The 126864-nt window shown below is 34.2% G+C and overlaps 9 protein-coding genes across 13 annotated transcripts; 6 read left to right on the top strand and 3 right to left on the bottom strand.

Moving 5' to 3' along the window:
- Positions 1-5263: 5263 nt before the first annotated feature.
- Positions 5264-13400, top strand: LOC128180136 (uncharacterized). Its single transcript, XM_052848019.1, has 9 exons — positions 5264-5601; positions 6417-6511; positions 8795-8867; positions 8958-9088; positions 9352-9415; positions 10487-10584; positions 12199-12303; positions 12487-12633; positions 13046-13400. The coding sequence occupies exons 1-9, from the start codon at positions 5514-5516 to the stop codon at positions 13079-13081; spliced, it is 837 nt and encodes a 278-aa protein (XP_052703979.1). The 5' UTR covers positions 5264-5513; the 3' UTR covers positions 13082-13400.
- A 140-nt stretch (positions 13401-13540) lies between these two features.
- Positions 13541-22343, bottom strand: LOC128180134 (calpain-5-like). The gene is made up of 13 exons (XM_052848017.1): positions 22192-22343; positions 20333-20511; positions 19954-20085; positions 19588-19796; positions 19271-19463; positions 18631-18827; positions 18213-18290; positions 17864-18044; positions 17577-17690; positions 16746-16948; positions 16507-16643; positions 16223-16359; positions 13541-15109 (listed from the first exon to the last, which is right to left on the bottom strand). The coding sequence occupies exons 2-13, from the start codon at positions 20501-20503 to the stop codon at positions 14930-14932; spliced, it is 1932 nt and encodes a 643-aa protein (XP_052703977.1). The 5' UTR covers positions 20504-20511; positions 22192-22343; the 3' UTR covers positions 13541-14929.
- A 23-nt stretch (positions 22344-22366) lies between these two features.
- Positions 22367-33009, top strand: LOC128180135 (uncharacterized). The gene is made up of 7 exons (XM_052848018.1): positions 22367-22506; positions 28278-28421; positions 28585-28688; positions 29441-29552; positions 30610-30775; positions 31038-31235; positions 31671-33009. The coding sequence occupies exons 1-7, from the start codon at positions 22495-22497 to the stop codon at positions 31907-31909; spliced, it is 975 nt and encodes a 324-aa protein (XP_052703978.1). The 5' UTR covers positions 22367-22494; the 3' UTR covers positions 31910-33009.
- A 1723-nt stretch (positions 33010-34732) lies between these two features.
- Positions 34733-53483, bottom strand: LOC128180948 (uncharacterized). The gene is made up of 19 exons (XM_052849159.1): positions 53429-53483; positions 52597-52701; positions 52236-52334; positions 51556-51621; positions 51251-51456; positions 48525-49799; positions 48273-48366; positions 47957-48123; positions 47685-47853; positions 46426-46869; positions 45958-46178; positions 45341-45382; positions 45168-45238; positions 42468-42642; positions 41613-41842; positions 41121-41237; positions 40665-40810; positions 40422-40565; positions 34733-35834 (listed from the first exon to the last, which is right to left on the bottom strand). The coding sequence occupies exons 2-19, from the start codon at positions 52682-52684 to the stop codon at positions 35623-35625; spliced, it is 3966 nt and encodes a 1321-aa protein (XP_052705119.1). The 5' UTR covers positions 52685-52701; positions 53429-53483; the 3' UTR covers positions 34733-35622.
- An 8413-nt stretch (positions 53484-61896) lies between these two features.
- On the bottom strand, positions 61897-72805 carry LOC128181670 (lipid droplet-regulating VLDL assembly factor AUP1-like). The gene is made up of 12 exons (XM_052850149.1): positions 72666-72805; positions 72095-72229; positions 71490-71640; positions 69062-69173; positions 68869-68938; positions 67672-67705; positions 66843-66884; positions 66630-66703; positions 66075-66253; positions 65191-65325; positions 64657-64781; positions 61897-63413 (listed from the first exon to the last, which is right to left on the bottom strand). The coding sequence occupies exons 1-12, from the start codon at positions 72689-72691 to the stop codon at positions 63279-63281; spliced, it is 1218 nt and encodes a 405-aa protein (XP_052706109.1). The 5' UTR covers positions 72692-72805; the 3' UTR covers positions 61897-63278.
- Positions 72806-72843: 38 nt separating this feature from the next.
- On the top strand, positions 72844-97859 carry LOC128181664 (Fanconi anemia group I protein-like). Of its 2 annotated transcripts, XM_052850140.1 has the most exons (34): positions 72844-72930; positions 73611-73711; positions 74319-74394; positions 74753-74880; positions 75427-75512; positions 75690-75815; positions 76680-76845; positions 77013-77101; positions 77538-77670; positions 77775-77864; positions 78003-78139; positions 78360-78531; positions 78688-78775; positions 79174-79375; positions 81155-81269; positions 81428-81454; positions 82112-82234; positions 82344-82412; positions 82508-82609; positions 83211-83393; positions 84435-84556; positions 84782-84961; positions 85314-85493; positions 85611-85774; positions 85918-85979; positions 86891-87059; positions 93533-93660; positions 94520-94676; positions 94932-95116; positions 95481-95597; positions 96108-96194; positions 96304-96399; positions 96730-96888; positions 97589-97859. In XM_052850140.1, the coding sequence occupies exons 2-34, from the start codon at positions 73631-73633 to the stop codon at positions 97700-97702; spliced, it is 4113 nt and encodes a 1370-aa protein (XP_052706100.1). In that variant the 5' UTR covers positions 72844-72930; positions 73611-73630; the 3' UTR covers positions 97703-97859. The 2 variants fall into 2 exon arrangements, with proteins under 2 accessions (XP_052706100.1, XP_052706101.1); XM_052850141.1 differs by lacking the exon at positions 81428-81454.
- Positions 97860-100272: 2413 nt separating this feature from the next.
- LOC128181665 (uncharacterized) lies at positions 100273-108373 on the top strand. 3 transcript variants are annotated; one of them, XM_052850142.1, is made up of 4 exons: positions 100273-100377; positions 105310-106197; positions 106649-106816; positions 107069-108373. In XM_052850142.1, exons 2-4 carry the CDS (start codon positions 105356-105358, stop codon positions 107226-107228), a joined length of 1170 nt encoding a protein of 389 aa, XP_052706102.1. In that variant the 5' UTR covers positions 100273-100377; positions 105310-105355; the 3' UTR covers positions 107229-108373. The 3 variants fall into 3 exon arrangements, with proteins under 3 accessions (XP_052706102.1, XP_052706104.1, XP_052706103.1); XM_052850144.1 differs by lacking the exon at positions 100273-100377 and adding an exon at positions 102754-102893; XM_052850143.1 differs by lacking the exon at positions 100273-100377 and adding an exon at positions 103571-103726.
- Positions 108374-109848: 1475 nt separating this feature from the next.
- Positions 109849-117618, top strand: LOC128181668 (uncharacterized). Of its 2 annotated transcripts, XM_052850147.1 has the most exons (6): positions 109849-110054; positions 112824-112839; positions 113382-113601; positions 113801-114147; positions 115315-115508; positions 115715-117618. In XM_052850147.1, exons 2-6 carry the CDS (start codon positions 112830-112832, stop codon positions 115934-115936), a joined length of 993 nt encoding a protein of 330 aa, XP_052706107.1. In that variant the 5' UTR covers positions 109849-110054; positions 112824-112829; the 3' UTR covers positions 115937-117618. The 2 variants fall into 2 exon arrangements, with proteins under 2 accessions (XP_052706107.1, XP_052706108.1); XM_052850148.1 differs by lacking the exon at positions 112824-112839 and having other exon boundaries at positions 109850-110054.
- Positions 117619-120413: 2795 nt separating this feature from the next.
- On the top strand, positions 120414-123569 carry LOC128181666 (uncharacterized). Its single transcript, XM_052850145.1, has 4 exons — positions 120414-120697; positions 120834-121180; positions 121273-121466; positions 122169-123569. The coding sequence occupies exons 1-4, from the start codon at positions 120414-120416 to the stop codon at positions 122349-122351; spliced, it is 1008 nt and encodes a 335-aa protein (XP_052706105.1). The 3' UTR covers positions 122352-123569.
- The last annotated feature ends 3295 nt before the right edge of the window (positions 123570-126864 follow it).

Genomic DNA, 126864 nt, shown 5'->3' with positions numbered 1-126864 from the left:
TATTGTCTGTTATAATGACGACGGAAATGATCTTTATTCGCATACCTGAAATAACAGTATGGAGAAAATATTCATGGATTATTCACACAATCCGTACGAACTGTTTCACTGATAAAAATTACTGAACGTTACACTTCAACCAAGAAAGCTAACTCTAAGTTGATTTTTTTGTATTTAATTAAAAAGACTTATACTGTAATGTACAATTATAGGGTGAACAAATTTTGTTTTTGATATTTAATACAAATAGTTAGAATAAATTTCAATATTCCTTTACATGTATTATTTAAAGCTTATTAGTGTATGTATGTGTATCAATTATGTGCAGTATAGTACATACATGTACGCAGGTAAATAAACAAGTGTGTACGAACTTACAAAAAGTAAAAAGTTCTAGGCATTATACAGAGATGTGGTCGCGAATTTAAAAAAAAAAACGAGATAAAAAGGTTGGTTTGCATGAAAGCATGATGTTGTGGACTGGCATGATCAAACCTTAAATAAAACACAGTGCTTATACGCAAATTAAAATCAACTCAATCTATTAGACCTGTTAAGATAAAAAGTAGAGGCAAATCATGATCGGACATAAAGAAGACAATGTCTTTCGTATCGCCAGGACAACTGAAACTCCACAAAATATTAATGAGGATATTTAATGTTCTACATTTTAAAAAAAAGCAAGAAAAAAATGATGCAATGTAATTCTGTCTGTTGTTGCTAATTAACGAAAACACAAAAACGTGTACATATGTATCGTGACAATCTGATGTATTTTTAAAAAGAAAACTTTTAATATCAATATGGAGCAGTCAAAAGAATTGAAGTCTCCACTCTATGTTGTCTACGTTGAATTCGAGAAAGCTTTTAACAGCCTTGAAAGTACCAACAGCCGTTTGAGGCCAATTCCTAAGTTTAGACGGACTGAGAAGATACGGAAAGAAGACTAGTAGAAAACAAATCAACACCTAATATAAGGAGATGGCGATGGATTGACCACATGAAGGAAACCGAAAACTTCCATCACCCGGCAGGCACTCCACTGGAACCCACAGGGGAACAGACCGAGTGGAAGACCAGAGAACACCCCTCCTCGCAATCCACAAACTTCCTCGAATGATGATAGAGAGAATCGATGTGGATCAAGCGTGGGTTACCGATGAAAAAGCACCTTCTCACAGAGATAGAGAAGAGAGAGAGATACAAGTGGTATCAACTAGAAAAGCCAGCTCAAGACAGGACAAGGTAGAGGGATGTTGTCGGTGGCCTAAGCTTTTCTCTGGAGAAAATAGATTTAGCGGGTAAGCTAAAGAAAAATTCGTGTGCGCGACCTTTGGTACATAAATCATTTAATTCGTTCAAAATCTGACTTTACATTTAATTGGACAAATAATTAAATAATGACCGGCCGGTTACAAATACTCGAATGGTCCAGCATTTTATATTATTGTATTTTGTGTTATTACATTTTGCGGCGAGATCAACGCATATTTAATATTGAAAAATGTAATAACAGGGATTTATTACATTTTGTATTTATTACAATTCGCGTTACTACTGTTACTCCAGTGGTGTGTCTTATTATCTCATGAAATGGAAATTAAAAAAAAGATATACAAAATTCGGCTTTCTTCAAACTCAAGCATAAAAGTATCCATTGATCTGTTTTAGATCCTCTTTTATTTTTGGTGAGTTGTGCCATTGATGTGGCAGAAAAAAATATTATCGTGAATTTTAATTTGTTTGTTCATAATAACGTATGATTAATTTTGTAAATTTTTTTCTAGAAGAGTTGACATAAAGATGACATGCAAGTTTAAATATTGTAGGGGTGCCTAATATTAGCAATATTAGGCACCCCTACACTTCATTTTAAATGCAAAATCATAAATCAAATATGTCAAGAAATTCCCTTTATCATTGAATTTTGTTCTAATTAAACTATGAGTAAATTTTTAATAGTATTGTGAAGATAGATTCACTATAATGATGTATAAAGTTTTTGGTTAAAATATTATTCACTTACATGATATGCTAATATTGATATAACGATATATTCAGTTTAACGTAGAAGTCAAGGGGCACTTTGATGAAGATGTAGTACCGTCTGGAGATCAGGGGACAAGTACTGGTGTGTACAAGCACTAGAGGGTCCATAAGTAGCCTGGAGCCTAAAACTGGATATTAAATCTAGCTCAGATATACATGTGTAGGATGCTGACCCCCCCCCCCCCACACACACACACACACACTTGAGGACGAGCTCTCCACATGTCGGCCGTAGTGTTTTCTGACGTTGGAGTCGTTTTTCCACCTCACTTCCACCTGCCGATTGCAATGGACTGACCTTTATAGGGCTAGAAACTGATAATTTTGAAGATAACTCTCGATTTGTTTTGACTTTTACAATAATCGTATTCAAAGCATTCATAATAATTAAGGCAAACCAAACTTTCCCGTATTTTTTTTTTTATTCATGTTTCTTAATCCATGTATATATTCAATTAGTAACAAACTGATGTGATATGTCATCTAATATAACATTTATTATATACATGTATCTTATATTGTATAACGATAAGTTAAAATGTTTTAGATACTTGTCACTATTATAATGTCATTATCAATATATCTATTATTGGCAGAAATGTCCTATTCCATATCCATGTATCTATTATAGTTCTGTTAATACTTTCCATTGGATATCCTAGTACTTGGTACGCTTACTCAGGAAACTGGTTAACACGGATGTGATTCATGATAGTTTGAGTCAAACAACTTTTCTGAAGTTGCCGCCATTTGAAGGCTTATGTGTATTTCCCAATGAAAACAAATATTAGTTACTGAAAACTAAAAAGTATGGGGAGAGGGATAAGTTATTTGTCCCAGTTTACGTTATCCATACCCCTACAGATGCCGCAAGCCGAATTTGGAATATTTACATTCCACATATTTTTTGCTTGTAAAGTGTGTTGAAAGCTACGGCAATTATAACACTGTAATACACACAGGCTACTCAAAGGTTAAAATGACGAGTTTTATTATGACGTCACAATCGTTGAACGCTGTAAACTGCAACGTCACAAGCGAAAATCAAAGTTCACGCTTGTGGCTGTTACTGTGGTTCTTTCATTACCATGAACTTACCCTTATTTTCACATTTGCAGACAAGGCAAGAAGTTAAAAACAATATAAATTTAAGCAGTAACTCATGATTTTTTAAGTATATAGTCTCATAACAGCAGCGATGTGTGCATACAAATTTCCACAACGCGCTAACGCGCGTTACTCAATTTGAATGCACCGCTGCAGTTATGAGACTGTATACTTAAAAAAAATCATGATTCAATGCTATTAAAGATTGAAAATATTTTAAAAATCAATGGGATCCATTTTCGTTACGAATACCTTGATCAAAGTTTTTAAGTAAATCGGCGACGAAAGGTGATCATTGAAAATCTCTCAGATATCAGACATGAAACCGTAAAACTTGGATATCTCGAGTTCGACAGCGTTGGGATATAAATTCGAGATGTCCGTGCGTATGAAATACGGAAGGCGTTATATTAAATTTGAAATGCTGCATTTCCTGTCGGATATTTCCATATGGAACAATTATGACCAAATTAATTTTAAAACACGTGTACGCAATAAATCTTAATCAAAATATGTTTTTCCTTCGAAAATGAGCTCAATGGGCTATTATAAATTATGGAAATTCGAATTTGAAAAAAAATTACAACCAGAGCCCGGGTATTGGTAGAATGCAAATTCATTTATAAAATGTGCAGCAAACACGGTCTCCTGGCTAATGTTACATGGAGAAGTAACCATGAATTACACATAATTCGTTTCTATAATTCATCCAGGCTTTGTAAATCTAAGAAAATAAAATATTTTATCTCAGTGTGTGCCCTAACAGGTGGAACATGAGTCAAAGAACTGCCATGAAAACCCTTTATGGTGAGCCGAATAACGAGGCAACCACAATCTCTATGACATAAGCTTTATATAAATTATATGTAGATTATTTTGTTAATATTAATAACTTATTGACCTCACTATAAAAACCTTGTTGTACTGTGTCCCTCGCCATAAATTTTGGTGCTGCTTCAATGGAATCGTTGTTTTTTTTGTATTATAAGGTGATAAAAAAATAGTCATTGATGAAATGTTTTGGACTTAACGTTACAAATTCAATTCATAGTGTAGTCACAGTCAAAGACACTAAAAAATGTAAATATTTATACATGTTAATAATTATGATTATTAATTTGGGTACAATTGTGCTTTCCCCGCCATATCGCGCCCTTCAGTGGGGCCAATTTATCGATTATTGATCTGTCCATTGTTTGATAATACAGACGTTTGGAGATGATTTTCAAGTTGTTTGTTTTAAGCAATGACACAAACAGTTGAATTATGATCTCTACGTTGTCAGCACTGCCGACGAGGTGTATTGTCTTGTCGCTGAGTCTTGTCGATCTCTTAGGAATGGATGTATGGTTTAACGTCAATTCTTTTTACACAGACCTTTAAAACGTTCTCCTAACCTTTGTTTTACCCACCACCAAGTCGTATATTTTTGAATTGCAAAGTACAAGGAAGGGTTAAATTTACCTAGTACCTATAAAATATTATTTTGAACTTTGGTTAAATGGCAACCTCTCTAGGAGTTGTGTTCGCTCAGAAGGAAATAATTATATTTTGTTTTTAAACTAGAAACATACAGGTATATTATTCAACGTTTTTTTCTTCGTGAAAAGACCAAATATCAGAATCTCAAATAAAATAATAATTCGACATAATAAGCAATTTTTCATAATTCCAGGATTTCAGCCATCTCTATGTACTAGCAAGCATGTAAATGACAAGAAACAAAGCCTCGCACTCCTTGAAAGAAATATTTCCACTAAAAAAAAAACCTTTGTAAACATAGCCTAGTGTTTGTTTGTGCGTTAAGATTAATCAAAAGACAATTGTACATGTAGAACTGTGCAAAAGGAATTTAAATGTCTTTGAAGGTCTCCCCGATCTGTAGACATCTCAGCGTTATCGCGTGTGTTCGCTCAGCACTGGAGCTGTCATCGCCCTAACCTGTAACACAAGCCGCTGACAGATTGAGCTTTACAAGACAATTCAACAAATCCAAGATATCAATCAGCCAAGATTCACATAGTTGTAAGGGACCAAAAGGGGTGGGAGTCTGCACAGGGATTCATTATAAAACTCTAGCATACCAATATTCTGATCGTTCTTTTTGCTGGTCATTCCAGATGATGTTGCCGAGTTCTGAGTGATGAAGCCAAGGGATCTACTCCATTGCCCAGTTAACAGTCCTCAAAAATACTGGTTTATACAAGAGCACCCCTCGTTATCTTCTTTGGCAGATAAGCGATCAATCGGAGATCCCCCGGGTCTTTAGTAACCATTCAAACTGCACAAACACCATAACTAGGCGATCACTCCGTGGCTACCTCCAGCCGCGGACAGACCCTTCTAGGACCGCCGCCATGATGATGGAGACAAAAAGTCCGGATACTGTCCGGAGTTTCACCATCACTTACACCCCACGCGCCTGCAAAACCGGCGGCATATTGGGTAAGTGTTACAATTTGGTTCTGTCGGATGGCTGTCATATGATATTCAAAAATTCTGTCAAATCGAAATTAACATTGGAAAAAACCTGATAATGATACTTTATACTAATAAAGTATTAATATATAGAAGGTTATATTTTCTCTTCACCTTTTTTTGCGGTAAAATATATCTTGTCGTCCAAAATAATATCAATGAATTAAAGTTGAAAAAATTACAGAGAGCCACAAAAAATATATTGAAAAGAATTCAATTATTTTGAGAATGGACGGGAATTTTTTCTTTTTTTTTCTTTGTTTATAGTTATTTGGATAAGGTTGGGGAAAAACCATCAGATGATAATCTGATTTTAGTTAAAATTCAAACTTTTATTTTCAGTACATATAACTATTTCAATATTTGTCCCAAGACAATAAACTTTAACTTAGTTTATTTTTTCCACTTAAAGGAGTGTAAATTGTTCGGTGACTCTTTCGATCCCGGCAACCTGTGAGGCAGTAGTTGTTGCATGAACCTTTTTACAGATTTACTGTGCACGCAGTGTCGTAAAAGTCACGCCATAATGCATATGGATACCCCATAAAATAACCCCAGACAATCGAAAGAATGTACAAAACAAAGGAAGGCTACATGTATAATGTCGTCCGTCTAATAACAAAATATGGGATATGAAATGATTTATTTATATAATGTCAATGAAGATGTCATTAATAATCAATTTAAAAGTTACAGCAGTGTCATTGTATTTGTTTGTTTTGTTATTTTGTTTTGCTAAGACTGCAATTAAGGAAGTAAAATGAAGACTTGTTTAAATGTAGCTCAGCTTTGCATCAGATGTGGGGGATACAGCGCATCAAACCACGACTACTGTATTCAGTGCGTCGAGAGCCTCAAAAAGACATGCTGTCATTTCGTAAGTAATATGTAGAGGAAGTTAACAGCTATAACTCCCTCTATTTCTTACAGAAACTTACAGTTAATTCATAGCTCTATAGAAACTGACTGGACTGAAATCTACACGCTCCGTTTATCGATTGGTCGAAACCTACAGCAACTGAAACTGACAGGACTGAAATATACAAACCCCGTTTATCGATTGGTCGAAACCTACAGTGGCCTAAGAAAACTCACGGACAGCACGAAATAATCATGATAATGTCAGATTCAAATTCCACTAGTCCTGAAACGATTTTCTTTTAGCTAGCATACTGATGTACATATTAACAGTAATTTACTGAATTTCAATTACGTTTTACAACCACTATATAATTTTGTTAAAAGAAAGATGTATAAATAACCAATGAAATGCTTTCTTTGATGATTCATGCGGGTTATGAAGGTAGCAATCATTAGAGAAAAAAATTATAAAACCCGGTAATGCAGGTTATGTATTTTTTTTCTACAATGTCGCCACCTTCAAATCCCGCATGGATCACCAAAGAAAGAATTTTATTGTGACAGGAGGCATTAATAAACACGACGGCACTAGTACTTAGTAATTCAGTTGGTAAAGGACCTCAAAAAGGGATTTTGTAAGTTTGTAAGTAAGTAAGGAGACATTAAAAAAGATATCATTTCTGAACTAATCTGGAGAAGGCTTTGATAAGACATGCAATGTCGCCTTGTGATTATTTTGTAGTTACTACATGTTATCCGTAATAGATCAGTTATGAAGTCATTTTAGAAAACATCAGAAAGACAAGTTGTCCCTACATTATAGTAACCTATAGTCATCTGTAGACTCAAAAAGAATGTTGACGATATCTTGAATCGGAAGAGAACCTATAAAATGTTAGAACATAGAAGAAATCTGTGAAGATACGTAAAATGATTGATGTAATTTTAAAACTACGCGATTTGTACATAGCATAGACTATATAAATAGACATGCTGTCCATTCGTGTGTAGTGTGGAGAGGACCTGTACAATAGTGTCACCTCGTAAATAAATAACAGTCGAGTATGAAGGATGATTGAGGGACGTGTTTTTACTTTTAAATGATATGTACTTATCTGCAGTAGGGTGTAAGAGGCTATAATGTCCGCATTTTAAGTAAACTCTGGAGGGCATCGGAGAGACACGTCATATGTGGAGAGTCTTTTAAGACATACAAACACTTTGAAAGTGATATGTTAAAGTCACTATTTAAAATACCATGTTTTGTCAGTTTGTGAGTTAGCTGTATAAGACCTCAAAAAGATATCATAATTAATCTTTAAGGAGCCTGCATGGTCATTTTGTCATTTTAACAGCAACTTTAAATGTAGCCTCAACAGATATGGTGCCATGCTGAAATTAATTTAAAGATCTTTTTTATTTTATAAGTAATTTACAAGTATAGAACACCTCGTAACGTCTTTTTGTATTATGCATATAATGAGACTTCATGTAGGAGTATGAAGGAAGTCTCTAAAAAAGGAACACAACAACTTACGATTATTTTTTAAAAGACAGATTGTTCTGTTAAAGTTCATACTGTAAATCAAATTTTATTAACGGCGACATTATTTTGCGATAAACAGGAGGAAAAATAGTTCGCAGCGACTATTTTCGCAATGAAGATGTAATAGTATATAAATAGTGCCTGTTTGGGAGGGTAACAGTTGAAATTGACACCCCGAGAAAACCATTGTCAACCTCCGCTTCGCGTCGGTTGACAATGGTTTTCTCGGGGTGTCAATTTCAATTGTTACCCTCCCAAACAGGCACTATTTATTTTGTTATACTGAATGTCTTTTTTAAAATTTTTAAGAAAATTTTACTGCTTTTATATAGGAATAACGTGAATTCTACAGCGAACCGTACGCGCATAATTTTCGCGCATGTAACATTTTTTAATGTTACCCGTTGCCAAGTGCGTTGCTAACGCTGAGGGTAATAGTAAATATTATTAACTGCGTCTTAACCAATCAGATTTCAGTATTTAACATGAAAGTATAACAATATAATATACCGGAGAAAGCAATGACTGGTTTGCGATGAGAAATATTAATTCGCGACGAGGAAGCTCTCGCACCCCTCGCGAAAAAATTCTCGCACGCGAATAGTTTTTTTTATTACAGTTTACATTGAAAGATCCATAAAGACACATCGTAGTTAAGAAGACACATTGTATTTTATTCTTTAGGCTCTAACTGTGTAAGATAATCTGAAAACTGATGTGCTGAATAAAGTTATTTTAAAAATACTGTTTCAGAGAAGTTATTCAATAAAACAGAAGCCGGAGAAGAGATTGGAAAATAAAAAAGTGGAGAAGAAAGAGAACAGAAGTAGGTACATGTGTTACAAAATGGACTGATGTGATACTAGTATCTACATTTAATACTATAGTACTAGTTTCTCTTTCTCTCCTGTATCAGCCAAGTTCTGTACCGGGTGTAAGATGTCTGATGTAGGAACCAGTGGGGGTCTGTGTCTGATCTGTGTGGCCAAGAGACGGGAGAAGGAGCGACAAAAGAACCTGCATAGGAATGACTTGAAGGACCTCCATGTAAACTGTGTTCAATTCCCATCACTTCTTTATGATGCGAAAGTTTTAGTTTTAGACTATATAAATATCCTTTATAAGCAGTGTTTTGTATTCAGACATAGGAAATATTGAAATTTTAAAGTTGAACTTTTGTATGTTTTTCTTTACTAAAAAATAGTTTTCGGCCAAAACTTCATAATTGAGATTGTAAGATAGATCTGACTGTAAATTTGTGGACCATCCAGCCTCCTTAATGCTCTATGATATGGTGAATATTTGTTTAGTTTGGTAGCGGGGATCTAATCAGACCTTTCTCAGAGCCTTTGAAAGATGATTCTTGGAAAAAAGGTGGGTCCATAGATGCTTTTATACTTTTATAACTTTACAAAGTGTAGGTATCTAGACTCACAGAAGTGGTTTCAAATGTGGTAGGACTCTTTTGTTATAAAAAAAAAATAATGTCAATAGTATAATGTTCTTATTATACAAATTTGCAATTTTTCTATAGTTTTCACATGCAAAAGTATTATACCATTAAGGTGATTTTTCGAAATAATCAATAAAATCAAGTCTAATTTTATGAATAGTTTCTTTCCTAAATGTGTCATCTAACAGCGTAGGGCCGTGGGTTAGAGGGTTAACTACGGATTCGGAAGTTATGAGATCGAATCCTGCAGGGGATTATAAAATTTTAACCTGTCCAAAAATATTCCAAATTTAACGTATTTTTTGGTTAATAATGTTAAATTTGAAAATTCTAGACCAATGAAATTATGTTATATTTACATTTTCAACTGCCTGTGTCTTTGATAACATTACGAATCATTTAAAACCCTTTAGACCAATACATTGTAACTTCATAAAACATGAGTAACACAAAATGGGCGTGTCTTATCTAGCATAACCGAAGAACGGTATTGGCTGCGCGGTGTAGTAAATAGTGGTTTTAAAATGTTGTTTTAAAGTGTACAAATTGGAAATAATATAAATATAAGTAATAAGGAATCATTCTTTCAATATTACGAGGTGATGATTTTGGTCGGAGCGTGGTCAAATCTATCATAAACCCCTTCGTGCTTTATTGGATTTGACCACGTCCCTACCGAAATTATCACCAAAGAATGATTCCTTATTCCATAATTAATAGCGAGAAATATTACATACCACCGTAAAGAATATACAAGTTCATGATCTAAGACAATTTTCTTAAGGTGTTGAGGACCCGTAATTTACCAACAATCGGGTGTACTAAAGAAAAATCTATTCTCTGGGTGTCACTTGCTAATATTAATATTTGTATTTCCATTTATAATGTTGTTTGTCCTATATATAAATCACCAACAAGTGAATGCACCCATAACATATCATCCGAAAGTGGCGTATCTTTTTGGTTGGTAATGTAATTTATGATTCTTACAGACTGGCGATGCATTGTATGTCTTCAACGTGTACGACCAGAGAAAAAGCCAACATGTTATGGCTGTGAAATCAAGCAGATGTTGTTGGCAAGGAAACAGGTCAGTGAGTACTTTAAACACTGTGAAAGCCCTGTTGTTTATTAGCCAGCATTTTCTAATTTAAAAATGCTTATTTTTGAAATGTGTATACATGTTAACTGAACTATAATTTTTAGCTATATTGAAAACGAGGGCTGACCGAACTGTCAAAATTCAAAATCGTTTTGCAATTAAGTTCAAACAAAAGTTGACTCTCTTGAAATTGCCAAACAACCGGTCTCGTTGTATAGTATTGTTGCAGAAAAACGGCATTTTCCCCATGACTTTAAATATCTGTATGTTACGCACGAAGAATCATGTTGATATAGACAAGCTACGTAGACGACTACTAGTATATTTACACAGAGGGTACGTCCTGTATAAAGGCATACATTACTTTACGCGCATTTTTAATCGAACACGGCAATTGCCATTCGATCCGTATAATTACAGTTACGAAGATGGCCATATTTTCTCTATTCCCATATATGTTTGTGAAAAACTTATTGCATGGTTATGATGTCCATCTACCTCTACCTAAATTGTAAAATTCATGGCCCCTAGCTCAGGGGCTCATGCCTTAGGGCAGGGCCAATGTGGCCGAATAGAGGAAATGTATCGATTAAAGAATAATATATGGGAGATAAAGATGTGCAGTGTTCTTATGTTGATAATGTCCCAATGTTAAATTGTGAAATTCACTGCCCAACAATTTTAGCCCCTGGAGCTGGGGTATGGATAATCCGAGATTCCTCCGACTTTTGAACCCCCCAACCCCCCTTTTTATGCCCCTCTTCGAAGAAGAGAGGGCATATTGCTTTGCTGCTGTCGGTCGGTCCACCAACAGTTTTCGTTTATTTTCTTCGCAGAGGATGAACTTATTGAAATGCAATTTGGTATACAGGTTTATCATGATAATATCTAGGTAAAGTTTGATATTGGGTACGATCGAGCAATATTCGACAGAGTTATGGCCCTTGGACGTAGAAAAATTCCAATTATTTGCAGTTTCCGCTCATTTTCTTAACAGAGGATGAACATATTGAAATGAAATTTGATATACAAGTTTATCATGATAATATCTAGGTAAAGGGTACAATCGAGCAATTTTCGACAGAGTTACGGCTCTTGGACGTAGAAAAATTCCAGTTATTTGCTGTTTCCGCTAATTTTCTTCGCAGAGGGTGCACATATTGATATGAAATTTGGTATACAGGTTTATCTAAACATTTTCTAGGTCAAGTTTGATTTTGGGTATGATAGAGCAATTTTCGACAGAGTTATGCCCCTTGGACTTAGAAAAATTCCCAATATTTGCAGTTTACGTTCATTTTCTTCGTGGATGTTTCCAAGAGTGGGGGCATAAGTGTTTCACAAACATCTCTTGTTTATGAATGATTTTTTTTTTCAAACATCAAACAATAAAAGCGGGGTAACAGTCAGAGGAGTCTCAGATTATGGTTTAGACTTCAAAATGAAGCTTTATAAGGAAACATATGAGACTCTCTGACATGTCAATCTGAGGGATATGGGACTCAGGTGACTGTCTAGGCCTGCTGGCCTCTTGTTTGTATATACTGCCACCCGGTAAATTCAAAATTTACAACATGACAAAGTTGCTTACAAATGTTACAGAGTGTAGATGATATAGCAAAAGATTTGGAAAGGTATAAGCTGGAGGCCAAGGGTGTCAAAGATGAATTCCTCTCCTCTGAACCAACCGAGGATGACACTAAATGGGTAAGAGAAACTTGACAAGATAATAAAGCATTTTTTCTTGAAAAGATCAAGCAATATTTGCAATATACGCCACTGTATCAATATATACATAAATCGTATGTAGAGATGTTAATTATCAATAATCAAAATGGAGTTTAACTTTTGGTCATAATTTAACATTGTTGCCCACCCTATCTTTTCAAGGAAATATCATTTGAGGCTAGGAAAAAGTCTCTGGAGGTAATTAAAAAGTCCATTAGTCAAATGAGTCCATCCAAGAGACAAGACGTGACCAAGCAGAGAGAGGCTGTGCAGTATGTGGACGACCTGATCACCAAATGTCAGACGCACGTGAGTCAGCTCAGCTCAGTATATAAAACAGGGAACTATAACCTGATATCCCCATGAATAGGGCTGAATATGAATATGCTTCAAATGTCAAAGGTTCTTAGTGACCTTGACCTTTTAATTGTGATGACCTTTAAAAGTCACATTACTAGTAACAATTTTTAAAAAATTGAAATCAAACGACACGATCATATTAGAAATTTCATACACATTTCGTAATTACAATTAATTCGGTAATTTTGGTGTCTTTTTATTCAATTATAATTATAAGTAGCTTTTACACATGATTGCAACTAAAAAGGTAGAAAAAGTAAAAGAATTTACTCAAAACCTAGCACCGTGATGGTTTAATATATCTCTAATGGCCAGCAGGCAATCATATCCTGAAAATGTTTTCAATTTATTTTCCATCTAGTTCAATGGCAAAAGACGAAAAACCACAGAGGACTGATGAAAAGAAATGTAGATATCTAAGTTTTAGTCCATAAAGCCTGACTGCTGCAGTTGTAGACTACATGTATTAGAACTCTATACCACAACTCACACACCTTGGTTTTATCATTAAGACTGTAGACTCTATGAATTAACCCCCATTAATCAATCAGAAACAAGATGAACTACATCATGTATATTAATATACCCATGATATGTGTTGTTTGTTTGTCCAAAATTGTCATTGTCATCAAGATGAAACTTTTGTAAATCAAGAGATATTTTACCTTTCAGTTACTTTTTTGAAATTTAAAAAGAACCATTTGTTTAAACTTTAATGTTGTTGATTTTATCTTTTGTTCAAAAGTGAGATATATTAGAGGAACAAACTGGGAATATGTATAAAAGTATATTTGAATTACATGTACAAGCAAAACTTAAAATACAAGCAAACCCTCTCAAAAAGAAAAGTTTGATGTATCAATAAAACTATTTTTATTTTTAAATAAAATCTAAACAAAAGCAGTAAACAAAACTATGAAATTATAAAATGGCAGGTTATACAGTAAAATGTAAAAAACAAAGAAAAAACCCACCACAAAAACAGCTACCCCACACTTGACTGAGTCTACACTACAAGTACCATGGTAATGCCCAGTAGATACAGGTATACACTGGCCGTGACAGGAAATGAACATATCAGTGGCCAGCCAGGTAGGCTAAAGGATAAAAGGCTACAATACAAAGTTTCTACATATATTATTGCACAGAGCTTACTTCTCAACAATCAAAGAGCCTATAAACAAACAGGGTCAAGGTTCATAACTTACCAGTACTTACTACACATGTAAACATATGGTTACAGTAGGAACAGTGTAAGTCAATCCAGACATAAAAGACCATGGATTTGGATTCAAAGAAAAAATATTACTGAAATAATAAACAAAATTTAAGATAAAAAATGGTTCAAATCTCAAGACCAAAGGTCAGTAATAATCTCTAGTCTGTGTCGACTTGGTGGTTTTTTATGCCTATATGGATTGGCATACAGTACTATTTCATAAATCTCATACATAATACACCAATAAATAAGCATGAAATATACTTATTGCAAAATAATTACATTACAACCAAATTCATGGGTACAACCAAAACGTTTATCAACAAGTATAATTCTTTCTTAGAAATAAGGCTTGACAGAAAACCGCAATTCAAGTAAATTTCAAGTCAAACCTAATAGAAGACATCGAAATTTGAAACTTAGTTGAACATAATGTCATGGACACAGGACTAAAAATAGTGTTGACACTGTTTAGTGAGATAGCTACCCTGCTGGAAAAAAGGAACAAAATGTATCCCTATACAGCTATCTACTTTTATATCATTTGTACTGAATAAAAACAAAACTAATATCACATTAACTATAAAACTGAGAAGAATTGATTGAAAATAATACATAATCCAAAGAATTATACCTCAATGTGAACACAAGCTAACTCTTCTTTGAAGCCCATAGTAACAACATGTATGAGTATTATAGTGGTGTATAAAATGTCACAGTATCATACAGTGATATAAAGGCAAACGTTTATAATAATACCAGCATTAATTTCAGCAAGATGAATAAAATTACCTGTACAAATGATGCACATTGGTAAGAGCACCATAATAAGGTTTTCAAAACCTCAACAAGCTTTTCCTAGAAAATTCCAAACGAACATTAAGCATACAGTACCAATAGGTTTGATTCTAAACATTACCATATTCATGTCTGAGCAAGTTGAGATTCTGAGTCACAAAGCACTGGGTTACATGAGGCTCGCGTTGCCACTGCTGGGGTGTCCAATGAGAGGTCCCTTCCCCCCCTTCACACGGCCAGCAGGTTCCTGCTCTGGGTGACCTTGATGTACAGCTTACCGGGCTTTTTCTCTCCGTTCTTGCCCCTCCCCACCAGTTCCACTGTCTGTATGTTGTCCATGAAGTCGGCAGTGCTGGTAAACACATGCTTCCCCAGGTAGGAGTCTCGAATTACATTACTGTTCCAAATCTAGGCGACAATTCTGGTAATGTTAGCTTTCTGTTGTAGGTTTGTCTTTACATATTTTATACTAGTACATGCTTATTAGTAGTAAAAAAAGAAGGATTTAATTGTCAAATTAGAGTAAAAGAAATATAACAAGAGGCCAAGGGTCATCTGAGATAAGCAAAATAACAGAGATAAGAAAACAATTTGCTCAAAAACAATATTGGAAATGTGATTAAGAATCAATAAAATTGTCAGGTCTGGTATTCTAAAAAGTTTTGCTTTTAAAATGTATAACAGTTACTATACATAGGCGTTGGAACCGGGGGCTAGGGGATTAGGATTTTCCTGATTTTGGGAATTAGGTGTTTTTTTGGTTTTTTTCTTGTCAAGATATCTGAGGATTAGTCTAGGCCCCCCCCCCCCCCCCACTTTCAATTTGGTTCCGACGCCACTGCTATATATGTAGGAAGGCAGGGGGAATTGGGAACTTCATGTGCAAGTACCAGTAGGACATGAATACTTCGTCAACAGCAAATTTAAATATAGTGAACTATATAGACTGAAGCTATTAATTAAAAGGCAGTGACTCCTGACAAGTTTCAACAAATTTTTTTGACTACCCCTTGTGCAATCCAATCATAGTTGGAGAAGTTTAGACATTACTGCTCGTGACTTGAGCGACTGAGAGAGTTGATGGAGTAAATCATAGGTGATGAAGGTAAACAAATCTTGAGATACAGCTTTTTGAAAAGCTTCAGCTTAGTTCACCTTACAGTTCATTTCAATTGATAATATGTATAGAAGAACAAAATCTTAGAAGATAAGCTAGGTATGCATACGAGGCTGGTCATAGGTGATCTATGTTGAATGGAGGAATCTGTTGTGCAGTGTTGTCTTATGTTTTATCTAACTAAATTCTTCATGATGCATGGATAAAAACAATACGGGTCTTTACATTAATACTGTATTCAAGAGATGGGGCAGAGGTGTGTGTGGATGTGTGAATGTGTGTTTGTGTATGCCTGTGTGCTTGTTTGTGTGAGGGTGTTATGAAATGAAAGAGTCACTCCTGTGACCTAATAAAAGATCAACAATAAACAAAAGCCATCAAGACTAGTTCATGCAAGAAGCTACCTGAATTTTCAATGGTTTCCTCATATTCCTTCTGTAGAATATAACGGATTCATTCCACTCTGGGTTTATTGTATCCTCCACAGTCTTGGTTCTGACTTTCTCTCTCTCACAAGAAACAATACAGTATGGATCAGCACCTGGAGAATCATAAATTTATCATTTAACCTCTAGTTCTCTTCATCTTTAAATTTGAACATCCAAAAGTCAGATCACTGTTAGCCTGACATTTAATTCAGTTGATTGATTGCTGAGAACTGTGACAAACAGAACTTTCAGACATTTACCAGAACCAACGTCTTGTTTCTCCAGCCCCTCGGCCTTCAGGATCTGGATTTGGGTCACCAGCCTCACTCCTGCTCCAAAGCAACAACAGCAGCATAAATTCAGGCATCCCAACCCTGGCTTGTCCACAGTTAACTCCCTAAAATCAAAAGAATAATACATATACCATTATGAATTTAATATAGAATGCAAAAGTGTTAACATAGAATACCATAGTTGTATTGGTGCACCCATTACTTACTTAAAGTTACTAGCAGAACTAGAGTACATTCTGAAGAGAAACTCTCCCTGAATATTTGGTTCAAATGTGCACACAATGGCCACATATCTCCCTGCCTTCAGTGCAGGCTGTAGAAATATGGATCGACTGTTCTTAAAGGTACTCGACTCTACGAACATCTGCTTGGTATGGTCATGAATCCGACATCTTCTGTTTTTCTCCACCTTAAAAAATTGAATACTTTATTTGTTAAATTTTGTTTTGTGTCTCATAAAAGTAAGTATTCACATCACTCTAAAACATGTATACTCAATGTTCAGCAGTCAAAACTTCTCATTACATTTACCAAAAAAATTATTTGAGAGTCAAAAGAAATTGATGATGGGATTTGAAACAAAAAGACAACAAGAAGTGACTGAATAGAATAGCCCATCTTGTAGAAGAATTTAAAGAACAAGTGCACTTAAGCTATAGAGAATAGGCCCTTTTTGAGTGCCATTCTGGGTCGGAGCATGAAGTTTGTATCTATAGTCATGAGTTAGAATCCCTCTCGGGCTTTAAAATTTTTACCTTTCCAGAAATGTTTAAAACAAATTTTTTGGTCAAATATTGTAAAATTTAAAAAATTTTAAACTGGTGAAAGTATTTTATATAATAATCTTTTATCCACATTAATATCGACAGGTGTCCCATACCACCTTAAAGTAAACTATAATTCTGAACTTCGATTCTTGCTGAACCCCAGCTGGCCCCATGGGGTCATGATTTAAAGGAACAGGTACATTATACCAGAATGTATGTATATCACATCATAGATTTGTAAAAAGATTGCTATCCAAAGGGTAAACAAACTTTGAATATGGAGAATCCAATGGTATCATTCTCTTTTCCCGCAGCTGACCGAGTGCTCTTTTGAAGCAAGTGAAACATTGGGTCATCTTCACTTTCTGTGATGTCAAATATGAACTGAAATTAAGATTGACATTCAAGTTTAGAAGTATGAACTTCACATTTTCAAATTCTGTTGCAGTAAAGCATTCTGGGAACATTTTAACAGTGTCTGCCCCAGAGAGTGTAGCGGTTAGCTGGGAGAGGTCAGTCTGGTCCGGGTTTGAGATAGAAGGACCTAATGTATGTACCTGTGGATTGCTGGCGAAGGTCGTTTTGTGGTTGATACACCCTCCAGCTCTCCCCGGGGATTTCCAGGCTCCATGAGAGAGTCCCTCGTGCCAAGTCTTATTCAGAGAAAACATGGAGGTATTGACCACTCGACAAATGGCAGTCTCCACGAAGTGCTTGCAGTAGTCATCAAATAACATCCTTCATAAATTTGTGAGAGCATGATTAGTCCTATAAACTCCAAGCATAACTATTAAACTGACAAATTTCACTCCTAAAACATTGCCTGATGATGAACAAAATATAAGATTTGATGTTTGTTAACATGTTTAACTACAGTTTTATAGTTTATGAATTCTAAAGACCAACCAAAATTCTCCATCCTCTTCAAAAGTCAGACCAATCTTTTCTCTTTCATCTTTTGAAATCTTCTGCCATTCAGGGGATCTGAAGGAAAGTTGACAGACTTTGTCAATTTGTTAAAAGTGTACAATACATTAAGTCCTTGTTACATTGTTCATGCATTTGACTTAATCTGTACAGATGTTTTATAAATAAATTTCTGCATGACGCAACCTTTAATTTTCAAAATTCTTGCTTGCTGATCTCCTTCATGCTTCATTATAAATGTTATGATGATTATCAATGGATAAACTTTAAATATCTGTTTTACTAAATCAACATACACAAAATATCATAAACATTAATTGCTTATCACAAAGAAGTTACAAACAACAGTCTTATTAATTATAAAATTGTACATAGAATGATGTAAAATGATCCTCACCCATCACTAAATGGACCATTCCATTCTCCTTGTCCCCAGGGATTTCTAAGACGAACCATTGCAATTTTCTCAGTCTTGAAGAAGCTGAAAAGTCCAGACCCTTCCAGAGCGACATTTTTGACGGCTGTGACACCATATGCGTGACCTTTCACTAGGCCTGTCTCCGTGGACGCCTCCATTTCTTCAGACGACTCTGCCTATATAGTTGTTCAATAATGCATCTTCAGTAATTAGTAATGAAAGATCTTCACCTTTATTTTCTGATGTTCTAATTATAGTGGTATTGAATATATTCTTTAATGAGCTGGCATGAACCATAAAATACAGTGCATGTTTCATATACATGTACTTAATCTTATGAAGCCATGAAAATATTCGGAGAAAATCAAAATATTTACTTTTAAAAAATTATGTATCGTTATAATAAACATCACCAACACAGGAGGAGTGTGATTGATTGGGGTGACACAATGGATAACACAAACTTGTTTTGGAAACTCAAGAAATTTATAAGTCAATGGTTTTCTATTTGCAGAACAAAGATTTGATCGATAAAATTTACAGTATATCAAAGCAAATGTTGGACAGATGTCACTCATTTGTATAATAATATAGACATGATGATATACAATGTACTTACAGGAATAGAGGCGGCCATGAGAGCTTTCCTTCCTGCCTCCTTTTGCATTCTGGTGAATAGTGCCGCCCGCTCCTGAGCGTCATTAGCAAGGTTTAGTTTGACCATGTTGACGGTGACTGAGACTCCCCCAGTGAAATCCTCCAGAGCCTCAGACAACTCCCCACCATCCAGAGCCTCGTAGCAACCAAACAGTCTGAGTAAAGCAAAGCAGCATATCTTATAAAATACACTATATAAAAAATAAATATTCCATTGAACAGCTTTATTAGAGATTCGTTGTATGTATACATGTTTTATTTATAGGGTTATGTACTAACTTTGCATAAGCTTTTTCCAGCAGGGCACTCCAGAACTCGTTTTTGGTTTGAGAGTGTATATAGATGAGCTGATTGTTTTGTGTGGGTAGGAAGTCATCTATCACTACATCAATCCATTCACCAAACCGCCAGAAATGAAAATGGAAGATCCCCTGGTAGTTGTTGGGATTATTTTCATCCCACTCTTGTTCCTTGGCATCAGGGATAACCTAAAATAATACGGTCATATAAAGCGTTTTATTGTTTATATTTTAATCTTTTATAAGTAGGTAAAATTCACTAATTACTATAATGTACATCAGTATATTTGCTAAAGGAAACGACCAAATCATCTCTTATGTGTGTTTACAAGTGACCTTGACCCACCTTATGCCAGATGTCCTTGTGAATGGCCAGACAAGAGGAGGCGGCCACAAACCAACAGTTGCCCAGTCGTCCCTGTTTGACATCACCAGAACTAGTTCCCTCAACAAAAAACTTGGGGTTCTCACATATTTGCTTTAAATAAATCAGTAAAGGAGACTTAGTTACATTGCAGACAAATCATCAATGGGATATATTTTTCTAATCTTTTTCAATTGTTAATATAATTCTATGCAACATAAAGTTTTATATACACATATACTTCTTCTCCCATAACTAACCAATAGGAAATTTCTATGTTCTGGGAAATTAATAAAAGCACTTAAAGAGATGCTCCAAGTATGGACTTAATAAATAACACAACGAAATCTTCTCAAATTACCTTAGGTCTCTTCCATACAACATCTGCGAGTTTGCCCTGAGAGTAGAAAAGAGATCGGTCATCAGGGGGGAATTCCAGATCTATAAAAAGAGTGCCTTTCTGTTGAGCTTCTTTCTTCAGTTTAGTGTAGTCTTGCCCTTTGTAGGTGTGTGTGGAGCCAAAGCAAGACATTTTCTTTGCTGAAACACACAACGTACGTAGCATGAATACTAAATTACCCGAGAGGAAATTTTACAGAGTTTAATGCAGTATCTGATGTTAAAATAATAGTCCCCAAAGATTTGACATCTTAGATTTAGTATCTTTTTACATACCAGTACTTAAGGCTTTACAAAACTTGTTTACTAATAATATATAAATCTATAATAATTGTAAAGCCTGCATACATGCTTTAGTAAATCGGACCAGTAATGCATTGTTTTAATCGTCCCAGTAGTTCTCTGTAATCATGGCAATTTTCACCACTTCACACTCTCATGAGAATCAACAAGACAATAAAAACAATAACAATGTATACGACATACAGTCAATGGTACCTCTAAAGTTCACCTCAGTACACTCTCAATCAAAGATAATCGAGTGACGTCACAAAGGTTTACACATTGATCCAATAAATTTTTTCGGCGTCATTAAATTTTGACCCACAATTCATAGTACCATTGGTTCCCAACCTCACGTTCTCGCGAGAATCAAAGTACATATAAATGTGTAATTTTAAGAACATCATGCTTTTTAAGTAAATAAAACAGTATACTTCGCGTACTTTTATTTCTCAGGGGAGTTTTAGTTTACAAAGTCAGACGACACTTAACCAACGTGAACTTTGATGTCACAATAAGGGGAAATAACTCTTACTTAAGCTATTGTTACAGTAAATCTGCTGAAATTCCTCTCAAAATCTTGCAAAGCTAAAGAATGAGGACATTTCTTCAGATGTAGGAAACATTTGTAACTTGCACTCATTTGGATGAATGCTAACATTTATTTTATTCACTATAATTATGGTAATGTTAATTTCCAGGAATGTACACATAGCATCGTTTTTTAAAAGGGAGTACCGGGTTAGGTGGGTAGATGGCAGCCTCTACCCAAAAAATCTTTACAAGCAAAAAAAAAAAAAAATGATAATTCTCAAATTCATGAAAGAAAATTAGCAGCTCAATAGTTTCTTTATTTTCACTTCCATTTATTACATGCTCCCAATCCTAATGTGGGGGGGGGGGGGGGGGGAGAATTCCATTTTCTTTTTGTAATATGATAAGCAAAATTATTTAAGCGTAAATTAAAAAAAAATTAATTTTTTTTAAAAGTGGAGAGGGCAACTCTATGATAAGTCGATTTTCTATGTGCAAATTGAAAAAAAAATTTAACATGGGGGGGGGGGGCTCTTTGATATTAGTCAATTTTTGTATGCAAGTTTAAGAAAAAATTTCTACTGCAAAAAAGGGGTTGAACTGACGTACGTTACAACCACTTTAAAAGAGGAGATAGAGTGCAATGAACATGCATTTACATTAAAATCTTTATTATTCAAAAACATTGTATCTGAGATTGAACTATTGTTTTACTTATAACAAATCTTATAAACTATGAATGTAAATTTCCTGAAAAATAAATATGTTTTATTCTATTTTGCAATCAAATTAATTTACGTTGTTAATTTTATTTTTATTAATTTATCATAATACATTGTTTGAGCACATGCTGTGCTCGCCCCAACGGTCGCACCGTAAAACATATTAATACAACTGTACTTTTTGCGTTCTCTGTACATGAAGTCACAGGGTGTGTTCATCTGTTCATGACACGCATGGCACAATCATTTATCACGCTAATTTGGTGTGAAGTAAATAACTTACCTTTCTCTCAGTCAATAATCAATAACAACAGTTTCAATCAAATGCTGCGATCAGTTGTTGACGGAAGCAAATATCATTCTATCGAATCTATGTTGACGGAAGCAAATATTTGAAATACCTGCGTCTTATACGTCTTACGTCTTATGCGTCTTAGAACCTGTTTACCCAAGGAAGACAACTCTTTATTATGGGTTATTCGGTAAACCTCGGTTGGTTTAATATCGACTGAGGTATGCTGAATGTTCTGGCCTGAAAGGGAACCAGTTAACAAGACGACCAGTTGACAACATTTTAGCCTTCAGTATGGATGCTGCGGTAAGATATCATCATCATTAATTGAAAAGATAATTTAAGTCGGTGAATTCAAAATATTTTGAATATTGCAATAGGACGAAGTTTCCTAGCACAGTCTGAAAGTTAAAACATGTATAAAACGTATTTCTGTTCCCACCACTAAAACAATTCTGTTGGGTCTTATGTACTTCATCTTTGAACATTGATATTTTGATTACCAGTGTAACAGGATGAGAGAAATAATGACGGACCAGACCGGGATTCGAACCCGGGCCCCCGGAATCTCTAGTCAGGTGCTCCTCCAAGTATATGTACCATCATACTGATAGCTAGCTGGAATTCAACCCGGTCTGACTGTCAGACTCGCATTCCTACCCCTGTAAATGATCTTCGTTCTCAAATATCCCCCAGGCTTTTCCTTTGGCAGGAATTAACCTGTCAGCTCCAGGGGTTGGCATGGCATCAAATGTAACGGGATGGGGGAAATATTGATGGACTAGGGCGGGATTTGAGCTTATGCGACCTGAATCTCTATTTAAGTGCTCTACCAACTAGGCTATCTTGATGACGATTGTCAAATTGGTCTTACCTTCACATTTCCCCCCTTCCTCACCCCTATAAATACTGTAAACCAACTTTTATTTTCATGCGAGAAATTTTCAGGAGGTTAGCGAGAGCCTTGTCATCGCTAATATTTCTCGCCACAAACCAATCCTTTATGTATAGTTTTTTATAACAATTCAGATCTGGATAAGGCTTGGTTGCGAACATGAGTTGTCGCGAACCAGTTTATCGACAGTTAATTGCGAAATAAAGTCGCAGCGAATAAAAATTGGTTTACAGTAATCTTCGCCTTAGAAGATCACACAAGTTTAAAGAGGGCACAGGTTGGAATTTGGGTCTGGTCTATCATTATTTCTCTATCCCAGTAAATGTGGTGCCATGCCAACCCCTGGAGCTGGCAGGTTTACTGGGAAAGAGCCTGGGGTGATCTTTAAGGGAAAAAATCATTTGAAGACCGAGGATATAAGCACTGCCCTCAAATTTACCTGTTCAGTGTATATACCCCTGTCAATCAACTGAATTTGGGCCCCAGATTGGATGTTAGAAAATGATTGACATTCGTTTACTATTCCTGTTTATACCAGGCCAAGTGTTGGCAACAATCGTGCATTAACTTTTGATGCATACTGTGATGAAAAAAAAGGCCATGTCTATAAGCACTGTAATCAAGAGAAACTAATGTTGATAGAGATTAGATTTTCTACTGAACGAATTAAAAATGTACTCGATGTGCTTAGTTTATGTACCACACCAAATGCGCTGATCACCCAGCTCTTCTATCAAAATCATCCATTAAAAAGTCCTATTAATTATGATGTTCATTTGTGAATAATTAAGAATAGAAAATTAAATTACATCAAATTTTGTGTCCACCATATATAGATTTCTTTGTCAATGAGAAATACCAGAAGAAAAACAAGTACAGACAATTATGGTACTGTAACTTGGTGAAATTACTGTGCACATCAGTACCTGAACGGAGAAGTTATAAAAATGTATGTTGCATTAGTATTTGAGTAGGTTTTGATTATCGTATATTGCATAAAACATCACGATAAATACTCTGTCAATCCCGTCAGAAACTCGTTTAGACAAAAATCAGATTTTGCTCCAGTTGCACATGGTTATTCATGCTTTTATTAAATCTGACGGTCAACAATTTGTGTGTGTTATTCTTAGTACATATATAGATACAATAATTTCTTAGATCATTGGATGCCCTGTTGAGAACATTTTAACACTGCATGTGTATAAAGTCATGTATATACAAGTGAGCATGTTTTCCTCTGAGCTTCTTTCCTTTATCAATTAGGCTCTACCCCCACCTGAACTTACCTGAGGTAAACCGACAGGTTGATAACAGCGACCTTTAAGGGTCAGACCAGTTCGAATACCAGAGCCCAGTTGGTAGAGAACCTAACTAGAGATTCAGGGAGTGCGGGTTCGAATCCTGATCTGGTCATTCATTATTTCTCTCATCCCACTACACCAGTTTAGAACTGAACATATGTTGGAGTGTCACTTGGAAGTCTTTAATACTGCATGTCATGTCTAAGGTGTTGTCAAAAATGATAACCTCACTTTCTTTCAACCTTTGATATTTGAAAGTTTTTTTCAGTTCCATCCATAATTGCCAACCACTGATATCCTTTTCAAAGCTGTTGCATTGGATTTGTTTGATGTACTCCAACCGACCCATAAAAATTGGTCCTACCCCCAAAAAAATTGTCAGCAATTTAGAATTTGAATTTTTTTTAATTGATTCTCCATTTAATATCAAAAACACATTTAGATTACGTTTTTGAATCAAGAAATATTTGTTTTTTTAATCTTAGCCACTTCTGGCAGGGAGATTAGTGCTTACAATCGTGGCAAGTTGCAGATCTTTGGAATTTTTGTTAAATTGGTATATTATACGATTTATTTTTGTATATATATACTGGCGTGCGACCAGTTCTCACCGAGTACCATTTCTCGCCAGTACATTGTGACGTCATTTTTCGTCTATAATTTTATGTGTTGATAAAATGACGTCACAATGTACTGGCAAGAAATGGTACTCAGACTATAGCTGCCATCATAAGGTTAACTACTTGATATTAGGTTTTTAGCTCACCGAGACGAAGTCAGGGGGAGCTTATGCTATACCCTCGGCGTCGGCGTCCGGACCTGGTTAAAGTTTTTGTTGCAGGTCCTGTATCTAAGCTATTACTTGTCCTATCTTCACCAAAGTTGCATGGATGATGCATCTGGACCTACTTATGGACTTGAAAGACTTGGATGCTGAATCTGAGTCCTAAATTTCAGATGCTGGAGGAGGTTAAGGTTGTTGGACCAGGTTAAAGTTTTTGTTGCAGGTGCCCTTTGATAGCAATATCTAAGTTACTGCAGGTCCGTACTTCACCAAACTTGCATGGATGGTGTGTCTTATGATACTGATGCACCAGACAGGCTTGAGTGCTGAATCTGAGCTATAGGTTTCGGATGCTGGAGGAGGTTAAGGTTTTTGGAGCAGGTTAAAGTTTTTGTTGCAGGTGCCCTTTGATAGCAATACTATCTAAGTTACTGCTGGTCCGTGCTTCATCAAACTTGCATTGATGGTGTGTCTTATGATACTGATGCACCAGGCAGGCTTGAGTGCTGAATCTGAGCTATAGGTTACAGATGCTGAAGGAGGTTAAGGTTTTTAGAGCTGGTTAAAGTTTTTGTTGCAGGTGCCCTCTGATGATTATATCTTAGTTACTTCTTGTGATAACTTCACCAGACTTCCATGGATGGTGCGTCTTATGATACTGATGCACCAGACAGGCTTGAATGCTGAATCTGAGCCATAGGTTTCAGATGCTGGAGAAGGTTAAGGTTTTTAGAGCTGGTTAAAGTTTTTGAAACAGGTGCCCTCTGATGATTATATCTTAGTTATTACTTGTCCTAACTTCACCAGACTTCCATGGATGGTGCATTTTATGATACTGATACACCTGGCAGGCTTGAATGCTGAGTCTGAGCCATATGTTTCAGATGCTGGATATGGTTAAGTTTTTTTGAACAGGTCACATGTTTAAAAGATAATAGTACTATTTCAAAATTGCATAGTTGATTAAACTGTAATATGAATGAATCACAGAGGAAGCTTCAGATGCAGAACTTGATCTCCATTATCAAGGATGCTAAAAAATATATCTTAGTTATTACAGGTCCTAACTTAACCAAACTTGAATGGATGGTGTGTCTTATGATACAGGTGCACCTGACAGGCACGGATGTTGAATCTGAGCCATAGGCTGCGGATGCTGGAGCAGGTTAAGGTTTTAATTTGCTAGTGCCCTAAGATGATGATATCTTAGTTATTACTGGTCTGAACTTCACCAAACTTGCATGGAGATGCGTCTTATGTATACTGATGCACCTGACAGGCTTGAATGCTGAATCTGAGCCATAGGTTTCGGATGCTGGATGAGGTTTAGTTTTTTTGGAACAGGTCACATGTTTTATAGATGATAGCTTGCATAGTTGATTTAACTATATTATAAATGAAACGCAGAGGTTGCTTCAGATGCAAAGCCTGATCTCCATTATCAAGGATGCTAAAGAAATCTACTACCTCACTCAAACCTGCTCGATGAAGATGTGTTTGTTGATAAATGATATAACATGATTCCTATGATACAGAATTGTATTGTTGAAACAATATTGTTTAATATGATACAATACAATATCAAATGTAATATTATAAAAAGTTATATGATACGATATGATATTGTATCAATTTTTTATATTTTATGTTATGATATTGTATCATGATATCGTTATGAATAGTATTGTATATTATGATACAATATTGTATAATATTATATTGTATTATTAATTTATTATTTTATCACATGATACTATTACATAAGATATTGCAAAGTATAATATTGTATCCTATGATACAATATTGTATATTCTATAATATTGTATCATATGATATTGTATAATATGATATTAGTTTCTGTAATATAGAATTATATCACATGAAATTGTATAATATGATTCTGTAATATTATATAATATCGTATCATACAATATTGTATAATTATATGGTATTGGTTTATAATATGATTTGTTATACTTTCATGTTAAATACTGAAATCTGATTGGTCAAGACGCAGTTAATAATATTTACTATTACCCTCAGCGTTAGCAACGCACTTGGCAACGGGTAACATTAAAAAATGTTACATGCGCGAAAATTATGTGCGTACGGTTCGCTGTAGAATTCACGTTATTCCTATATAAAAGCAGTAAAATTTTCTTAAAAATTTTAAAAAAGACATTCAGTATAACAAAATAAATAGTGCCTGTTTGGGAGGATAACAGTTGAAATTGACACCCCTCGAAAACCATTGTCAACCTCCGCTTCGCGTCGGTTGACAATGGTTTTCTCGGGGTGTCAATTTCAACTGTTACCCTCCCAAACAGGCACTATTTATATAATATTATCACAGCACATGAAATTGTTTTGTATGATATTGTAAAATATATTATTTTTTTGTATCATATGATACAATATGTATAATATAATATTGTATTATATAATATTTTACTTTATCGCATAATATTGTATCATTTGATATGATACAATGTTGTACATATCAAATTATATTGTATCATTTGATACAATATCATATTATGTATAAAAAATGATACAGTATCATACAATATCATACTATTTTATACAATAGAATATCATATGTTTCAATGTTATGATGTATTATGTAATATGATATTGTAATATAATACTATATTGTTTTATATATTATGATATTATATTATGTGATCAAATACAATAACGTACATAACACAATACAATGTCATATCATACGTTACAATATCATATCTCATCATTGTTTATAATGGTATTTTATTGTATTATATGATATATGTTATAAATATGATAGGATGCAATATTTAATTTTATATTATTGTATTGATTAACATATGATTACATACAATTTTTTAACAGATGATATACGATATTGTGTCAAAACAGAATCCATGAATATCTAAGATCATAAAGTATGATTTTCATTTAATATGATAAAGGTGGTTTCATAAAGGTGAAGTCTCATAAGGGTGATGTCTCGTCTCTGTGAGCTTTGTAATCTGTGATTACCTATGTTTTAGTACATGTATAACAAGGACAATAAACAAACAATACTATGTATTTTGTATTTTTTTATCATCAGAGGCAAGAAAGTATTTTGAAGAAGCGGTTGCAGGTCTTTCTAACAGAATTACTGAAATTTGGCACCATCAAAGGATTCAAGAACTTTGCCATGTACCTGCGAGGAAGAGAAGAATTAGTTATAAGTGTTTTAAATGAACCCAAAGTAAGTTTATTGACATATACATAATCTGGCTTAAATCTGTTTATTGTGGTCAGTTACTGTACTTTATGACATTTTATCCAAGTACATGTATCAAATTAAATGAATCCCACCAGTGTGTATTTATTATTATACTTTTCATCTTCATTTTTTTGTGTCTACATAGTCCTCCCAGTACATTCACACTCTAGAGCATGTAAAATCAGCCTCCACATTTAAAGATCCCAACCGAAGTGGCAGCCTAACATCAAACAATCTGCCATATGATAAGTATGATTTTCTTTTGTAATTACAATTATATACTATGTCATTTAATAAGCATAATCTGACCTTATAGCTGATAAGGACTATGTGTGGTTTTATGCATTTTTGGCCCCAAAATTAAAGTTTTTTAAAGTGCTTTAAAAATAAGGTGGAAGATAGTAAGAATCATATTGAAAATAAGGGTGCAAAAGGTTATCACTTCAGTGACATCATAATGTAGAGATGACGTCATGAAGATTGCCTAATTTTGATAAACTGATGTTTTGTAGCGAAATATGGGTGTTTTTCGATGGTTTTTCGACTGGAAAAATCGAGCGCAGGCTTGCTCAGTACCATTTTTTAGTATAAAGTGTATAATTATCTGAAGAAAAAAATATGTTAGAATCGTACTTGAGCAGACCTGCGCTCTATACTTCTGAATGCATAATATAAAGCAAAAATGAAAATACTTTCATTTGTTTACAAATTTGCGGGAATTAGGTCATTTAGTTGACGTCATAGATAAATAGCGAATGAGCAATGATGGCTAAAATTAAGATTAAAGTGATAGGCGTCCACTGTACAATGATTGATAAAGATTTGAATATTATACGACACTATTTAAAAATTGGTTAAAATTAGGGGCAGATATTTGACCATACCGCACATAGTCCTTTAATTTTAATTATTTTAATAGTATTTAAACTTTGATAGTTCTGAACTTGCTATATGGATTTTCATTAAATTAAATTTAGAGTATTATTACAATTTTTCTGCAGGAGGTCTTTGTTAATATCCATGAGATCTCAGATGAATCTGACTACAGCAGCGGTTCCTAAGGGAGTGGGCTTACCTCCTGCCTCACCAAGTGACTCCGAGACACAGCCTGGAGTATGTGCTTTCAACTGAAGCAGAAATTCATGTTTTAATAACTTCAGAGAAAAATTAATTAAGGGCATTGGTAACAAAGTAATCCAGATATAAAATTCTATGCCTGCGTTTTCTCTTTAAATGAATTACATTTACCGTCCTCGATTTTTTTTTATATTGGGAGTAATCTGTAAATCTCTTCAATTTAAGGGTAAGTAAAAATATAGTGATGTTGTTCTTTAATGGACAGAAAGGTTCATACCAGCCTTAAAGAAGAGAAAAATAAATTACTTAGAGTAAACTATAAAACAATGTGAGAAAGGTTTTATGACAATTCTTTTTCTTCGATATTTTATGGTAATGACACTGACAGTGATCAGGCAGTGATGAGAATGTAGAACAGGCCTGTAGAAATGCATAATTTAACTACTTTGCTTAGTGGACAATAGGATCAATGTATTTTATGCCATAGATTAGAAATATTTGAATACATGTATTGTTCTATATCTTTATACAGAGGTCTTTGTCACCAGGATATCAGATAACATCCAAAAATGTCCATGAAAATCGACCCTCTGAAATCATGCAAAATTGGAAATTATTTTTCTAAAAAAGATGGAAAGGGGGGTCTGGTGTTAGTTGTTACCTATTTAGACATGTATCAAATCATCAAAAAATTTATAAGAAATGTAGTACAAAAACCAGGAATGTTGCCAATGCCCTGAAGCATTTATATCAAAGCATTTTTATCAAAAATATTTTCAATGGTCAAGAGTTAGTTAATATACTTCTTTGGGTATTGTTCAATCATAATTTCTGGTATATTTCAAGCTACACACTTTGTTGAAGATGTCTATATAGTTTAACATCTGCATGTATCTCCATTTTGACTACAGATAATTGGATTTTACGCATTCTTACTAAAAGGAAAACATTTTCAACATTTTTTTTTTCTATCATTTATTTTTTTGCAAACAACATTTGTGAATTCTTATAACAAAAAAAATTTAAAGGAGTTCAGTATCCCAGAGATGAATCAGGGTAAACATTTGATGATGTTTTGATGTTTTTTTGTCAGGATGAGACATCGACACTGTTCTTGATAGCAGGCTATGCAAGGTACAGCTGTCCTTATGTATGGATTCGCTCCAATCACCAACGCCTGGTCAAACTGATGGGCGAGGTAGAGACAGAAAAAGACAGCCCTCTTCGTTTAAAATCCACTGCTTCTTGGAAAGACAGAAGTATGACATGCTGCAATCCACAGCATGAATGTTGCACACAGCATTGCTGCAAAAGTTTTTAGCAAACAAACCAATCAGTTTAAACAAATACTTAAAGTTTATAAAAAAAAAAATTTATACCTGTACAAGATTTGTAATGAATAATCTTGTCCCCGACAATTTTTGCTGTATAATTTTAGGCATATTGCTAATACGTGTACCATACATCATTGTATAATGACAGAGTTCCGTTATGTCTACACTGATTAATTCCTTGTTGTAGATGTGACCTTGTATGACATAATTGCTGAACTAGTGAAGCTCAACACATACCCTGCCCCACAAAATCCATATGAGCTGGATATGGAATACTTCTCATCGTTACCTCCAGCAGAACGAGTGCTGGAAACGGCGGCCATGATACAAACACTGAAGAATGTCTTCCTTAACACCTCTGATGACAAGCCATACACAGGATACGGTAAGCACTTCTGTTTATTTTAAATAAGACGGGAGCACAAGTACATGGGAGCTGTCAAACATGATCTCTCATTAATGTCAGTTCAAATACCAGTAACAGACTTTCATCGTGTACGTAAATCGGGGAATCTAGATGCAGTTTATTTATACTGGTATATGAATTGTTGAAAGTATTGAGTACAAGATGATTTATTTTTGTGACTTGTATTGTCTCTCTTTAGGATCTGGGTAAGACCCCAGTTATAATATAGTCAGCAGTTAACCTTGATCATCAAAAACTCAGATGCTTAATTGAGAAAATCATCTTACAAATTTCCATTATTTCATTAAGTCAAATTACTATTAATATATCCAGTAAAACTTTACTATGATTGTTGAAAAAGTTATCAGTAACAATGTAAATGTTCTTTAAAAGATCTTTTTTTCAAATTTGTAGTTTTGGAAGATTTACAGATGTTGATGAAAATGCATTTTACAACTTTGAAAAAGCTTGCACAGGAAGGAGAGCTATCCATTGTGAAACAAAACCAAAAGCAGAAATCTCATCCAAGTTCAAGACCAATGAGAACTGGTTACTCGTCACAAAAATATGGCCAGGCGCCGTCTAGTCTAAACCAAGCTCCAGACAACTATTACGCAGCTTCGAAACAAAGTTACACTTACTCTGGATACTAGTCCTCTTTATTTGACAATTTTCCGTCAGTGTAGTAACTTGACACAGAGTAGAATTTTACAAAGGTGTTTGTGTTCACTGTGCAGTTGAAAGACTCAACAGATTCATCTGTCATACATATTCTGTAGAGCTTTAAAGTGTTGCAGGGTAGTTTGTTGCAATTTAAAGACTGAACAAAATCATCCCTCTTACATATGTGTACTGTTCAGTTATAAGATGTTACACAAAGACTTCAGTGGAGGGGGGGGGGGGGGGTATTGGTAAAAGTAACTAATTAATAGTTGATCCTTAACTTGAAGATTCAAAATGTATGCTCATGCATGGCTAGCATGCTATTTATACATGTATCAGAGCACCAGTGTAAAAGGAGTTGATTTTTAATGATTATTATTTATTTTAAAATCAAAGATATGTTATTTTGCATGGCAATTAGTTTCCTATATGTATTTGATTTATGCATTTTTTTTATAATATGAATTCTCCCACAAGAACTTCGTGAACACCAAATATGAATCATATTGTGTAATATTCAAAGAACTAATTCCATGAAACTATGTATCAATAATCGAAATCAGTATCAGTAATCGAAATAGTTCTGAGAAATTGTATGGATCCAAGCAATATTGAACTCTAGTCTTGTTCAACCAGACTCTCGGCTGTCTCCATTAATCTCTGACAAGCAAGAGAGACTCCGCTTGTCGGAGATTTACGGAGACAGCCGAGCGCCTGGTTGAATGAGACTATATCGAACTCTGGCGTAGGAATACGTAAAATGTACGACTACAAAAAATATCTGAAATGTTTTTACCAAATAAAATCTAACTTTTTACAAGGTATCTATGAATAAGTTTCCTTGAAAAATAATGCTTTAGAACACATTTACATAGAATTTATTGATTAGAACTTAATGTTGTCAGCGGTGTTGATTTGTGCTTAGGTCCAAACACTGTTTCACTCCCAGTTTGCCTGAGTAAGTGCATAGGAGAGTTGATTAAAATCAACTCCCAAAAAGCTACATATATACGTCATTAGGTAAGCTTAGATCAAGGATTTATTAAAGAATTAAGTTGACTCTTGACTCATATAACATTTTCTTTTAAAAATGGAAAGTGTTGTTGTCTTTCTTTAAAAGATCAATTTATGCTCCCCCCCCCCCTAATGCACTAAATTGTTTGTATTTTTAATTAGAAAATGAAATAATTTTTTTGGCTTTAAATACTTGTCGGAGCTTTGATTTCGAAACCTTTTACCTGCTCCAAAAACTTTAATGGGACTTGGATACCATTTGAGCTACAAATTGTAAAATTTTATTTTCTGTTTTTACTGTTAAGAATGGTTAATATGAGTATTGATAAAGATTCACAAAATTTGAAAACCAAATGTCCAGTTACAAGCAAAATACAGAGTTTGAAATTCTTTGATTTGTTAACAAAGCTAGCTTAATTGTCTTGCTATTGTTTACACACAAACAATTAAGCTTTGTTTACACATGTGGTATGGGTATAAGTTTAAATTAAATTATTCTTTTTTTTGTTGATAATATTTATAAACACATTGAAACAGTTTATCTTGTTCGCCACCAGTCAATTTGTCAAATAAAAAGTAAGACTCAACAAGCTTTGTTTACATAACAATGAGTTACCTCCGTATCTCAATTGTAACTTGAATTCTAACATTCAAATTTTGGCCAATCATTTAAAATGCACAAGTAAACAAAATAAATTTTTCATCATAAGTCTTGTCTAAGTATCTTTAACCTCCTCCAGCGTCCGAAACCTATGGCTCATATTCACCATTCAAGCCTGTCAAGTTCATCAGTATCATAAGATGCACCACCCATGCAAGTTTGATGAAAATAAGACCAATAATAAATATGATATGGCTATTAAAGACCACCTCCGAAAACTTTAAAATAACCTACTTCAACATCCGACTCAGATTCAGCATTCAAGACTGTCAGTTGTATAAAATGTAGCATAATAAGCAACATCCAGGATATTTTTGGAAGTTAGGACCATGCATGCAGTAAAAACTTAGATATGGTCATCAAAGGGCACCTGCTCCAAAAACCTTAACCTCCAACATCCAAAACCTATAGCCCTGTGTCGGGCAATATTTCGCCCCTCAGTGGCTAAAATACCATAATCAATGTTGCCCTCAACCCCAGTCAATATTTGTGTATTATCCAGGCCCAATCAAAGGTATACAGGGAAGGGTGTATGGAATACAACCCGGGGTAAATCCCAGTACACCCTTCATTGGACCTGGATAACGCATTTATTTTCTATGTTACCAGTATACAAATTTTAGGAATTATATTGTTTTACCAGTGCTTTGCGACTTGAAAATCAATTAATGTTAATTGAAATTGTGCTGAAAATCATTTATTCATACCAAAAGAATATTAAGAATTTGGGATTTTGACAAATTATTGATTCATTTACTTCATTAAACGTTACATTATTTTGCACAAAGACCTGTAGGTGCATTTGTTACCAAGAATTGCATGGTGGCATTACCGTACATTTTATTTACACCCAGCTTCAGCAGATGGTACAGATATTTACAACCAGATTGTTAACCGATCAGATCTTGCAGTATAAGCGACATAGGAAATAATGTGTTTTTATGACTTCATGTCAGCTTTAACCTCCTCAGGCATCTGAAACCTTTGGCTTAGATTCAGCATCCAAGTATAATAAGTACGGTAATGGATGCCGATACTAAGGGTTATAGCACAAGCTTCCTCAAACTTCGTCGCTGTGAGCTGAAAATATTTACTGTATACCTTTATATTCCTGACAATTTGAAAACAAAATAAAACATTTTGGAATCATATCACATGATTTAATCATAAAACAATACAACCAGGTATCAATAGAAAAACCGACCATTCCTCACTGATGGTCCTTCATTGAACATGCAAGATCCATGCATATGCAGCTTTTGAAAACTGATAATCAAAAAAAAATACAAAAATAAAAATACGGTGAACCATATAGATACCATGATATCCCTGGACATGATTGTGTGTTTTGAGAATGATATCATAGCTGACACCAGTGTTTGTTCCTGATGGTATCTGCTTGTTCATGAGTCGTACTATGACTTGTTCAAAAAACAACAAGCAGCTCAGATCCAACTTGTTCTTCTTTTTTTTCATTTAATGCAACTCGCCTTAATGAGGCAACATTTTTGTGTGTATAATAAAACAGATACTGACTAGTTTCCAGAACCATTACTGAAGTCAAGATTTCATACTACCAGGTATCCTCCTCCCCCTTTGCTATCTGGGTAATTTCAAATTCTAAGTACAATAACAATAATTTACACTGAAAAAATTATAATCAATTTCTAACTTATAGAATTCAATGTTGTTTACATTTATGTATTGCAAATTACCAGTAATGTACTAGCTGGTGTGCTTAAATGAGATCAAAACTTTGGAAAAGTATCAGACTAAAATCCATGATCTACAGAACCCTGGAAGTTCATTGATTAGAACCAGATTCCTAAAACCTTTGCTAGGAACTTTGTGACAATTCAATAGGACATATAGACAAGTCAGACCAAAAACTATGTGTATGGTACTCTACTGGCCATACAAAGCAATAGGTGTTTGTTCGTCACTTGGTATAACCAGGTAACACTGAGATCAATGATTGAATTGATCATTGAGTATAAGGATGGAGGTGGCAAGTCACTGAAATGATGTTCATTGTGTCATTTCTTCCTTCTGTTCAGAACAGCTCCTGTCGACTTCATCATAGTCGGTTTGAGTCCTGAGATCTTCGGCGAGACTGACACCTCTGCCTGGGTTCAGCGGAATGGGTACTGCTGCCAGCTGAGGCCGGTTATTCAGGGACTCTCTCAGTACGTTTGGTGAGTCCAGCGGAAATTTGGGCAAATCAAATTTAACATCCGTACCTGTAATACAAAAAGAACATTTGCTGCTGGTAAAATTTGTTTGGAATAAAAAATATGAAGAGCAAAGAGGAGTGTGCCAGTTGAATCCACAACAGGCAAGTTCATGAAAATACAGTATACATGTAGCAGGTATTTTCTGTGGCTCAAAATTTTTGCAGTTCAGACTCTAAAAGGTATTAAATTAAATTCTGCCTTTCCAATTTCTGTAATTACATTACGGTAGATCACAATAAAAACAAGATATTGGTGAGCCAATACCAGTGATATCCATGCTCTGATGTGAATATACAAAATAAGCGAAGTCAACAGTTAACAGGAAGTTCACATGGAATTTGTTCAAAAATGAATTCCACCAATGGTCAATGTTTGTTTAACAATTTCCTGTGAAGCATGCATCTGTCTTGTGTTGGTCTTCACAGTTTATTTGAGTACAGGAAGATCAGCAATAATCATGATTTGATTTAAAACTTATTTACTTTTAGTCCAATTATTGTTTTAAATGGACATTGACCAATCATTTGTATGATTTGAAAATGACGATAAAAAAATGGACAAACTTTTCTTCAGAATGTTTTTTTTTAAATAATCAAAGCATTGGACTAAACACCAATTAAACTTTAATTTGTTGTTGTTAAAATTGGTTTAGATTTGCAAAAGTTAGGCCATCAAAAATTAATTCCTTGATTCTCAGGCCCACGTGCATCTGATTTTACTTTGCGCATTGCCCATTTTTATTATTAAATGAATAAAATAAAATTTTGATAGTGCACTTACTTATTCAGAAATAACAATTCCAGATTTAGGTCCGCATTTAAAATACTCAAGTCAGTAAAATGCCTGACTTAATAAAGATCATAATTGCAAACATCACAAATATTCAGATTTAATTATTAAAATTGCAAATGGCCACTGAATGTAGTTACAAAACGTTGTGTTTAAGTTATGATCGCAACAGCAATGATTTGAGTTTTGGTATATGAAGAATGTTGTTTAACCTCAAATGCATATAGGATGAGAGTTCCTGCAGCTTGTACTGTACTAAGTATCCCATTATGCTTAAACACATGGCTTTCTCAAGCCTCGCTGTTGTGTTTCTTGAAGAACATGTTGACAATTATTTATTTCATTTTAATAGTTTGAGCTAATTAATCTGATGCATTCATTTTAAAGTAACTATTTATCTGCTTTAAATCATCGCTATTTCTGGATTTGAATAAGAATTGCACATTGTCAAAATAAAAAGAAAGATACCGCATCCTTTTTTATGAAATAAACATAGGTAATCACAGATTACAAAGCTCACCGAGACGAGACATCACCCTTATGAGACTTCACCTCTATGAGACCACCTTTATCATATTAAATGAAAATCATACTTCATGATCTTGGATATTCATGGATTCTGTTTGGACACAATATCGTATATCATCTGTTAAAAAATTGTATGCTAATCATATGTTCATATGTTAATCAATACAATAATATAAAATTAAATATTGAATCCTATCATATTTACAACATATATCATATAATTCAATAAAATACCATAATAATCAATGATGAGATATGATATTGTAACGTATGATATGACATTGTATTGTGTTATACGTTATTGTATTTGATCAAATAATACAATATCATAAAATATAAAACAATATAGTATTATATTACAATATCATATTACATAATACATCATAACATTGAAACTTATGATATTATATTGTATAATATAGTATGATATTGTATGATACTGTATCATTTTTGATACATAATATGATATTGTACCATATGATGCACTGTACAATATTATTTGATACAACATTGTATCATATCAAATGATACAATTTTATATGATAAAGTAAAATTTTATATAATACAATATTATATTATACATATTGTATCATTTGATACAATAATATATTTTACAATATCATACAATAAAATTTCATGTGATGTGATAATATATCATATTATAAAGCAATATCATATTAAACAATATCGTATGATACGATATTATATAATATAACAGTATCATATTATACAGTTTCATGTGATATTATTCTATATTACAGAAACCAATATCATATTATACAATATTGTATGATACAATATCATAGAATATACAATATTGTATCATAGGATACAATATAATATTTTGCAATATCTTATGTAATTGTATCATGTGATAAAATAATAAATTAAAAAAACAATATAATATTATACAATATTGTATGATAATATACAATACTATACATAGCAATATCATGATACAATATCATATCATAATAAATAGGTAGGAGATTTCTTTAGCATACTTGATAATGGAGATCAGGCTCTGCATCTGAAGCAACCTCTGCGTTTCATTTATAATATAGTTAAATCAACTATGCAAGCTATCATCTATAAAACATGTGACCTGTTCCAAAAAAACTAAACCTCATCCAGCATCCGAAACCTATGCCTCAGATTCAGCATTCAAGCCTGTCAGGTGCATCAGTATACATAAGACGCATCTCCATGCAAGTTTGGTGAAGTTCAGACCAGTAATAACTAAGATATCATCATCAGAAGGCACTAGCAATTAAAACCTTAACCTGCTCCAGCATCCGCAACCTATGGCTCAGATTCAACATCCATGCCTGTCAGGTGCATCTGTATCATAAGACACACCATCCATTCAAGTTTGGTGAAGTTAGGACCTGTAATAACTAAGATATATTTTTTAGCATCCTTGATAATGGAGATCAAGCTCTGCATCTGAAGCTTCCTCTGTGATTCATTCATACTACAGTTTAATCAACTATGCAAGTTTGAAAAAGTACTATCATCAATTAAACATGTGACCTGTTCCAAAAAACTTAACCATATCCAGCATCTGAAACCTATGGCTCAGACTCAGCATTCAAACCTGTCAGGTGCATCAGTATCATAAGACGCACCATCCATGGAAGTCTGGTGAAGTTAGGACAAGTAATAACTAAGATATAATCATCAGAGAGCACCTGTTTCAAAAACTTTAACCAGCTCTAAGAACCTTAACCTCCTCCAGCATCCGAAACCTATGGCTCAGATTCAGCATTCAAGCCTGTCAGGTGCATCAGTATCATAAGACACACCATCCATGGAAGTCTGGTGAAGTACGGACCAGCAGTAACTAAGCTATAATCATCAGAGAGCACCTGTTTCAAAAACTTTAACCAGCTCTAAGAACCTTAACCTCCTCCAGCATCCGAAACCTATGGCTCAGATTCAGCATTCAAGCCTGTCAGGTGCATCAGTATCATAAGACACACCATCCATGGAAGTCTGGTGAAGTACGGACCAGCAGTAACTAAGATATAATCATCAGAGGGCACCTGCAACAAAAACTTTAACCAGCTCTAAAAGCCTTTACCTCCTCCAGCATCCGAAACCTACAGCTCAGATTCAGCACTCAAGCCTGTCTGGTGCATCAGTATCATAAGACACACCATCCATGCAAGTTTGGTTAAGTACGGACCTGCAGTAGCTTAGTTATTGCTATCAAAGGGCACCTGCAACAAAAACTTTAACCAGCTCCAAAAACCTTAACCTCCTCCAGCATCCGAAACCTATAGCTCAGATTCAGCACTCAAGCCTGTCTGGTGCATAAGTATCATAAGACATACCATCCATGCAAGTTTGGTGAGGTACGGACCTGCAGTAACTTAGATATTGCTATCAAAGGGCACCTGCAACAAAAACTTTAACCTGGTCCAACAACCTTAACCTACTCCAGCATCTGAAATTTAGGACTCAGATTCAGCATCCAAGTCTTTCAAGTCCATAAGTAGGTCCAGATGCATCATCCATGCAAGTTTGGTGAAGATAGGACAAGTAATAGCTTAGATACAGGACCTGCAACAAAAACTTTAACCAGGTCCGGACGCCGACGCAGACACCGACGCCGAGGGTATAGCATAAGCTCCCCCTGACTTCGTCTCGGTGAGCTAAAAAGAAAAAATTTTCATCACCTGACCACATCTGTTTTTGAAAATGCTGGCCTGAGAACCAAGAGATTAATTTTTTATGGCCTTATTAATTTTTAGTTTTGAATACATTATCAATACACACATCGATGACTTTTAAAAAATTTCCATTGAAAATTTCTTCGTTTTTAATGCCCATAGATATAGGGACAGCGGTTTTTTAAGCATTTTACACCCAACTGTAGGGATGCGTATTATACGCAGGTGCGTACTTTACACAAGACTTTACAGTATAGTTATTTCACAGATGTAGAAAATGCAGACACACATGTACCTGTAATAGTAACTAACAGATCTTAATTTTACCTAGACAATATGATTGTGTTAAAAAATTAAACTTTAATTCAAAATACAATTACAGTAAAACACGGTTATAGCGAACACGCTTATAATGAATTGACGCTTACAGCGAAGTGTATTTCATTCCCCGTCTCTATTTCATGTTGTAAACTTGACAGATATAACGAATTACGCTTATAACGAAGTTAAATTGGCCGTCCCTGGGACTTCGTTATAAGCGTGTTTTACTGTACTATCAATCAAATTTATCTTGTATCCCATTAATTAAAGTCCCACATACCTTGTCTGTTGTAGAATAAAATATACGCATTTTTATAGTCGTCTTTTTTGGGCGACTGCTGCGACACTGATTCATCATTGTAATAATACCACAGCCCATTCAATGGGTGCTTGGCAAATGTGGTGTAATGGCCTGCATTAGCTCCTATTAAACAAAAAGAAACTTTAGAACAACAGATACAGATATTGGTTATTTCTGAATACAAATTTGACATAGTATTATCTGAGTATATTTTATTCTTACCACCAAAATGGCATACAATGCTGTACAGATCATAGGTCAGACTGCCTGAGTCGGGCCCTGAGGTGTACTGGGATAGATTCAGGTCCTGGAGGGGGTACTCCACCTCTGCATCCACCTTGTTACTGGACAAATCGTGATACACAAACCTGAACAAACACAATCATACTTGATACTTCTAACTTTAATGCTTGGTTTAAACTTGGGTATGCCTAGTTTGTTTCATCTATGTCCCCTTTGGTTGGCATTTATGCTAAATTTACCTGACATGTAATGGATATGCCAAAAACAGTTCTTAATGAAAATATATCAGAGTTTCGATGCCCATTATATGTTTGCATTGGAGACAGCCACTATTGATTTGAAGTCACTCTTGCAGCAGTTTACCAAAGAATGTGAGGTTTTACATACAATGACGTTCTGACATTAAAATTCCCAAGACCCAAACTTAACTCTGACCTTTTAAGATGGAGGATAAGTGTGTCTGGATATTGCCACACAGTGATAGTCTTCTTGGCACACTGGTTTCTTTGACATCTTGGGCAATACCAGGGATTGTGTTCATCCAAGTCTTCACTGAAATTGGTCATAAGATGAAATATTGAAAAACACCTCTGAAAAAGGTTCATCTCCGAGCGCGTAAAATTAAACCAGGGTGTTCAGAAACAGAATTTTATTTTTGCCACTTTTGTTTTTATTATCCTCAGACTAAGGATGACAGCACTTGTTGGCTTTTATTTGTTCAATTCATACAAATGTTTTACTATCAAAAGACAAACATGTTCTATGTATCTAGCCAATAAAACAATAGACCATGTGTCAGTTACCAGCTAAATTTGTCATACTTCATCAATCTGAACTGCAAAAGAGCAGTTAATCGGTTACCATGAAAGGGTTAATATACAATAAAATTAAGAAAAAAATCATAAATAATGATAATATATTAACTACCTTTCAGTGAAGGCTTGAAGACAATCATAGATTGTGAGTGTTTTTTCTGGTCTTAAGTTGTCCATGGTCTCATGGTCCACAAAACCTTCCAGGTCAGCCCTGTAGGCCTGGGGCAGTGAACTCAGACACACAGACAGACAGTCCCCGGGACGCAGGTGTACACTGGAGTCCCGTGAGATGGGGCAGCCCTGGCACTGCTCTGAGTACTGACATCTAGAACACCTAAGACCCTGGATACAGATAACACAGTTACCATACTACGGGACAAAGCACATATGATGCCCATTGGCCACATTGCTCAGCTGGGCAAAATTGTCTCAACTTGATCAAAGTGACTAACAAGCTTTAGGTTTATTAAATGGATTACAAAAATTGTCTACATAAACAAGCTTGCTAGCAAATTACTGCCTCTATTATCAAAATGAATTTAAAACTTTTGTTTGTTAGGCAACTTCCATCTTTTACATTTCATACATTTTATACCCATGTTATTCAGATCACAACCGAGTTACTATATATATTTCTGAAACTTTTATTTGTTAGGCAACTTCCATCCTTTAAACCCCATTTGTGGCCTCTTCCTGACCAAACAGGTCATGGTCAGACACCATCGTCATACCATATTGCTGTATTACTTATTGCACAAATCATACCCTCCATTTTCATCATAGAGTTAAACTTTTTCCCCTAAAAAATTCCATCTCCCACCTCCTTACCCCACACAAGCTGACATCAAGGAGTCATAGTAGGAATAACCTTAAAATTATGCTAGTGATCAGTCAGGTCAGACTTCCATTTGTATATATGCAATTCTTTTAGTGTATATAATTACATATTCCAAGCTGAGTTACTTGCCTGTCCATCTGTGAGGACAATGGTACACTGAGCCAATGTAGGGAACAAATTCAGAACGCATTCATAAAGCTGGCTTCCACTCATTGTATTGTGCAGGTAAACAAGTCGAGGGTGTCCTACCAACTTACTAGAAGAGCCACTCTCATCTCTCAAAGCTACAGGTACAACTAAAAGTCTGGAAAACACAACATATCTGTACAACTTACATGCCCCCAAAATGCAGATAGTTTTAAATCTTACTTGAAATAAGTATAATATGCTCTGAATCTGTATACAATTTCACAAGAAAGCTACTTGCAAATAATACAAGAGGCCTACAGGCCTCAACAGCCACCTGAGTAAAATAATCCTTAGACTGACCTGTCAGAGGGTGTCATTTTTGCTTTAGATTAATACAGAATTGGTACATGTACAGAATGAAATGATTCAACATAATAATGTTACAAAATTACAGTCCTTAACAATATTGACAACAAGATGATAGAATTGACAACAATTATTTTATAAATTTTATAATGACAAAAATTCCCAAAAGTTAACATATCACCATGGGAACAATTTAAAACATTGGTACAGAAGAGGGTTGAAATCATTGAGACACATCACTGTTTTCATCAATGTTTTTTGTGAAAACTGGCATACAATTTAATTTTATTTTTTCTACTACCTGTTTTGCAAGTCTTGGTTAATTGTTAAGTTGAAACATGAAAACACGCGGGGTGTTAAGGAAGCATATGGGCAATATGCCGTCTTATTTTGACTGTTGTATTCAAAATCGTGAAATTAAATAATTATTTTAAATAAGATCAAAAACTTAGTATTATCCTTTAAAATAGATGTCAGTGCAATAAAATCGGGTAGTACATCACTGCCACATTGGTGCATTGTCACGTGACAACTATAAATAGCTTACATATATTCCTAAACATAAAATGAGATAGAACAATACTACCCTGCGGTTTCCAAAATAAAATAAACATACCAAATGAAGCCAAAACATCTCAGTTTAATCAAAACTGCTGCTAGAATCCTATATTTTTCCTTATTAAAAAGTTATTCATCCGGTTCTCGTAAAACCTTCCCAACTTTTATAAAGTTTGCACGGAAAACGACAAAATGCATTAAAACAACACACACCATGGGATTCTAGCAGCACTTTTCAATTTAAGCATTGATCAAACTAACGATACGTATAAAATTTTAAGTTCAATATACACGGCGTAGTGTTGTTCTAGTCGGATTTTTATATCGTAAACAACGACAGAGGAAAGCCTGGCCGAGAAATAAAAGCAAATATACATACCTTTTAGCGAATGATTTATAAAACTAACATCTCCCCCAGTATCAATCTAATTAAAATTAGATGTTTGATCCGCTCGCTTACTCGCTACACAAACAGTTTGTGTAGCGAGTAAGCGAGCGGATCAAACATCTAATTTTAATTAGATTGCCCCAGTATCCTTATGTTCAATTCTCAATAAATCACATCACAATACTTTATTAGAGTTCTTAGATTAGTTATATTTTGAATATGTTTACAATGCTTTCCGATCAAATTCACACGACATTCAACTTTTAGTCATGACGTCATCAATGTGTAAATCTACGTAATACAAACTAATTTCTGGCAAAAATTGTCTTCAGTATTTTTTATTTGTTTTTGGTCTACGTTTCGTTGCTTATATATTTGAATATGTATATAATAACTAAGATTTGCGATTTCACGGAATTACATGTAACTCAGATTCCATATGATTCCTTAACACCCCCGCGCAGTTTTTCAGTGAGCTAAAAAATATTTTACTTGTGTACAAAAGAATTGTGTTAGTGTTGCATGAAGCTTAAAAATCTGATTTAACAGGAAAATAGGTTTTGATGTTAAGGTTAAGCAATGGGCAGTTCTTAAATTTATGTAAACCTGGTAAGAATACTTTTCTTGACCGTGGAACTGCTTGAAGAAAGATAGGTTCAGTATTTCTAGAGATTTATCATTTTTTTTTTGTTTTGTTTTTTTTTTTTTACAAATTTTCACATAAGAATGAAATATTTGGAACCAAGTGACCATAACTTATTTCAATCAAACTAACATCAGCTGTTCTAATATTGGTAAAGAATGTTGTGTCTCAGGCTGTAAAAGACATCTTAAGGTATTTTGATTGTCAATGTGCAATCATACGCAAGTTATTCATGAAGATTTAGAAAATATTGATTTTTAAGTTTCTAAAATGGAAAAGATATATGACACAGCATCATAAAATGAATTCAACCTTCACATTTGTTTATCGAACATTTCAAAAATAAAAGTAAGAAGTGGCACCCAAATGTGTTTGAAGAGAGCTACAAATCTATGTACCTATTCAGGTTTGTCATTTCACTGGGACTAAACTAAGGGAGCTATCCACTAGATGCTTCTCACATTTGTAAAACTTATCCATGATACTTTAATGAATTTTCATGAATAGATTTGAGGAGTTAAATGTCTCAATAATTTCAAAACAGCAATATCATATGAACCATTCATTTTGTTACCTCCTTAGAAATAACTTCTTTGCAAACACTTGATCATAAAAAAATTTGAATTTTCATTCTACAAAAATACCCCCCACCCATTTTCATATTTCATTAGACAACATCTGTCGAAAATAGGGACATGCAGTTTGATGACAGAATGCCTGGAGTGACAGAGAGAAGGCCACTGACCTTAAGTTCTGTGTAGAGGAGGAACCTATTGGACAGAAATCTGCAGTAAGTGTCGCTGAGCTGGAACACACCTAATGAAACAACAACAACACATTTTATTTCCCAAAACACACACAGTGTATATCAATATAGTTCTACAGCTAAAATATGTACATTTAATTTCCACGACTTACCGGACAAACATAACTGTCCTCTCCATAGTGTTTTATAGACATCTGTCAAAAAAATTCAATTATATTTAGATTAAAATTAATCATCAGGTCAGGATTTAGTAAATGAAAGGTTTCTACAGGTTTATGAAATTTAATATATGAATTCTCTCATTGATCCTTCATAACAATAGCCTTGTTTGATAGGGTGTATCAGGACTTAAATGTTTGGTAAACATATCATGTTTTAAACCATCATTTTCTCAGAGTTTTGTCCATTTTTGCCTACCATAGTGAATTATAGCTAATAGCCTACAGTCTCTCCAAAAAGGCATAAAACAAGTGCCTGACTCGTCTTTAAAATGACATCAAATTGAATATAGGTATCGGGATTACTTTTACCATGATTCGATTTAGAATATCAAAAAAATTATGACGTCATAATGGTTCTAGCACTAAAAAGACACTCTGGAATCATTTACTAGGGCTTGACCTTAATACAGTGACTCACAAAATGATAGTACAGTATAAAATTGACATTCTACATTGTCTCTCTAAATTTATTGATATTCTCATACAATATCATCATCAACAGCAATACATATACATGACAAATAAGAAGAATGAGAGAATAAATTTACCTCTAGACAAGATTGACAGAAGGTTCCCCCACAAACAGTGTGACACAAGAGCTCACTGTCTTCCAGCTCCTCTAAACATATTGCACACGACTTCCACTTGTCAGTCACCACAGCAGCTGGTGCTGTCACTGAACCGGAGTCCCAACCAGAACCGGACTGGTTTGTGTTGGTACTCCAGGTCACACTGTCTGGTAAAGGGTCACTCTTCATCAAAGTGTCATCTGCAATATTTTAATCAACACATTCAACTATAGAATGTTAAGGATAAAGTTATAGTGAGAATCAATTTCATTTCATAATGAAACCACTATCTGGTGAGACGTCCAAGTTTTGAGGCATTAACATTAACACCAATCATCAAATCAAGATATGGGTCATTGACCGAGTAGTAAAATAAAGAAATCTTATTAAAGCTTACATAAAAAAACTGACTTTGATGTGACAAAGTGTAGGACTTTGAATCCTTACCGACTTGAAGAGTCTGTGTGAGATCCCAGCCTGAGGCTGAGTCACTGGTCTCATTTATTACAGAACTGCCAGTCAACCAATCAGAATTTGACACTGACGGGGAATGACCGGCGGCGAAATCTTGGTTCCACCTCCCGGTCCCAGACACGTCCACCATCACCTCATTGAGACTCTCCCTCAGCTTGTCCGAGTCATCCTGGGACCACTGACCAGCAGCATGGCTACCTGCCCAACTGTCCGATTTCTTGGAATCTGACCAGCTGCTTGTTGTTTTGGCTTCATTAATTGTTGGTTCTTCTGAAGTATTCCAACATTTGTCATTGCCTAATTCTGTCATCTGAACATCGGTGACCTTTCCTGAGGTTTCTCCTGAATGCATGTATTTGTTGATGTCACTAACATCACGCTTGGTGAATGTGTCCATGCTACTGAAGATATCTTCCTCTGTAATCATGTATATAAACAAAATACTATTTGAAGTTTTTATCGGTGACATATCTATATGTATTGATAAAATGCATTAACAAAAAATAACATACAGGATTTGTTGATTATAATGGAGTTTGCCACAATTTTACCCTGATGATTCATCAGAGGCACAAATTTCTAAAGTTTAGAATCAAGTACATGTACTATATTTTCGAGACAATACTGTGGATTCCTTATTTAACATACTCATTTTCGCGATTCAACTGTTTGCATCAAATTGTGAGAGTAATAACGTTCAAACACCAAATGTTTATCATAGTTTCATTTAGTTTACATCTGTCTGAAAAATAAAAGCAAGATTTTAAAATCTGTGAGGTTTGCTTCTTGCGATTTTGTGATTTGTATAGCTATCTAGCCATTTTTGTTGGAAAATAGTATTGAGCCACTTCTTTATTCCTGAAATCTATCCTTAATCAGAATGTGCTATGAAATATATAGACCTTTTGGGTGTAGAACCCTCTGTATAGGTACTGTAAATTCCTAATAAAAAGCGAGGAATTAATATCCGCGTAAAATCGCGAGAAGCCCGTCTCGCGAATTCTAAAATCTCGCTTTTAATTTTGGGAGACATGTAAACTACATGAAACTATGATGAAATTTCGCCATTCGCGATTTTATGTTCTCGCTATTTGATGGTAAATCATTGAATCGCGGAATTAAGAACTCACGTAAAATAAAGAATCTACAGTATTCAATACATTTTGAAATTTTTTTCTAACCCTTCTTTTGTGAGACTTCTGTATCATTGTCAAAAAATCAATTACATTTACCTGAATTAGTGTGTGTAGCACTGAACTTGTTTGGTTCCTCTACAGTAGGGAAATCAAGGACTAAGGGTGGAATTTTTGCTTCTTCCAGAAGAGCAGGACAGGGGGGCATCTCATAGGCATACACCACTCTGCAGCTGTCATTGACGTACTGCATACTTATGTTCTCCTCCTAAGTACAAACAATATATCTTATGGTACTTTACTAAAAAATGCAGTGTATCGAACCGTATCAGTACTTCATCAGTACTTATTTATGTAGGACAGCCACTTACTAGAATCCTAGATATATGGCTATCAAGTGCTTCAGCTAATATTATGTCATCTACAGGCCGACCAATCAAGTTCTTGAGCTCTTCTTTGACTTTGTTGATCTTATCTGATTTTTGTAAAGTTAAAAGGTATCTGGTAGAAGTCCCTTCCAGTGAAACAAAGAGGACACCTTCAAAGATGAAAATATTTTTTGCTAGATAAATTGTACATGTACAAAAAAAAATTCTTTTGCTTAGCATAAAAGAATCTTTCTAATAACTAAAACTTTGAACTTGTCCAATTCTTTCCTAGGACACACTAAGATAATAATTTATGTACTTATTTGTCTGTCTGTGGCATGTGGCAAGGGCACAGATAGGTACATAAAGGGTTCAAAGGTCACAGAAACATGGCTGCACTCTGAACACACCACCTGCAAAGAAAACGTCATAACATGAATCGCGGACACAAATGTCTGAATAAGTTTGTCTGATTCAATGTAACATACTTTTATTTATGCTTATCAACATATGTTCTTCCCTTCTAGTAAAGCAGAGATTTTCCTAAGGGAGACTCTTTGCCAATAAGTACCGTGGATTTGAACTGTCCCTGGAATGTGCTGATGATAATGCTGTGATTGTCCCTGATGTAGGTCTCCCAGGCTTTCTCCGCCGCCTCCTCCTCTGTATCCGCCTGAACCTCCTCCTCACGCTCCATCACATCCACCTCAGTAGATTCACTGTTTTGCAGTCCTCCATCCTCTCTATCATCCTCATTATCTGTTGATAGAATGGAATTAGCTGGACTACCTTCATGTTTTGTCTCACATCTAAACTTCTTACTGCTGTTTTCCACAAGCTGAGATTTCTTTGTCTTCACATTTTTGGACACCTGCTTGTCTGTGTTCTGTACACAATTGTCACAGTTCTTTTTCTTTGTTTTGGCCGTCGTCCTCGCAGAGTCTCCATCTGGGGCAGCACAAGGAGAACACCTGTCCTCCAGGAGGTGGGTCTTCATGATGCTGTCACACACATCACTGTCCAAACTGCCTTCAGCACCCAGATCTTTTCTGATATTTACTCCCTCCATTCCAAACCGTGCCAGCTTCAGATTTTGATCACTTATTTCATAGTCCTTGTTGATTTTGCTCTGAGCTTGAACTTGAAAGTTTTTCTCTGTGCATTCAAACTTCATTTTCTTTACAATACCATCTCCTTCTGCATCCATTTCACAAGCTTTCTGCATCTTGTTAAACTTTTCCGCTTGAATGTTTGTATTTTTTGGTCCCTTTCTTGCAGTGTCATCCTTATTATTAGCTACTGCGACCGGTTCTACAGGAACATGCATGACCAAATCATTCTCTGCAAAAATGTTCAACTCCTGTTTAGGAAACTTTTCTGAATCTGTGGCCAAATCATCCTTCTCAAAGTCCTCTAACAAGACATTGGTGTTTAAAGTCTTCGTGTCTTTTGCATAAAATTCCTCAATCTTAGGAATTCTCTGCTTCAGATTTGAAACATTGTTTAAAATTGGCTCTAGTTCATTCACATCAGACTCTGACTTTTCCAAGTCACCACTTGAGTCTGTTCTGACAACAGACTTCAGTAAAGTGGGTAGTTCTGACTGGATGACATAACTCACAGTAGCACTGTCCTCATTTACAGGAAGTGAGGGGGATTCTGGGAAAGTGCAGGTCACTGTGTCTCCATCTTCATTGCAACTTTTGGCATCAATGGAGTTATTCAGCTGGTCTTTGTTCCCGGCTATTGATGCTCTCTGAAGGTTGTTCTGAACAGCCTCTTCTTCACACTTCAGTTGCTGGTGCAATGTATCCAGGAATAGAACCAAGAACTCTTGACAGTCATGCTGAAATCACAAATTTACTGGTCAGCAGTTTATATTATTTAACATAAAATGTTGTTCTATACCTTCCCCCTTTTTAAAAAAATAAAACTAATACAGTCGCACCAGTGGGCACTCCCCATAAGCGACATTGTACATTGATATGAAGCCTGTCTTAAGGAAGGAGTCCTCTCGTTATCAAACATATTTCTTATAATAGGAAATTCATGAAATTTTGACACAGTCAAACGGATCATATTACCAAATGATTCTATCAGTTTTTTCAAAGTTGACCTTTTCGTTTTTGCATAAAGGTCAGGTCAAGGTCACACCCTTTTCTTCAACGTAAAGGATGATAAAAATAAGTGTGGATCTTTGTAGTTCTGTAGACATTTGTTTAAGATTTGAATATTCTATTCTTCAATGAAATGATAGAATATCAGAATGTCTATCAGCTTATACTACTAAATCAGAATAAATATTTATACTAAAATTGATATTACTTAGCCCGCATTTCCTCTAATTTTCTTAAATTTTGAAGACATTTTTATTAATTTTTTATGCTTCAAATAATAAAATATTTATGATTTTTATGTAAAATGAAGACTTTATAAAAAGATATAAATTGACAGAAAAGCTAATATATTGACCATTTTATAAGAGAGAAAAACTGATTTTAGTGATTTTTTCACAAAAATCAGTGTATAGAATGGGCGTTTTAAAAAGCCTATAGAAATGTAGTTTGATAGGCAAATCATATTTTAAAAACATATTCTGAAACCCAAGTATCATATCATTAGTTTACATTAGTGAATAAAATCCAACATTAATGTTATTGTTTTTAAAATGCTAAATCAGACTCATTAATCTGCAGCAATTCTGAATTGCGCAACATGTGATATTTTCCTACGCCAATATTACGCCAAAAATATAGTCCCTGTTAGATTGTAAACTTTTATTACTTTTTCTATGCCAAGTTGTATGATGATAAAAAAGAAAGAAAAATATTCTATTTTAATTTCCTTTCACCTTGATTTAATGAACAATTAATCAATTTTACGTTTGACAAGTCGAAAACCAGAAAAGACTCCTTCCTTAAGTGAACAGTTTGATATTCTCACACAAGTGGCCTCTAAAAAAGGTGTGACTGTTCAATTATAAAGCATGTTAAGGGTTAATTTTTAATAAAACATTTGTGATTGTTTTGCCTTAGAATAGAATGACACAATGTAATTGGACAAAACTTCAAGTCTTGTCACATCATTGCCTTTATTATCAATATTTCTATAAACTGAGAGTGAAAAATTAAAGACAGCAATATTGTGGCTCTTCAATCAAATAATTTAAACACACAACCCCCTTATTTTGTTTCAGCTAACTTGACCCTGTGCATGCTTTGCACATATTAATTTTCAGTGAAAATTGATCAGCAATAAATGCAAATCCATCCAAGAATCTCAGTAAAATAAACATACTTGTCGATAGTCTTGAAATTGCACATGAAAGAGTCCTAGGGCACTCTTGAAGTCTCTGGGGTACACAATAGAGAACTGTCCACTCCAGATTTTACGAACCAGTTGGTAAAAGTATGTGGTCAGCGAGTCCTTGGGGAAGTCCTCTAAAGTAAACTGCTCCAGGAAAAACTTCAGGAGAGGGGTGGTGGACAGCAGACACTGCAAACCTAGCTCACAAAATATAGGAGATCACTATGTATGTATGGCACTCAACATTATTATTCCACTGAATAATATATCAAAAGTTAAAATAAGTAATTATGTACCTGCATTCATAAAACAAGTGTTTCCAAGATTATATAATCCACACTGCCCTGGTGTAGCAAATGGATCTGTAAAATATGAACTCACATGAAACATTTATTTTTATCATACGATTGAATAATTCTTAGCTCTCAGATTGTTTGATATCCAACAATCTAAAAAATTTAGAATGTTACATTCACTTGCAAATGACCTAGGTAGTCAATATAACATTTAATTTTCTCTACATTGGATTCAAAATAGACCGTCCAATGAAAAATCACTTTTCTCATTTTGTCCCGCTATGGCTTCAAACTAAAATCTTCGCTTGATAATTTTCAATTTAATTTGTCTGTATCAATTCATTGCTGAATCATATTATAAAACAAATATTGCTGTTTTGCATCAATATGATGATTAAGCTACCCGAGAAGAACAATATTCACAGAGCCGAAAGGGGAGGTGAATTTTGTACTTCTCTAGTAGCTTAATCATTGTACTGACCTAAAAAACAGCAATAATTGTATAATGTTTCATGTTTAATCAGCAATTTATGTTTTTGTCATTGTTCTTTTATTTAAAAAAAATGTCATTTATTCCATGAACTGATCTAATTAACAACTGTGTAGAGAACCCTGTTATGGTTATAAGTAAGTACATTGTAATAAGCATGTTACAATTTTAAGATTGAATTGGTGTTTACCTGGAACATCTTTGGAGTAGTAAGAGGCTGTTATAACAGAGCTGGGAGCCACCTCCATGGCAGATCCTGCTGCAGCGGAGGCACTCTCCTCTTCCTCTTCTGTATCAATAACATCAACAGACAATTATTTAATGTATTACACAGGCACTCTCAAAATCCAAATTTCAGGTTTTATATTTGTAAGGTTACCATCAAACATGCTATAATGTTAAAAATCATTTGTTCCCTATTGATTAATATCTGTATATCCAAACTAAATCTTATCCACTCAGACATATCTAAGAAAAAGAAATTTAATTAATAATTCATGTGCCTAGAATATTTCAATTTGTTTTTCAGGGTAGTAGTTGAGTACACTCACCAACAGAAGGAGCCAGGGTCCCTGTCTCTGTATCCTCCATTGCTGAATAGTTTCTCTTCAGCTTTCTCTTTGGCTCACATATGCACATGTAGGGTCTTCAGATTCCTTTAAAGATGCATGTACATCAGCTTTTTTAATGTATTATATAAAGCAAGAAACAGTCAAAAAGACATCAATTTTTATTTGTAATGCAACAAAAAGAAAAGTATCGAATCTTAGCATAAGTCAAACAAATAGTAAAATACATGAATACTATAAAAGCAGAAATATGAGAACTGTAAATTCCTAATTAAGCGCGAGGAATTAACATCCCTTAATCTCAATGATTTTAAAATCTCGCCTTTATTTTTCGGACAGATGTTAACTAAATTAAACCATGATAAAAGTTTGGCGTTCAAATTGGTGGACAGACAGGCAGGTGGATGGATGGAGGAAAGTGATAAAGTGATCAGAAAAGCTCACTTGAGCTCAAACCCAGAATTATCTTCTACGATAATTTACCAACAAAATCAAATATGGAATTGTACTGCACACTTGTACCCTGCTGTTCCATGAACAGCGAAAATGACTGCAATGCATGGAAGGGAGAATTCCACGAAATTCGAAGTTAAGATACCTTGTCAGTATGTTATGGGGTAACTTTATCACAGAAACAAGTGTCTGTGTTTCTGACTTGTCAAACGGACTTTCGAGCATTTTTTACTACCTTTGGTTCCAAAACAGCCTTGATCGTGATACTTTGTTATTTCAAAAGCTCATTCTTTGAAGGCTTCGATATTATAACTGTAAGTTGTTACATTGTTTCAGTTATTGTAATGAAAAAAATGTTTACCTTCCTAGAAGGCCGATTTTCCAAACTTAACACCGGAAGAAGTAATACACGTGACAATTGTAAAGTCTAAATATGATCGGATTACATCCCGGTTGTGCTAGAGACTATACCCCCCCCCCCCCTTTTTTTTTTGGGGTGGGGGGTACTCAGATTGTGTCAAATTCCTGTAGATGATGTCACCACTTATTTCATATCTTTGCGTAAATAATTCAGATGCGGATTCAAGGGGTGGGGGGGGGGGGGGCGCCCCCCTAAAATTGTCAAAATAATAGCATACGTTATTCTCCTTCTGGCAAAGAAAATGTATAAACTGCGAGTCAACTTTTTGGAAACTCGTGGGATTTCTCTACATTAGACTAATATTAATGGTGTGGTATGAAGAAACTTTTAGGTTTAATGGTCTAACGTATACATAGAAAGACCATTTTTATGGAACGCCATGGCTGCCTTATGTTAGATGATTTTATTACATGCTGTGGGTCTATTATTATATGCTGTGGTTCTATAATTATATGCTGTGGGTCTATGATTATATGCTGTGGGTCTATTATTATATGCTGTGGTTCTATAATTATATGCTGTGGGTCTATTATTATATGCTGTGGTTTTATAATTATATGCTGTGGTTCTATAATTATATGCTGTGGTTCTATTATTATATGCTGTGGTTCTATAATTATATGCTGTGGGTCTATTATTATATGCTGTGGATCTATTATTATATGCTGTGGGTTCAATTATATGCTGTGGGTTCATAATTATATGCTGTGGGTCTATTATTATATGTTGTGGGTCTATTATTATATGCTGTGGGTTCATAATTATATGCTGTGGTTTCATTATTATATGCTGTGGTTTCATAATTATATGCAGTGGGTTCATTATTATATGCTGTGGTTTCATTATTATATGCTGTGGGTTCATAATTATATGCTGTGGTTTCATTATTATTTGCTGTGGTTTCATTATTATATGCTGTGGGTTCATAATTATATGCTGTGGGTTCATTATTATATGCTGTGGGTTCATAATTATATGCTGTGGGTTCATAATTATATATGCTGTCGTTTATTCGAAACTAGCTATTCGAATTCGGATTTCTCGTTTTGGAGTTTACATTTATAAGCACTTTCAGCTGACACCAAGGACAATGGTCGTGTGACCTTGACTGAGACCCATATGCTAAAAATTGCTTTTCAGAACTTTGTTGTCGCCGGGCGCATAGTGTTTCATAAACACATCTTGTTTCAATTTATCAATATTATACTTTCAGACAAAGCAGAAAATGTGTTTGTGTTTTAAATCTTTTATACAATAAAAAATGATTAAAATACTGAGTATGCAAAATTGATTTCTTGTTTTATTTACTATTATCAACTATAATTTAAGCTTTAATATTAATCGTTGATGTTTTAAAAGATTCTTTAAAGGGAGTGTGCTATTAAAAATCAAGTACAAGCTTGAGAATCTATACTGTTATTTGAGAGTACGTTACTGAAAGTCCAAGTAGCTCAAAAAATTCTATGTCTCGGCATTTCTCTTAGCGCAGCCGTACGTGTTTGCTCACGAATTCTATCAGGACACATTTTTATAGTGCGTTACCTTTTCTATACATGTACGCAATGTTGAAAACACTATCTTTTATTTGTCTGAGGAACTGAAGTAGAGATGTGCATTCAGCCTCGCCCAATGCCCGGAAATCCAACACAGATTCAATTTTGCGGTATTTTATGCCACTGTAATCGAAGATTTGGGGGTACATAGTTTTTCACAAACACATCTTGTATTTATTTTGGTTAACTTGGCTTTTTTCCCTTTGAAAAACTACTCATAATTCATTAAATGACATGAATTTAAGATCAGAATTTTCTCACTCTCTTAATAAATCTATGATGGCGGATCCATAAAAGAAATACAGTAACGGTGCATTTGGGGGGCAAACAAATTATCAAATTAAAATCAGATGCGTTTGCGGCGGCAACAAATTTCAAAAAAGCAGTTTTTTAGCATATAGGTCACAGTTAAGGTCACAAACTCATTATCCTAGGTGTCATTTAAAAGCACCTAATTAGTGAAGTATGCATACTAAATACGAAGTCTCTTTCTCCTATGGTTCAAAAGTTATGGCGAAGGTTAAAGTTGACAACAGACAGACAAACAGGACAAAAACAATATACGATTCGGACGCATAAAAATGTGTCCTGATAGAATTCGTGAGCAAACACGTACGGCTGCGCTAAGAGAGATGCCGAGACATAGAATTTTTTGAGCTACTTGGACTTTCAGTAACGTACTCTCAAATGACAGTATAGATTCTCAAGCTTGTACTTGATTTTTAATAGCACACTCCCTTTAAAGAATCTTTTAAAACATCAACGATTAATAGTAAAGCTTAAATTATTATAGTTGATAATAGTAAATAAAACAAGAAATCAATTTTGCATACTCAGTATTTTAATCATTTTTTATTGTATAAAAGATTTAAAAACACAAACACATTTTCTGCTTTGTCTGAAAGTATAATATTGATAAATTGAAACAAGATGTGTTTATGAAACACTATGCGCCCGGCGACAACAAAGTTCTGAAAAGCAATTTTTAGCATATGGGTCTCAGTCAAGGTCACACGACCATTGTCCTTGGTGTCAGCTGAAAGTGCTTGTAAATGTAAACTCCAAAACGAGAAATCCGAATTCGAATAGCTAGTTTCGAATAAACGACAGCATATATAATTATGAACCCACAGCATATAATTATGAACCCACAGCATATAATAATGAACCCACAGCATATAATTATGAACCCACAGCATATAATAATGAAACCACAGCATATAATAATGAACCCACAGCATATAATTATGAAACCACAGCATATAATAATGAAACCACAGCATATAATTATGAACCCACAGCATATAATAATAGACCCACAGCATATAATAATAGACCCACAGCATATAATTATGAACCCACAGCATATAATTGAACCCACAGCATATAATAATAGACCCACAGCATATAATTATAGAACCACAGCATATAATAATAGAACCACAGCATATAATTATAGACCCACAGCATATAATTATAAAACCACAGCATATAATAATAGACCCACAGCATATAATTATAAAACCACAGCATATAATAATAGACCCACAGCATATAACTATAGAACCACAGCATATAATAATAGACCCACAGCATATAATAATAGACCCACAGCATATAATAATAGACCCACAGCATATAATTATAGAACCACAGCATATAATAATAGACCCACAGCATATAATAAAATCATCTAACATAAGGCAGCCATGGCGTTCCATACATTTTAGTTACTCTCTCCTTAGGCTCTAATGTGACCATACAGTCACCCACTTTTAAGTAATTGGTTATACTAGCTTGTGTTCGTTCGCTCTAAAACGCGTTCGCCCTAGTTTTCGTTCGCCCTAGGTCCGTTCGCTCTTGACGCCGTTCGCACTGTGTCCGTTCGCCTTAATTTTATATAGGATTAATTAATTTATATATTTTTGTGTATTCTTGTCAATTTAAACATTTGAAAGATACATATATAATTATCGGGGATAATGAAAACAATACCGCCCTTTCTACTTCTACATAATAATCACCATGGTTAACAGTACATGAAGTTTGATACAGTTTTACATGTTCCATTTCCGTATATATCTCATTTAGAGATTAAAGGATTGTGTTATGTATAAATTCTTTAAAGATAGAATAGGTGATAATCATTTGCTAAGCTTCTGAATGAGCCAATTAAAGTCTCAAATTCTTTAATTGATTTTAAAAAACACCAAGCGAATCATTATAAAAACAAGAAGACGGTTATCGACAATGTACGGCAATAAAATCTTACAATTAACGTATACCAATTACGTCATTTTTGATGAAGGAAAAACATATCATAATTATATGCGAATAATTAATAAAAGTTAAAAAGTTTTAAGTTAAAAGTAAATGAAATAACTTATTATATTGTTTATTTATAAAGAAGGAGCGAACGGGGTTCAAGGCGAACGATTATTTGGGCGAACGATAATTAGAGCGAAGGGACCTAGAGCGAACGGACTAAGGCAAACATGTGGATAGGGCGAACGCACCCGATACCGTTTATTATGATACAAGCTGGCATCGTTATCTTTTTTTTAAACTTCCATTCAACTATATTTTTTAAACTGTTTATGTAAAAAAAAAATTAAAAGGAAACGTTTCTTCATTCAAGGCAGATGGTTTTGATGGATTTCTGCAGGTCTTAAATCTACTGACTACAAGCCTTTGAATATTACTTTTAAGTATATACAATCACGATAAGAAATATTACAAGAGTGTAAATATGAAAACTACAATTTTACTTTACAAAATCTCTAGAATCCAGGGGCTCGTTTCTTAAAGGGGCCTAAATTTTGGGCCTAACTTTAGTCTAGCCCGAGGACTTACACCGAAACTTAGTCGGTAGTATTTTGCATTTCATAAAGCGGCGTAACTAGAGGCGTATACTTTAGACTACAGCTTTATAGCAAAAGCTCTTGACAACGCAGCACTGCACATGCATAAAATTGTTTCTATTACTCTGTCATGTATAGGTGTATCTAGCATGTGAAAATATGATCAATTTTAGAGGAACTAGTAATTGTAATAATTTTTATTTAAAAATATTTTAAGATTTGATAAATTCTTGTTTCACACAAGGGTTAAATTTTTTTTAATAACATTCCTTTTCCTTCAACAATTTACCGAAAAAACCCCACATACCGGTAATATTAAAATTAAATTATACAAATAGATAAAACATTAAACCGAAACCGAAAAATGGTGAAGGGTATATGATTTTCTGGAATACCAGCGCAAGGAGTATTATTTAGTGTCATAAACACATGGAAATCTTCAATGAATTATCCGTATAATACATGAATAATGTTTGATTGAAAGCGGGCTTACTCGGCATTATTTTGGTTGAAGTACACGACTTGTGTAATGTGCGCAATAGAATTATCAATATATCATTTTAAGTTATTAGGTAGTCCAAAATATATGATATTTTATTACTTTTATACATGTACATGTATGATGATAAGTTACACGTTCTGTATCCATTATTTAGAGATAATATTTCATATTTATCAAAGCACTTTGAATTACAAACTTGTCTAAACTCTAATGTGTCATCATTCTTGTATTTAAAAACCATGTATCAATAACATATCTTCACTTTAAAAAGAAAATCACAAATTAAGTTTATGATTGTGCATTAGTATCAGTGAGTTTAATCGGCTTCGATTTTCAGTATTATTTGTATTCAATATTAATGCATCTACATGTACATACATCGTAGGTTATAAAAAAAATGCTTTTCATATATAAATTACAAAAAAATATTAGTTTTTTTCTCGTGAAGCAATTTTAATGATAGATGTTTAAAAGGTAAAGTTATTACTAAATGTGATGTAAACTTGTTCATGGTAAATGTTCTAGAAAGAAAAAAATGGTTTAAAAAAAATATAATGTAAGTTTATAAAATGCAACACATAAAATTAAAATTAGGGCACGTTTTTTTATATAAATTATGATTATGGTATCTTCTCTCTCTCCTGCACATTAATGCCGGAGAAACTCCCGTGGCAATCAAATTCCAGAATTAAAAGTATAAATAGTTCTTTCTCAGTATCTGAATGTGACAATACATGTAACTTTAATCTCATTAGTGATAAAATACAATCGTCGTTTCATAATATATATGCTTACTTACGCCTACTTATGGGTGGACGTAAAATTTTGGCCTAACTTTAGTCGGACGTAAAGATTCGAACTAGTCCCGTATTTACACAGGCGCAGCGCTAAGTCTGGACGTACGACCCTTTATGAAACGAACCCACATAAAAATAAAAAGAAGTGTTTCATTATATTTCTGCAAGGCAGAGTTTTTGTTTAAAATGGGATTTCTGCAGGTCTTAAATCTCCAAACATTTAGAGATTCCTTATATGGGGTCCCTGGTCACATTAGAACCAAAGGAAAGCGTAACTAAATTGGGCTTTCTATGTACGTTACACCTTTGAACCCAGTGATTTTCTTCATACTTCTTCATTGAAATTAGTATAATGTAGAGAAATACCACGAGTTTCCAAGAAGTTGATAAGTAAGACTCGCAGTTTATACATTTTCTTTGCCAGAGGGAGTATGATTTAACTTTATTTTGACAATTTTTTTTGGGGGGGGGGGGGTGGGCTCGTGTAGAAAACTCCATTCATTTTCAAAGAATGTTTAGAATTGTAAAACCGACTATAAATAAATGAGTACGACAATGCCATTGGTTAGGATTGTGGTGTTGCATGTTTCACCATGATGGTGGTGAATGCGCAAATCATGTTTATGTTCATTCTTTTTAGGTTGTTGTTAAATTAGGATATATTGAGGTTCTGATAAAAATCGGGGTTTATTTGCGCCCACATCACACACTTTTGAAAACGATGCTACATTATACGTGCCTGCATCAGTGGGTCTACTTATTTGGGGCGTTTGAATATTTTAATTGAATGTACAAATTTTCAATGAATACATAACAGTAGTTACGAACCGAAAACTGACTTTGGTTTAAAGATGTGAAATAAAGATTAACAGCTTTAACCATTGGTTCAAAGATCTTTTGCGAATAACAATTGAATTGACCTATAGGGGTGATGGACCCCCCCCCCCCAAAAAAAAAATCACCTTTAAAAATATAAGTTTTTAAATATTTTCTGTCGTACATATTTCTAAATTTTTCGAATTTGAATTTGAACCTATCATACTGCTCTTGCAATTTTATTATAAATCTTCAAAGTTGGCGAAAACAGCATTTTCTTAGTAAAATGGTGTATGTTTGCATGGTTTTTGGCTTAAATATCCTTCAGGACCAACCTATGTGCCCATATAAATTCTAAGATTTTTTGATAGGTTTTGTTCAAAGGAATAAATTAAGAGGGGCATTTTGTTTAAAGGAATAAATTTTGAGGGGCATCCTGGTTCTTTGCAAAGAATTGGGTGCATTGGTGACATTTTATGCCAAAAATGCAAGAGGAAGGTTTATAGATTAGAAAAAATGAGGGTGGGTCAGTTAGAGTTTGAAATCCGTCCCCTTGTCACCCCGGCATCAGGTAAGTCCCTTAATACAAAGGATGCAGCTGTTAATACGGGAAAGAGTTCAGTTAAATGTACGGTGAATGATGATAATGTTCGAACTCAATTCGAAGGTCAATTCAATTGTTATTCACAATAGATCCTTTATCCACTGTTAACTATAGTTAACGATTCATAAACTATAGTTAATGTTGACTTAATTTACAACCATAAACTAAAGTTTACAAACTGTAAAAAATAGTTAACGATTCGTTAAATATAGTTTTCATCTGTAAAACCACATTTAATGGTTGTAAACTATAGTTACTAGTGCTGATCTGTCTATATTTACATTATTTACGAATTATCATACGGCGCTAATGCGAGGTATTCAATTTGTCTGCACGGCCTGGTGTGTTATAGGACCGACGACATCCCAAAATAAGCATTCATTGTTTAAGTAAATAAATGTTTAATAACCATACTATTTTAGTTTACAACTGATAAACCTAAAGTATTGACTTGGAAACTGTGTTTAGTTCATTTTTGTGAATCTGGTATGCCATTTTTAATATGCTGATGTTTTGCACATTGCATAACGATACTTTAACTCCTGAGAAACAGGCAACATTATATTATTCGGAATGCCCTAAAAGATTGCATCTGCCTAAAAATATTGTATTAACACTTATTGTTATACTTTCATGTTAAATACTGAAATCTGATTGGTGTAGACGCAGTTCATAATACCTTCTATTACCCTCAACGCTAGCAACGCACTTAGCAACGGGTAACATTAAAAATTGTTACATGCGCGAAAATTATGCGCGTACGGTTCGCCGTAGAATTCACGTTATTCCTATGTAAAAGCAGTTAAGTTTTCTTTAAAATTAAGACATTCAGTATAACAAAATAAAAAGTGCCTGTTTGGTAGGATAACAGTTTAAATTGACACCCCTCGAAAACCATTGTCAACCTCCGCTTCGCGTCGGTTGACAATGGTTTTCTCGGGGTGTCACTTTCAACTGTTACCCTCCCAAACAGGCACTATCTATATACTGTTATCATTTGCTGACCTCATTGTTCTAACTAGTTTGTTTCATGTCTAGGGTATTTGAGCAAGACAGTTCTCTGTGATTATTTCTTTAGACTCAACTTTTGTTCTACTGGTTTTTCACATTTACCTTGTAAATCTTTAAAAACAAACATATTGATAAGTTATTAGCAAAAATTAAATTAAACTTGGTATAAATATAAAGTAAATAAAAGTTTTTTTTTTAAATGGAAGATTAGTTAGATGAGGTAAACTAAATGTACATTATACTATCAAAACAAAGTTAACACCGTTCCAGAGAAGATATATTTATAGTATCAATCAAAATACATGAATCAGGAAGACCCATATACATGTACAAACTATGTTAAAAATCAGCATTGCTGATTAATTACAATATGACTGATTTGGGATCTTTACAAACAGGTACATGTATATAAAACTGTTCGTTACAAACAGGTACATGTATATAAGATCTGTCTGTGAAACACCCTTTCACAGTAAATAAATAACATCACACACTTACTTTAATTTCCAACATAATTCCCCTATATCGAAAAACAAAATTAAAACCATAAACACTGAGCAAGTATTCGAAAATTAGACATTCTTATTGGTATTTTGGCATTTCTATGGACCCCCCCCCCCCCAAAAAAAAAAATACAAAAACAAACAAACAAAAAGTCTGTAGGCCAATTCTCACAAGTAATACCCCCACTCTGATGTGAATACATGTATACATATGCTCTCATGTGAAAATTTGTTACGGATAAACAGGAAGTTGATGGCAGGTTCATACAAAAATAAATCCCACCATATTGCATGCTAAAACAGAGAGAGTGCACCTCATTCATACATTAACTATATATACATCAACATCATTCATCCTATTGCATGTACATACATTTTAGCACATGTATGTATGTTGTATCCTCACCAACCATACTTACTCACAATATTACATATCTCAAGGAACATGAAATACACACAAAATTATTCATAAAATTCAAATACATATTTCCATCGCAACTGCATGAAATAAAAATGAAACCATTTGTTATACAAAAAGTATTTATGCATGGATATAACAATAATATTTTGCCCCAAGATATGAATCCTTTTCATAGAATAACAGGTAAATAAATTTATATGAAAGTGTCCTGTTTTTTTTTTAAAGCCTAAGACAATGACTAGAGATTAAGATTATATTTAGCCAGTAAATATTGCAGCCCCTAACATTTCATGTGCAAGATAACTCCCATTACATTTTAATGAAACCAGAAAATGTATAAAATAACTATGTGTGCTAGTTAAGAAACCTACATGTCAATAATACAGAATTGTTACATTGACTTGTTAACATTTGTAACTACATGTATAAAAATAATATTTGACCTAGACATTATGTGAACACAATTAACTTAACCATCTTTGTCTTCAACATCTTGAAATTAAGTCTACATACATGTATCTGAAATAAAGAGTAAATGTTTTACCATAGGTTGACATGAGAGATCTGAAAAAGAAATTCCTTTTGTGGACGGAGAGAGAAAATAAGGTTTTTAATCCAGTTGAGAATGTCAACCATGATATTTTATCCAAGAATAAACAAGATTCAGAAAAAGGAAACAGAGATTTGTGAATTTGTTAAATATCTAATCTACACTCGCGTTGCTAAACAAGACCATGCTTTTCCTTATATCGCTGCCTCGCAGTTTCCAGCATTATTTGTTTACGTTCTTCCAGAGAAAGCATACGATTTGAAGCCACTCTGTGGAATGTGGTATCACCATACTTCTGTTGTGATGGCTGAAATGAAATCACACCAGATTTAAACAATGTTCATGTAACCGATACATGTAACACAGAGGAACATTTCTTAAGTTTTTCTAAATTAAATCAAGCAGAGAATAAACTCATTTTTTATTTCTTTTTTATAAAATCGATAGCATTGCTGTTTAAATATTTCAGTTTGTACACAGCATTTTTATAGAAAGCAACTCTGGAGTGTTTCAGTAAATATTCATCAGATGCATCTCAGTTCCTCTGTATTTTCCTTTCATTGGACAAAATCAGTGTATTCTAAAATCAACTATCTATACTTATTATGCCTGCCCTAGAGTAATTGCATACACCTTTAGTATTTCATCACCTGTGAGTTGATGTTCGTAAGCTATAATTGAATACTATCCAATAAGTAATTATTGAGAAATAAATTGAAAACTTACATTCAGTTTCGATAAACCAGCCCATGGCATGGGTTACAAAATTTAGAGTGACAAGAAAAGGAGAGGAAAAACTTCAAAGGTAAAAAACAAGCTAGATCAGAGCTTCCTTATACACAGTAAACAAATCAACAAGATATGACTTAGTTATCTATTGACTTTCGTAAGACTCTGTTGAGTAGTTTTAGATGAGACTAACGATCTGCTTAATATTCAAATGTCCAAAATTTTAATTCAAAAGGGGCAAACTTATAGAACAAGATAAGTCATAATGTCACGAATTCCTCTGCATGCGGCCAAAATTTCAAATGTTGTATTTAGTTTTACATTTCTTTGCAAAGATAATCTTTTTTTCTAAGTTCATGGGGCCATTTTCAATAATCATTGAACCAGGACCAAATTTGATCATGTTTGGTAAAACACTCAATATGCAATTTCAAATTTATACATATCTCTCAAGTTACAGTGCAGAAACTGAAAATTTCAATTTTTTTTTCTAACTTCAAGGGGGATAATTCTGTCAAAATATCATCTGGCCTGGACCAAATTCAAGCTTGACCTGCATATTTCTATGACAAATCCATACATCAAAAATTGGCCTGAATGTGTGCAACTGTTGCCGAGATAATGAACAGAAAGTTAATGATAACAGAATGATGGAATGGGGTAACAGAATATATCCAATGATAGAATGATAGTTTTAGTTGGATAAATTGTCAAACATAAAAACAAACCAACGATGCCAAGAATGGTTTTCATTTCATGTCATAAAATAATCAGACTGAATATATGTCACATGACATAATATTGATGCAGATAGTACTTACTGCTATATCTAAGTTTATTTTCTTTCTGATGTCCATCAAATTGCTCTTGGATTGTTCAGTCGTTTCAGATAAGACTTTACCCTCCAGTATGTTTGTGATGGTCTGGTCCACTTCTCGCGTTTTCTCTGTCAAATCAAAATACAGGTTATAGTTCACAACTTCACAGTGAAATACTTTGCATTCATGCAGAAATGGCAATTATGTGTTGTTTATAAAGATGATACTTTATTTCATTTCTTTATAATATTTACTATTCTATAGCTAGTATGGAACAAATTTTGTTCTTTAAAAGATTTTAATTCATTTCAATTGGCTGTCATGTTGCGTGTAAAAAAAGGAACATCTCAATTTATCATTAAATCCAAACTTTGTAATTATGCTGTTGGTCAGGATTACTTCTTTTCTGGTCAATATTTATTAAATTTATTTACTTTTTAAGAATGGATGAAACATGCATTCTTTAATCATACTCAATTACAAGCAAATTTATTATCTACCGGTAATACATAGTTTTTTTGTCTGGAGCCGACCTACCTAGATCCTTCAGGATGGCAGGAGCAGGTATGTCCGGTAGGACGTCCTGCACCTGTTGAACCATCCTCTGTAACTCTGGGTCAGAGACACTTCTGTTTGAAGGAAGGGATTCTGTTGACTTTTGCATTGCTTTTCCTAAAGGCAATAAGAAACAATAGAAATCTTACATATTGTTAAATTCATATTTAAATATCAAGTCATGTGTACATGTATTTTCAAAAACGGTTAAAGAAAAAAGAAGATGCCCACAGGCCTTGGCAGTCACCCGAGTACCATAGCCCGTAGATGGACAGGTCTCATGTTTGCATTTTAAGCTTCATATTGTAGCCTTAACCCTAATCTGTGACTCCTACAGTTACTCCCACTTTTATTGTTTGATGTATGCAAACATCAATTCATGAAAAAAAGGGGGGGGGGGGGGGGTCTATCTATGGCCAAGCTCCAAGAGCCAAAAATTGTAAACTCAGTGGTCACAATTTCGGTCAGGGCTTTGTGGACATTATAACCATGCATACAGTTTATCTCCCCCTGTAGTGAAAGTAAAGAAGAGGATTTTCTAAGATTAAATACAATTTCAATATACTGTAGAGTCATTAAAATTCGTGGGGGCAAATTTTCGTGGATTGCTTAAATTTTACAGGTTCGTGTAGACGTGATTTCGTGTATTTTCGTATACATACAAGAGGAATATGACTTTATAGCCCTAATTTATTAATTCGTTGGGGATGTTAATTCGTTAATGAGAGGTACCCACGAATTCAACGAAAATTGAGCTCCCACGAAATCTAATGATTCCACAGTATGGCCATATTAGCCCTGCCCAATGTATTTATACTAATCAACAGGTCCAGCTCTGATACATGTATGGCAGTACTAGTACTCACTCTGCTCTTCCTGTCTGCGAGCTCTCTCCTCCTCCTCCAGTCTCTTTACAAACTCCTGCTTATCGGACCAGGTGAACTCAGTCAGGGGGACACCCAGAGAGTCAGCTATGTTCTTCCTGACCCTCTCAGCAAACTCCTCCACACTCTCTCCTTCTCTACATTCTTCCTCTGGTAGCAATCTGCAAAAGTTAACAGAAATTCATTCAGTCGAATTTTATGTATAGTTTTCTTTATTTCCAAGCGGCATCCTTCTACCACAGACTGATTTATCATAGTTTACATTTAACAGTATAAGATAGAGCTTTACATAGAATACTTGTACATGTATTATTAATTTTACCAGGAAGATTTTTTTTAATTGAATACTCTCTAAAAAAAATTGAACTAGAGATCAAAGAAAAACACAAATATCAAATCCATAACATATTCAAGTTTTTAACCTTGGAAATTTAACAGATATTCTTGCTCTGCAGTTTAAACATATTGGGTATTGTTATCTATTCATGCCTTAATAAATGATATTTCCATCTTTGAAGGCAACAAAATGTGACTCACTTGACTTTGTAAATTGTGTACGGTACAAATAGACTCCAGAGGAAGTCCTGATAGATATTGCTGGTGAGGGTGGTCTGGAACCAAATAGAAACAAAATAGCTATTAAATATGAATATTACATTTCAATTTACATGTGTCCAATGCAACATATAAATGTCTTAAATCTAAAGACAGTTATAATTGACTGGCTCATATATGTGCTCAACTACTTACCACAGCCATTGTCATCGGCCACCGAGTTGCTTGTAATGCTACCTGGAAAAAGGAAAAGCATGTACATAGAGTGTAGAATTTCTACAGGAATGACTTCACCGTTGTATTTTTGTAACATTGCTAATCTGTAAGACCACTGCAAGGTTATTGAACAGTCATCAATATTTGTTCAGTGTTTTGGAAAAAGAATTTAAGAGATAAATATTGATACTGAGATCTGCATTACCGTAGTTAACTTTACTGATCCTAACAAAGACCAAATGCTAATATCTAACATTACACACCAAAAAAAAGTTATCCCCAATATACCCGGTAATGATTGAATAAAGATTCTTGTCAGACACTCTGACAGTGTTTTGTATCATGAGTTTAATCATCAACTGATTTCTACTGGTTGTTCTGTTGTAACAGAATACTGTGGAATCATCATTGTTCCTGGGGGACCAATGTTCATGACTGTAGTGGGTTTCCCTTGCACACAAATTTACATCTCCATGAACGTCATCGTCGGAACCCATGGGTTTTCTATCCATTACACTGAAAGCAGTGTAACGGATAGAAAACCTGTGGGTTCCGACGATGCATGAACGCATCTATATACATGTATAAGCAATTGTTTAGTACATGTATTTATTTTACAAAAATAGAACTTACTACTGATAAAATTACGTCCCCAAGAACCAGAAAAATGTTGGCTACCCACGATCACTGACCCCCACGGATGAAATTGATTCCACAGTATATGTCTAATTTTATTTTTCTTCATTTCTGAATTTTTAAAAATATCTCATGAAAATGTCCTAAATTGATCAAGGTCAAAATCACTTACTGGTTGAACTTTTCCAAGACTAAAAGGAAATGACCTGAAAAAGTATATATCAAAATATCATTTGAAAAAAACACAACAAGAGGCCCATGGGCCACATTGCTCACCTGAACAAAAGTATTTGTATCATTCTATTTCGAAATGTTTTAGTATGAAGTCTAATTAAAATTTTTTTGTAAAACTCTCGATGATTTGACCATACATTAAACAATACATAAAAAGAAGCCTACTTTTTTGGGACATCATATTCTAAGATCTAAGATGCATTGATATCAACAAACCAATCTTAATATCCTAGGCATGAACATATTTAAGATAACAAAATTCTAAAATGATCTATGAAAAATCATAAAAAGTGAAAGAAGGTCACTGTGACCTTGATATGAGGATATGAAGATATGAGGATGTTTACATAGTAAATAACTAAGTGTAGCATTGTATTTCCTGAAAATAATATTTTAAAACATTTTCTCTATATCTTTCTATGAACGTTATATAAAATCTAAAAAAAAATTATGAAAATGAAAATCAAGAACTGTGTATGATTTGTAAACCTATTAATCAGTTGTCACGCGCTTTAAAAATTGCTTTATAACCATATTTAAAAAGAAATTGAAACAAATCTCACAAATTGTAGCATTGTAGTTCTTGAGAATTTTTTTTCAAACATAGTTGCCTATTTAGAATCTTCACTTTATATACAAGCTTTTGCGTAAATATTGGCATTTCTGGTGCAGTGGTTCTTGAGAAGAAGATTTTTAAAGACATACAACCTATGACCATGGTTTTGCAATTATCTCCCTTTTAAAATGGGTCCTGCCCTTTATTTTAACAATTTATATTTTTCTTCCCATAAGGATGCTTTATACTAAGTTTGGTTAATTTTTGCCCAGTTGTGCTAGAGAAAAACTTAAAAATGGGAAAAGTTTACAGACAGATGGACAACAGACAACAGGTGATTGGAAAAGCTTCGATTCAGGTGACCTAAAAATACATTTACCCCGGTAATCATAAATGAAAGAGAACAGAAATATGCTTCAGTGATAATCATAATTATTAAATTAATTTATACAGTGAAAAAGATGAGAGCAACATATGTCAAAGCTGTTTAGATAAACTGTATGGAATCAGGTTTAAAAATAAAAAATGGCAGATAATTGGATGAAAAAAGTAAAAAGGCTTAGATGTACTTGTACATACATAAACTTCAGAAGCCCTGCTCCATTAGTTGTGGCCTTTTCTGGGTGGAGAAGCACTGGAAACTTTGACTCTGAAATTACATGTCAATAAAAGAATTAACAGGAAAAAAACCCTTCAAATTACGATTCAGCTCATTCAGATTTTTGATACATGAATTTAAAATCTATAGTGAAGTTTTCAGATTGGTGTGTACCTCCGACAAATTTTCTGATATTATCCTCCAACACATCAGCACCTTTGGAAGAACCAAAGTCTTTGAAGCCAGTCAACCATTGCATAAAAGAGGAGAGGCCCACAATGTCAGGCTAGGGGAAGAAAAATGAGAAATTCATTAGTGATACTACAAAACATAAAAAATTACAAGAGCATTTAAAAACTTGACCTTTAATATCTCCCTTACTTACTACCTCATACAAGTACCGGTAGTATGTTTAAAATATCAGTAAGAATAAACTTTCAGTATTTAAAGAAACAAATGTATAATATGTTGTCAGCCGTGCAATACTACATGTAATATATATCAGTGTTTTAATTGCGCAATGTACCTCTTTCATAAAAACTTTGAACTCATCTAAAATTTCAGTTTATGATGCATTAAAATATTAAAATGTTCATAAGCACAGAAAACAACTCAGATTGAAAACTATAAGCGTAATCATCCCTCCAGTTTTTCATGTGGAACACGGATCTGAATGTGGCTCCACACAGGAGGAACCATTACACTGGCTCCACCCCTGATGGAGCCTCCACAGACCACAGTCCCACATCACCATGAAAAACTGGGTCAACTGAGAAAGGAATCATCACTGAAGTTTTCATGATATTACTCTGTATTCTCCAACTAATTTTTAAATAGGTATACAACATATAAGAATGCAAGAACTTTTTTACAGATAGTGATTCACAATGAGTTACAATTAAAAAAGTTTTTATATACAGTAAGCCATATCCTGTACCAAGGTTTCTACTTGCAAAATTACAACCCAAGTTTAATTCTGGGAAAATTTGGCAGACTTTGATTAAAATATTAATACTAGATTGTACTTCAAAGTTTCTCTGGGTAGTTTTTGAAAAATAATACTAGTAATATTAATCTTGGATGTTTTGACATTACTTCATCACAATATGCATAAATACATGTACATGTATAGACACCATTGTCAACTGCCAAGATATTTCCAAACACTTCAATGTACATATAACATCAATATAAGATATGATATAGTATCATATACCTCAATTTATTTGTCACTTTATACAAGATGTAACTACAGGTAATTATAATGATCATCTGTATTACCTATTATAATTATTAATGTTACATTTATTCTTTCTCGATCTCTCATTCAAGTCTTAGCGGTAATGTCTCAACTCCGCCTTCTATGATCTGATTGGACAATCATCAGTCGAAACATATGTAGAAACTTTTCTGGAGTTATCACCTATTTAAAGCTTCTATGTACTGTACTTCACTATAATTCAAAGCATAATTTAAAAACACTGTTGTATTGAGATGTTTACTATCTTGAAAAGCCCATATCATACTCTAGTAGATCTACAATGAAACCCTCATCAGATTTAGAGCATTTGTTTTTTAACATTAATTCATATTTTTATATTAAAATTCAGTGTATTTTCCCCCTTATGTTACAAATGTTAATAATATGTTTACTTAATATGGCTGTTCTTATAAATTTCATGTTTCTGACCCTGAGCATATATATATAAAGGCTTAAAGCGACGATACACAAATACTTCATACAAATCAACATCAATATGAATATAAATAAAAACAATGAATGCTTATTTTTGGATGTCATTGTCCTATAACACACCAAGGCGGTGCAAGCAAATTAAACCGTGCTAACGCGTGGTATTCAATTTGTCTGCGCCGCCTTGATGTGTTTTAGGACTGATGAAATTCAAAAATAAGCATTTAATGCTTAAATATATTGGACAAGGAACAACTCAGATTGAAAACTATAAGCGTAATCATCCCTCCAGTTTTTCTTGTGGAACACAGATCTGAATGTGGCTCCACACAGGAGGAACCATTACACTGGCTCCACCCCTGATGGCGCCCCCACAGACCACCGTCCCACATCACCATGAAAAACTGGGTCAACTGAGTAAGGAATCATCACTGAAGTTCCTGTCATCTAGTGAAGATCATCTAGTTTACCATGGTGAGACACAAATGGTTACAAAAAGGTCATCAATCTTTCATACAGTACAATGGAATTTGTTTCTGTAAGGTATATACAGTAAAACACGGTTATAGCGAACACGCATATAATGAATTGACGCTTACAGCGAAGTGTATTTCATTCCCCAAGTCTCTATTTCATGTTGTAAACTTGACGGATATAACGAATTACGCTTATAACGAAGTTAAATTGGCCGTCCCTGGGACTTCTTTATAAGCGTGTTTTACTGTATTATACTTAACTCAATCATATTGAAATTTCATAACCTTACAGTAATTTTAAAAACTAAAGGGTTAATTTAGTCTTCACTGCAGTTTTGAGGGTTTCTCATCCAAAGGCTAGCCATCATAATTTCAATTTTGACATAAATGTTATTTTAAATTAAACAAATGTACAAATCAAACCTAGACTTACTGTAATGTTTGCAATGATGAAATCAATGATCATGTGATCTAAATTTGACACATGGTTGGACACAATCACTTTGGCATCTTTGTCTTTTCTTCCATCTTCTTGAATGATAACTTGGATTCCAATAACTCCAAATATTGTTTTTAAAATGAAGCTGAAAAAAATAAATGTACCTCACATCTGTGTTGATCTACACTGTGAGATTCTATCAGACTATCACTTGGTAATAAAATAAACAATTCTTTTAACTTCTGAGTATGCATGTTTTCCTCTGCAGAAAAGGATTAGAGGAGTATTTTAATGTTTTAGTGAAAATTCTGTTCACACTTCAGATGTCTGTTGTCAGAGGCTAAACTGCCATATTTGTGTGTGTCTTGCATGCTTCAGTTTTCTAATCATATATTAAAACAAGCAAATCATTAGAATGGACATTAAATAGTAACAATTAGAAGTATGTTTGAGTTGCAAAAACAAAGCATAATTTTCAGATGTAAATCTGAAACTACTGTCCTGAGATTTGGTGATAGCTTAAGTCTAAATATCAAGCCGAGTGAAATCTCTGCTGAGATGACCCATCAACTGGGTCATCGATCTCAGTTCTACTTTACCTTGTTGCAGCACATTTTGGCAATAAACATGTAACCAGTAGAGCGTGGAGTGTAATGAAGAGTCTAATGATGACCAGTGCTAAGCCAAATGGAAAATACAAAGCTGTCATCAACTTTGTTCTGCTGTCAGGAATTCTGTTGACCAAAAAAAAAATAAACTTATTGAAACCAAACAGACTTCTCCGTGTTCTATTCGAATATATAACAATCAGCAATGCTCATAAAAGTTAAATATACATGTATATAATATAGTTAGTGTTTCCCCAAAAATATTTAACGTTATAGAAGGTAATTTTGGGTAACCACAAGCATCTGAATTTTTATCAATAAGTTTCTCAATAAGCCAAACATTGAAAAGTTCTACCTCCTCTATATATAGAAAAAAAGAAATAAATTTTATATCAATAGAGGAGATAGAAATTTTCGATACTTGGCTCGCTGAGCGACTTATTGATAAAAAGTTAGGTTCCTGGCCTGTGTGCTAACTGTTGTCAGTTCTATATTTTGGTGTTGTAAAATTTGCGAACAAACATGTGTATCAGTCTAAACTAGAGCTTTTCAGTTGCAGTACCTGTTAACGTTGAATAAAGATTCCATTTCAACTCATAAATAAATTCAGAAAAACAATAAAACCAAGGAATGCTGTGACACTTCTCTACATCTTCGTGGGGGCAGACATCTTTCTTTTACGTGCATGATGGGAGAAGTTCCGAATCGGAATATTGGTTTCTACTTTTCTGTCCTGCTTTTTATATCCGGTTTTAAGCGCGCCTTTTTTGACAAGAACATGACCATCAACATGAAGACAGTTGCATATTCATAATTATATTGAAAAGGTATTTTTGCTTGCAGTGTCAAATTAACTCAGATGAAAATAAAAGAATTCTTTTCTGGTTAAAAAAATATATTTTACAGCCTAGTCTTGCATAGATACAATCTCAAATCTGAGACAAAATTATGTAAAATACAGCATGTACAGTGTAGCATGGTGTTATTTAAGTATTGAATCCTTATTTTTTGAAAGATATAGTCTCATAACTGCAACGGTGTGTGCATACAAATTGAATAACGCGCGTTAGCGCGTTATGAAAATTTGTTTGCACACACCGTTGCAGTTATGAGACTATATCTTTTAAAAAATAAGGATTTAATGCTTATATTTACATTCTTTTTACCTTCTTGCCTTGTACGCAAATGCAAATTATACCTCAAAATTACTGTATTATCCTATGGGTATGTTCAAATTAATGGAAGAGCCACAGTAACAGCCACAAGCGTGATCTTTGATTTTCGCTTGTGACGTTGTATTTATCAGCGTAATGTTTGTGACGTCACAATTAATACTCGTGATTTAACCTATTAGTACCCTGTCTGTGTTATGGTGCTATATCTGCGGTAGCCTTACATGCAAATTATATGTGGAATGTAAATATTTTGTTTATAATGATGACGATAAATGATTGAATTGCCAAGACCGATGCCGGATTGTTAAACAAGCTTAAATCATTTATTTTAGTCTTAATATACAAAGTAAAAATGGAAAGTCTGATTGACGAGGCCGAGGATGGGAATGTGAGCAAGGCTGCTGAATTGCTTTCCAGCATAAAAGATGAAGAGGTATGTCTGACATGATATAGTATATAGTTGTATATTTATATATTTACTATATTATGATACTATCAGCTGTTTATGTCTTATATTACTAATGGAATAGACTACTATTGCAAGTCTCAGGGAGACCTCATATCTGTGATTCCGTAGGTCAATTTAAAAAACCTTTAAATTACCATCGCAAGATTATTCTAGAACTGTTATTTGTACTTTGTATCCTTGATAGATGATCTGATCATAATTATAGACATAGATTTTAATCAAAACCCACAGACCCGTGTTTGCCCCATTTCTGAGATTGCGTGAAAATCAATGTTTTCTTCACATCTAAATTATTTTACAACATACAATATGAATAAAAATTCATCCAAAAGCAATCCCTATTAACTTGATTGAGGTAATTATCTAACTGAAAACAATATAATTTACTGGGATTGAACAGAGTTCTAAAAACTTGTCAAGGCTTAATTGGGTGATAGTTTGGGAAGTAAACATGGCGAATGTTATGTAGAAGTTGCCATTCCTGTAAGTATATATACGTCCCTGATTAAATTTAAAAAAGATCTCAGTTTTGTGATCTTAACACAAACTCAGTATGTTATGATTTTCCCAGATCATTGATGTTATACAGAAAAGATTATGCAAAGAAAAAGGAGATGCTGTTACTGCTTTAAGGACTGTATTGCAAGGTTGGTATTTTATCAAAATGGCAAATTAAAAGGATTGCTGCTGGAGCTAGAAAATGATAAATGCTTACGATAGGGAGTTAAAGCTATACAAAGCTTTACATTTTTCTTGACAGCATCCCAAAGCTTTAGCTTTCCTAGTAGTCTCATGAAAAAGTTCATTAAATTAGTAATAAATTGTTTTGAGCACCTCACAACTTTTTTCTTTTCTTTAGTTAACCTGAACCGAAGGTTTCAATTTTCATGCAATGTTTTCTCAAACACTAGCACTGTGAGAACATTTGTATTACAGTTATGAAAAGTTCAGAAGTTTCATGGACAAAGAAATTATTATAAATGCTTGCTTTTCTTCTTATCTCAGCTGCAGCAAGTGCTTCAGAAAAGAGAAAGATCTGCACTGCACTGTATAAGAGATGCATAGAGATCCTGGAAAAAAATGAACTGTCAAGTAAACTAGCTTCTAATCTCACAGGGATGCTGCTTCTTGAGGTATTGAAAAGTATACAACTTGTTGGAAACTGTTAAAGAGGCTTATCAATTTCTTTAAGGCAGCAAAACTGCTAATGATATAATTATATAGTCTTTGAATTGCATTGATACAGTCTTGTTTAGTGGACTGGGTGGTCGTGGTCAATTTAAGAACTGTATTTATTTCATACAGACCAAGAGCTTTGTCTATCGATGTAGGAAAGTATACAAATTTTAAAGCTAAAATATTTGGATTTTTTTCTTTTTTAAGTAATAGTTTATATGGTGCTAAATATCATGCTTAAAACTTTAATTCAATTTTGATGGGTAATTGTTTGACCATCTAGCCTCCTTAATTTATTTTGAAAAACTTTTAAAAAGATATCTGAATTAAGATCACTTTTACGGTATTATCCTTTATATACTTTACACATGTATGTTAAGATTTTATTCAATATTAGTAATATTTGTGAAAAGCTGATCAGAAGATTGACTGTACATGAAATATCACCTTCACACAAACTTTATTTTAGCTTTTAGATAAAAATGTCTTTCTTTCTTTTGCAGACAGACTTGCTTCAGAACAGTGCCCTGGCAGAAATCTGTTCTTTGTTTATAGACATGGTTAAAAGTGGATCCATTCAGTGTGGAAAGTAATTATTCTGCAAAGAATTTTTTATTCCTTCTTTCTTGCACATTGATATTAGAGGTGTTGTATTCTGTTGAACTTTTGTCCTGTGTTCAAAACCTTTTCCAGATTTCTTCTTTTTACTGACTCTTCTGATTTGATTTATTTGAATATTTGTTGTATACTGTTGTATTTTTAAAAGGGGTCTAGCTCTGTTGCCCAAGATCCTGTCAGTCATAGCCTTGGAGGAAACGGTATCATATGGTGAGAGTAGTTTAAATGGAGAGAAGTACAAAAGTCATGTCATCAATAGCCTCTGCTCTTGCAAGTATGCACAAATTTTATATCAATATTAATTGAAAAATTAAAAAGAATATATAAAGATAAGTTTCCTTCATTTGCTCTTGTGAATGGTGAAATAAAAAAAATCCATATTTTCTAATTTTCTTCAAACTTTAAAATATACCCTCTAGTGATGTTCCAATCATCGATTATAATCGAAAAATCGATCGATTGTTATCGCATTCTAAGCGCTCGATCATAAAAGGTTTCATTACAATTTATCGGTTGAGGTTTTTTTCCCTTTCAACGAGGGTATATCATAAACAGAATATTCTATACGCAAACTATCTAAACCCTAAAAAGGCGCGCGGTCTGAAAATGGCTGTCATGTCAGACAAGCTCCATATTCTTACTCGTGAAATATAGCACATTCCCGAATTTGGACGCATTTTGGTTTTAAGAAAGTTAATGTTGGACTGCCTACTAAAGAAAATCTTTTGAATATAATTTTTTTATAGCTAGAAATACTAAGTAAATCAAATTACGAAAGCCTAATAATAAGTCTGTTCATTGTAACTTGTTTATTTCCATTTATTTAGCACTACACTATAAAATATAAAAATCTCCGATTATAATCGATAATTAGTTAGTTAGTTAATAATAAGTCTGTTCATTGTAACTTGTTTATTTCCATTTATTTAGCACTACACTATAAAATATAAAAATCTCCGATTATAATCGATAATTAGTTAGTTGCGGGAAACCGTTTATCGATTATAAAAATCTCACCAATTCCCATCACTGATACCTTCCAATTAAAGCAATGGTAACCCTAAATGAGCTATAGTATTTTAGATATAGAGTTCATTGCTAATAGATGTAGACAACTTTATTTTGTTATGTTTTGTAGATGGAATTCCCAAAGTGTTTTGCACTTAGCTGGGATGTTTAAGGACATTGCTCTAACCAATGAAGAACTCCGATTTGTTCTGGAGAAGATCATAAGGATGATGAAAGAGTTGGAACTGACAGACCTGCCCTCTCTAGTGTATCAACTCCTACTTCTGTCCACAAAGGTCAGGAATTGTGACTTGTTGTTTTAACAATTGTATTTTTATTTTGTAAATAACAAGATGTCTGACTTTGTGAAGAAATACAATACTGGAACTGTTTTACCATAGGTACATATATACAGGTACCTGCAAGTCAAGAGTTTTTACTTTTATGCTGCTATCAATTGCAGGGTCACAAAAAACTGGTGATCGATGGTGTCACAAAATATTTCATAGAGCAAGATGCTAGACATAAAGACCATGATCCAAATGAATTCAGGTATGACTAATACAAGGTAATTTTTCTGTAAGTCATAGACCCTTATGCAGGAGATGGTATTTTTAATTGTTTTAACTTATTTTTACATATGTGCAGGACAGTTTGACAACAGATAACATCCAGATTAAGCCAATGAAAACTTCCCGATATTTAGTAGTGTATATGTGACACCAGGTTAACGTGTCTGACTTTCGGACAATATATCTGGCCTCAATATCTCAGTGGTGAGAGCTGGCATGGTACACCAGAGGCCCTGGGTTTTAGTCCCGGTTGGGACGACTTTTTACCACCTGTCACATATGGTTTATCATATAACCACAAAAAAAAAAAAAAAATTCAGTTAAGTTTGTTTTATTTAGCAGATCATCTTAGATAAACCAGGATACATTCATGCAAAATAATCTTTTTATCAGACTTTTCACTGCATTATTTTTAGTGAGGACCTACTGGAGGGAGATAATGCTAGCATTGAGACCCTGAGACAAACCGAGGGCACCATTATACTACACATTAATTTTGCTATTAGTATGGATCAGGAACTAGGCAGAGAGTTCATCAAGTTTCTCAAGGTTGGCGACAACAGTCTCGGCTGTTCACGATATGCATGTACATGTATTTACCAAAATTTCACTCTATGTACATATAACATTCAGAAAGTTGATTGTGTATTTAGGGTAACCAGTTGGACACCTCCAAGGTTCTGGCTCCCTTTGTTCTGGCTCTGTCCCTCTCCCTCTCCAGGATCCACAGGTTCGAAGGCCAGGTAAGAGATTGGTCAACATGGAAAATTCTGGGCCATCATGTTTCAAATTTAAGTCTTATTTATATCAACAAATAAACTTCAATAAACTGTGTGTAAAGTTACTTTGTTTTTCCATATATGATTTGCTTTTTTCTCCAGATATTTGATTTGTTGAAAGCGACTATTATGAAAAGCTTCAAGGACAGTGACAAACAGAGACAGTCTAACTGGGTGCGGGAGGTCGTTCCTGATATCTGTCATATACAGGACTACGTTCTTTCTACAATACAGAACAGGTAGATACTTAAGATACTTAAGATCAACAAGATTTAAGAACGATGCACACCATAATGATTATGATCTCAATCATATGCCTTCTCTTTTTTACTAATGATAATTCACAAAGATAAGCTTCTTCAGTACAATGTACTTTAATTTTCAAATATTCAGAAGAATGATTGAAAACGCTATCATAGTTTTGTCATATTGTAAACCATGGCTTTTTGATTGTTTCAGTAAACATGGTTGGGACCATGTGGTACAGGGCTTGGTTCAGCTTGGGTTTGGATTAATGGACGCCTATGGTCCTAAAGGAGCTTTTGGGCGAATAGAGACGGGGAGCATTCAGACCGGTCCTTCCCATGAAGCCTGTCAGCTCGGGAGCAAGATCCTCCTCCACACATTCAAAGTGAGGATGCTCTTGGGTGGTGGTGGTTCTTATGTTTTAGCATCAGTCAATGCATAATACATTCATTTGAACTTTGAGCTCTTAGATAAGTCAAAGAGAGCATGAAGTCCCAGCCACGCCTCTGTACTGACCTTGACTATGATATCTATTACATAGGCTCATGATATGGTGAAAGCTGAAATTCTGGAGCAGATTTTCAACAGAGTTGTAACCAAAGCAACTGCACCAGTCAGTCATTATCTAGGTACTGTTGATATACACATAGTGTATACAGAAAAATATTTGCCCTCATTTTATTTTAGCCCCTTTGTCAGTTGTCATAGTCAGCAGGCTATTTAAAGACTGAGCAAATTCAAAATAGTTTTTAAAAAACCATGTTAATTAGAAAGAGTAACCGTTATAAACTGTGTCTGCGAATTCAATAAGGGGCGAAGCTGTTAGCAAATGTAGAAAGGCAGAAAAAACATGGGTGCAAAAACAGGTTATATTCCAGTACATGAATACTTCTGTGTAATTGGATAGACATCAAGTTTATTGGCTTCATATACAGCCATTTTTTTTTAATTGAGAAGAGTTACATGTCCTAGCAGATAAGTTCAAATTCTGTCAATTAGATTCTATTGTAAAGATGTTTTCCTACAGAGCTCCTATCTAGCACAGTAATGGCAGCCCCTCAGAGACTGCTTGAATCGTCCACCAAAGTGCGGGAGATGTTTGATTACCTAGCTCTCCTCACGCCCGCGGCGGCGGAGGGGTTACTGAGGGCCATTCACCCCCTACTGAAGCTCAGCATGTCTCTGAGAGACTCTCTCATTCTGGTCCTCAGGAAAGCCATGTTCTCAAGGTATTATGCACTTTCTAAATATAAACCATTTTTAAAAAACATGATTCAATCTTGGTTCATGTAAGAAAAATTACTTTAACTTGTTTTTTAGGTCACCTGAGTCACTCAGGTGACCTATTGCAATTGGTCTTCGTCCGTCGTCGTGCGTTGTGCGTCGTGCGTTAACAATTTTACATTTTTAACTTCTTCTTTAAAACTACCAGGCCAATCGTTACCATTTTTGGTGTGAAGCATCTCTATGGTAAGAAGAATCTAGATTGTGAAATTTATGGCTCTACCACCCCTGGGGTGCCACGGGCGGGGCCAAATATGCAAAAAAAGCCAAATTTTCAAAAATCTTCTTCTCTACTTCCACACAAGTGAGGAAAAAACTGAATGCATGGTTATGATGTCCATGAGGCCCTCTACCAAAATTGTGAAATTTATGGCCCCTGGGTCAGGGGTTCTGGCTCTAGGGTGGGGCCAATATGGCCAAATAGTAAAAATGTATTAAATCTTAGAAAATCTTCTTCTCTACTCCCATATATATTTGTTAAAAACTAAATGCATGGTTATGATGTCCATGAAGCCCTCTACCTAAATTGTGAAATTCATGACCCCTGGGTCAGGGGTTCAGGCTCTAGGGTGGGGCCAATATGGCCAAATAGTAAAAATGTATTAAATCTTAAAAAATCTTCTTCTCTACTCTCATATATATTTGTTAAATACTAAATGCATGATAATGATGTCCATGAAGCCCTCTACCTAAATTGTGAAATTCATGACCCCTGGGTCAGGGGTTCAGGCTCTAGGGTGGGGCCAATATGGCCAAATAGTAAAAATGTATTAAATCTTAGAAAATCTTCTTCTCTACTCCCATATATATTTGTTAAAAACTAAATGCATGGTTATGATGTCCATGAAGCCCTCTACTTTAATTGTGAAATTCATGACCCCTCGGTTAGGGGTTCAGGCTCTAGGGTGGGGCCGATATGGCCAAATAGTAAAAATGTATTAAATCTTAGAAAATCTTCTTCTCTACTCCCATATATATTTGTTAAAAACTAAATGCATGATTATGATGTCCATGAGGCTCTCTACTAAAATTGTGAAATTCATGACCCCTTTGTTAGGTGTTCATGCTCTAGGGTGGGGCCAATATGGCCATATAGTAAAAATGATTTAAATCTTAAAAAATCTTCTTCTCTACTCCCACAAATGTGGGCAAAAAACTGAATACATGGTTATGATATCCACAATCTCCTTTACCTAAATTGTGAAATTCATGGCCCCTGGGTCAGGGGTTCAGGACATGAGGGGGGGGGGGCAATATGGCAATTAAGTGTTGATGCATATAATGTTTAAAAATCTTCTTCTCTATTCTCACACATCTGTTTAAAAAAACCGACTAACAATTATGTTTACCAGTCCTCTACTGAAATTTTAATTTTCATGTCCCCTGGGGTATGGGTTTTGACTCTAGGGCAGGGCCAAAACGGATGTATAGATGCTAATGCATATAACGTTAAAAAATTATCTTCTTTCCTCCCACACACCTGAAAGGAAAACTAAATTCATTATTTTGTAGACCAGATCTTTTAGTTTTTCACCAAAATTATAGGTTTCACAGTTCTTTTTGAATTAAATGTGGTTGTCATTACAAATTTATAATTTTTCTACTCCAGTATGAAACCTAATTAATTAGATGCATATATGAGACTCCATGACAAGTTTGTGTATTGGATATATGCTACTCAGGTGACCGTTAAGGCCAATTGGCCTCTTGTTTATAATTCTCAGGCAGTTGGATTCCAGAAAGATAGGAGTCTTTGGGTTTTTAATGATTTTGAAAAATTTCCGCATCCTTGGTGGACTGCCCTCAAGCCAAGCCAGCCAACCTTTCTCATCCAGCCAGGTAAGTCTTTTTCTTCTACCTGTGCCAGGGTACCAGATTTACCTTTATGATTACTCTTTCATATCTGTTTCAAAGAATGTATTTAATTGATTTTGTATTTTGTTTTCACTGAAAATATTGTTTTTTGCACTCATTTTCTGTCATTCATGATCCATCAGATGGAGAAAATCAGAAAACTCTCTGAGGTTGGTCAAATGCAGCTCATGCCATTTTGAATTTTAGCAACAGTTTAAGTAGATACATGTACTGATACATGTACAACAACATAGTTGAAGAATGCATTTTAGTTTCGTTTTTTCCAATAACTACTTGATAGATGCATGTCTTCTAGTTCCATGTCTGTTTACAATAGTTATAGAAGAACAGTATCTTCTCCCAAATTTTATTTTAAGCATGATCTGATACATGTATTTAATCCCAGGTATTTTGTAGCTGTACTTGCAGAGTTTTAGGATACAAATACAATTTTTTTCACTAAAAGAAAACATTAATTTTGTTTAATTTTGTTTCAATAATGCATGTTTTGTTGTTCGTTTGTTATGCATGCTACAGTACAGGCAAATTTTGTATCAGTTTATATTTTCTGTTCAAACATTTGATGTGTTAAATGATGAAGTACATGTATATGATAATTAAAATCTGCAGACAGTGTACAAAACGTGATTCCAGTGCTATTATGCAATATGCTGAAAGGGTTCGATGAGGAATGTTTCATATAATGGTATTTTGATATTTGCCAAATGCCTTAAAACTTCGATGACAAAACAGGGTTAAACTTTAGGTACAGATGTATCAGAAGTGTACTTTTGCATGTATTAAGTTGTCAATGTTTTATTCTATAGGTTCAAGTTGATGTTCATGCCCGCTACAACCCTGCCAGCAATGAGGCTTTGTGTTTAGAAATTATGGGAAACCTTCGAAGAGTCCTGACTCAGCAAGCTGACGTTAGACTAATGTTTTATCAGGTACATGTATAAACAGAAATAACAGAAGATGAATGGAAATTTGAATTGCTATGCATTTACATTTGTTGGTACTCAGAAAGAAATAGCCATTGCACATTCTTTTCTGTAGGGAATTTATGAAGCCTTATGTAAGAATACACAGATAATGGGCTCTGTCCTTGAGATTCTACTGTGTCAGGTACTGTATGAAAGAAATTCATGCCCTTGATTTCAAAGATACATGTAATTCAAACGTTCATGTTTTAACAGTATGTGCTTTTACTATTTGAACAGCTAAAGAAGTACTATGAGCCTGCGGAGGATGTGAACCCCCCAGTCAAGTTAGAGCTGTGTATCACGGCCCAGGGAGACCAGATATATCTATCAGAACCCCTGGTGAGTGATACAGCATTGATATACATGTACATATAGCTATAACAATAGATGATGTGTATAATACAGCTCAGGGAGACCAGATATATCTATCAGAACCCCTGGTGAGTGATACAGCATCGACATACATATACATATAGCTATAACAATAGATGACATGTATAATACAGGCCAGGGAGACCAGATATATCTATCATAGCCCCTGGTGAGTGATACAGCATTGATATACATGTACATATAGCTATAACAATAGGTGATGTGTATAATAGCTCAGGGAGACCAGATATATCTATCAGAACCCCTGGTGAGTGATACACGATATTGTTATAACAAGAGATGACATGTTTTACACTGCTCAGGGAGACCATCCTTCAGAAACGTATGAACCAGTTTTGCATTAAAACAAATTTATTTCTTCTGTGTAGTATACACCCAGTTGAATGACATATGTTTTAAAAGATATGTTGTTTTACTAAAAGTGAATTGTAGTGTACATGTATGTATTAATAATATACCGGTATTCAGAGCATTTTGTTTTTTAAATTGAACATTAGTTTACATTACACATGTAAATGTAAGACTTGGTTGATCTGTCCTGTTTTAGGCCCACCTGATCTGCTGTATACAGCTCTGTTTGGTAAAGGTCAGTGACATCCGTCGACAACAGAATTTGGACCACAATGACACGGTGATGGAAGACTCCAACCAGACTCAGCAGGAGCTGGAAGAGATGATGGACTCCCTCGTCACCAGGATGATCAAGTCCGAGATGGAAGACTTTGAACTGGTCAGCTTCCTGTGCATTGTTTTAAGCTCACCTGAGCTGAAGGCTCTAGTGAGGTTTTCTGTTCAAAATTTGTAGTTGTCTGATACGTTATAGTAAACCTTTCATGTTTTTATCTTCTTCTAACTTAAAGTTAGTTCAAATGAAGGGCCACACCCTATTTAATGAGAGATTATTTAGAATTATTGAAAATTTGTATGTTTAAAGTGTTCTTCTCAAAAAACATTTGGCCAGAAAATCTGTTATTTGTGTGGAAGGATCCTCAGGTAGAGTAGAGACAAGTTTGTTCAAACCATGATCCAAGGGGTTTGGGTGTGGCCACAATGGGAGGGGATAGATTGGGGACAAAAGGAATATATAGAATAAAATCTTCTCTTTAAATAGGAATATATAGAAAAAAATCTTGGCCAGAAAAGTTGACTAGTGTGGAACCTTCCTCCGGTAATGTAGATTCAAGTTTGTCTCAATCATGATCCCTTGGGAAAGGGTGGGGCCATAATTGGGAGGGGGTAATTTTTGCATTGGAATATACAGAGAAAAATCTTCTCAAAACCAATTGGCTAGAAAAGCTGAAACTTGTGGTGAAGCATCATCAGGTAGTATTGTTTTACATAGGAATAAATAGAGAAAAATGTTAAAAATCTTATTCTCAAAAGCTGAAACTTCAAAAACTTCAGAAGGAGCTTAATGTTAAGTTGAAAATGCGTGAAGAAAATTTTTAAGTTCTGAAACAAGATATTCTCTTCTAAGTAAGTTGTCTAGATATTTTGTATTTGATACTCTAAATACAGTCTTAAGCTTTTCTGACCAGGTATGGCTATTGTTGTTTAGGTGAGCCACATGGCCTTTGGGTCTCGTGTTTCTTGAAGTTTGATTGACAAGCATAGAAAAATAATTGAAAGGGGGCATTTTGTTTCTTGATCAAAACGCTCAATATTTCAACTCTTTGTATCAGTGTGTGCTTAAGGTTATTTGGTAATTTGATAAGAGATTTTATTTGATTTTTTAATTAATTTTGCTACATGTATACGATTGATTTGACAGGATAAGTCAGCTGATTACTCTCTGACTAACAGTGTGGGGGTCAAGAACAACATCTTCTCTATCCTGGTGTTGGGGATCTATGAATCCCTGATGGAGTACACCTTCCACTCGGGAGAATACAGGTCAATTCACTTATCATTCTTATATAACTAACAAATAACTGGTATTTTATATTTATCAGAAGAATTTAAGATGTACCACATTAAATGTGTAAAACAAAAATGCCCTCGAAATAAGAAAAAAACAAAACACGAGATGGGCATGTACACAGTTATTAGATAATAATTTTTATAAAAAAGAAAAAAAGGTAAAACAATTCTGTTGAAATAATGTTAATTTTGTTTCAGTGAGTCTAGCTTGCAGCAAATCTTACATTTGCATGAGAATTACAAGAAATTGAGTGAAGTTTTGAAAGAGAAGTCTAGTTCTGCTGCAGGGAAAAAGGGCAAAGCCCCCACAGGTGGCAAGACTGCGCTGAGTCTGCTGTCTCTTCAGGGGACCACCGAGATAATGAGAGCCCTGATCAGGTCAGTGCTACATTCAATCTAATGATTTTCCATATTGGTTAACTTGTAAGAATATTTGCCATTTATAAATTTTAGTGCTTGTAAATTGATAAATGATTAAAACTTCATGTAAACATGGGTACATTTGTCTGCTTCAATTACATGTATTAAAAAAACCAATTTTTTGGGCAATTTATGAATTTTTTGGATGGTTTGAAAAAAATATCTATGAAAAAAATTTTGTTATGTGTATAATTATACAGTTATCATAAAAGATTCAAGATGTGCCATCATTTATTTGTGGTCAGTCACTCAGAATATACAGTGTTTATAAACCCAAGCTAATTCCATATTTTCTACTTGAATCTCATAGTGAAACTGCACCAAGTTTAACAGAAAACTTGAAGATCCTGAGAGAAGACGTAGATTTCCGGAGACATATTGTGAACGTGGCCCTTCAGAAGATTCAGCAGGTGCAGGAAAAGGGGGCATGTGATGGGGCAGAAGGCGGGGACAAAAACAAGGTCCTCCAGCACCTCATCACTCTGGCCAAGTAAGAGGGAGTGGGAGCAGGGGAGCCTAATCACCTTGTCATATTTTGAACTGTGTATGCTGGAAATTTTTTAACTTTAATATTTAGGTATATAACAATTGTCCTCTTCTTTTGTAGAATATTCATCACTTATTACACAGAAAACCAGAGACCTGATGAGGAGGGGAAGAGGGATAGGACTAAGTACATCAGTGGCCCCTGTTTGGAGGGTCTGGTGGGGATAATGACCATCATATCCCAGCGCTACACCCACCAGTTCTGTCATTGTCTCTGTGAAATGGGTACATGTTGCAAACTTCTCTACTTTTCAATCTTTTTTTAATATAAATTTATGAAAGATTAAAAAAAATATTAAAATCAATTATTAACCTTAAAGCATCTGGTACAAAAACATTATAGTTGTTATTTTCCTCATTTGGTTTAGTTGATGCTGATGAATCTGACGATCCTCAGGAAGCTATCTACAGTCATATTAAAAAGTACCAGGTAATGTTACAATCTAGAGTCATATCAAAAAGTACCAGGTATTAAATGTAACAATCTACTGTCATATCACAAAGTACCATGTAATGTTACAATCTACAGTCATATCAAAATGCACCAGGTAATATAATAATCTACCGTCATATCATAAAGTACCATGTAATGTAACAATCTACAGTCACATCACAAAGTACCATGTAATGTAACAATTTACAGTCATATCACAAAGCACCAGGTAATGTAACAGTCTATATAGCTACAGTCATATCAAAAAGTACCAGGTAATGTAACAGTCTACAGTCATAACATATAGTACCAGGTAATGTTACAATCTACAGTCATATAAAAAAAGTACCAGGTAATGTTACAATCTACAGTCACATCACCAAGTACCAGGTAATGTTACAATCTACAGTCACATCACCAAGAACCAGGTAATGTTACAATCTACAGTCACATCACAAAGTACCGGTACCAGGTAATGTTACAATCTACAGTCACATCACCAAGTACCAGGTAATGTTACAATCTACAGTCACATCACCAAGAACCAGGTAATGTTACAATCTACAGTCACATCACAAAGTACCGGTACCTGGTAATGTTACAATCTACAGTCACATCACAAAGTACCAGGTAACATGTTTTATCTTAAAAGGCCCAAACAAATCAGATTATTCCCAGTTGTTGGATTTCATTCTTGTGATATTTGTAGTATTGCTCTTCTACCACTCTGCTATTTTCTGTCCATTATTTCTGTTTCCTTTAACACTGTCAGGGCATGGACCATTTTGAAATCAGCTAGTTTTTAAGACTCAAGTACTTGATTACAATTTTGTGTTTTTCTTTCATTTTATCTAAAAATAAAAGCTATATATCAGAATTTTCTCATCACACTTGCCTGCTTATTACAGCGACTGGTCATGAACATTTTGAAATCAGAGGGTGAGGATAAAAACATGAAGGAGGTTCAGCTGTTGTTGGGGATTGTTCAGGTTCTGTGTCGACAGCTGTACAGCACCGGTAACCAGTTCCAGAGGGTTTTGGAGTGGGTTCACAAGCTCTGTACAGAGCAGAGTATTGGTAGGTACTCTCTTTTTATCCCTTTGTATCTATCAACTTATCAAGTAACGATATATTAGCAGTTTTGGCGTGCATGTTTTTTTTTTATATGTTCATATATTGGTGTAATGAGAGGGTAATGTCATCATTCAATAATTATACCCCCAGCAAACAAAGTTTGGGGGGGTATATAGGAATCACCCTGTCCGTCTGTCCGTCCATCCGTCCGTCCGTCCGTCCGTCTGTCCGTCTGTCTGTAAACTTTTCACATTTTCAACATCTTCTCAAGAACCACTGGGCCAATTTCAACCAAACTTGGCACAAAGCATCCTTAGCCTAAGGGGATTTAAATTTGTGAAAATTAAGGATCACGCCCTTTTGCAAAGGGAGATAATTAGGAATTTATGAAAATTTTCGAGAAATTTTCAAAAATCTTCTTCTCATGAACCATAAGACCAGGAAAGCTGAAACTTGTGTGGAAGCATCATCTGGTAGTGTAGATTCTAATTTGTGAAAATCATGACCCCCGGGGGTAGGGTGGGGCCACAATGGGGGGTCGAAATTTAACATAGGAATATACAGAGTAAATCTTTGAAAATCTTCTTCTCATGAACCATAAGACCAGGAAAGCTGAAACTTGTGTGGAAGCATCCTCAGGTAGTGTAAATTCTAATTTGTGAAACTCATGACCCCCGAGGGTAGGGTGGGGCCACAATGGGGGGTCGAAATTTAACATAGGAATATATAGGGTAAATCTTTAAAAATCTTTTTCTCATGAACCATAATACCAGGAAAGCTGAAACTTGTGTAGAAGCATCCTCAGGTAGTGTAAATTCTAATTTGTGAAAATCATGACCCTCGAGGGTAGGGTGGGGCCACAATGGGGGGTCAAAGTTTTACATAGGAATATATAGAGTAAATCTTTAAAAATCTTCTTCTCATGAACCATAAGACCAGGAAAGCTGAAACTTGTGTGGAAGCATCCTCAGGTAGTGTAAATTCTAATTTGTGAAAATCATGACCCCCGGGGGTAGGGTGGGGCCACAATTGGGGGTCAAAATTTAACATAGGAATATATAGAGTAAATCTTTAAAAATCTTCTTCTCATGAACCATAAGACCAGGAAAGCTGAAACTTGTGTGGAAGCATCCTCAGGTAGTGTTAATTCACAGTTGTGAAAATCATGACCCCCGGGGGTAGGGTTAGGCCACAATGGGGTGTCGAAGTTTAACATAGGAATATATAAAGTAAATCTTTAAAAATCTTCCTTTCAGACACTAATCAGCCAGGAAAGCTGAAACTTGTGTGGAAGCATCCTCAGGTAGTGTAAATTCATAGTTGTGAAATTCATGATCCCCAGGGGTAGGGTGGGGCCACAATGAGGTGTCGAAGTTTTATTACATAGGAATATATAGAGTAAATCTTTAAAAATCTTCTTCTCAGAAACTAATCAGCCAGGAAAGCTGACACTTGTATGGAAGCATCCTCAGGTAGTGTAGATTCATAGTTGTGAAAATCATGACCCCCGGGGGTAGGTTGGGGCCACAATGGAAGGTCAAAGTTTTGCATAGGAATATATATGGTAAATCTTTAAAAATCTTCATCTCAGAAACTAATCAGCTAGGAAAGCTTAAACTTGTGTGGAAGCGTCCTCAGGTAGTGTAAATTCAAAGTTGTGAAAATCATGATCCCCAGGGGTAGGGTGGGGCCACAATGGGGGTTCAAAGTTTAACAAAGGAATATATATGGTAAATCTTTAAAAATCTTCTTCTCAGAAACTAATCAGCCAGATGATTCTTTATAATTGTTAAGACTTTGGCCCCAGGACAATTCTTTGGCCTCACAAGAAGGTTCAGAGTTTATGTACGTTTATATTCCATATATAAACAATTGTTAAGGATCTTTTTGAGAACTGCAATACTCAACATATGATATGACTATAAAATCGTCCTGTTAGAAAAGGGACTAATGATTATAAACATAAGAATATCCAGGGGAAAATGGATTTTATTTATACAGGATCAACATGTATTATTGTACATTGTCCAGATAGTTTGTATTATGACTCCATTAAGCTGATTTTATCATACCTATTGTTCCTCAGGTGAGCGATGTGGCCCATGGGCCTCTTGTTTATAAGACATGAGGTTATCCCTGTTTTATGCAGATACAAGGTTACTATTTAGAGTTTTTGGACATTTAGGAATTATCTTGAAATTTTAAAAATACAGTTGTTACTTATAATTTTCATATCTTTTTTTAGCTCACCTGAGCTGAAAGCTCAAGTGAGCTATTCTGATCACATTTTGTCCGTCGTCCGTCTGTCTGTCCGTCCGTCCGTCTGTAAACTTTTTACATTTTGAACTTCTTCTCTAAAACTGCTTATCCAATTTCAACCAAATTTGGCACAAAGCATCCTTATGGGATGGCGTATATAAATTGCAGAAATAAAAGTCCGATCTGTATTCAAAGCGCAGAAAACCTTGAAACTGTAGAAAAAGGGGGGTGCATTTTTAAAAATCTTCTGTAAATATTGCCGCAAAATAATGCGTATTTGGAATTGACGATTGCCGATCTGCCCCGGCTTTTATTTTGCCACGGCCCGGGTTTGCATACCCATTTTACCAAGACTCGTATTCCATACTTCTAAAACGAGGTTCTTTGTTTAAAGCAGCCATGACATTATACGAAAAAGGGTCGATCTGACTATGATGAATTTGCTTGTTATGCAACAGTTTGCGTATGAAGGGAAATTTTTGAAACATGCAAAATATATTGGTGCCGATTTTGTGAAGTAAATTGAGGCTAAATATTTCAATGCGTTGACAGATTTCACACATGACGTTGGTGTTAGCTTGTTCTGATTTTCGTTTCGTTTTCATTATTTATGCTTTGTAATTTAAAGCTGAACACCGCTCGTAAATAGGCACTGTCCGCCATATTTCTCTTTAATCACTGCTGTCCCTACAACCCTTATATAAGGGACAGACCTCTAAACAGTTCAAAGTACTTCGCTGTAGAGGTCTCACCTGTGTGGACGTATATTTTGCCTCGCCGTGTTACCCGGTCGCGATGAAATTATCAAATTTTACGCACTTTTTGAAGCCAGGAGAATACTAACATCAAATAAATTGGTCAATGCATTATTTACGAACAGAAATTGAACATAAGATAAGAAAAAAATGCATAAAATCTAAAGACCAGGAAAGAAATACTACATGTCGGCCGCCAGGTTCAGGTGTGCAATCGGGTGTAACGAAATCGAAGGGTTTATATACCAGGTATCTGTGTGACGGTGCCTATTTACGAGCGGTGTTCAGCTTTAACCTTGGAACTCTCGTATTTCGTGATTTTTACGTATCAATTCAAACAGAGACATCGGTAAATCAAACAGTTAACTGTTTACCTGCGCAAATTAAGCAAAATCTGATGTATCAAAAAAGTACTGAAATACAATTCATTCTATCGGTAATTCGGCATTATCTTTTGCGAAATGGTAGTTTAATGCAATAGGTTTTGTTGAGATCGATGCTCGGCATTTTCTCGAGTTTATTCAGTTTAAATAGAGTTTGATATCGCTGAAGGAAATATGTAGGTATATACATGTATAATTATATATGATTCATTTCGAAAAAATAAATTGTGTTCTTTATTTGTTATAGTGCATGCTTGTTTCTTGTGTTTAATTGTTTACAATTTCTATTTACTAACCATATTTGAGTGTTAAGCTTCGAATTATAAGCAAGATACAGAGATTTGCTCACAATTCTATGTTTGTACACAGATCTTAAAAACTAAAGATTAAAAAAGTAAAAAATTTGTCCCAATTTAATAAGAAAATTTTCAAAGTCTGTGTTTCCAGAAACCAATTTTAACAACTTATTGTATTGTAAACTTAACCTTTTTTCGTCATTATTATACCCCCCGCAAACAAAGTATGGGGGGTATATAGGAATCACCTTGTCCGTCTGTCTGTCTGTCTGTCTGTCTGTCCGTCTGTCTTTGCAATCGTGTCCGGTCCATATCTTTCTTATGGAGAAACATTGGAAGTTCTTACTTCACACAAAGATTGCTTATGACCTAAGGGTGTGTCATGACCTTGACCCAAGGTCATTCGGGCAAGGTCAAGGTCACTGGCAGAAAAAGTGCAAAATTTGTGTCCGGTCCATATCTTTCTTATGGAGAAACATTGGAAGTTCTTACTTCACACAAAGATTGCTTATGACTTAAAGGTGTGTCATGACCTTGACCCAAGGTCATTTGGGCAAGGTCAAGGTCACTGGCAGAACAAATGCAAAATTCGTGTCCGGTCCATATCTTTCTTATGGGGAAACATTGGAAGTTCTTACCTCACACAAAGATTGCTTATGATTAAAGGGTGTGTCATGACCTTGACCCAAGGTCAATTGAGAAAGTTCAAGGTCATTGTTTCAAAAAAGCTAAATTCTGTCTGTGTCATGTCTTGTATTAATGGAAATATTAGAAGCTAAAAATTAACAGTTTCAAAAATAAAGCAGTTGTTATTTATAGAAAATGGACAGTGAAAGAGATTCATCCAATATTTTCTATAATAGCAAAAATACACGCGTTATGATTTTTTTCTTAGCGGGGGGTATCAATTGTGAGCTTGCTCACAGTACCTCTAGTTACTCCTACTGTACATGTGATCCTTGACTGTGTTTGTGTACATTTGTATAAACTGATTTGGAACCTTAAATACCAATGAACTGCTCTTGAGTGAATAAGAGAATTGAAAATCTTAGGCCATTCTTTTTTTCCATTTTAAATGCTGAATAGGAAATACCAAGTTAAAAATCTTAAGCTGAATGTAATAAACTCATGTCAACAAAATATGACTCAAACCTAGGGAAACTGTGAGCCCTGTATCTTGCTTAGTTATAATTCTACGATTGACGCTGAAATTTTGGTTGAACATTAGAAATTCTATATGAATTGGAGTATGTTAAATACTTGTACAAACAAAATAAAAGAATGATATTCTGTATATACCTACTCTCTGGGGCCCCCTCATTATACAATAAATAATGTGAAATCTACATCAATTTTGATAGTTTTTCAGACACGAGTAAATAAAAACGACATCTTTAAAACAGTTTCCATAGTTCTGACACATTTCTGTTATGGGGATAAAATAATTATCGCTATTCCTAAGAAAATATCACAGCGGAAAATTATCCTGGTTTGTACGCGAGGTAAATAACAGTTATAATGGAGAAGACAAATTAAATTTTTGAATGTTTTAATTTGAGGAATTGAGCACATTGAGGTACAATTTTCTTCTTCACATCTATACATGTAGGATTTTTTAAATAAAATACAATAACTATTATATTTTTTTTTAAATACAATAACAAGTAAGTAGTTGATGAAAAAAATGTACCTATATGCTCTCATATATTTTGATCGCTTTACAAATTGTGTGTTTGGGGGGGGGGGGGGGGGGAACGAAAATATAGGGAATTGGAAGTTAACAACTTAACAGTGTACCCCTACTAAATGTTTAGTTTTATATCTTGCGTAGGATTTTCTTACTCTGGTAAAAAATAGTATTTCATGAACTCAAGGTACAATGTCAAAGATTACGTGTATGCAAAAATAAGTGTAAAATTCGAATACTTGACAATATTTATTTTTTGTCATTCTACCGAGGGACCATATGGCACAATATCTTTTGAACGCCCATTGTTGCTCAGGTGAGCGATGTGGCCCCATGGGCCTCTTGTTTTTTACCACCTTATATATATTGCAGTTCTTTACATCTTATGCCGGGCATTTATTTTTCATCATTGTTAATATAAAGAGGATGGAATTCAAAGTTTTTTTCACTACTCTTTATTAATTGTCATAGCGGGGCCCTCCTGACTGTTCAGTTTTCTAGTTGTAAAATGCTTTTATTTTATTGGATTACTGTATAAGGAACTAACAGTTGTAGAAAACTGCAAAAATAATATTTTCCGCTAAAGCCAGTCATGATTTTATTATAGCATTGAATCATGATTTTTTTAAGTATACAGTCTCATAACTGCAGCGGTGTGTGCATACAAATTGAGTAACGCGCGTTAGCGCGTTATGAAAATTTGTATGCACACACCGCTGCAGTTATGAGAGTGTATACTTCAAAAAATCATGATTTAATGCTTATATTTACATTTTTTAAAACTTCTTGCCTTGTGTGCAAATGTGATTCATACCTTAAAATTCCTATCTTATCCTAAGGGTAAGTTAATATTAATGGAAGAGCCACAGTAACAGCCACAAGCGTGAACTTTGATTTTCGCTTGTGACGTTGCAGTTTACAGCGTTCAACGTTTGTGACGTCATAATAAAACTCGTCAATTTGACCTTTGACTACTTGTTGCATTTAGAGGCATTTAAACATCACGGAATTTAATGGAAAAACACAGTAGAATGTAAATATTCTCTTTTATGCACTGTGTTTTTTAAATAAATGTTGTTTTATTCACGACTTTTAGATGACATTCCAACCTGCAAGCTTTTGTTCTCAATGTTGATGACCTTCACTCAGCAGATCAAGAGTTGTCCCCCTTTGTTACGGGACCTGTCCCAGGACATACACAGCCAGCTAGGGGACATTGATCAGGTGTGACAATTAGTTTTAATGCACCTACAAATATTACGTGATTCATGACTCATTGTTGCACATACAATGTAGGACTGAGGTGCTATCTCCATTGCAGTATAAGTGTTTGAGTAATTGATTCTTAGGGCAGTGGTTACTGAGAATGCACACATATTTTCAAAGATAATTATTTATAAATCAAAATACTAAAGTTGTAGAATTCCAATTTTTTATCTATTGTAGAATATGTTACATTTAATTTCTTTTACCTTTATAGGTAAAAGTTTATGAGTTTTCCTATAGAGAGCTTTCGTAAAAAAAGACTGGCTCATATTTTTCAGATTGTGATACATGTATATATAAAAAGATGAATGCATATGTGTCTTGCTCGTATACATGTACATGTATTCTAACTGAAATGAAATATATGATCTGATATTGTGTGGTACATTTCTGAAACTTATTTGATGTACTTTTTATCAGAAAAATAACAATATTAGAAAGTCTTGTTTTGCAGAAAATGGGTGATCTACTGTAACCTTTATTCATTGAATCAGCTGTCATTTCTCTAAGACAATAGGTCCTAAGCAATCAAGTCTGTTAATCGAATAATTCTGATATTCTGGGCTCATAAGATCCTTACCTTTGTAGACAGTCTGTATCGGGATTGATATGAAGTTACTGTTATCCTTCAGTTATGTTTGCTTACACTTCTTTTAGTTATAGAGGTACTCAAGGTTTTGAGAGAGAAAAAATGATTACATGCACTCCCTTTTAATGTTGATAAATGCGAATGTATGTTATATCAATCTATTAATGTACATCTTAATATGTACTGTTTAGTATATTTGGGGATCTTATTTTGTGACCTGTTTGATAGGAGACACAAGTGGAGGACAAGACCCACTTTTCGCTGGTGACACACCGGACGGCGGCTCCCGTGGTGCTGAGTCTGGTTCTACAGCAGGTGGAGAGAGAGCTGGACGACTCGGAGTGGGTGATGGGCCGGCTGAGGGCGGAGTCTGCCCAGACTAGCGGTCAGTCAACCCGCTGATTAATGTACAGAGGGCAGCATGTTCTTAAACAAATGCTATTTTTACAAACTACATAAAGTAATCTGTAGATTGTTCACTAGAAAATAGATTGAAATTGAAAGACCTTTTTAATTTGGGATTTATTTAATTGTCATTTTTTTTTTCTATCCTAATCCAAACCTCTATTATCTTTACCAGAATGTGATCACTGTTTAGTGAATACTCCTAGTTACTGATTGGACAGTTTTTGTACTTTAGATGAGGTGGAGGTGGAGCTAACCCAGAGGGAGGGACATGAGAGGAGCGTGTGTACACGGCTGGGTATACTGGTGACCGCCTTCCATGAACTCCTCCAGTCCGCCATCCCTGTGGGGGCGTGTATGGAGAGCATCGTCAAACAGTCCACCAGGTTATACGGAACCCTCACCATCCTGGTCAAATATGTGAGTAGTTTATAAAATGGCTACTGACATCTGATAGAATATGTAAGTAGTTTATAGAGAGGGATTTTACTTTTTCACCTCATGGTGACAAAGGACCGTAAGTGGAAGCATTCTGCAGGGTGCTCAATATCTGTAATTTCTTTTTACCGTTAGGTTTGCATGGTGGCATTTTAATCAAATTACAAAGACTGAGAATAAAACAGTGAGAAATCAAGTTAAAGGAAATTAATGGTCTCAAATTTCAAAGAATTTTATATATTAACATAAATTTAATGCAAAGTCAAATTCATGAATAATGAGATTATTGAAAATATCTCTTGACTATAATATACATGTTAATATAGTACTTTTTCGTTTATTTCAGTATTTGAATCTTTATCAGCAACGCACTGGCCATCTGTCATCAAGGTTTGAGAAGCTGATCAAGCTGACAGGTACACACCTGACCCAGTTCTGCTATGGAATGATCACCTACATACAGGTAATAGACATTTCTTACACACTGGTAATAGACAAGACATCTACATACAGGTAATAAACAAGACATCTCTTACAGGTAATAGACAAGACATCACCTACATACACGTAATAAACAAGACATTTCCTACAGGTAATAGACAAGACATCATCTACATACAGGTAATAGACAAGACATTTCTTACAGGTAATAGACAAGACATCACCTACATACAGGTAATAGACAAGACATCTCTTACAAACAGGTTATAGAGAAGACATCTTATATAGATAATAGACTGGTCATCTCTTACATGTGTACAGGAAATTGACGAAACATCTCTTTCATACAGAAAATACACAAGACATCTCTTGCATACAGGTATATGTAATAGACATTACATTTCTTACATGTATGCAGATAATAAACAAGGCTTTATATTCCTTATAGCACTTTTATACATGAAATGTTGGTACAGTGCCCTATGTTTTTGTTGTGGAGATCATTCATCAGTCACTATTATTTATTGATCAGCAAACTGAAAGTGAGCAAGTACAACAGAACGTAGACAAAGGGAAGAAAGACAAGAAAAAACAGGCAGCCGCTTTGAATGCTGGGAAGGTCTGAGATCTTTATGAAAAATTCTGCTCATGTGTACTCATGTGACATCATGAAAGCTGTACCCTAATTTGATTCTGCCATTTATGTTTTTGTTATTCTCTTGTTTCAGGCACGTGTTTTAAAGGAATCAAGGACCATTCCAAATTTGATATTCTCCATTGAAACGTTTGAAAAATTTCTGATTCAACTGTCAAAAAAATCCAAGGTAACGTTTTGTACATTGGTATACTTTTAAATGTACATGCACATGTACTATTGAATTACACTCAAATTTACTTATACCATAGATATTTTTTATGTTTAAAAAAAGGATCAAATACAGGAAGTATGCTTCTAGGGAACTTTTAATAGATTTATTTTAATTGAAAGTACTAATTTAGGAATGTGTATTCTTAAAAATTCCAGTATAAAATAATAAATATGCTTTAATATACATGTACATTTATTAAATACTGCCACATGTACATGTTCATCACAGCGCACACAGCATATCCAGCCCTACTAACACTGCATTTGTTACAATTCCCCTATTTAGGTGAACCTTATGGAGCACATGAAGATGAGCACTTCACGAGATTTTCGCATCAATGTAGCCACAGTACAAGCTGTAATGGAGAACGACTCTGATTCTGAAGAGTCTGAGGAGGAGACTGAAGAAAATGATACAACAACAGCCGACCAGGAAATGGAGGAGGTATATACTTAGATATTATATAATTTATTCCTAGCTTTCTGATTGGCTGAAATCCAACATTATAGAAAAAATAAAATGTTACATTGTCCTGCATGTGACCCACAGGATGAACATAACATTTGATTTTGTCAAATGTTTGTTATGAATGGTTATCATTCCTTTCATCCAGTGAAATTTCATGTTTCTTACTGGGTCCTGCCAAAAACTATTCCTGATGGTAAAACTAAGTAAATAAAAGTGATGAGATGACACTCCATTTTTTTTTATCAATACGATGATTTAGCAACAGTCAAAATACGCATAAATTAATCTCACTATCTGGACTTTGTGAATTATTTCTCAAGTAACCAAATCATGGTATTGACCTCAAAAACAGCAATATTTATATAATATTCATTCTATAGTTGGCGAGTAATTCTTAATGTATGTCGGAGATTTTATGCATTTGTTGTTGAAACCCTATTTGACAAATTGAATGAAGTTTACATGTAGTCAGGATTAAATTTCTGTTCAATTATTAGCAATTTCAAATGAGAGAAAATTGAATGAACTTTCTCATATTCTCACCCTAAAAAATGTTAAAAGACAAGTTGATTTGTGTTTCAGTAAACAAGTTCTCTGGGACATAGCATTTGTGATCTATACAAATTATCTTGATTTGATTGATATTACATGTACAGTGTATGTATACATTGTTTAGGAGGAGTCTGAGGAACAGGAAAATGTTGCTCCTGCCAACAAACGCCCTGCAGAACCTATAGAACCCCCTCCTGCTAAAAAGTCAAAACTTGGGAAAAAGACAGGCAAAGTGTAGAATTTTTACTCTATTGTTCTCGACTTAAATGTTTTGTTATTGCACACATATTGCAGACTTGTACATATGTAGTTTGTTATGTATACCTGTGCCAAATATTACATGCTTTTTCCATGTATCTGAACTTTAATTCTAGAATTAAATATTGATGTTGTCATTTTTGTTTTCTTTGATTAAAAAATACATGTAAGCTTATCATAATTTCAATTTTAAAAATACATGTACTTGAGTTGGATTAAATGAGTACCTGGCAATATTAGCCTTAGACTGATGAAGTAATAAATGTACAAAAAAAACCCACTCAACAATATTTTAATGAAATGGGTATTCAATGAGTATTGATGAAAGGATAGTATCAGTTAACTTGTCTATATCTTGATGAAGTAATAAATGTACAAAAAAACACTCAACAATCTTTTAATGAAATGAGTACATGTATTCGATGAGTATTGGTGAAAGGACGGTGTCAGGTTTTTTTCTGGGTGACTTTGAACTTACAAATTTGGCCAAAATTCAACTCTAAAGTGTTGGAACAGAAATTGATGAACTTTGTAGTTTGGGGCATATACCCTTCAGATTTGCAAACCAGTATTCACCAAAAATTCTGATTAGGGCCCAGCACTGTGGGGCACCCACAGGGATCAGCTTGTTTGTTTGTTCAATATCATTTTTTCAGAGCATATTTTTTTTTCCTGTAGGCCCAATCTGACTCTTACTTCACCCACAGAATGCAATTGGATGTGCAATGACCATGAATCAATTCTCTGGGTCAAAGGTCAGGTCATAGACCTTATTTCAACTATTGTTTCTCTCCCTTTGGCCCAATATGGCTCTTCATCTTCAGAGTACCTTTGTGTAAAAGGTGTGTGGTGACCTTGAACAAAGTTTTAAGGTGATGACATTGTCAGACCTGTGAAAAATCCTTGTCATGACCACATGTATATATATGAATTTCCCTTGGTCTTATCTGGCTCAGACTTCATTGTGATTAGAAGGTATACATTGACCTTCAAGTTTATTCTTATATATATGTTTAATAATTGGCGCATTACATTTTTGGCACAACGTTGCACGTGTTGTTATGACTGACATCGTTAACGTTATTACTTGGTTTTTTTTGTATATTGAAAGGTAACTGCTGTTTACTAGTGTCTACAGAGATCAAATTTTGAGAATCGTCGTGATACATCATATGAATAAAACCAAGTGAAACGACACATACTCTTGAATTCGATCACAGACAGCAGATTTATTACAGGTTATTTCTGATCTGTTTGAAATCCAGTTTATTTCAAATAAAATTATTATTTTATTTCTTTCCCCTTGGCCCAATCTTGCTCACCCTGAGTTGTTAACCAAACAACTGTCTGCATGTACTGGTGAGGTGTTTGCAGTGACTGTGACCTTGAACCAGTTTCTAGGTTAAAGGTCAATATCATAATTAATCTCTCATTTACCCAAACCTAGGTAAACTTTAACAAACTACTGTAAACATATTATAACTGGTGTGTATGATATTTGGCGGAAATTAGTTTTTGAACAATTTGGAGTAGATTTGAATAGCGTATTCCTGAATGTGACTATTTCTGTACATATATGCATGGCATTTAGCGATGTACTTGACTTAGCGAAGGCTGAATTCCGTGAAAAACGCTAATTAGAATACACAACCAAATGTAGTACGTTTACAGTAATATACCTGTAGGTAAGGGATACGCATTGACCTTGAATCAAGTTTTAATTGGTATCAAATTTTTAGGTCATAACTGGCCTTTGTGTTCATCCGTGTTTAGACCCTATTTTTACTCCCCTTGACCTTTTTGCCTTAATTATTCTACACCTTAAATTTTTAAAGAGTTATCTTCCCATGATGAAAAAATGAAAATGTTTAATTTTGTCAAAATTTCTGCGGTAAATGATTCATTTTGTTTCATATTTTAATAAAGGTTTTTGCAGATCGATATTCACTGAGGGATGTTATGAATTTCAAGTTATATTTCACAATATCTAAATAAAACATAAGTATGTGTTGCCCATAAACTTCAATGTTAATAGTCAATTATGGTGCAATTAGTTGGACCAGAGACATGAAATAACATTATTTATGTTATTTATGTCTCTGGTTGGACAATAATAAAAAAATTGAAAAATTCCTTTAGTAGTTAATTTTCATTTGATAACACTTTCAAAATGAGATAATGATTTAGAATATTGGACCATTCATATATTAGGTACAAAATGTGGTTTTTATACATTGCAGATATAAATAACTTAATTGCATGTACAATCAAAGTATTCTAGCAGATTATACATTGTTTTTCGTATTTTTTAGAGAATTGATTGTAATACATGTATTACATGAGGCCATTTAAATTAAAATACCCCCAAAAAACTTTAGGCAACGGAAATTATTTTTTTGACCGTGTTAAATATTATTGGAGGAGGCCTTTATTTTATATAAATATTAAACATTTTTTTGTTAATCTAATTTTTATATACACTATGATTTCAACATTTATAAATTAGTTATTTTTCATCATCATGGATTTTTGTATTTTTGCATGCAATACTCCAGTTTTCGGAGATTAGGCGTACCTGTGAAAAAACCTCGGTTCCAAATTTTATCTTCCGTTTTGCCGCCGGTTTGTTTTGATTTAAGGAAGGATCGACATACGGTAAGTACATCGAAGATTGCCCACAAATAGAAGGGTTTACACACAAAATAATGCATCATCAATGCACATAATCAATCAATTTCTCCCTGCAGTATGTTGTCCTTCTCGCCGATCTCGGTTTTATTGAAACGAACAGTTGCTGGGACTTGTTTTGTGATTGCTGGTTTTTAATTTAATTTCAAAAATGTACGTACTCAAACTATCTATTCACATGATAAGAAGTTCTCAAGTTTTGCGTTTGTCAATAATGGAGATTGTTCTATCTGAATTGTGTTAAGGACACGTACTCAAATATATCGTTGTTTTTATTTCAAACTATCTTTTGTACAAAACGTGTGTTTGGAAAGTAAACTGGGCATTGGATTTGTCTATATAGAATCATTGAATTATCTTTCTATCAATGTATGGTCATGACAATGAAGAAAACATGATTTATTGTTAAAAGTATAAATAAGCATATTTGCATGGAGTGTGTTTGTGTTATGCTGATAATGTTGGTCAGAAGATTTTTATGCAGCACATTTTCGAAAGTTATTGATATTCATAACTACTGTAGCTGCAGGTCTTTAGCCCCTAGATCTGGTCTGAAAAAAATTTGGATGGATGACCTGGAAGCTCAAAATGTGTGCTAGTTTTGGACTAGTTAACCTTATTTATATGCTAGCTCTGTAAAAACAATTATAGTACCATTTAATTCTTCATGCAATTTACTACTGATATCGTCTCTTAACCTGCCTCAGACTTTCTTCGGAACATGCTACCAACCTTGGAAAATTAAGTATGTTAAATTTACATCGAGATCGAGAATCGAAATTTTTTCTTGTAAACAAACTGCGCAACTTCATTTTAGGGGCTGGTGATGGTGTTTTAGAGACAAGTAAAGAGACGATATCAGTAGTAAATTGTATGAAGAATTAAATGGTACTAATTGGTTACACAGAATTTGTGTATAAATAAAGTTAAGCAGTCCAAGACTAGTGCATGTTTGGTGCACAATAAATATACAATTTTTTCAATGGATGGCACTGTAGCTCCCAGGTTGTCCATCCAAATTTTTTTCAGACCGGGAGCTACAGACCTGCAGCTATAACTACTGTAACTCTGTGTTCAAATGATGATCATTCAACAATATGAAACAGGATCAGTGCAATCTCTTGATTTAGCTTTACTGTAGATTGAATAAGATATATAGCTTTATTAAGCTGTTCAGAATAGTTTGATTTAGCTATTGTATCATACTGGTACATTCTTAAACGTGTAATTTTTCAGACTGTATAAAAAGTGCACTTTAGCGCAGAGATAGTTTTCAACTTTGAAGTGTTATGTAAACAGTGCATGTAAAGATTTATCATCAAAATGTGTCTCCTTTCGAGGACTTTGCACTTAAAGTTCTAAACGTTTTGGGGCATTTGATTCATGACCAAATGGTTACTGGTTGCAAACATTTGGAACATGGCTTTTGACCAGTGAGAGTCCTAATTTTGCCACCACATATCTGGTATAGTCTACAACCTGTTCCCAACGGGGATTAAAGCCCATGTTTCATGGCCCCCTCCTCTTAATGAAGATCAGAGGAAAACCTCAGCTCTGCCAGATTACCACCGTGCTTAGTAAATCAGCCAACAAGTCTTGAATTGAGCTGTCTTCTTTGCTGTATTGTTTTTATTGATGAGTTGGCTTGGAGCTGATGGTGCTGTACAGAAATCTGGTTTGATATGCAGGCTCATGATAACAATAACAAATCTCATCACTCTTTTCTTTTCTTATGGATTCCTGTTCAGGGCAAAATAATAAATGACTGTGTGTGAATTTGAACACGATATAGTTGTTGAAAGGTCTTACCACCTCTGTTTCTAATTACTAGGTAACAGTTTTTCTGTTGGATAATGAGGTTAACAGTCAGTAGACAAGCATGGGGGGGGGGGGGCAGCTGTGGAAAGTGATGTTTTTCCCCTAATGTTACTTTTACAGTATTACTAGTTAGTTTTAAACAATACATGTACTAGTGTAAATTAACCTAAAATTGTATTGCTGACCAGTATTTGTAGACAGATTTTATTCAGGGACTAGTCAGTTGCATATGTTAGAATATATGAATGTAATCAATGTGCAGATTAGATTTCAAGTCAAATTGAAAAATTAATTATGATTAATTACAATACTTCAGGAATAGAAACAGAATCAAAATAGTTTTATTACTGCAAAAATTGTCAATGTTTTCAGACTCAAAATGGCACCTTTTTTCTTGGAGATTGAAGACACTCATATCACATGTGATCTGGTTGTTACAGGTTCACATACTTTGGTAGATGGGCATGTGCAGCAGTGCTTACACACTGTGTACACTCTGTGGTGCAACAATATCATTGTTTGAATTTTTAATCTGAGTTTAAATTGAACCAATTAGTCCTGTCGACTTGTAAATTGATCTGTTTTCTCCAGATAAGGTATAACTGGGAACAAGATTAAAGTTGATTCTTTGTAATCTGATGACTGAATTATCAACGCTCTTAACTGTAAGTAAATATATAACTGTAGTTCCACAACTTGAAAGATCTTCAGAATTGTATAACTGTATAGTATGTAAGGACTACAGATTTCAGAGATATAGTATATACTGGGAAAACCTCAGTACTGTACATGTACATACTGGTATACACAGTGGTAACCCCACTAACTGGGTGGTCTGATGATGTTCTCTTAAGTTTTTCATTATTTATTAATATATTTAAAAGTTAGAATAATACATGTACAATTTAAATCCATTCAAAAATGAAAATAAAATGTACATGTAATATATGCTTCAAGTTGATGTTCTGAATACTGAATTCTTACAGTTTTTATGAAAATCGAAGACAAATATTTTGAAATAGATCTGCAATTGACTGTAGATATCTTATTTTAGATGGGCATACAATTATTCTGTTAGTGTGTTACACCTATTAAGCACTGCATTGAATTATGGCTAAACAAAGTAAACATTGTGTTGTTTGTTAAAATATATCCGTTACACTTGATATTTGTTGCAAATTACATACATATTAAGTTCCACATCTAAAAGAAAACGGACACCTTAATCATTTAAGGCTAAGATTCGCCGTCATTTAAATTTTCCATTCATATGATTTTTCATTGTCAAGGTAAACATGATATAGACTGTAGGTAAAGCCTTTCACAAACTTAATGGTTACACGGTTGAGTGAAAATGATGGTACATGTACAACACAGGTGTAAGTAGAGAGAGGGCTTGTGGTCTGGTAATGTTTGATTTCAGATATGTGTATTGTAACTGTCTCAATCTAATGAGATGCAAGTAGTTCAGTATTGGAATATAATTTCATAGATCTGTGTAAGTAAATTTGATGTTTATCATGGGGTTTAATGATATGGCATAATCAGTAAATATCTGAACAATGTACATGTGAAATGAAGATTACTGCATGAACTTGTTCATTTTAAATTTCTCTGATGGACAGTGATTTTTTATCATACATGTGGTTGTAAATCAGTAGTACCAATTATAGTAGGGTCAAAATATAACGTCATATGTTCAGATATTGTGTGTATATATTTATGTATTACTGGAAATCTGAAGTTTTAGAAATAAAGCTTACTAGTTTATCGTGACAAGTTGACCAGATAAAGTCATTGAGAGCAACACTTGTGGTATTTGAATGGAATCCTGTAATTAAATTTTAAATGTGATGAAGGTGACAGTTGTTTTTCCACAGGCTGTGATTAATGAACTCATGTATTTACACACGTTCCTTTATCTTTGGTGAGACAAGTAAATGTTCTAATGATCGTGAGTAAGACAAGAAAATTGTGAGTAGGGTCAGACGACTGGCCATCCAGTTAGAGCTGTCCCTGAAAACCCACTATATTTCTACAAGGCAGTCAAACAGGATAAAAAAGAAAGAAAGAGATGATTCATTTATGGTGTACATAAATTATTTTTATAAATTCACACAAAATGACATTCTCAAGGAGTGAACATGGGAAAGGTATAAATTATACTGTGTGTTGGCCCTTTAAAAAATAAGTGTGAATGCAAGACCACAGATTGTTTTAGGAAAGTACTTGTCTTGGGACTTTCTTTCACAATGGGTATTAGAATATCAGTCATTTGAAACTGTATTGTAGAAAAGAGGAGCTGCTTTGGATAAAAATACTACTCTATACTAGAAGTATACTTGCATTGATTGATCAGCCGAGACAAGAGTAATGTGCTTTACCCCCTGGGGTGGTGAATTGTCACCGTGATCAGACATTGGATCAGAGGCCCCTGGGGTCAAGTATTGTCTCCCTGCATGCACTTCATTACCTGTGTGTGAGGTTTAGACCTGACACACCCCATGTATCTGTCTGGTGGGAATAAACCAACAGGAGGTTCTCTGTAAAGGTAGATCTGACATGTCATTAGAGCATTCCTGTGAAAAACTGTTTCTCATAAAATCCCGCTAGGGAATCAATTGTATGTGATTAGGAAATGGTTTCTGGTGGTTAACAGTTCACAGACTTGTATAAATGACACTAAACCTTACTGTTTAGAACATAATCTCTACAGTTATGATCTTGTAGATAGGAACTTTGTTGAATAATGTTGTGGTTAAGTGTAGAATAATGGGTAGTATACTTGTAGGAGTTCTGACAATGTGGATACTTCAAACACCAACATGTGACTCTATAACCGGTGAATGTCATGGTAGTATGAAAGGCCATGTTAGCACAAATATATATTCCTCTGAGGCTCATGAGATGACCTGATGGATGTTTTTCATGTAAATGTTCAAAGTGTATGATACAGGTCTAATAGTTTATGACTTTTATTATATTTATGTACATTGCACCTTATATATGTATGTATTATATTTCAGGCATTTAATGATTGATTACATATTGAGGTTTGAAATTTTTTCTCTTGTTTCACAGTGAGCATTAACAAATGTGAAAGGGGTAGTTAACAACCAACATCAAAATGTCAACAGAGAATGGGATCTACACACCTAGCCCCACCCCCAAACCCCATCCCAGGGTGAGACCGGAGGCAGCAGAGAATGCCAACAGACAGAGGGATGCTGGCAACTGGTTTAGCCATGACGGCGGACAGAACTATCACTCCCCACAACCTAAGGAGAGAAACACATCAGATGAAGCCCGTAGGAATGCCCAAACAAACAAGGGCTCTCTAGGGGATATAATGTCAGGAAAGTCCAACAATACCCCAGATTTTGAGGTGCACCATCGCATCAAACCAGAGGCTGAGGAGTTTGCAAACAGGAATCGAGGTACCATGGATAAGTGGTTTGATTACAGTCAAAACCAGAGGTATGAATCTCCCCGGCCAGGTGAGAGGCTCAGGACAGAGGAGGCCAAAAAAGTTGCAGAGGTCAATAAAGGGGTCATGAATGAGTGCATGGGGGGATACGCTGATCCTCCTGTCAAAAAGCCTATTCATCCACGCAGTGTGAAAGCAGAGGCTGCAGAAATGGCCGAGAGAGGAAAGGGTGGTGCCATGAAGGATCTAATGGTGAATTATGGAAATATGAATTTAGAAGAAGGAAGACAGGGACCAAAAGTGAAAGGGATGGATGCTGAGGAATATGCCGAGAGAAACAAGGGCACCGTGAGTAAACTGATGAACAATTACGCTGATGTTCCACTGCCAGAGCAGCCGGCACCTAAAGTTTACTACGGAGGGGAAGAGGTACTAGACAAATATCAGGGGAAAGACATGGGGCCAATGCTGAGAATGGAAGGACGACTACCACAACATGAACCTAAAGTCAGCAGACTTCACAAGGAGTCAGAGGGACCTGGGTAATTTACTAATTTATCATGATGATGAATATACAATGCAGTATATTGACATGTATGCTATGCAGTTTATCAGGACACCATCTTTTAAACTCAGCCCATTAAATAAAGCATCACCATTGTTTAATAATTTTGACATCTGATTTTAAAATGTTCAATTTATTGGTATTTGTATGTAGCTTACTGAAGCCCTATTGATGCTTTTGAATTCACTGTAGAATTCAGGGTCACAATAAAGAGGTCTATAGTCTTTAATTATATGAACTTGTCGTTTATACATATAATTCCCTTATAAGAATGTACAAATAATTTTTGTTCATCTTCATTGAACATCTTTTGTGGCATTTGACCTGAGTTGATAAACTCTATATACACCGGATGCAATACTAGTACCAAGTATTGTATTCCAGAGTATTAAAAAAAAGATGAATGTTTAATAATTCTGTCATTGTAGTTGGGATGAGAACCCCCCAGCAGTGAGAGCCAGACCAGAGGGGGACAGAGTGGCTGACAAATACCATGACCAGCATGTCAAAAACCTGCAAGTCATGGACATGGAAGCCCCCCCTCCCACCGTACGCCCCACTAAAGTGCCCGTACATCTCCAGGAATCAGGAACACCGTAAGTTTTAGCCTTAATGAAATTTCAGATATTTTCAGAGTGAATAGATAAGTTTATATTTTTATATTTTGCATTAATTTTCATAAAAAATTCTGCAGGAAAGCAAAATTCATCGTTATAATTCACTAAAACAATTCACTAAAACAGATCAGTTGTGCAGAGATAGTACCTGATTAATGGCATCTAGGTGCTTTATACATGTATGTTAATATGTGAAACCTATGAAGCATGAGATTTTATGTGTCTCTTTAGGCGACCGAGGACATCACCGACACGCACACGACCAGAAGGACGATTCTCTTACCAGAAAAACCAGTCCTCAGAAATGTTCTCCATTATGAAGGGGGAGAGCAACCAAGCGTCCACACCCCGTAAAGTCAATCGAATGATGCAAAGATCTGAGAACTGGTAAAGAGAGCAGGCAGAGTGAAGGAGGAAGGAGAAGTTATCTGCCCTTGTTTACTATGACCAAGAAATTCAATGTGATGTCCAACTGTGTCTCTTTATTTTGATAGTTTGCCTTTTTTTATTTGAAAACAATTTGTGGTATATTTTTTATTTTCATTTTAGCTTTTTTTATACTATTAATTTCATTGCTAAATTCATATCCCACCGTGTGTCACTACTTAAGGATAATTAGCCATCATAAATTTTGTACTCAAACTCATCCGATATTGATAGACAAACAACTGGATATTCTGGTTGAGAAGCATTAAGTTTTGATTCGTTATGTAGAAAGTTTTATACAAATTACATCAACTAATTGTATCAAAATTAATTTGTAAAACATTTTTGATAGGTATATAAGTATGGCTAATATGTTAGGAAATAAGTGCATACAACTCATTCCATCTGTCCGTGTGTTCACTTGGAATACTCCTTATTTTGGTTGTGAGCTTTATTTCATTGTATATATTTAGAATTATAAATGGTGCTATAAAACTCCTAACTAGTTTTGCTTGAAGTAAATCTAAGAAGTTCAGAAACTTATCAATATACCATAATTTTTTATGACACTCTAATTTTATGATAAATGAAATTTTTAACAGACATTTTACAGAGCTCTTATTTTAAACAATATTAACCACCACACTATGGCCTTATTATGAATGTCTGACATATCAGCAGAAGCACCGAATGTATGGGTTGTGATCTCTGTATGTTTATTTAAGAACACTGCTGGGCTTTTTACTTCAGCAATAATGTTGTACACCATTCAATGTTCATTATTCATGTTCGGTTATTGTAGAATTTTTAAATGATTTAGAATTTTTATTTTTGAATTGTTTTATCAACTTTATTGAAGAGTATACTTGATGTGTGATATGAATTGAATGATTTAACTGTCCAGTTAGGAAAAAATTAGAATATTTTGGCATGTTGATAAATACATTTAGTAACATTAAAAAAAAAATCAAAATTATTAATCTTCAGTAATACCACTAGATTTTCATTTGAAATACCGGTAGAAAATTCTTAACAATCTCTACATGTACATGTCCACATGAGATGACATCCTTATATGTAAGTATGAATAGTAAAATTTCAACAAATCAGTCTGAGATGATTTCTTATTTTTTGCATGAAATTTAATAAGATCGCCTTCGAAATAGGGTTTTTTGTCCTCTCCCAACTTAGTGATTTCTCTCTCAGTCCATTACTGAAACTGGGATACTAATTTTTTTAGCTTGAAATTCGGTCTGCAAAATCTTTCCAGTCAGTCAGACTGTAAGATATTTGTCATGAAGATTCTACTAAAACCCCTTTTATAAATATTTTCATTCACATTACTAGAGAAATTAAATCATGTCACATAGGAACCTGGCCTTGACTGATGAATGAAGTGTATGATTGTTATTTATAGCTAAATTGAGCAAGCAATTTAGCGGTGGGGATTAATGTCTGCAACCCAATCTTAATTGAATGGAATTTTAAATGGTTAGCCACATGTTTACACATGTCTGTCGGGTCACAGTGAGAGTGAAGTGCAGGAATAATCGTGTAAATATAGACTACCCCCGAACACCCTCTTTGGCATGAAAAAAACCCCCAACGGGCCTGCATGAGTCTAATGAATATAAAATATTTATATACCCGGTATAAAACGGGGTGAAAATACTCCTCCTTTTAATTTTATCCCTAAATCTTAATTGAGTTATTAAGATTATAGTAATTCTAAACATACGTAGGACACTGCTGTCGAAGAAGACCTAGGAGGATTTGGCGATTACAAATTATACGAAAAGTTCTTTTAAATTAGCAGGGACGTATATACGTCCCTGAAATTAGTAAAGAACCGCTACACCCTCCACACCCCATAAAAAAGATGGTCTTAATACATGTAGCATGGAAATGCAAAGTTTTAGTAAAAATGTACTTGATGTGTTATATTTCATATATTTTAAATCGGAAAATAGCGCATTTATTTAAAAACTAATAATTATAAAGTCTAAGAATACTACTGATGGAAGGAAAGTCCCCGCCTTCCTAAACAAGAGCCATAGATCTGGATAAAAACTGCTTTACAGTCATATACATAATTTCTGGATGTAATAGAGTAGATCGCGTTTATTTTAGATTTTTAAAGTTTATTTGGTTCGGTTGTAAAAAAAAAATCGAAATCGAAACTCTATTACAACATTGTACTTTGAACTCCTACTCGGGGGTCAGTAGTGGTCTAGAGTTCACAGTTTGAAAAAATTCAGAATCAACACTTTAACAATATGATTGCATAGTTATATCGCTAATTGAGCATTGCAATATTCTCAAGAAGATCTGAAACTACATTGTATTTCCCATGCATGCGCGGATACAGAAAATTTTTCAGGGGGGTGGGGGGGGGGGGGGGGGTTTCGACGGTTATTTGGGTTTGGCCGGGGGGGGGGGGGGGGTGGTCGAGGCCTATTTTTGGTAATTTTATTATGTAATTTAAAGAGATTTGAATTTTTCCAGGTGGGTCTGGACCCCATGCCCCCCACTAGATCCGCGCATGCTTACAGGTACATATGTATCAAACTTGAACCAGATTTAAACCTCAACATGACCGAACAAACAATATGAATATAGTCTGAGAAGGGATTAATTCAATTCATGACTTATATGGATTTCTGTACGCAGTAATATATTTACGAATATTAACTATGTCACAATGAAAGATAACTGCAGGAACTATTGTTGTTACAGATAAATATCTGTTAAAATTCCTACTTTCATTTTGATAACTGGACAGCACAAATGGGTAAGTACGTTTTTGTAATAGGTGTCAGATATTATAGATCTATAAGAAAGGTAAAGTAGAATTTGGGGTATATCCTGTTTATCTTTGTAACCAAGACATTATTGGTTTTGTCTATGTTAAAATATTTTAAGATAAACAATTTCAAATAGTGTTTGTGCATTAATTTCACAGAAGAAGTAAACGTCCAACTGTACATGTTTATACATGTACATATATACATATGATTAAAAATGTAATGAAAGTCAATCAAACCGACATCCACTTCAACGATACGTTTGTAAAAAAAAAATCTAAATCGAAACTATATTACAACAATCCCTCGATAAAGAAAGCACCACCCAAATTCATTGGAAAACACGATCAGCTGCTTACATGCTGACAAAATTATGGAATGTGTCAACATAAGTACATAAACAAACCATTAATATGCATATGGGGCAACATTTAAATTACAATTGATCATGTTGATTATGATTACATAGTTAAGGTTCTTTAAAACGACTCCGATCCTCGGCAATGTTCGATAACTCTAAACTATCCAGTTTTTTTAATTTGTACAATAAATATGCCTTTTATATATTGTAGATAAAATACCGGTATCTAGTAGTTTTACAAACATCTGGTTGGCTTAGTGGTTCTAACAGCCTTAACACACTATTCCCCAACAGGTGTGAAGGAAATGAAAGGAATGTGGAGTTTATTAAGTGCATATTGCTTAATGCTTTGAAAGATGACTCAGTTGTCACTAAAAAAAATCACCCTTATGCTTATGGAATACAAATATAGACGAACAATCACTTACTATTTCATTATTTTGTTTATCATTCACCCACTAAATCTCTTACGGCAATGCTTTTCATGACTTCATCATAGAATTGTAGAGAAACCACATTTATCTTTAATCTCAGGAAACTATGATAGATATTCTTTACAAAAATTGTATCACTTCTAGGCCTTGTAATTTACTTTTGACTCGGATGCATTTTTTGTTGTTGAAATTTTACAAAAGACATACAATCATTCATACTCATTGAGTATATATACACGTATACCTACAAAGTACCTGGAATTGGGTTGATACGGTTATAAAGTGAAGTGAAGAAAATTGACCAAAACTGTTTTTCTGATAAGCCTAATTGATATAAAATTAATTGATGTTACCGTTGCAAAATAATATAAGGTGTTATATGATGTTTTACCATTACATACACATCTACAAATGATGTCAATCTATTTTGTTTGCTACATGAATTTTAATATTACTTTGTACAAAAAAAAAAATAAAATTTGTATAACTGTTGTAGCTAATAATGGACAATAACCTAAAATAACATGAATTACATTTAAACCATATCTATAGAATATCAATTTGCAACTGCAAGCTTAATTGGTTCCAATATGTTAGAACAACTTCACAACAAATAAAGACATGATCAAAGGTCTTGGGACTTAAACGACTCAAGGGACAGACACCATCCATCATCAAACAGTTTGATTGTTTGAGTAACCTTTCTATGTAAAATGTGCAACAGAATCTGGACTTAGATTAAAACCTTTTTTAACCAATCAAGGCAAAAATGAGGCCTGTGTGTACCCATAATATTATTGTAATAAAGACTTAGATGAGAAAATATTTTAGAACCATTTTAACAAAAGATTGGACTTTGGGTAGTTGTGTCGAACATCACTGTAACGTAGGCTTGTCTATTTCATAGTGGCCACTCGTGATCAGCCATTGCTCATTGAAATCAGCAATATTTGTCTAGCTATAATGAGTTAAACCTACGCAATTGTTGTAAATTTCGCTCGAAACCAGCGACATTTTCATCTTGTTTTGTCGCAAGAAATAGACAGTTACGTCCTATCGGAAGTCCATCTTGTTAGAACCATTTTAACGAGAGCTTGGACTTGGTAGTTGCGTCAAAGAGCAATGTGACGTAGGCCTGTCAATTTCATTGCTGGCCACTCAGATATTTTTACATCTCCCAAGTATTATTCCCTCTATTTCTTACGGAAACTTCATAGCTCTATAGAAACAGCAAGACTGAAATCTACACGCCCCATTTATCGATTGGTCGAAATCTACAGCGGCTGAAACTGACAAGAAAATGACAGGACAGATATCGACACGCCCTGTTTATCGAATGGTCCAAACCTATATCGACCTAGGAAAAATCACGGACTGCACGAAATAATCATGACGATGTCAGACTCAAAGTCTCACAGGAGACGATTTGGCTGTTTCTTTTAGCTAACTTACTTACGTTCATCAACAGTAATGTAGTGAATTTTACTTACTTTTCCTAATCAAATTATCGAATAGCTTAAAGAAAGATATTAATATATACAATAAAATGCTTTCTTTGATGATTCATTCGAGTTATGAAGGTAGTGATCATTGCAGAAAAAAATTACATAACCCGCTAACGCGGGTTATGTATTTTTTCTGCAATGTCACTACCCTCATATCCCGAATGAATCACCAAAGAAAGCATTTTATTGTTTAAGTGTCTCTTTGAAATCAACAAGATCTGTCTGGCTTTTGAGCTAAGACTACGAAATTGGTGTTTATTTCGCTTGAAACCAGCGAAATTTTTCACTTGTTTTGACGCAAAAAATAAATAGTTACGTCCTACCGAAAGTCCAAGGTCTCGTTAAAATGGTTCTAAAATTGTTCTAAAGACAATTCTTTGGTAGTGATAGTTGGTTAGTCCCTAAGAAAGAAACAAGTTTATCCATTTCTATCAATACAAATGTATTACTTTTCAGTACAAGATGACACACGGTAAGCATTTGCATGATGATTTTTCTATAATAAAACATAGTTTAATTAATCATGTTAATGTTTCTTTAAATTCAGAGTCTAAAAGGTTACAAAAACATTAACTTTAAGTTTTGAGTAGGTTGTAATCTTGTTAAGGTGGTAATGAATTGGACAGCTTGATAAAGTGATAATGATCATATTGAAATTTTCAATTGATAATATATTCCACAACACTAACAACAAATTTAATCAAAATCAAAGCGGAACATAGAATCTTTCTGGACTAATTTTGAAACATACGATGCATTTCTATTTAAAATCCGATAACCCCCCCCCCCCCCCCCCCCACCTTAAAAACAAAACAACCACTCCAAAACAACAACAACAAAATAAACAAAAACCAAAAAAAAACCCAAAAATAGAGACAAAAAAACACCCAACAAAACAAAAGAAACAAATAGTAAACAACCCAGACATAAGAAACCCACATACATGTAATCGATTGTAAATGAATGATAATACGATATAAAACTAGTACTTACGTGACATTTCTGTTTGTAAAGATGAGATGACACGAAGACTGAGGATGAAATCTGAAGTCTGGGAGACTTTAAAAAAGACTGTGAAAGCTCTCAAAGAACCCAAGAACATATTACTACTGGGCAGCTTCGGCACTGGGAAATCCTCGTTTATAAACACCGTTATAACAACATTAACGGGGAAGAATGACTATTACGTTGACATTGGTTGCGGAAGTAAGCACAATACAACCAGATTCCAGAGGTAGGTAATTACATGTACTGGTAAAAATTGATATATTTCTTTGCAGAATAAGTAAAAGACGAACCTATTCATGTAATTAATTTTGTGTACACAATTTTTTTAAAAGATTTAATAGATACAACATTTACAAGGGTTATGACATTAACCAAAGGTTCAGTCTCAAACAATAAGGACTAACATGTCTTCAGTACGTACTTAGGATATCACGTGAAGAGTATTGGAACCCTGATGAAGAAGTGGACAAATTTTTAAACCTCCCGGCTTTCATCGACATCATAGGAATGGACCCCCTGCTGTCGACATCAGAAGATAAAGAAACGGTCAACAGCCAAATCATGAACCTTGCCATCAACGGCAAACTGCCGGAGGACGCCGACCTGCTCGATCTGGGGAAGAAACTCAAGGATAAAAAACAATTAAAAGAAAGACCAGAAGAAAAAACGCTATCTGTGGACATAATCATCGTTGTGATATCAGCGGAAAATCCAGATATTCCCCAGGCCCTGATTGACGAAATCTACAAAGAGGCCAACGTTAAAAAGAAACGTAAAATTGTTTACTAGTAATAGTATTTCATTTATTAGATTACTAGACTAAGAAAGTAGTGATGTAATACTTTAATTTTAGCTTCAGATCTGCAACTCTTGGAAAGAGGTAAATTGATTCACAGACCCGATACTAGCTTATTATTCTACACATAAAAAAAAACTTGCAATGTATTGCCTACAGAAATGTTTTTAAGGTTTTGGACACATTTCGTTAATTTCAACCAGTTGATCAATACTGGACACCAATTCAAGACATCTTGTTACTTTATTAATTTGCATTTGTGGCTTCTCAACTCTGGAAAATTTTAATCCACGGTCGCCAATTTTACCTGTAAGTAAATATATAATTAGATATTATACTTTTCAAGGATTCATGGAACTTTCAGGTAGTACATTAACAACATACGTACATGTACTATATTGTTGTACATGATTGTATGTGTTACAGTATATTTACCAAGTATAATTTCCTCTATTTCTTACGGAAAGTTATAGTTAATTCATAGCTCTGTAGAAACAACCAGACTGATATCTACACGCCCCGTTTATTGATTGGTCTAAATCTTACAGCGGAATGAAACTGAGAGGACTGAAATTGACACGTTCAGTTTATCGATTGGTCAAAACCTACAGCGACCTAAGAAATACCAGGGACTGCACGAAATAATCATGATGATGTCAGACTCAAAGTCTCACAGGAGACGATTTGACTGGGTTTTTTTTAGCTAACTTACTTCTGTACATTAACAGTAATTTAGTAAATTTTTACTTACTTTTTGTAACCAATTTATTACTAGTAATTAGTTAAAAGAAAGATGTTAATAAAAACAATAAAATGCTTTCTTTGGTGATTCATGCGGGTTATGAAGGTAGCGATCATTGCAGAAAAAAATTAACGTATTTTTTCTGCAATGTCGCTACCTTCATGTTCCGAATGACTCACCAAAAAAGCATTTTATTGTTCAAATATATTCACACAAATCCTGTGCGTATTGACAGGTTGTGTTCAAAATCCAGAGAAAGAAAAAAAAAACTGCACGTTTTAGTGAACATAAGAAAAATGCCTTTCTTGTCGAAGCTATAGATCTGAAGCTAATCACGCACCCATGTAGATTTAAAGATAAGATAATATCAAGTACATGTAAAAATGTTCTTTTGTTTTTAGAGATCCCGGTGTTTGCTGTCATAACAAAGGTAGATAAATGTGCCCTGTCTGAGCAGGAACTAGAGGGCAAAAAAACAGAGATTTGCGAAGCAATTGGCATCGCCTCTGACAAAGTCTTAATGTGTAGCAATTACCAACCCAATCAACCACTGGATACAAATAAAGATATCAGTGTATTGGAATTTTTGACAAAGGTTCTTATTTTGTGATTTATATTAATCAGTCAACCCACCCTGTTCCATCAATTAAACCACATCCAAGATTTAAAAAAAAAAATCCCTCACTAAAAAAAATTAATTAATAAAATACTATTCTCTTTTGAGAAGTGGATAGGCATTGTAAATGATCTTCCCCTTTCATCTTGTTTATTATTTAGATGCATAATTGTTGTGTGTTTTAGCTGTGCAATCCCCGTTTCAAGGCTGTTACACTACAGAAGATGGAATGTGAGGAGCCAGAACCAGAACCAGAGCCCGCCCCAGTTCCTGGTCCTTCTCCACCCAAAAATGATTCTCCTTTTGGTGTAAAGTTACTGCAGGGCGCTTTTCTTTGCCTGGTGATCGCTATCCTTTTAGGCATGATATTGCACCTTTTGTCCAAGGACAGAAAATACAAAAGTTAAAGATACATTATATACTTTTCATACTTTTCTGTTAATACAGCATTACTCTGGAATATTATCATGATTAATATTTTTACTGTGTATTAGGTATTGTTTGTAAATTTTAAATATTGTTTGTATTTTGGGGCTGTGGACGTTTTGTTCATTCAATTTAAAAGTGTTCCTTATTTCTTGTTACTTGAATGTCGATGTGTTACACACAGTACATTGAGAGATAAGAGATGAATTATCTACATTACAACACATTAATGTTTCTACTTTCGTAACAAAAAGTAGTTAAAATCATACATCCGACCAATGGGTAAGTCTTAAAACATGTTTTGAAATGATTTATATGCATTATAACTCCAGAACTTTTACCATGGCTAGGGTTAGAATAACAAAATTGTTTAAATTAGCATTTAGTCTGACTTTTAATTTGTTCCTATCTGAATATGTTACAATGTATTATAAAGGAAACCCCTGTTCACATTAGTCTTTTAATTTTTCCTTGTTAGTTTCAAATAGTGGGACTTAATCAGTATGAATAATGATTAAAAATATACACTATCAAGTTCTAATTGGTGAAACGAGGCTCTGCGAACGAAAAGACACAACTTTAACTCTTAAAATGCTTCCAATTGCATTTCTAAGCAAAATTAGATATCAAAATTAATTTAGATAGATCATGCCGCAATCGTACTCTTCGCTTTTTTCAAATAATTATTTAAAATTTTATTCAGAAATATGTCAACCTTTACAATATCTGATTGGCCCCAGTCTGGACAAACAGTTAAATCTTAACTAAAGAAAATTATAACAAACGAATTAATTCTTTAAATTTCTGCTTGAAAATTTCAATATTATAAATTCAATATCCATTTCTTCGTGTTGACTTTGCTTAAATTATTGCTCGATTTCTACTTCCATCGATTGCGTGTATTCCTTTCATTACTGGTATGACGTAAAACTTTATGTGGTGTAATTATCTATTTCAATTTTTTCTCACTTCGTGGGAGTTTTGTAGTTTACAGTAAAAAACTAACAAAAAAAAAGCATTTTAAAAATTTCCACAAAAATGAAGTCCGCAACACATGGTTTTAAATAGTGTTTTAGAAACACTTAATTATACACATTCCTAGATAAGGTTTTCCTAAAATCGGTGGACTTGAAAAGGTTTCAAATAAGATGTTTTTGTTTACATTTTATTTGTCCAAGATTTTGACTTTTGTTGCATTTATCCTTTTTTTTAATAGTTCATCAGAAATTAATTGAAACGAATCATGAAATAAATAGTGACATTGTTTTGGAATATTTTAAGCATAAATAGTCCCAAAAACAGTCACATAAAAAGTACATATTTTCACGAAAATATTTACATTTCATCAGCATGACAATTTTAAATTATTGAACATTGAGTTCTTCGACATAAACATTTGAGGCAGTATGCATTCTTTTGCTTGGAACTTAGACGTGAAATTGATGTGGTTTTAAAACTTTTACTGATGACGTTCATGGTAAATTGAAGAATAATGAGCGCGGTATCTCTTTGATCTCGGCATTTTCTGTAGTAGAATTAAATATAGTTATTGATTTACTAGCTGTTAATATCTATAGCTGAAAATTCTCAACAGTTTAACTATATATATCTTTTATTTTATATTGTTATAGGAAAAATTTTGTTAATAAAATTCAACCAGCAATAGTTTGTGTTTATTCACAGCAATTTAATACACCTACAGATAAAAAATGCAAAAGGTTTGCGATTTAATTCAAAAGGTTGGGTTAAAACATGAAAGTTACCCTTTTCTTTGCAAAATTATCGCAAATATTCCGCGGGTTATTTTTTCGCGAAAGTTTGTTGTTAATTAAGGTCAAGATCTGGTAAATGGAAGGTGCTGCAGGTTTATGAAATTCAAGATATAAATTGTTTCAATGATTTAAGCTTTATAACAGTAAATTTGTTTAGCAGGGTGTATCGGGGTTTAAATTTCTGGTAAACGCAATGAAAAATCACATTTTAATCTGTCATTTTATATAAATAATGAAGGAATAAGTAACAAATTTCGGAGGTTATTTTTTCTGTGTTTGACCAATGAAATATTTCTAGAATGCCTATACAGACTCTCAAAAACGGCATGAAACAAGCTCTTTCGAATGATGTAAAATTGAATATAGGTATCGGGATTACTTTTCCCATGCATGATTTGACATAGAATGTCAAAATATTGTTTCAGTTTCTACACGAATCTTTTAAAGCCGTAAAGAACGGGAGAAATATTCTTTAAATGAATCATGACGTCATAATGGTTTAAGCACCAGACACCCTGTAATCATTTTGCGATAAATTGATTTTTTTAACCTACAAAAATGAGCTTAATGGGCTTTTGTAATTATAAGATATACATGTAATTGTAAAAAGAAAATAAATAAAATGTTTTCTTTGGTATTTTCTTTGGTTTATGATCGAAACAATCATTGCAGAAAAAATTGCATTCTACTTGAAATGTTTATACACGCATGGACCGCTTAGAAGAGATCATTTTAAAGTTCAGATACCACTTTTAAAACTATTTTTTTTATTTGTAGGTATATTGTTTTAAATGTTTTTCTTCTTCCTTGTATTTTCCAATTTATCAAAAGTCATATCTATACATTTGATAGTCTTTCTAAGACACAACTAGCAATTAATAGTTAGAAATAGGCCGGGGCACGAGTAAGAGGACGTACCCTATCGTAACATGACCATTTGTATATGTATTTCACATCAAGGCAATATAGGCTAATAGGATTGGGCAGCAGGCAATCTGCCTATTTGAGCCCTCTCCTTAACAGTCAATTTGACAAACATTGCTGGTACAATGTAACAATAGAATATAGCTGAGAAAAACAAAGGAAAAATAAGTGGAATTAAGATGCTTGGTACCTGGTATTATTTATGTACAAGATGAAAAATAGTTGTAGAAAGCTAGCAGTTCAGCTGTTTGAATGACAATGTGAATAATGCATTAAAACTTAAATCTTTTGGTAGCTAATACATAATCATGTACAATCTTAAATATAGCAAGATTTTTGTTATAAGGCATGTTTAAATAAAATTAGTTATATGAACACATTTTAATAGCTGGATTATGCTTATTCATATATATATATTCTTATATCTAGAAGAAATTTGGAAGGTACAATGAGCATAAAAAATTATTCAAAAAGTGCTCAATTCTGTTGAGAATCTTTGGTTAGTGGCATAGTTTTGCAATCACTTGTCAGCTAGTTATGTCGTTTGTCGGACCCTACAATGTCATACTAGATCTTTATGTCAACTTGTCAGATCTTTATCGACTTGGTACTTATTCACGTGTCTATACTCTGTTCAAAGATATTTACGCTGCACATTTTCCTAAATTGTTCGATATTTATAAATGCCTCAGGATTGAAACTATTTTCATTCAATATATTGAAAAAATCCCAAGGATTCTTCTTTCAAACGGAACCTGTAGCTTGTCAGGTTTCATCACACGGCTAAAAATAAAATCTACAGAGGATTTTGCAACAGACTTGAAAATTTCCCGGTTAAAAACGTTGAAAAGTTTTCCGATTGACTTCTGTTTTCGTTCATGTGAATTTTTCCGAAAAAAAGATAATATGTCATTGAATGAAGATATCTTGAATAATTCTCTTTAATCGATTTTAATTGACTTCTTTCACGGGTATGTGTATTTTGCTTGATATTTTGGGACGAACTATAACTTTTTAAATAAAAAGTGTACATGCCCAATATCTGCCATTAAAATATCATCATATATAAATGACATCAATAATCAATAAATCGACTTGTTGGATGTTGGATACGTATGTCGACTTGTCAGTTCTAATAAGATACTGATAGTCTTTGATCAATAGGATGATTTGTAAGATTTTTATGTTGTATTTTCAGATCTTTATGTTAACTGGTAAGATCATTATGTCGACTCGTTAGATATCATAATGATAAGATGATGACAGTAGGTGGCAAAACACTTTTCAATAACAAAATATTGATTTCCAAGCCCTGTTGATCATATTCTGAGAAGCAGACCCCCCTCAAAAAAAGATAGATATAGTTCACTTGTGTAGATATTAAAGTAGGTATGACCTCAGAAATCAAAACAATGCTATACTTATCTGCGCTCGGCCCATTGGTCCCACCATTTACAAAATATATTGCGTAGATACAATTCTTTATCAGCGAGTTCACATTACGTATATATACAGTATACGAAACGAATGAATTTTTTACCCGATGTGTGGACAAAGTTATGATAGCGCTTTTATGTTGCTTTTCTATTTCCTTATCTTTACGAGAAAATAAATGAAAGGGGAGGCTGTACCAATATTTTAAAGATTCTCTATTGTTTGAATTGTCTAACTGAAATTTTTAAAACCAATTCCTAACTATTGCTTTGTGATAAGTATTTTTAAAAGCGATGACAGCTCTATACAATACATGATATCATGATGCATGACTGTCGTACATTTTGTAGATATGAACTTACAAAACGATATCTGTGAACATGAGATGACTACAAAACAGAACGTAGAACAGATTACAAAAGATGAGGTTTGGGAAAATCTAAAAGCAAATCTCGAAGCTTTAGAAAAGCCAAAGAATTTGCTTTTATTAGGAAGTCTTGGTACTGGAAAATCTTCGTTTATAAACACGGTTATCACTGCATTAACGGGAAAATACAAATATCATGCGGACGTTGGTAGAGGAAGTAAGCACAACACTATAGGGTTACACATGTAAGTAATGAAGAAAATAAATAAGTAAACATGCACATGAAAGATACAAATTTCACTTCTTTTGAAATTTGAAAAGAAAAAGCAAAAGAATTTAACCAAATGCATTTGATTGGGTTTTGCTTTTCAATCATTCCAGGATTCCGAGCTCAGAGTATTGGAACCCTGAAAATAAAGAAATAAAAGCACAGAATCTTCCAACTTTTATCGATATCATTGGTTTAGATGTTTCACTATCGGAATCAAACGAAGAAAATTCGGTCAATAAGGAGTTAATGCGCTTGATCATCAACGGACAACTACCACAAAATTGTGATCTTTTTGATTTAAGCAATAAACTAAAAAACGGAGAGAAAATAAACATAAGACGGAATTTGCAGATGACAACGGTGGACATAATTATTGTTGTAATATCAGCAGAAAATGATGTAACTCCCGACACTCTGCTATATGATATATACAAGGAAGCAAAATTTGAAACACAAAGTAACTGAACTATTCCATTCAGCTGTTACAAACACTAAATTGAATTATATATAAAATTTCCCATATTTGACAACTTTGAAATTTGATTTTAGATATCCCTGTTTTTTTGGTGTTGACAAATGTGGATAAAAGTAACCTTTCCGAGAAAGGACTGGAAGAAAAGAAGACTGATATTTGTTCGATTATGAACATCGAACCATACAAAGTCTTACTGTGTAGTAACTACCAACCCGATCACAAGCCCAGCATTAAAAAAGATATCAAGATATTGGAGTTCTTGACGAAGGTAAACAGTCTGTACTACAACGGTCCATCAATACGCGTTAAACGGACCTAGACACGATTTGAGATGAACATTTTAAAATAATTTTTTCTGTATTAAATGTTTTATTTGTGTATTTTAAATGATTCACCAAAATTTCAATGCTAGAAATCAAGTTACAAGCGAGATATTGAGGAAAGAAGTCAGTGTTGTGTAAACAAAGCTCGAGTCTTATACATGTATTTGTTTACAAATATAATGTAAAGTGAAGAAACTAACAATTTTTGACAAAATAACTTGTGTCAACAAGATAAACTGATTTAATTTGTTCCTAAATACTTTTATCAACGACAAAAAGCAACATTAAAGTAAAACTTATGCCATTACAATGCATATGTAAACAAAAAAAAAAGATTCGAGCTTTGTTTACAAAACGAAGAATTTAAACCTCTGTAACTTGCTTGTATCTTTATATTTGACTTTCAAATTTTGACAACGCATTTTAAAAAAACATCCATATTAAACATTATAGACAACAAAAATGAAATAATAAATTTTGAAAATTTGAGCTCAAATCGTGTTCAAGTCCCTTTAAAAAATATAGGATCATCGAATCATCAATTACGGACGGAATATCAATTACTTAACAAAAAAATATATTCTGTTAACACAAAGAACTGACTTATTTAATCCTTCTTTCATTTTGGATTTATTTGTTTATTTCAGCTGAGTGATCCCTGTTTCAAAGCTGTCACATTACAAAAAATGAAAACCGAGAAACCAGCTCCCTCTGTACAGAAAATGGAATGCGAGATACCAGCCCCTTTAATACCCTATGTAATGACGGGGGCATTTATTTGTCTTGCAGTTTTGATTTTTGCGCTTTGTGTCCAAAATATAGATAAATGATATCATTTATTGATGTAAGGAAATTGCAAGAAAATATACAGTAAATTTGGGAACTGAACATGCAGACTGCATGAGAATAAGTGCAGGTAAATGAAGGTCCTCTCATTCCATACTTCATACCAGCTGATTGCAGTGAAATTCACGCACACCATTTGATCATACCGTTGACCCTAATGAACTGAAATTTTGCAAACTTAAGGCACCTCACTACACCCAGTCTTTACTTTTTAAGACACTACGTCACAAGATGGCGATATAAATGTTTTGTAAACTGTCTATATAGTTCAATTGGGTTGTATATCGTCGTAGCTCAGTGGCTAGAGTATTGGGCTTCTGAACCACAGATCATGAGTCCGAATCCGCCTGGAGCTTTTGTTCATGTTAACTGAATTAAATTTTTTGAAATGTAATTTTTCATCCAAAATTGCACAATTCTTGCCTATTTGCAATAAATACTTCTTATCCTTTATGATATCTCTCATAATCAAGCAATTTTCTGCTGATTTGAGAAAATATTTCAAGGTATAGTGAACCACCTTAAAGGTATTTAGTTGACAAATGTTTTATGCAAACCAGAGTTTGATAATTTGAAATGAATAGTATATGTATTATATTTCATGAAGATCAGTGTATTGTCTTATCTATCTAAATATTGCTATTGGTTTTATTATGCAGACTACTTTTGTTAATGTTAATAATGGTTTCTATCATACAGATATTGACTTGGCAATAGACGAAATATTAGACCTGAAGACACGAATGATGCCCAAGACCGAAGGCTTTGCGCAGCATTTCTGTCTGGTCTAAACAATCATATAATGTCCAAATCTCAGTCAACAACGGTTTTGTTATACTCTTCATTATTGATGCAAGTATTTCAAAAAGCAACCAGTCATTAATGTCGCACAGCCATTAGTGTTTCCATTCTGCCGAGCTCGGACGAATATTGATTAGGTGTGACGTAGCGACAATTTAATTAAGACCAGTCAACATCGAATTTGTTAGATCGTTTGAATTAACATTTGTTTGTTGATCTTTCTGTCAGTAAATACTGTAGAGAGGAATATTTGTAAGGGTACAACTTTTAAAAAAATTAATTCAATCATTGTAGCCTTAGGAAAGTATCTATATTATACAATGATCGTTTGTGGTTTGGATTTTAACCTCATATGTGTTAACAATATCAAACAGTGCATTTCATTTTTCAATAAAATTATGTTTTCTGAGTTTGTGTTCGGTAATATTGTCACACCAATTACATACTTTTATGTTATGTATAGTGCAAGTTGCCTTCGTCACAATAGGACACATAATTGCTCATAGAGTTTTAACAAACCAACGTAATTTCATAAGATACTAGTATTTCTCGCATTATCACTGGTGTGAGATCGGTTTGTCCAGTGTGAGACAGCAGTGTGAAATTTTTCTGTCTTACACTGTGTATCAGTACGCCGCTTTCAAACGTAAACAAACGTTGTCTGCTGCAGGAAAATGCAAAAGGATATATTAAGATTATCCATTACGTAACTGTTTTGCTGAATTGATTACCATTTCTCATATTTTTATTGAAAAAAACTGTTGTATGCTCTTATTTTGATTTGCACTATTTGATGCACGCGGAGGGATAAACCGAAAGCAATCTTTTAAACATCATAACAGAAAGTTGCCAGACATCGTTTTTTACGAGTTGATGTATATCAACTCAGTATTGTTACTGCAAAGGGGTTTCCCATCACTGGGTTAAATCAAATTTTCGTATTGATGGTCAAACTAATACATCAATCATTATAATGCAATGATATGAATCATGAAAGAATGACTTCTTTTATCAGAGGTAAAATATATATATTTGTTATCAACGTATTTTAATCATCAAATGATAAGATTTTTACAAAAAAGAAACGATATCGTTATTACGAGTAAATTATTTCGTAATTACTATAAAATATCTCGTTATTTTGAGTTAAATTTCTCGTATTTACGAGAAAATATCTCGTTTAAACGAGTTAATTATCTCATTATTACGAGAAAAGATCTTACAAAAAAAGGTCTATATAAAATGTTACGCATCTGAAAAGACCTGGAAAAAGTCGCAAATGCGCGCCGTCTCCAGGGTAGTGCAGGGACTTTGCAACAGAAATATGAAAATTTTAAACATTTAAACTATAGTATAATAAAAAATGAAATTTTTTATCGATGAAAATTTGATGCGTCTTTGTCAGAAGATGGGCTAGAACTGATTTCTCGTGCTAATCGAACCAACGTGCCTCGTAACTATGAATTTCATTGGATACAATTTTCTACTCGAATCAACAAGACAATTATTTTCTGCTAATCTACGTACCGCGGAAAATATTGATTGTCGATATAAAAGGCAAAATTATGGTACGCATTAGAAATTCCAGATAATGTAGAGTTATCTAACATTGCATCGTTTAAGAATATGTCCTGAAGTGAGATCTAATGAAATGTTTTTAGACAAAAACAGCGGTTTGGGTAATACCCGTTTACAATTATTGTTCGGTTAATATAACACTTTTGAAAGAGCATCCCGCTTTTATTATGGTTAGATTGCTTCTGTAAATTAAGTTTCACAACTTTTTACTTGATCGACACTCATGCAATGCTTGTACATAAACACTCTGAGCCTCCAGTCACTTTGAAATGATGACTGCTCTTGACATGCAATCTTCGCAAGAAAACAAGCTTTTTAAAGAAGAATGTTTATTTCTATTGCAGAAATGGTTAACATTCAAACTGCAACTTTACGTAATTGCGTTAAATTTAAGTATGTTTTTATCAAGTACGAAGTTGTTTTCAAAGGCGAGGGTCATCACGATTATCTGAATATATTTACATTATCCAGTGTCTTTGCCTGTGATAACACTACGTATTGATTTTGTACTATATAACTCCTAATACAAATGACGCCAAATTGAAGCACCAGCGGGGTTTGTTTATTTATATTTAAATATTTAATCGTACGATGGTCTAAAATTATATAAATATAAGTAATAAGGAATCATCCTTCGGGCTTTATTGGATTATATTTACATTTTCAACTGTCTTTGTCTGTGATAACATTACAAATCAATTTTGAACCCTAAAACCGAATAACATCAAAAAATATGAGTGACACAAAATGGGCGTGTCTTAAAGCAAAACCGAAAAACGGTATTGGCTGCACAGCGCGCGTAGTAATACATTGCATGTGCTAAATAAAAAAAAAGTAGTGGTTTTGAAATGTTTTCTTTTCGCACACAAAATGAATGAAAATTAAAATGAGCATGTAAAGGTTACCATTTAAAATAAAATTTATAGAAAAATATCTTAATATGCAATTTAAACATTTTATATAAACGGCTCGTCTGCTGATGAATAGATTTCTTATAATGATCGTCTGCTGATCACTTCATTTTTTATTTCGATCGAATGCAGCCACCATGAACGACAATATATCAGATGCGGTAAAATATGGCGATTTTGAAGTATTTAGTGGAGATAATTATGAAGCCCTCCTGCCAGAATTAAAATTAGAAGGTTTTGATTCTGATTTTGACAATTTTCTATCCGAAATGGTCGTTTCGGACATCGATATAACATTAACCCAACAGGCATTTGCCGATTTGAAAAAATCCGATGATCCCGGGTTGCCAGCCCCAGAAACGCCAACAAGAACTCGTTTTGCCAAGCTTTCCGACGACGAAATTAAAGGATTTCAGGAACTCACACAATCAAAGGCTACAAAACAAAGCACCAAATGGGGTATAAAGATTCTTACAGGTACGCTTCTTTTTTCTAAAAAAGTGAATATTAGTAAGCAGCAATTAAACGCAAACAAAAACAGCCCATATTATGCAGTTACAGTTTTTTCTCAAATAACTGTCAAAACATGGATATCATTGTGCGTTTTCTATTACAGATTGGCATATTGAAACGTTTGGAGTCCATCTAGATATGGCTGAGATTTGCGAGGAGGATCTGGCGAAAAAACTCAGTCGCTTTTACTGTGAAGCAAAACCCCAAAACCCGAAAAAGGAACATACCTCCGAATATCATAAGAATACAATGAAAGCAATCAGAGCCGCCATAAACAGGCATTTATCCGACATCGGTCGAAATATAGACATTGTAAACGATAAAGCATTTAAAACTGCAAATAAAAGTTTGACCGGTCTCATGAAGCATAGAATGGTCACTGGAACTTCTCGCCCTACAACTCATAAGGAGATCATTCACAAATCAGATTTACAGAAAATTTCTGCTTACCTGGAGAGTGCATATTCTTCTCTAGTCAATCTGCGACTTGCAATATGGTACATCATCGCGATACAGTTTGTGTCTCGTGGTCTTGAATTCCATCATCAGCTTCGGGTAGATTCCTTCGATTTCAAAGTTGACGAAGAAGGCTCCATTAATATGCTTGTTTGAAGCATGAAACAAAACAAAAAAACTATCAAGGTGGCATTCACAAACTTGAAGCACTGAACGACAAAAGAATGTATGAACTGGA

This window comes from Crassostrea angulata, chromosome 4 (assembly GCF_025612915.1).
Source record: "Crassostrea angulata isolate pt1a10 chromosome 4, ASM2561291v2, whole genome shotgun sequence".
Lineage (NCBI taxonomy): Eukaryota > Metazoa > Mollusca > Bivalvia > Ostreida > Ostreidae > Magallana > Magallana angulata.
The sequence above is the reverse complement of the archived record's forward strand: the minus strand, read 5'-3'. Positions and strand labels throughout refer to the sequence as shown.

Bases quoted from the DNA above. Each gene is read 5' to 3' on its own strand.
- LOC128181670 (XM_052850149.1), bottom strand. From the start codon at position 72,691: ATGGAATCTTTATTCAACGTTAACAG. The intron at 72,230-72,665 runs GTACTGCAACTG...TTTGGTCAACAG, and splicing joins TCTTTATTCAACGTTAACAG to AATTCCTGACAGCAGAACAA. The intron at 67,706-68,868 runs GTATGTACAAGT...ATACTTTTTCAG, and splicing joins GCAGGGCTTCTGAAGTTTAT to GTCATTTCCTTTTAGTCTTG.
- LOC128181664 (XM_052850140.1), top strand. From the start codon at position 73,631: ATGGAAAGTCTGATTGACGAGGCCGAGGATGGGAATGTGAGCAAGGCT. The intron at 77,671-77,774 runs GTTGGCGACAAC...TTGTGTATTTAG, and splicing joins AGTTCATCAAGTTTCTCAAG to GGTAACCAGTTGGACACCTC. The intron at 82,413-82,507 runs GTACTGTATGAA...CTATTTGAACAG, and splicing joins TTGAGATTCTACTGTGTCAG to CTAAAGAAGTACTATGAGCC.
- LOC128180134 (XM_052848017.1), bottom strand. From the start codon at position 20,503: ATGTCTTGCTTTGGCTCCACACACACCTACAAAGGGCAAGACTACACT. The intron at 20,086-20,332 runs GTAATTTGAGAA...ATTTATTTAAAG, and splicing joins TTGTATGGAAGAGACCTAAG to CAAATATGTGAGAACCCCAA. The intron at 18,291-18,630 runs GTGAGGATCATT...ACTTTCCTTCAG, and splicing joins AATGGTCCATTTAGTGATGG to ATCCCCTGAATGGCAGAAGA.
- LOC128181665 (XM_052850142.1), top strand. From the start codon at position 105,356: ATGTCAACAGAGAATGGGATCTACACACCTAGCCCCACCCCCAAACCC. The intron at 106,198-106,648 runs GTAATTTACTAA...CTGTCATTGTAG, and splicing joins AAGGAGTCAGAGGGACCTGG to TTGGGATGAGAACCCCCCAG. The intron at 106,817-107,068 runs GTAAGTTTTAGC...GTGTCTCTTTAG, and splicing joins CTCCAGGAATCAGGAACACC to GCGACCGAGGACATCACCGA.
- LOC128180135 (XM_052848018.1), top strand. The intron at 28,689-29,440 runs GTATGATTTTCT...ATTTTTCTGCAG, and splicing joins AACAATCTGCCATATGATAA to GAGGTCTTTGTTAATATCCA. The intron at 31,236-31,670 runs GTAAGCACTTCT...TCAAATTTGTAG, and splicing joins CAAGCCATACACAGGATACG to TTTTGGAAGATTTACAGATG.
- LOC128180948 (XM_052849159.1), bottom strand. From the start codon at position 52,684: ATGTGCATATGTGAGCCAAAGAGAAAGCTGAAGAGAAACTATTCAGCA. The intron at 51,622-52,235 runs GTAAACACCAAT...CATATTTTACAG, and splicing joins CTACTCCAAAGATGTTCCAG to ATCCATTTGCTACACCAGGG. The intron at 41,843-42,467 runs GCAAGTAACTCA...ATCTGTATCCAG, and splicing joins TTGTCCTCACAGATGGACAG to GGTCTTAGGTGTTCTAGATG.
- LOC128181668 (XM_052850147.1), top strand. The intron at 113,602-113,800 runs GTAGGTAATTAC...GTACGTACTTAG, and splicing joins AATACAACCAGATTCCAGAG to GATATCACGTGAAGAGTATT. The intron at 115,509-115,714 runs GTTCTTATTTTG...TGTGTGTTTTAG, and splicing joins TATTGGAATTTTTGACAAAG to CTGTGCAATCCCCGTTTCAA.
- LOC128181666 (XM_052850145.1), top strand. From the start codon at position 120,414: ATGACTGTCGTACATTTTGTAGATATGAACTTACAAAACGATATCTGT. The intron at 120,698-120,833 runs GTAAGTAATGAA...CAATCATTCCAG, and splicing joins AACACTATAGGGTTACACAT to GATTCCGAGCTCAGAGTATT. The intron at 121,181-121,272 runs GTAACTGAACTA...ATTTGATTTTAG, and splicing joins AGCAAAATTTGAAACACAAA to ATATCCCTGTTTTTTTGGTG.
- LOC128180136 (XM_052848019.1), top strand. From the start codon at position 5,514: ATGATGATGGAGACAAAAAGTCCGGATACTGTCCGGAGTTTCACCATC. The intron at 8,868-8,957 runs GTAGGTACATGT...CTCCTGTATCAG, and splicing joins GGAGAAGAAAGAGAACAGAA to CCAAGTTCTGTACCGGGTGT. The intron at 10,585-12,198 runs GTCAGTGAGTAC...CAAATGTTACAG, and splicing joins TGTTGTTGGCAAGGAAACAG to AGTGTAGATGATATAGCAAA.